Genomic DNA, 144,179 nt, shown 5'->3' with positions numbered 1-144,179 from the left:
GCGGGAAAGAATCCACCTGCCAGTGGGGAGACACAGGTTCCATCACTGGTCTGAGAAGATTTCACAGGAAACTAAGCCCGTGCAGCGGGACTGCTGAGCCCACGTGCTGCAGCCACTGAAGCCAGCCCACAGAGATCCCATGCAACAAGAGAAGCCACTGTGAGAGAAGCCCGAACAACAGAGAGCAGCCCGTGCTCGTGGTGACTGAAGGAAAGGCCGCGCAGTAATGAAGACCCAGCACAGCCACAAATAAATAAAATGCCCACTATGTAGAGAATTCTACCAATTGAATACAGAAAAAGCTAACTTATTTATTCTCCCAAAAATCAGATCAATCAGATCAGTCGCTCAGTCGTGTCCAACTCTTTGCGACCCCATGAATTGCAGCACGCCAGGCCTACCTGTCCATCATCAACTCCCGGAGTTCACTCAGACTCATGTCCATCGAGTCAGTGATGCCATCCAACCATCTCATCCTCTGTCGTCCCCTTCTCCTCCTGCCCCCAATCCCTCCCAGCATCAGAGTCTTTTCCAATGAGTCAACTATTCACATGAGGTGGCCAAAGTACTGGAGTTTCAGCTTTAGCATCATTCCTTCCAAAGAAATCCCAGGGCTGATCTCCTTCAGAATGGACTGGTTGGATCTCCTTGCAGTCCAAGGGACTCTCAAGAGTCTTCTCCAACACCACAGTTCAAAAGCATCCATGCTTCGAAGCTCAGCCTTCTTCACAGTCCAACTCTCATATCCATACATGACCACTGGAAAAACCATAGCCTTGACTAGATGGACTTTTTTTGGCAAAGTGATGTCTCTGCTTTTGAATATGCTATCTAGGTTGGTCATAACTGCCTCCAAGGAGTAAGTGTCTTTTAATTTCATGGCTGCAGTCACCATCTGCAGTGATTTTGGAGCTCAGAAAAATAAAGTCTGACACTGTTTCCACTGTTTCCCCATCTATTTCCCATGAAGTGATGGGACCGGATGCCATGATCTTCGTTTTCTGAATGTTGAGCTTTAAGCAAACTTTTTCATTCTCTACTTTCACTTTCATCAAGAGGCTTTTGAGTTCCTCTTCACTTTCTGCCATAAGGGTGGTGTCATCTGCATATCTGAGGTTATTGATATTTCTCCCGGCAATCTTGATTCCAGCTTGTGTTTCTTCCAGTCCAGCGTTTCTCATGATGTACTCTGCATATAAGTTCAATAAACAGGGTGACAATATACAGCCTTGATGTTCTCCTTTTCCTATTTGGAACCAGTCTGTTGTTCCATGTCCAGTTCTAACTGTTGCTTCCTGACCTGCATACAAATTTCTCAAGAGGCAGATCAGGTGGTCTGGTATTCCCATCTCTTTCAGAATTTTCCACAGTTTATTGTGATCCACACAGTCAAAGGCTTTGGTGTAGTCAGTAAAGCAGAAATAGATGTTTTTCTGGAACTCTCTTGCTTTTTCCATGATCCAGCAGATGTTGGCAATTTGATCTCTGGTTCCTCTGCCTTTTCTAAAACCAGCTTGAACATCAGGAAGTTCACGGTTCACATATTGCTGAAGCCTGGCTTGGAGAATTTTGAGCATTACTTTACTAGCGTGTGAGATGAGTGCAATTGTGCAGTAGTTTGAGCATTCTTTGGCATCGCCTTTCTTTGGGATTGGAATGAAAACTGACCTTTTCCAGTCCTGTGGCCACTGCTGAGTTTTCCACATTTGCTGGCAGATTGAGTGCAGCACTTTCACAGCATCATCTTTCAGGATTTGGAATAGCTCAACTGGAATTCCATCACCTCCACTAGCTTTGTTCACAGTGATGCTTTCTAAGGCCCACTTGACTTCACATTCCAGGATGTCTGGCTCTAGGTCAGTGATCACACCATCATGATTATCTTGGTCGTGAAGATCTTTTTTGTACAGTTCTTCTGTGTATTCTTGCCGTCTCTTCTTAATATCTTCTGCTTCTGTTAGGTCCATACCATTTCTGTCCTTTATCGAGCCCATCTTTGCATGAAATATTCCTTTGGTATCTCTGATTTTCTTGAAGAGATCCCTAGTCTTTCCCATTCTGTTGTTTTCCTCTGTTTCTTTGCATTGATCGCTGAAGAAGGCTTTCTTCTCTCTCCTTGCTCTTCTTTGGAATCTGCCTTCAGATGCTGATATCTTTCCTTTTCTCCTTTGCTTTTATCTCCCAAAAATATTAACCAGCATTTTCTGAGTGCTTAGGCTTCCCAGTGGCTCCGCCGTAAAGAATCCATCTGCAGTCCAGGAGCTGCAGGAGACGTGGGTTCGATCTCTGGGTCAGGAAGATCCCCTGGAGGAGAGCATAGCAACCGAATCCAGTTTTTTTGCCTGGGAAATCCCACGGACAGAGGAGCCTGGTGGGTTGAAGTCCATAGAGCCACAAAGAGTCAGACACGACCGAAGTGACTTAGCACCAAGTGTTAACCAAGTTTCAGCTACTGCTTTAAACATTTTATGTAGAGAATTATGTAACCTTTTATTATGGGAAATTTTAAGCTTAAGAAATAAAAAGCATGAAAAAACCTCTATGTATGCCTTGCACACCATTTTTTATTGTTCTTTTTCTAATTGGAATATAGTTGAGTTACAATGCTGTGTTAATCTTTGCTGTATGGCAAAGGGACTCAATTATATATACATTCTTTTTTACTTTATTTTTTTAAAAGATTTTCCTTCTTCAAAGTATATATATATATTTTTAATATAGATTTATTTATTTTAATTGGAGGCTAATTACTTTACAATATTGTATTGGTTTTGCCATACATCAACATGAATCTGGGGAACACATATACACCCGTGGCGGATTCATGTTGATATACATTCTTTTTTAAAATATTCTTTTTCATTATGGTTTATCCTAGGATACTGACTATGGTTTCCCGTGCTATATAGTAAGGCCTTGTTGTGAGTTTGCATCTGCTGCTGCTGCTGCTGTTAAGTCGCTTCAGTCGTGTCCGACTCTGTGCGACCCCAAAGACCACAGCCCACCAGGCTCCCCCGTCCCTGGGATTCTCCAGGCAAGAACACTGGAGTGGGTTGCCATTTCCTTCTCCAATGCATGAAAGTGAAAAGTGAAAGGGAAGTCGCGTCAGTCGTGTCCAACTCCTAGCGACCCCATGGACTGCAGCCCACCAGGCTCCTCCGCCCATGGGATTTGCCAGGCAAGACTGCTGGAGTGGGGTGCCATCGCCTTCTCCGAGTTTGCGTCTACCAACCCCAAACTCCCAACGCATCATTCTTGCTCCCCCGACTCTTGGCAACCACAAGGCCGTTCCCCCGTGACTCTGTTTCTCTTTTGTAGATAGGTTCGTTTGACGTAGCACACGTTTAAAATCGTTATCATTAACATTTTAACATTTTGCCCTGTACGTTTTATCTACCACCACTGTTCTCTCTCAAATTTTTTCCTGAAGTATTTAAAGCCAATGCCAGATGTCCTATAACTCATTCATAACTATCTTAAATATATTATTAATTTTAAAAATATATTAGCTATTTTAGTCCTTAAAAGCAGATAATCTTATTATTCCCATTTTCCGTATGCATAAACTGAGGCAAAGGTGATTGGATGACTTAAACCCTGGAGTCTGACTGCCAGCTTCCCGGGGGCCCTGTGCCCTGCCTCCTGATATCGATCCTCTGTGTAAGTTCCCTCATACGTTACACCAGGGTGGATCTGTGAGACCCATGGCATACGGCGGAAAAGATGCTATGTCACTTCTGAGATTGGATTGTGCCTTCTGTCTTGGGTGACTCTCCCTTTGTTGAATTACCTGCCTCTAGGGGAAGCCAGCCGCCACGTCCAGCAGTTCCATGGAGGGTCCCACATGGTGAGGAATGCAGGCCTCCAGCCAGCAGCCAGCCCAGGGCTCAGGTTCGCCAACAATGACATGAGATAACTCGAAGCCAGACTCTCCAGCCCTATTTGAGCCTTGAAATGATCACAGTCAGAGCTAACAGCGTGACCACAACCTCGAGAGGGACCCTGAGCCAGGACCATCCAGCAAAGCCACTCCCAGATTTCTGACCCACAGAAATTATGAGAAAATATTTATTGCCGAAGCTTTCGTGTTTTGAGTAGCTTGTTACGTAGTGCTAGATTATTAACAGTCTGTGTTCTCAATCACTGTTGTATTCTGTCCCCAGATACAAGTCTGTGATAGCTTTTGCTTTGCCACTACTGTGATACTTAAATGACAATGCTGAGGCAATGAACTGAAAGGATATTTTTAGGGAGCTTAATATCACGCACAGATTTCACTGTTACTCTAATCTGTGAGTGGTGAATATAATAATAAAAAAACTAGTTAATTAAACCAAATATTGCAACCATGAAATTAGAAGCCGATTGCTTCTTAGAAGGAAAGCTGTGACAATCCTAGACAGTGTATTAAAAAGCAAAGACATCACTTTGCTGACAAAAGTCCATATGAGTCAAGGCTATGGTCTTCCCAGTAGTCATGTACGGATGTGAGAGTTGGGCCATAAAGAAGGCAGGACGCCTTTTGAACTGTGGTGTTGGAGAAGACTCTGGAGAGTCCCTTGGACAGCAAAGAGATCAAATCAGTCAATCCTAAAGGAAATCAACTTGAATACTCACTGGAATGACAGATGCTGAAGCTAAAGTTCCAATACTTTGGCACCTGATGCAAACAGCCAACTTATTAGAAAAGACTCTGATGCTGGGAAAGATTGAAAGGCAGAAGGAGAAGAGGGTGATAGAGGATGAGATGGTTGGAGGGCATCACCAGTTCAGTGAATGTGAACTTGGGCAGACTCTCAGAGATGGTGAGGTACAGGGAGGCCTGGCATGCTGCAGTCCAGGGGGTCACAAAAAGCCAGACATGACTTGGCGACTGAACAACAACAATCCCACCATTCACATCATTTTCAATTTACTTCCTACTTTTTAAAAAAGGACTACAAAGGAAATCCCCTGACGGTTCAGTGGTTAGGGCTCCATGCTTCCACTGCAAGGGACCCAGGCTCAGGGAACTGAGGTCTTGCAAGCTGTGTGGCAAAAAAAAAAAAAAAAAAAGACTGCAGAGTATTTTCTATTAGTTATTACACCAATACCCTATTCATATCCTATTAATTGCAATTTGACTATTTCCAGGTTGTCTCTTTTTTTGCAACTATAAATGATGCTTCATTAAACACCTGTATACATCCTATCTTGATGAACTTTGGCGGGTATGATCTTATGGAATGTTTCTAGCAGTGAGCTTGACTGACCAAGCATATGTGCGTTCCCCACTGACAGCAACCCTAATCACGTACACAAAGGTCCAAGTGTTATAATACTACCAATCCCATGTCAACATCCCCGCCTTCCCACACTTCGTTAGCACTGGATACCATTAAACATCAATTTTGCCAATCCAAAAGGTGTTAAATAGCTTCCATTGTTTAGATTTGCATTTCTTTAACTGTGGCTGAAGTTAAGCCTTTTTTTTTTATGAGTTTATTGATCATTAGTATTTCTTTTTCTCTGAACTATCTGCCGTATAAGAGCTCTTTGCAGTTTGGACGTTAGCTTGTCAAATACGTTGCTAATATTTTTCCCGGTCATTTGACCTTTGACTTTGTTTATGATTTATGGTTTGGACTTTAGGTACTACTTAGTAAGGCTTTCTTTATTCTACAATAGCAAATATATGTTCCCATGCTTTCTTCTAGAAGTTTCTGTTTTTCATTGGTTGCATAACATTTTTGCTCCCTCTGGAACTTATTTTGGGTTAAAGAATGAAATAAGGATTCAGTATTTCTCCCCCAAATATATATAGTAATCTAGTTGTTTTGATGCAATATATACAATTTCTCATTCCTCATCAATTTGACATGATACCTTTATGACAAACTAACTCTCCATGTGTATTGGGATCTATTTTGCACCCTTTATTCTGTTCTGTGGATCTGCCTATTTCTTTGGAAGTTTTTAAGTCCTTTCATTGTCATAGTTTCAGTTTGTGGTTGGACAAGTTCCCATCCATACTTTGTTTTGAATGTTCCTGGTTACCATGAGTTATAGAATTTTTCAAGATTAAAAAAATCCACTGTATTTTAATTGGGATTGGATTGAATTGGGATGACAATTTAGGAAGAATTTCTATATTTAACATATTTAGTCCCTTGACCCAAAAAATGTTATGTCTTTCAATTTACTTATCTTCTTTCATGTCCCCAAATAGAATTTTGAGGTTTTCTTCATTCAAGTTTATACATTTTTTATTTGTGAATGCTAAGACAGTTGATCAGTTTATAGTTTTTAAAATAAAATGGCTTTTTCCACCAAATTTTCTCAGAGTTATTGATTAGGGCTACGTTGCTCATTTTTATATACAAAGTGTATAACCTTCCATTTTCATGAATTCTACAGTTGCTTCTAATAGTTTTTAGTAATTCTCTAGGTTTTTTTTTCCTTCTAGATATATATTGTAAACTGTTTTTTAAAAATATTTATTTACTTTGCTGCACTGGGTCTTAGTTGTGGCATTCAGGATGCAGTTCCCTGACCAGGGGTTGAATCTGCCCCCTTCCCGTCCCCAGTGCCCCACACAGGGAGCATTAAGTCTTAACCACTGGACCATCAGGGAAGTCTCCGTCAACATTATTGGTGTCACACTCAGATTCCCTTTACAAGCCCAGCACCCCCATCCCCAGGGGCTGTGAACGTGATTACTAACTACTGACAGGTGCCCCCTTCTGTGGGGATCTGGGGGTTCGCAGGTGGCTTAATGGGTAAATAACCTGTCTGCAGATGCAGGAAACACAGGTTTGATCCCTGAGTCAGGACGATCCCCTAAAGGAGGGCTTGGCAACCCACTCCAGTACTCTTGCTTGGAAAATTCCACAGACAGAGGAGCCTGACAAGCTACAGTGCATAGCGTCACAAAGGGTTGGACACAACTGAAGCGACTTCGCACGCTTGCTGGAGAATTGCCTTTGGATGGATGGGAATTGAGTTGCCTGGGAGATAACATTCTCCTCCACCTCAACCAAGCAGGTCGTAGTCAATAACTAATGACTTTAATTTGGGTGAAAAATATAAGCTTCCTCCCTTGTTTCAAAATGGTAGCAACTCTATGGTGCCATTCACACTCCAGAGCTCTCCAGGGCAGCCCGAGTCTTGACTGCAGCTGAGACGACATCCCTCCTGAGTTCCTCTCCCTGCCTTACCCTGCTGCCCACGTTACCTTTCTCCAAAGAGCACGCCTTCAATAAATAACATGCCTGTACATCCCTGTCTCAGGCTTTTCTTCCAGAAAACTTTATTGAAGCCCATATATAATTCTATGGATTAAAGAAATATTTACTAAACCAATATTAACGGGCATTTGTAATGTGCTAGAACTTCTAGACAGGCATCTGAACAGACCAAGTTCCCTGTTTCGTGGAGCTTATATTTTAGTGGAGACACTGCCAGTGAACAAGTAAACAAATATATAAATATATAACAAGGACAATCAGGGTGCCTGTGATAAGGTAGGAGCACTATTTTTAAAAGAACAATGAAAGAAGTTGTATCAGTTATTTTACTTTTGGTACAAGTAAACAGAAAACCCAAGTCAATGTGGTTGAAGCAAAAAAGGAAATTTATTATACCACATAACAAAAATTCTAGAGGCATGAGGGCTCCAAAGTTAGTAAAATAAAGACATCACCAAGGAACCAGGTTCTTGCTGTCTTCTTGCTATGCCATCCTTAGTGCATCACTTTTGACCTGCCCCCCAAAGAAACAAACAGGGACTTCCCTGGTGGTCCAGTGGTTAAGACTTAGCCTTCCAGTGCAGAGGGTAGGGGTTCAATCCCTGGTTGGGGAGCTAAGATGCCACATGCCTAGTGGCCAAAACAAAACAAACATTAAAAGAAAAAAAAAAGAAAACTGTAACAAATTCAATAAAGACTTTAAAAAAATTGTTTTAAAAAATGAAACAAAGATTCTGAGGCAGAAGTGTTCATACTCCAAAAATACTCTGGAGACAAATTTAGCATGAAGTCTTCAGGACTTACTTATCTATCAGGTTTAAAAGAGAGAAAACAGCCTTCTGATGACAGGATCCCTTGTCTCTCAAGGGCAAGGGCAGGACCTATAAAGGCAGAAGTCACAAGTGTTCACAGAGAATAATAATTTCTTGGTTTCAACAACTCCTTTGATTGCAAGTTCTAAGTTGGTTAGTTACAGGAGAGCTTGGCACAGCTGATTGTTATGCCCCAAGTCAGTTTGTTGAGTCTAAGTAGTACAGTCACAAATTTCTCACAAGGTAGCTTTTCTACTGATTTGACTAGTTTTCTGAAAAACAGTTGCTCTGGTTCCTTCTTCTGGGGAAGCAGTTGCTCTGACTCCTAGCTAATATTGCCGGCTCAGGGGTATGCAGTGAGCAAGTCTGAATACATATATTCAAGATTCAGCAAAAAAAAAAAAATTTTAATCCCTTTCCTCATGGTCACAAGATGGCTGCAGCAGTTCCAGACGTCAGATCCAGGCATACAATGTTAAAAGACTGTCTTAGTCATGCTGCAGCATTGCAATTTATCAAGCCTTCAATAACTTGTTTTAGTAGTATACTAGATAAACTGTGCTGGATTCACAATGCAATACTCATTTACCCCCAAGCAATGAAGCACAAAAATACCGGTCAGAATGAGAATCATGGTGACTCATAGTTTTAAATAGGGCAGGTTGAATCATGAAAGGACCAAAGATTCTAAATAAATTGCCCGAAGAAATACCCAATTCTGTTTGCGTCGGATTACCTTCTTGACTAAGTAAATGTTTTTTTGGAGCTGTTGATTACATACTGAAAAATCCCTGAACTCAAAGACTTATTGTATACCTGTACATTTTAAACAGCTATACTTCTCTGTGCTGCTTCCCTCAACCAATCCATGTCAAGTTCTAACTACACTACTTAAGGAGGAAGCTGGGCTTTCAACAAGCAAACTTCTGGAAAACAGAGTAGGAAATAAAGGCAAGAAACCCCATCTCTTCTAGGAAAAATACTGGATTTTATTTCAAATCATTGGTGATGCATTCACTGTTTATAGCCTGGGAAATCTGTCCTGAGGCCACTGCAATACAGGAATTAGGGGTATTTGGGGAGCTAATTTCAACCTTCCACCACTGTATTTTCCTTGAAATGTAAAAAAATAGTCGGGGGGAAGGGAGTGGAGAAAACTTGAGGGATTGTCAGCCTGGAAAAGGGCTGAAGGAAAGAGCTGAGGTCTAGGGATCATACAGACAGACCAATCCAGTTTCACAATCTTTCCTGGGGCCAGGTCGAAATGGTTTACTTTAAAGCTCCTGAAACTGGTTGAACTACCTCGTCTCTGTCTTAACTCCATAATTTCTTTGGCTATAAACTTCATTCATAATTACCACGTGGCTTGTCATTAACTAATTCAATTTTTAAACTTCTTAAAAGTTTCTTACCACCTCCACCTTCCTAGTTTGGTTCATGTTTTTGTCTTCTTTTCACATAAAACAACACTATTTTTTCAACAGATATAAGAGCTTTCCAGTCCAGTTCCAATTCTGGTAAACTAGTTATAGAGACTTCCTTGGTGGTTCAGACACTAGAGAATCCCCCTGCAGTGCAGGAGACCTGTGTTTGATCCCTGGGTTGGGAAGATCCCTTGGAGAAGGGCATGGCCACCTACTCCAGTATTCTTACCTGGAGAATCCACGTGGACAGAAGAGCCTGGCGGGCTATAGTCTATAGGATCTTAAAGAGTCGGACACTACTGAGTGACTAAGCATGGCACAGGACAGAACAGTTGTGGAGACTGTACTGGCAGAGCAGAAGAAATAGCTGGCCTTACATTTATTCATTCAAGAAATGCTTGCTGAGTGCCTGCTGTGTGTCAGCAGGGAATGAGATGAAGAAGACAGCCTTTTCTTTAAAGAGTTTAGTGATTATTCTGTATCACTACAGGCTTCCCAGGTGGCGCTAGTGGTTAGGAACCTGCCTGCCAATGCAGGGGACATAAGAGACGTGGGTTTGATCCCTGGGTGGGGAAGATCCCTTGGAGTTGGCCATGGCAACCTACTCCAGTATTCTTTCCCAGAGAATCCCATGGAAGAGGAGCCTGGCAGGCTATAGTCTATAGGGTCGCAAAGAGTCAGACTTGATTGAGCTATTTAGCACACCTGGGAATTTATAGATACTCAATCATTTAGGTGACACCATTTTGTAGTCAGTATCCATCCATTAATAAGCTTCATTGTTTGGGGGCTAGAATTCAAAAGAAGAAACATCATGCCAGCTCTTCAGCTTTCCAGGAGAATGTGATACGTTTTCCCAAGGTATTCACCATCATACAGATGGGGCACGGCATCAGGAAGCTTGGGTCTGAATGGAAAGGCATCAGGCTGATACCCTGAAGAAATCCATATATATATCCTTGCTTGACTCAAGTCTCCCACCAAATAATGTAAACACTTGAGTTCATATGTGGGCACTTTCATTCATTATTTTATTTATTCATCCATCTAAAAATATCTATTAGCACCATTTGCAGATGGATGAGAACTATCAGGATTGTTCCCAAGATAGAGGCTTTTGGGAAACTGATCATTTCATTTCCTCTACAGGCTGACTGGCTTTAGCTTGAGAGGCTGTTTGCAATAAATGTCATCTCCGCAGGTCTGAGATTTGGGATGGGTCCCCTCAGCTTCCTGTAAATGAGGATTATGGTTGTAGAGAGGAAAATGGGGTGTATCTGATGAAATCTTGAAAATAGGAGGACAATATACCTATTACAACTAGAAAGACATTCATCAGGAAGAAATGATGTGCTGGTTGTTGTGTATTTTCAGGTATTGTCCCTTTTTAAAAATATTTATTTATTTGGCTGCACCGGGTCTTAGTGTTGGCGGTTGGGATCTTCGGTCTTCATTGCGGCATGTGGGATCTAGTTCTCTGAAACGCTGTAACAGAAATGAAGTGTGCCTTTGGTGGGCTCATTAGTGGACTGGACAGGGCAGAGGAAAGACTCTGAGCTTGAAAGAAAGTGAAAGTGAAAGTTGCTTCGTCGTGTCCGACTCTTTGCAACCCCAAGGACCATACAGTCCATGGAATATGGACAGTCCAGGCCAGAATATTGAAGTCGGTAGCCTTTCCCTTCTCCAGGGGATCTTCCCAACCCAGGGATCAAACCCAGGTCTCCCGCACTGCAGGTGGATTCTTTACCAGCTGAGCCACAAGGGAAGCCCAGGACCTAGTTCCCTGACCAAGGATCAAATCTAGGCCCCCCTCCATTGGGAGCATGGAGTCTTGGCCATTGGACCACCAGGGAAGTCCCTCGGGTATTACCTCTTGACTGTGATGTCCCTGGTGTCCTCCAAAGACCATTTTCCTTGATTACCACACCCCAAGTCCAAAGCTACCAGGTGCTATGGAGACTTTCTGCCACATCTTCCTTCTATCTCTCCTTAGTGTACAAACCTTTGACAACCATCTTCCTCACTTCTGCTGACCACCATCCGAAAGACACAGATGGCCAAACTGTTCATGGTAACCAATCGGCATCCAAGCTCAGACGAAAAAAAAAAAAAGTATTTACTTAATTGTTTTCTTTTTAGGTTATATGAGTGACTATCTATTCAATTAATTATTGAGCATCTTTATGTACAAGGCAAAATGCTCTGCTTTTAGAAGCAGTTTCACTGTTACAAGCATCTCTTCAGAACATTTGCTCCTGTATGTGTGGGAGGGTAGCAAGCATCGAAGACGGCCTTCCAGTAATGTTCACCTCCAGGTATTCCCACCTTTGTGTTACCCCTCCCATAGTATATCAGGGTTGGTCCGAATATGGCAGAAGTCAAGATGGTGTGTGACTCCCAAGGCTCAGTCTTAAAAAAAAAACATGGTGACTCTGCCTGGCCACCCATAGGAACTATAAGATAATCAGTTTAATTGTTTCAAGCCACTAAATTTGGGGGTAATTTGTTATGCAGCAATAGTTACATCAATATGGTATATGAGGCCAGGACTGATCCATCTGAAGCTTTAAAACAGGGTTTAGTGGACCGACATGATTTGTCACAATAGAATAACAAGTTGATAATTGCTTATCACAAAAGTAGTTTAGCAAACTATAGCTTTGAAAAGGTAATTTACGTCTTAATGCTAAAGATATCATGAAAAAATGATTTTTTTCTCATAATAATCAACATACAGGAACTACATAATGAAATTATATATGCCAATTTTATAGGGAAAATTACCTGAAGATTTTAGAAATTGTAATGAATGGATCCTGCTTTAATGGATTTTTAAAAGATTTTTACAGCAGTTAATAGTAAATATGAAAGACCATCAAAGAAGAGAATTTAAGAAAAGTGATTTTCAATTTTTCAAGATTTAAGAATCTATTTTCTTCTCTTAATAATAGCTGTCATTTTAATTAAGGCCTTAAAATAGTCTTGTGAGGAAAGTATTTCTATGCTCAAATTTTAGCTGAGGAAACTGAGGCTTGGACCACTTAAATAAAACCTGTTTAAAGTCACCCAGATAGTAGGCAACTGAGTTAGTATTTGAACCCAATTTTGCCTGTCTCCTAATCCTATACTTTTTCCATTATAATGGACATTTTTCTATGATTAGGTTTAAGGTTTGATATGTGTTGAATATCATCTAGGCTACCACTACATATGGAAAATGACTAGACTTAATTTCTTATAATTTGGGTTTTTAAGAAAGTCTTTACTTTTAAAGACTTCCCTTAAGGGCTTCCCTGGTGGCTCAGAGGTTAAAGCGTCTGCCTGCAAGCGGGGAGACCCGGGTTCAATCCCTGGGACCCAGGGATTGAAGAAGGAAATGGCAACCCACTCCAGTATTCTTGCCTGGAGAATTCCATGGACAGAGGAGCCTGGTAGGTTACAGTCCACCGGGTCGCAAAGAGTCGGACATGACTGAGCGACTTCACTTTCTTTCTTTACTCTTACACGAAAAGAAAGAGGTTGGTCTTTTCAATTATTCAAAATGTCTCCATTTTTTATCCATTCCTTCCACTGGTTAATTGCTTCTTGTTCACTATGGACAACTGCAAAATTGATAAGAACTTGTTACATAGAGATGAATTACCCCTAATTAACATTTAGTTGATAAAGATTCTCTTATATAACATATATAACAAATGACCTATAACTTGCACATAACAAGAAATTATTTCCCAGCTAACATTTAGTTGTTACAGTCATGCTATCTGCTTTTTTTGGTAGCAGATGTGGTCTTCGATGCTTGGTAATCCACGCACAAGGAAACCTCAGAAGTGGCCACCTTAACCATGACATGTTCATGTAAAGTAACAAACTTTCTCTTGCTTTTTTAGTTTTTCTACTCCGAATATAATAAAACAATGTCCATTCTGTAAGTATTTTTGTCTGTAAAATTGTCTGTTTAATAAATATAGCAAGACTGTAGTATATATTTTGTGATTCTATTTCTACAGAGATCTCCTCTTTCGATACGATGAAAATACCCGGAAGATGATGTGCTTTGCTGAAATGTTTTGGTTTGTGCTCACGAATTAGCCTTTATTTTCTCTCAGTGTGTGGCACAGTCTTCTGTATATTTTCCCCACACTACTTTCTCTAAGAAGAGCATGTATTTTTGTTTTGTTTACATCAGTCACAAGTAAGTACTTTGAAGTACAATATTATAACATAATGTTACTATAGTTTCGAGAAGCATTTTCACAGTGTTTGAGACCATAAAATGTAATTTAAAGGTTTTGTGTTGAATAATTAGAATGTTCATTTAACATGAAACTCTTTTTTTCTTCCTTCCTGCATGCTTGATACCTTCTACACTAATCCATCCCTTTCTGCCAGCCTCAGTAGAGGTGCGTGCTTGCTCAACACACAGATCTTTGTGCTTGACCTCCCTTCTCCCTGTAGACTTTGGTTCATCAATTACTCCTTTCATTCCTTTGGCCTCCTTCTCTCTCTCTCTGCTAACTTTTGGCCTGCTGCTTGTAGTTGAGCTCAAAATTCCCAGCCTGATATCAAAACCAAAGCCCTCTTCAAAAATTAACCCAAGAAGATGTAAAAAAATATTAACAGGTCAATAACTAACAGAAGAAATTGAAAATACCATTAAAGGAAAAAAAATCATTAATTAATCATTAATCACAGTAGCTACATTTAATGGCCTTGCTAAACATTTACTATATTTCAGTGCCATGCTGAACAGTTAATATAAATTATCTTATTTAATCCTCAACAACAGTATTTTTTAAGATTTTTGTTAAGATTTAAAAAAAAAAATTTGTGACTTTAAAAAAGACGTTTTTAAAGTCTTTCTTGAATTCATTACAATATTATTTTTATGTTTTGTTTTTTTGGCCGAGAGGCATGTGGGATCTCAGCTCCCCAACCAGGGGTCACACCCCTACCACCTGCATTGGAAGCAGAGTCGTAACCACTGGACCGCCAGGGAAGTCCCTGAATGCTACTTTAGATACTATCTACCAACTTCCATCTATGACGGTACATGCACATTTATTCTCTGATAGTGTTATTCCTTCTTATATCCTTCATCTTCTGAATAGAGTTATAACATTTGGTCAAATCAATATTCAGTGTTTATATTATTGGATATACGCAAATGTAACTCCCAGCAGAGTGTTGTCATGTTTTATGATTAGGTTTTTAACATGTCTTCCAGTTTATCTGCTTGTAAACTCATTCATTTATCTTAACTTTGGTTTATACAGTATTTTTCTCTTGTCAAATTTTATTTGGTTCTTTTATAAATGTGGTTTCTAACTTTTTAGAGTTTCCTGTTGAAAATTTCCAGTGTGGGTTTTGCACTCTTTAGCAGGTACACTTGTTTCACTATTTCCGTTTTTTGTCATTTTTATTTTTGTCTTCATTTTAATATTTATTTCTATGTATTTATTTATTTGGCTGTGCTGGCTCTTAGTTATGGCACTTGGGATCTACTTCCCTAACCAGGAATCGAACCCATGTTCCCTGTATTTGGAGAGAGGAGTCTTAGCCACTGGACCACCAGGGATGTCCCATTTGTTTTGATAATTCCAATATTTGGAAGCCTCAGCAATACGTGAACTGTGAACTTCCTGATGTTCAAGCTGGTTTTAGAAAAGGCAGAGGAACCAGAGATCAAATTGTCAACATCCGCTGGATCATGGAAAAAGCAAGAGAGTTCCAGAAAAACATCTATTTCTGCTTTATTGACTATGCCAAAGCCTTTGACTGTGTGGATCACAATAAACTGTGGAAAATTCTGAAAGAGATGGGAATACCAGACCACCTGACCTGCCTCTTGAGAAATCTGTGTGCAGGTCAGGAAGCAACAGTTAGGACTGGACATGGAACAACAGACTGGTTCCAAATAGGAAAAGGAGTTCGTCAAGGCTGTAAATTGTCACCCTGCTTATTTAACTTATATGCAGAGTACATCATGAGAAATGCCAGGCTGGATGAAGCACAAGCTGGAATCAAGGTTGCCGGGAGAAATATCAATAACCTCAGATATGCAGATGACACCACCCTTATGGCAGAAAGTGAAGAGGAACTCAAAAGCCTCTTGATGAAAGTGAAAGTGGAGAGTGAAAAAGTTGGCTTAAAGCTCAACATTCAGAAAACGAAGATCATGGCATCCGGTCCCATCACTTCATGGCACATAGATGGGGAATCAGTGGAAACAGTGTCAGACTTTATTTTTCGGGGCTCCAAAATCACTGCAGATGGTGACTGCAGCCATGAAATTAAAAGATGCTTACTCCTTGGAAGGAAAGTTATGACCAACCTAGATAGCATATTCAAAAGCAGAGACATTACTTTGCCAACAAAGGTCCATCTAGTCAACGCTATGGTTTTTCCTGTGGTCGTGTATGGATTTGAGAGTTGGACTGTGAAGAAGGCTGAGCGCCGAAGAATTGATGCTTTTGAACTGTGGTGTTGGAGAAGACTCTTGAGAGTCCCTTGGACTGCAAGGAGATCCAACCAGTCCATTCTGAAGGAGATCAGTCCTGGGTATTCTTTGGAAGGAATGATGCTAAAGCTGAAACTCCAGTACTTTGGCCACCTCATGCGAAGAGTTGACTCATTGGAAGAGACTCTGATGCTGGGAGGGATTGGGGGCAGGAGGAGAAGGGGGCAACAGAGGATGAGATGGCTGGATGGTATCACTAACTTGATGGGCGTGAGTCTGTGTGAACTCCGGGAGTTGGTGATGGACAGGGAGGCCTGGCGGGCTGCAATTCATGGGGTCACAAAGAGTTGGACATGACTGAGCAACTGAACTGAACTGAACTGAGCTGAGGGTTGTGTCTGATGTCAGTTATTTCTGTTTGTTCTTGTTCATTTTATCTTGGCTCCTTTCATGTCTAGTTATATTTGATTGTGTGCTGAACAATGTATTTCAAAAATTAGTTATAGAAATAACATCAGGATTATGTTATCTCTCTAAGAGGATTTTCACTTGCTTCTTCAGGCTCCTGGTAACCCCTGGTAACCTAGGATCACTTTAATCTGACTTTAAAGCTTTCGATTTGGTGTGTGTGTGCTCAGTCACTCAGTCATGTCCAACTCTGTGCGATCCCATGGACTGTAGCCTGCCAGGCTCCTCTGCCCATGGAATTCTCCAGGCAAGAGTTCTCGAGTGGGTTGCCATTTCCTTTGATTGGGGGCCACCCATAATTAGAGGCTCATGACAAGCTGTTTGAAGGCTGGTTTATTGTCAATTTACTCCGACCTCTAGGGTGCAATCCTTTGAGGTCTTAATCCAAAGCAGGAGATTGTTTACCAGGGTACCTCACCCTCAGTGGGTGGCCTCTAGTTCTGGGAAGCTTTCAAAAATGCAAAAACTTAGCCACTCCTTTAGATGAGCAAATGCCCACAATGTAAGTGACATGAATACCGTGCTCACCTTCCAGGTTCCATTCTCTCCTGCGTCTACCTTGGTATCTTGTTAGCTCTTTAGTGCCCTAAGAGGGGTTGTTCAATATTCTGTGCAGCTGTTTTATTTCTCTTTGGTGGTAGGGTTGGTCTGAATAATCCAGTCTCGCTACTATCAGACAGTGAAGTCCTCATCTGGTTTCCCTTCTTGGCTTTTTTGTTCGTTTTGGCTGCGCCATTTGACTTTCAAGAACTTAGCTCTCCAATCCTGGGCCTCCCGCAGTGAAACCCCAGAATGCTAACCACTTAGGTTTTTTTCTTGGATATGTTAATTGCTTGGAAATGTATTAGTTTCAGTCTTTTGGGAAATGTTTCCTCAAAACTTCCTTTTCTTGTATCTGTTGGTTGCTCTCTGGATGTTCTGTACAACCATTATCCTAGGACTTTCTTCTGATGTCAGTCTTGGAATTCTCTTTGTTTTTCTTTTGCATTAGATTCCCTTGGCCCTTGATCTGTATTTCTATATTTGGATTTATTCTCTGTGTAGTGAAGTTTCATGTATTTAAAAGCAAGTTACACTGGCAGAACGATGGCGAGTACCACCACTGATCCACCTGTCTCTCCTGTCACTGTGTCAATAGGTCTCTTGTGCACTTATCTGGACATTGTGGCTTCATCATCATCATGGAGACTTCTTTCCTTTGCCCTCCTCTGTTGAATCAATCTCTTATTTCCTGTATTCCAAGTCTCCCTCTTTCCCAGATCACTCCCTCATTTTAGTGCAAACAAGGTAATTGGTATAGTAGGCAGAATAATGCTCCTCCCCGCAGATGACCACATTCTTATTATATATAAATGGGATGTTACTCAGACATATACAAGAAGGAAATCTTGCCATTTGTGACAACGTGGATGGATCTCGAGGACATTATCCTAAGTGAGGCAACTCAGGCTGAGAAGGACAAATACTGCATGGAACCACTTATATGTAGAACTTCATGCTGCTCTTCTCACCATGTCCTTTTGGTACAAGGAGTTTGAAGGTTGAAGAGAAAGGGTCAGCACATTTCCCCAAAGACTAAGGAGTCTTCTGGGGAGGAAGTTATTGAGATCCTGACATTGATTCTTTGGGAGGATCAGTTTTACTATTTCACCTCCGATGCTCCAAAGCATCCCTGACCTGGGATGGCAGCAAAAAAACACCAGGGCCTACCCAGAAGAAATCCACCATGGAGGATGGGGAACCTGGGCCACTCACCCGTGCTTAACGTTGCTGGTGAGGAGGACAGGCTCTAGCTCAGCCCTTATACATTTCCCTGGAGCATCAGAGGTGTGTCCTAGGAAAAAGAGCCCTTTGCCAGCTCAAACTATTAGAGCAAGTTAGGTTTTAGTAACTTCATCTTGTGACCAGGCGTGATACAGCAGATCGTCTGTGTTTGATTAGTGACAGCTTGTGGGCCAGAGGTAGGAGACTGGGGTCTGTGGGCACTGCAGCAGTTTTATTCTGTCCTTTTACAAATAACAACAAAAAAAAGAATTTATTTTTGGCTGTGCTGAGTCTTTGCTGCTGCACAGGCTTTTCTCCAGTTGCAGGGTGTGGGCTTCTCCTGTTGCTAAGCCCGGGCTCTAGGGTGTCTGGGCTTCAGTGGTTGCAGCAGGTGGGCTCCGGTGCACCCCTGGGCTCCAGAGCACAGGCTCAACAGTTGTGGTGCACAGGGCTTAGCTGATCTGTGGCATGTGGGATCTTCAAGGACCAGGGATGAAACCTGTGTCTCCTGCATCGGCAGGCAGATACTTTACGACTGAGCCACCAGGGAAGCCCAATTCTGTCTTTTTTTAATCTCTTATTTTTCAGTGCTTCCAGCCTTATTGAAAAATGACAAAATTGTAGTATTTTTAAAGTGTACAGTTTGATATACATATACACTGTGAGAAGGTTTTCACTGCCTAGTTAATGGTCATCCTTTTTTGCAGGGCGTGGGGAGTGGTGTGAACACCTTAATTTTTACTCTCTTGACAGATTTCAATCATACGATACCATACAATTAACTATAGTCACCATGCTGCACATGAGACCCTCAGGCCTTACTTTATAACTGAAATTTGCCTCCTTTACCAACCTGTTTCTACTGTCCCCTTCTCTCTTAGCAACCACCATTCTATTTTACAAGCCCAACTCCTGTTAAATTTTTTAAGTTTACATTTCACATAGGAGTGGTACCATGTAGTATTTGTGTTTGTCTGGCTTATTTCACCCTGCTTGGCTATTCAGGGTCTTTTGTGGTTCCAAATTTTAGGATTTTCTATTTCTGTGAAAAATGCCACTGGAATTTTCATAGGAATTGCACTGAATCTATATCTCATTTTGGGCAGTATGGGCATTTAGCAATATCCATTTTCCAACCCATGAACACCAAATAGCTTTCCATTTATTTGTGTCTTCCTAAGCTTCTTTTATCAATGTTTAGTAGTTTTTTACTGTACAGATTGTTCATCTCCTTCATTAAATTTATTTCCTAAATGTTTGTCTTTATGATAATCATAAAATTAGATTCTTAACCCATAGTTCATTGTTAGTGTACAGAAATGCAACTGATTTTTATATACTGATTGTGTATTTTGCAACTTTACTGAATTTATCCACTTTCATTATTAAAGCCAGTGATAAGCAAGATTAAACCTTTGGACTCTCTTCCTGAGCCTACCATGAAAGTGAAAGTGAAAGACGCTCAGTGGTGTCCAACTCTTTGCGACCCCATGGATTGTAGACTGCCAGGCTCCTCTGTCCATGGAATTTTTCAGGCAAGAATACTGGAGTGGGTTGCCATTTCCTTCTCCAGGAGATCTTCCCAAGGGGAATGAACCCAGGTCTCCTGCATTGCAGGAGGATTCTTAACCGTCTGTGACACCAGTATACATAATTACCATGTACATTTGTTTTATATGTGTATTACTAAAGACCACAGTACCGGGCTTCCCTGGAGGCTGATCGGTAAAGAACCCGCCTGTCAATGCAGGAGACACAGGTTCAATCCCTGGTCTGGGAAGATCCTGAGGAGCAACTAAGCCCATGTTGCCACATCTACTGAGCCTGTGCTTTAGAACCTGGGAGTTGAAACTCCTGAGCGCACGGGCGGCAACTGAAGCCCACACGCTCTAGAGCCCACGCTCTGCAATAAGAGAAGCCACCACAATGAGAAGCCCACCCATGGCAACTAGAGAGTAGTCCTTGCCCACTGCAACTCGAGAGAAGCCCATGAAGCAATGAAGATCCAGCATAGCCAATAGAAAAATACAAGTATTAAAAAAAAAAATCTATAGTACCAGATATTCCCACGCATGAAGTGACCAGGCCCAACCCTGCTTAGCTTCTGAGATCAGGTGCATTCAGGGTGGTGTGGCCAAAGACACACCAGTTTAATTTGAATATTAAAAATAGAGAAACATACCAAAAGACAAAATGATAATGCAAAACATACAACAAAAGAATGATTTTCTTAATAAACAAAGAATCATTATAAGTCAATAAAGAAAAAGATGAATAAGTCAATAGAAAAATGGTCAAAGATAAAAATCAGTATCTAACTTAGTTTTAATTTTACTTATTAAACATAAAGACTAAAAGCATAATGAATGAATGCTACTTTTCATTTAACAGGTTAATAAATATTTAAAAGTAGGATAAAGCTTAGTGTTAGTGATGGTGTGAAGAAATTCTCATAAACTGTTAGTGGAAATAAACATGAATGTAAAATTTTGGAAGGTAATTTATTAACATACATCCAAATGTAAAAAGCACATACCCTGTAATCTAGTAATTCCATTGTTAAGTATTTAGGAATATTTTCCAGTTATTTTTGTTTGTACATCATTTTGGATGCATTTCTTTGTAAGTAACATGAAATTCAGGTTAAAGAATCCTGGGGGTTTACTAGGCCATGGACCTAGCTCTCAAGACACAGGGTGGGCTTAGCTCTGGTTTGACTCAGCATCTCAGTGACGTCACTGTGGACTCAGTTTCCCTCTGGCTCTCCTTTCTGACCTCTGGCATATCGGTTTCATCTGAAGGTTGATTCTCTATCAAGGCCACAAGACGGTTGCCAACAGCTTCCAAGGTATAGTGGACATATGCTTTCTTATTGGCTGCAAGGTACCTTTGAAACCTTTCCTGGGGTTGGGAGGAATCTCTCCATCTCTTGATTCCTGCTTCACCAATGCAGAATTCAGAAATTCTGTTTCCCAGCCTTTCTTGTAGCTCTGCCAATATATTCAAGTGGTTCTTGGTGACATGAAGATGCAAAACCACACAGAGACGCTTCTGGCAGAGGTGACAGTACTACCTTCAGAGGCAGCACTGAGGGGGCAGCGTTCAGGTGGGATCCCTAACAGCCCCACATTCTCTACCAGCAGGGTTGCGCACAATGGGGAAGCAGTAGTGTTTTCTCTGGAGCAGTAGGACATATTCTGCCTTCTGTCCTAGCATTCTCTGGCTTTCCCAGGATTCCATGAAGGTCCTGATATTAAAAAAAAAAAAATATGTATTTGGCTGCACTGTGTCTTAGTTGTGGCATGTTCAGTCCCGACCAGGTACTGAACCCAGGCCCCCTGCATTGGGAGCTTGGAGTGTTAGCCACTGGATATATCCTTCAATATATCTGGTAGAAAACAATAGAATGGGAAAGACTAGAGATCTCTTCAAGAAAATTAGAGATACCAAGGGAACATTTCATGCAAAGATGGGCACAATAAAGGACAAAAGTGGTATGGACCTAATAGGAGATATTAAGAAGAGGTGGCAAGAATACACAGAAGAACTGTACAAAAAAGATCTTCACGACCCAGATAATCACGATGGTGTGATCACTCACTTAGAGCCAGACGTCCTGGAATGTGAAGTCAAGCGGGCCTTACGAAGCATCACTACTAAGAGCTAGTGGAGGTGATGGAATTCCAGCTGAACTATTTAAAATCCTAAAAGATGATGCTGTGAATGTGCTGCACTCAGTATGCCAGCAAATTTGGAAAACTCAGCAGGGACCACAGGACTGGAAAAGGTCAGTTTTCATTCTAATCCCAAAGAAAGGCAATGCTAAAAAATGCTCAAACTACCGCATAATTGTACTCATCTCACACGTTAGTAAACTAATGCTCAAAATTCTCCAAGTCAGGCTTCAGCAATACGTGAACCGTGAACTTCCTGATGTTCAAACTGGTTTTAGAAAAGGCAGAGGAACCAGAGATCAAATTGCTGTATCATCAAAAAAGCAAGAGAGTTCCAGAAAAACATCTATTTCTGTTTTATTGACTATGCCAAAACCTTTGACTGTGTGAATCACAATAAACTGTGGAAAATTCTGAAAGAGATGAGAATACCAGACCACCTGACCTGCCTCTTGAGAAACCTGTATGCAGGTCAGAAAGCAACAGTTAGAACTGGACATGGAACAACAGATTGGTTCCAAATCGGAAAAGGAGTACATCAAGGCTGTATATTGTCACCCTGCTTATTTAACTTATATGCAGAGTACATGAGAAACACTGGACTGGAAGAAGCACAAGCTGGAATCAAGATTGCTGGGGGAAATATCAATCACCTCAGATATGCAGATGATACCACCCTTATGGCAGAAAGTGAAGAACTAAAAAGCCTCTTGATGAAAGTGAAAGAGGAGAGTGAAAAAGTTGGCTTAAAACTCAACATTCAGAAAACGAAGATCATGGCATCTGGTCCCATCATTTCATGGCAAATAGATGGGGAAACAGTGGCTAACTTTATTTTATTTTTTTATAATATATTTTATTTTTTAACTTTACAGTATTGTATTGGTTTTGCCATATATCAACATGAATCTGCCACAGGTATACACATGTTCCCCATCCTGAACCCTCCTCCCTCCTCCCTCCCTGTACCATCCCTCTGGGTTGTCCCAGTGCACCAGCCCCAAGCATCCAGTATTGTGCATTGAACCTGGACTGGTGACTCATTTCATATATGATATTATACATGTTTCAATGCCATTCTCCCAAATCATCCCACCCTCTCCCTCTCCCACAGAGTCCAAAAGACTGTTCACTTTATTTTTGGGGGCTCCAAAATCACTGCAGATGGTGACTGCAGCCATGAAATTAAAAGACGCTTACTCTTTGGAAGGAAAGTTATGACCAACCTAGATAGCATATTGAAAAGCAGAGACATTACTTTGTCAACAAAGGCCCATTTAGTCAAGGCTATGGTTTTTCCATTAGTCATGTATGGATGTGAGAGTTGGACTATAAAGAAAGCTGAGTGCCAAGGAATTAATGCTTTTGAACTATGGTGTTGGAGAAGACACTTGAGAATCCCTTGGACTGCAAGGAGATCCAGCCAGTCCATCCTAAAAGAAATCAGTCCTGAATATTCACAGGAAGAACTGATATTGAAGCTGAAACTCCAATCCTTTGGCCACCTGATGTGAAGAATTGACTCATTTGAAAATTCAGACCCTGATGCTGGGAAAGAGTGAGGGCAGGAGGAGAAGGGGACGATGGAGGATGAGATGGTTGGATGGCATCACCAACTCAATGGACATGAGTTTGGGTAAACTCTGGGAGTTGGTGATGGACAGGGAGGCCTGGTGTGCTGTGGTTCATGGGATCGCAGAGTCGGACATGAATGAGTGAATGAACTGAACTGAAGTGATATCCAATTTAAAAGTAAATATTAAAAAAACTAAGATCATGGCATCCGGCTCCACTACTTCATGGCAAATAGAAGGGGAAAAGGTGGAAGTAGTAATGGATTTCCTCTTCTTGGGCTCTAAAATCACTTTGGATGGTGACTGCAGCCATGAAATCAGAAGATGTTTGCTTCTTGGCAGGAAGGCTATGACAAACCTAGACAGGGTGTTGAGAAGCAGAGATATTACTCTACTGACAAAGGTCCATATAGTCAAAGTATGGTCCTCCCAGTGGTCATGTACGGTTGTGAGAGCTGGACCATAAAGAAGATGGAGCGCCAAAGAATTGATGCCTTCAAACTTTAGTGCTGGAGAAGATTCCTGAGAGTCCTTTGGATAGCAAGGAGATCAAATCAGTCAATCTTAAAGGAAATTAACCCTGAATACTCGCTGAAAGGACTGATGCTGAAGTTGAAACTCCAGTATTTTGGTCATTTGATGCTAACAGTTGACTCATTGGAAAAGTCTCTGATGCTGGGAAAGACTAAGGGTAGAAGGAGAAGAGGGCGTCAGAAGATGAGATGGCTGGAAGGCATCACCAATGCAATGGACATGAACTTGGGCAAACTTCAGGAGATGAGGAGGTATAGAGAGGCCTGGCATGCTGCAGTCCATGGGGTCACAAAGAGTCAGACATGACTGGGCAACGGAACAACAACATATCCTTTAATACATTCTTCTCTGCTTAAACTATACACAGTTCATTTCTGTTGCACACAAGAAAGAACCCTGATGTACAGAAACATGCTCTCTCACCCACATCTAGGGAAGGAAAGGTCACTTTCAGAAATTCTCTCAAAATAGCCAAGAAATTTCCTTCTCTGAGACCTCTGACAAACCTCTTTATATCTCAGCAGCCAGAATTGGGTCAATTTTTTTTTTCTGAATTACTGGGGCTTGAGGATGGGATTGCAGTAATGAGCTAAGGCCTGAGCCACATCCTTATCCGTTAAGGCCTAAGACAAAGGACAAAAGAAAAAAGGGACATAGAGAGAAGTGAAGATACCCAGGTGAGGACTAGGGTACTTAGAGAAGGGGAATGGGTGAAGATATGCGAGAAGCAGGATAACCTCAAAGTCCACCAGATTACAGTGGTCTCTCAGTATCCATGGAGAATTGGTTCCAAGACCCCCACGTGTATCAAAATCCAGAGATGATCAAGTACCTCATCTAAAATGGTGTAGATTTACATATATCCTATGCACATCCTACCATATATTTAAAAAAATATTTATTTAGTAATTATCAATTATTAAAAAATTTAAAATGTATTTGTTTGGCATCAGGTCTTAGTTGCGGCATGCGGGATCTTCTTTGGGGCACGCAGGATCTTTTCAGTTTTGGCGTGCGAACTTAGTTAATGGCGTGTGGACTCTAATTCCCTGCCAGGAATTAAACCTGGATGCTCTGCACTGGAGCACAGATCTTAGCCACTGGGCCACTAGGGAAGTCCCCTACTATATACTTTAAATCATCTCTGGATTATTTATAATACCTGCTACTGCTGCTGCTGCTGCTAAGTCGCTTCATTTGTGTCCGACTCTGTGCGACCCCATAGATGGCAGCCCACCAGGCTCCCCCGTCCCTGAGATTCTCCAGGCAAGAACACTGGAGTGGGTTGCCATTTCCTTCTCCAATGCATGAAAGTGAAGAGTGAAAGTGAAGTTGCTCAGTTGTGTCCGACTCTTAGCGACCCCATGGACTGCAGCCCACCAGGCTCCTCCGTCCATGAGATTTGCCAGGCAAGAGTACTGGAGTGGGGTGCCAAATACCTAATACAACATAAACACTATGTAAACAGTGGCCATTGTGGTAAATCCCAGTTTTGCTTTTTGGAACTTTCTGGAAATTTTTTTCCAAGTATTTTTGATCTACTATTGGTTAAATCCATAGATGAGGAACGCACGGATACAGAGGGTTGACTGCATGACCACACGCTTTTCAAGAGTGACTCTCGCCCTGGGTACAACTGACGTTTTGGGCAGGACGCCTCTTTGTTGCGTGGGGCTGTCTTGGGTGTTGGAGGTAACATCCCTGGCCTCTACCCACTATCTGGCAGTAGCAGTCCCCTACCCCGAAAGCTGTGACAACCAAAAATGTGTCCAGACATTGCCAAATGTCTCCTGGGGGCGCAATTACCCGAAGTTGAGAACCACAGGGCTAGAGGAAGACCCTGGGAGGGAGTGTGGTGGGTGAGGGCAGGGTGGGGAACTTGGACTATTCAGATCCTACAAAGTACAAGGTAGGGGAATTAACTCCAGGTTACTCCGAGTTGTAGATGAGATTCTTTTTGTTTCCATGAAAGGTGCTACAGGGGACTGTTGAATCACCATCTCCTAAAGGCAAATATTACTTTTTATAGAGAATACAGCCTAACCACAAAGTGGAAAATATATACTTTTTCATCTGCCCTATAATTTTCAAGGCCACATCTCTTATAATGAGGTTACTTCACATTACACAGTATTACCTATTATTCAGAGTGGATTTAACCCACCTACCTTGCTTCCAAATGTGTCTTTTTTGCATCATCCTTGAGTGATATTCCTTTTAATTCTCTTAACTACTCAAGCATTTGACCAAAAGATTGAAATTTATTAGTTTGATACATAGATATTTTGAGCTACCTGATACATGGGTATTAAAAAGCTATATTGTAGTTTTAGTTACATTTTTTTTTTTCTGGACAATTTTATCCTTTAGCATTATGAAGTGTCCTTAGTCATATTTAAATCTTTTTTTGGCTTCAATTGTCTGATATCAAGATAAGAACTTCCGCATTCCTGTTGTTCTCATGTGGCTGGTGTAAATTTGTCTATTTCTGTTTATCCTTTCTGAACCACTTTGTTTTAGGTGTACTGTTTGTATGTGGCTTGTTGGTGTATCGGTTAGCTTTTGCTGCACAACTAACCGTAACGAAACTTGATGGGTTAAAACAAGAGTCATTTGTTTAGCTCATGGTTCTGTGGGTTGGGCATTTGCCATCTACGCTGGCTCAGCAAAACTGATGGGCTTGGTTACATAACTAACATCAGCTGGGGGTTGGCTGGCAGCTGAATGATCTAAAAATACCCTAATTCACCAGGTGGTGCTAATTGTAAAGAACCTGACTGCCAACGCAGGAGATGTAAGAGACTCCAGTAAGATCCCTGGATCAGGAAGATCTCCTGGAGGAGGAAAGGGCAACCTACTTCAGTACTCTTGCCTGGAGAATCCTACGGTTTGATCTCTGGGTCGGGAAGATCCCCTGGAGGAGAAAATGGTAACTCACTTCAGTATTCTTGCCTGGAGAATTCCCATGGACAGAGGAGTTTGGCAGGTTACAGTCCATGGGGTCGCAGAGTCAGGCACAAGTGAAGTGACTTAGCACACCACACGTGATGATTAGCACACCATTGGTGAGGGCTAGGGGGATGACTGGGTCGGTCTTTCATAATCCAGCAGGTTAGCCTACACACAGGGAGGACACGTTTCTAGTGCAGTCAGAAAGGACAAGCTCCGAGGGCTCAAGTGTCTGTTTGCGTCACAATTACTAATGCTCTATTGGCCGAAGCAATTTACATCAACAACGCAGACTTAAGGATAGAGAAGTGAAGCGAAGTGAAAGTCGCTCAGTCATGTCCAACTCTTTGCGACCCCATGGACTATACAGTCCATGGAATTCTCCAGGCAGAATACTGGAGTGGGCAGCCTTTTCCTTCTCCAGAAGGATGGAGAAACAGACTCCAGTTCTTGATGAGATGATCTATAACATCACGCTGCAAAGTCATAGTCGAAGGGAGAAGTTGTAGCCAGTTTTTACAATCTATCACATTTGGTTTTTCCTCTTGACTCAATCTAAATTTTTTTTCTTTCAATGTTGCTTTAAACCCAATTACATTTATTACATGACTGTTAGGTTTGATCTCAATTTGCCATATCATTCTGTGCTATATTTATTCTGTTGTTATTTTTATTATGTTTCTGCCTGTGCAGTTGATTTGCTCTTTTATTAATTTTTTTGGCTTTAGGGAAAAAAATACATATTTTTTGGTCATGCCATGGGGCTTGTGGGATCTTAGTTCCCTGACTAGGGATCGAACTCATGTCTCCTGAAGTGGAAGTGATGAGTCTTTATCTTTGGACTGCCAGGGAAGTTCCCTCCATCCTTAGTGTTATTGATTTCAGCAAGTCTATTTGAACATTTCTACTCCATGCCTCCTTCTAAGTCACCTCCTGTGACCCCCTGCAACACTTTAAAGTTTACCCTGAGAGTGTTGAATAAGGAAGTGAGGACACCTCCTTTACCTTCTGTCCTTCACTTTCTTAGACTCTTCCTCTCAGCAACAAAAAGGGCATTTTCTTTCTTGCATTGCATAGACTTTCCTTACATCAAATCCTTGTCCTATTCACTCTCTCATTTACTATAAAAACTCTTTTCTTACAGTCTTCTGGGCTTGGCTTTTGTAAGCTTCTTTTCTCCTCCACAAGGCTTCCATTTCTTCCAAAAACCACAAGCACTTACTTTCAGGCTATTGTTTCAACACGGACTTGAAAGACTCTATTTTGAAACTCAAAGCTTTTTTCAGCAGGATTCTGTCTATCCAACCAGGATGATTTCCACTAGTTCAGCAGTGGGAGTAATGATGGGCCAGACCAGAACCAGGGATTATCAGGGAGGAAAGATTTATTGATTTAATATTCCCCAAAATGTTACACTGTGGATACACTGTAAGAAATTGTATGGAGTTTCATTACACAGAGGGCTTCCCAGGTGGCACCAGTGGTAAAGAATCTACCTGCCAATGCAGGAACATTAGAGACAACTGGTTCGATCCCTGGGTTGGGAAGATCCCCAGGAGGAGGGCACAGCAACCCACTCCAGTATTCTTGCCTGGAGAATCCCACGGACAGAGGAGCCTGGCGGGCTACAGTCCAGTGGGTTGCCAAGAGTTGGACATGACTGAAGTGACCTAGCATTACACAGATGGAAAATCAATGTTACCATAAGTGAGTTTGAAAGCAGTGAAACATCTTCGGAAAGCATCATTAGGGCTCCCTAACATCCAGTTTTCTGGGCCCTCGTGGGCATACAAAAGACCACCGCTCCTGGTGTGATGGAGTCATGTGAGGCATTCTAGCCAATGAAAGGTAATGGAAGTGAAAGGGCTGAGGCAGTGAACAGCTGCTGATGTGACAAGTTCCTTCTGCCCCTTTGAAACGAGTTTCATGATGAGACGGATGAGACGGATCAAACTACTCTGAACTAAAGACACAATGCTTAGAGGACAGCTACCTACCCTGGAGAGTTGCTGGTCCTACAGAAGACTCCGCATGAGCAAGGAACAAATGTTTATTATGTTAAGATGCTGAGATTTTTGAAATTGTTTATTATCATGGCCTATGTTTATATACCCTCCTTCTTTGGCCATTGGCCTAATGCCTAATAAATGAGGGTACAAGCTATTGAGGGGAAAGTGTGTGTGTGTATATGTTTAATATGGGCCATTTTCTAAGTCTTTGTTGAATTTGTTAAAATATTGTTTCTGTTTTATGTTCTGGTTCTTTGGCCAAGAGGCATGTGAGATTCTTAGTTCCCCGATCAGGGATCAAACTTGCACCCCCTGCATTGGAAGATGAAGTCCCAACCACTGAATGGAAGTCCATGGAAAGTGTGTTATTTTGATAGTTGACTTTTTCTTTCTTTTTTTTTGCAAGCAGTGCAACTCGTTCACTCACTCAAAAACATTCAGTGAGTTGCCTGCTGCTGCTGCTGCTAAGTCGCTTCAGTCGTGTCCGACTCTGTGCGACCCCATAGACGGCAGCCCACCAGGCTCCCCCGTCCCTGGGATTCTCCAGGCAAGAACACTGGAGTGGGTTGCCATTTCCTTCTCCAATGCATGAAAGTGAAAACTGAAAGTGAAGTTGCTCAGTCATGTCCGACTCCTAGCGACCCCATGGACTGCAGCCCACCAGGCCCCTCCGTCCATGGGATTTTCCAGGCAAGAGTACTGGAGTGGAGTGCCATTGCCTTCTCTGCAGTGAGTTGCCTACCAAGTGCTAAGAGCTGGAGATTAATAGTACACAAACAAACACAAAAATTTTTTGCCCTTAAAGAGCTTATATAATAGAAAAAATTAAATCAAGTAACAAAATACTTGCTATGAGATAAGTGTTATGAAGCGAATAAACAATGGCTGAGTTGGACCTTAACAAGGGGTGGGGGTTCTAATTTCGATGGTGAGCTAGAGAGGAGGCATTTCTTCCAGTGTACGAAGAAAGGGGTCAAGTATTCCAGGTCACATGAGGAAAGAAAGATTGAGACTTAGAGTTTGAGGAACTAAGACCAATGTGACTAGACAGGAATAAATGAGGAACAAGCAGCAAACATAAAGTTGGAGAGATACACGGAGATAGATCAGGTTCTATCAGATAAGATCACCTTAATCTTCCTGGGATCAATGCCAGACAACCTCACCAATGTTCATTTCCTTTTTCCCTCCATCTGCCTCAACAAAGGACACATCCCTCATCTTTCTGACAGTTAATCCTTCTTCTTAGACCCTCCCTGCTCTGGTCACAGGGAGACCTTCTTCTCTTCTTTTCATGCACTTGGCTCCTTTGGTCATCCTCTGCTCTTCTGAATCTTCATCCTCTCCCCAGTGCATCAGTCCTGTCAGCCAGTGTACAAAATACTCTATTTCTGTCTTAAGAAAAACATAATCTGGTACTATATTTCCTGGCAGCTTCTGATCTATTTTGATTTCTTTCATCTTCCTTCCTGGGCTTGCCTGGTGGCTTAGACAGTAAAGAATCCGCCTGCAATGCAGGAGACCTGGGTTCAGTCCCTGGGTTGGGGAGATCCCCTGGAGGAGGGCATAGCAACCCACTCCAGTATTCTCGGCTGGAGAATTCCCATGGACAGAGGAGTGTATTGAGCTACAGTCCATGGGGTCTCAAAGAGTCGGACATGACTGAGCGATTAAGCACAGCCCAGCACAGCTTCCAATCTATTTCAATTTCTTTGTGTTCCTTTCTAGTTCCAGAGGTTTACAATTAATTTGTATGCTCACTGTTGATTCCTAAATAAGATGTCTTCTTGGAGCTTGAATCTCACATACCCAACTGTCAGTTTAGGGACTCCATTTGAAGGTTTGGTATAAACACTTCCCATCTTCTGAGCCCATCAGTGGATTATCCATCAGTTTTTTGTTTTTTTTTGGTCACGTCATGGGGCTCCTGGGATCTTCCTTCCCTGACCAGGGAAAGAACCCGGGACCTAGGCAATGAGAGCGGAGTCCTAACCACGGGACTGCCAAGAAATTTCTCATTTATTTTTTGTTTTTTAATATATCAGGAAATGATCCCACTGACAGCTCAGAGGTTCAGGCCCCAAATCTGGGAGCCTGGCTCACTACTGCTAATGCTAGTTTTCATGATCTCGTGTCTGAATTTATGAAATGGTCTTATGATTTGGCTCCTTGCTTCTATCATGCCTTCCTCTAATGCATTCTCTACATGGCTATTTTATTTTAACCTGGAATATTTTAACTGAAATAAATTTTAAAAAAGTAAAGAAACTGTGGCCAAACAAACTTCTATAACAAAAGCAGGATATATGCTGTAAAACTTACACAAAAAGGGGACCTCCCTGGTGGTACAGTGATTGGAAGGAAAATTTCCTTGGAAGCAAAGTTATGACCAACCTAGACAGCATATTAAAGAGCAGAGACATTACTTTGTTAACAAAGGTCCATCTAGTCAAGGCTATGGTTTTTCCAGTAGTCATGTATGGATGTGAGAGGTGGACTATAAAGAAAGCTGAGCACAAAAGAATTGATACTTTTGAACTGTGGTGTTGGAGAAGACTCTTGAGAGTCCCTTGGACTGCAAGGAGATCCAACCAGTCCATTCTAAAGGAGATCAGTCCTGGGTGTTTATTGGAAGAACTGATGCTGAAGCTGAAACTCATTCAATACTTTGGCCACCTGATGCGAAGAGCTGACTCATTTGAAAAGACCCTGATGCTGGGAAAGATTGAGGGAAAGAGGAGAAGGGGACGACAGAGGATGAGATGGTTGGATGGCATCACCGACTCAATGGACGTGAGTTTGGGTAAACTCTGGGAGTTGGTGATGGACACGGATGCCTGGAGTGCTGCGGTTCATGGGGCTGCAAACAGTCGGCTACGACTGAGCGACTGAACTGAACTGAACAGTGACTGGAACTCTGAGCTTCCAGTGCAGGACGCCTGGGTTTGATCCCTGGTCAGGGAACTAGATCCCACATGTCACAACTAAAACTATGCATGCCACAACTAAAGATCCCAAAACTAAGACCCAGCACAGTCAGATAAATCAATGAATTTAAAAATATTACACAAAAGATAGGCAAAAATAAAGAAAATAAAAAATAAACAAAAATATATAAACATTTTCACTTCCAAAGAGCACAGCTAATGAAATCGTGTACAAGCCCCTGCATCGTTTTCTTTTGAAGTAAAAGGCTGACTCAAGAGTTAACGATCAGGAAATGTGATGATGTAGAAACAAAGAATAGCTATTTGGCTGGGGAACTGGTAACAATTTAGACTATAATTCAGCCACATGGCAGAATCACTCAACTCACAGTTTCCTGAAAGATATAAAGGCCTGACACATATTCCTAAATTTTGTAACAGGAAGCATCCCCTCTCCAGATGAAAACTGCTGACCACGAGAACCTGGGCTCTAGACTGAACTGATGATGCTTGACATTTCACCTTGATGTCAACTAGTCCAAGAACTGTCCACGAGCTGATCACACCCTACTCCCTGGCCACTATAAAGCTCCTCACTACCTCCTCCACAGTGGGTCATATGGTCTTGATGGCAGAAACCCACTGTGGCTCCCTTTGCCTGGCAAAGCAATAAAAGCTACTCTTTCTGCTTCATCCAAAACTCTGTCTCCCTGTCTCTGTGAAGAGCTGGCCAAGTTTTGGCAACACTAACAACTTATGTAAAATCCTTCTAGATCTTTTTTCATACTACATAAATATACATATGTGCATTTTGTAATCAAAATGAGATATTGTAACATACATATTGTTTTGTGACTTGCCCTTTTCAGTTAACAAACTCCACCTTTCCATGGCACTGTGTTTCCATCTCATATTCAGTCCATCTATATTCACATTTCTTCAGTTGTTCTGAAATTTCATAGGTAGTCTGTACAAATCAGAATTCAATCCAGACTCTATGTCCCTCACATTTCTTTTTATAGAGGCAGGGGCTTTTTTCCCTCAACTCTAAATTTTTAAAGAGATGGGACCAGTTTTTCTGCACAACATTCCAGCTTCTGGATTTGCTTGCTTACTTTGTATGGTATCATTTAGTTTGCTCTTTTATCCCCTGCATTTCTCATAAATTGTGTTAGATGCAAAGAACTGACAGAGTCAAGTTAAACATTTTTGACTGGACTAGATCACAGATGATGATACTGTATACTTCATGACACCCCATGAGGTTGATGCACAGGGTGGTCTTTTAAACATGAATGGTATCATGTCACCATTGCTTAAATGCCATTTACAGCTTCCTACTTATTCTACAACTCTTCAACTTGGCTTAAAACGGTCTGAAAGATTTGATGCCTTCAGTTCAGTTCAGTTCAGTCACTCAGTCGTGTCCTACTCTTTGCGACCCCATGAACTGCAGCATGCCAGGCCTCCCTGTCCATCACCAACTCCCAGAGTTCACTCAAACTCATGTCCATTGAGTCAGTGATGCCATCCAGCCATCTCATCCTCTGTTATCCCCTTCTCTTTTTGCCCCCAATCCCTCCCAGCATCAGAGTCTTTTCCAATGAGTAAACTCTTCGCATGAGGTGGCCAAAGTACTGGAGTTTCAGCTTTAGCATCATTCCTTCCAAAGAACACCCAGGACTGATCTCCTTTAGAATGGACTGGTTGGATCTCCTTGCAGTCCAAGGGACTCTCAAGAGTCTTCTCCAACACCACAGTTCAAAAGCATCAATTCTTCGGCGCTCAGCTTTCTTCACGGTCCAATTCTCACATCCATACATGACCACTGGAAAAACCATAGCCTTGACTAGACAGACCTTTGTTGGCAAAGTAATGTCTCTGCTTTTCAATATGCTATCTAGGTTGGTCATAACTTTCCTTCCAAGGAGTAAGCATCTTTTAATTTCATGGCTGTAATCACCATCTGTAGTGATCTTGGAGCCCCCCAAAATAAACTGTGTCCCTGTTTCCACTGTTTCCCCATCTATTTGCCATGAAGTGGTGGGACCGGATGCCATGATCTTCGTTTTCTGAATGTTGAGCTTTAAGCCAACTTTTTCACTCTCCTCTTTCACTTTCATCAAGAGGCTTTTGAGTTCCTCTTCACTTTCTTCCATAAGGGTGGTGTCATCTGCATATCTGAGGTTATTGATATTTCTCCCCGCAATCTTGATTCCAGCTTGTGCTTCATCCAGCCCAGCGTTTCTCATGATGTACTCTTCCAATCTAATTTCATCCAGTCTCCACTTGCTTTTTAAAATTGTTGCCACACTGTTTCCACTCCCTGAACATGGGAAGCTGAAGTGCTTGCCTTCTAGGGCCTTTGCCCCTTGGTCTGGGAGAGCCTCCCCAGCCCCTACTTTCTCCGCTTCTCTTCCTTTCTCCTAAAGTCAAGCATCTTATCAAACTGTAGCCCCCCTCCTCTTGTTAAAAAAATATACTTCATATAACTATTATTAACTTTTTTTGCCACTTCATTTGGCATCTTCCATCCAACCTGAGCCCCCTGCAGTGGAAGCATGCAGTCTTAACCACTGGACCACCAGGGAAATCCCTCAAACTGCAGATCTTTTAAAGTTCACTTCCTCAGAAAAGCTGTCTCTAATTATTTAATAATTGTAATTATTTAAACTAGCTTCGTTGGAGGGACCCTCATACCCTACATCCCAAGCACCCTGCTTTTTGTACCAAGATACTTTTTCACATTGGCAGGTGATTCTTTACCACTAGCGCCACCTGGGAAGACCCCCAAGATACTTTTTTGGTCCACCTTAGTATCTGTGTCCATACCTGACAGTACGCTCGCTGCACAAGAGCAAGGGCCTTGCCTGCTCGACTCACTGTGAACACAGCATCTGTGCACAGCACCCCGCCGAATCAATCACCATAGGTCACAATAACCCTGAAGCAGCCATGTCTTGGGCAGGTGGCCGCAAACTCACGCCAGTGCCAGTAATAGTACCTCCCTGGGGAACTGTTCGAGTGCAGGAAGTTAGTTTTACGCAAGCGCTCGGCCCAATTGCCGAAGCAGTAGAAGGAAAGAGAAAAATTCCACAGGTGGGGCAGGCTGGCACCTCAAGATTCAGCCCCGGACGAGTGGGGCCCAGGTGAGCTGCCGGCTCCCCGACTCCCTCACGTGACCGCGGGCGGCGCGCCGAGTGCGCCTGCGCCGGAGCTCCCGGAAGTGGCCGGACCCGAAGCGCAAGCGGAGCGCACGTCCGTCAGCCCCTCAGTCCGCCCGTCCGCCGGCCCGGTACTCCGCGGCCCTCGGCCCTCGTCGCCCTCCCGTGGTGTCTTTGGCCCGAAGGGCTGCCGAGGCGCTCGCCATGGCGGCGTTCATCTCGGTACAGCTGAAAAAGACCTCGGAGGTGGACCTGGCCAAGCCGCTGGTGAAGTTCATCCAGCAGACGTACCCGAGCGGCGGGGAGGAGCAGGCCCAGTACTGCCGCGCGGCGGAGGAGCTCAGCAAGCTGCGGCGCGCCGCGCTCGGCCGCCCGCTGGACAAGCACGAGGGCGCGCTCGAGACGCTGCTGAGGTGGGCCTGGGGCCGGGTAGGGGGAGGCTGTCGGCGGCCTGCCGCTTGCCCTGCTTCCTCCGCCCTTCCTGACTCACATCCACGGCGGGACCGGCCGCCCCACCCCAGCTTGGCCCGGCGCGTAGGTGTGGTCTGCATTTCTTCCTCCTGCAGGCCCGGGTGACCCTACCCGCTTCCCCTGGCTGCCCGCCGCGGTCCGCCGTCCTCGGTCCTCCGGGGCCCGGCCGACCGGCCACCTGGGAGGAACGGTCCACCACGTATTCAGTCTCTCTTGTCACATTTACCCAGAACTAGTTTTCTTCACTTTTTTTTTTTTTTTTTTTTTTGCGGGGGAGGCGGGTGTCTGTGAGACTCCTCCCTTCCTCCATTTTTGCATCACCGCAAAACTTTGTTGGCCAGGTTGGAATTTCATAATAGTAATTTGCTTGAGGGAAGTGGCAGAATTGGGGCTCTGGAACTCATGTTTGTTACTTACTCCATACTGTCCACTTTGAAATGAACCCTCTTCCTAAGTTCATCGCAACCGAACGACCGATGGAGAATTCCATTGGTTGCTAAGTCAGTTCAGTCGTGTCCGACTCTGTGCGACCCCATAGACGGCAGCCCACCAGGCTCCCCCGTCCCTGGGATTCTCCAGGCAAGGACACGGGAGCGGGTTGCCATTTCCTTCTCCAATGCATGAAAGTGAAAAGTGAAAGGGAAGTCGCTTAGTCGTGTCCGACTTTTCGCGACCCGATGGACTGAAGCCTACCAGGCTCCTCCGTCCGTGGGATTTTCCAGGCAAGAGTACTGGAGTGGGGTGCCATTGCCTTCTCCGTCCATTGGTTAGGAGCTGCCATTATTTAAAATTTAAACTTGAATGACAGAACGTTCCAGATAGGTTCCTTTTAATCAGTTTGTTCACAAACAGGTATGCACATAATGGAGTAAATTTGTTATCTTAGTAAATGTTTATTGAACTCAGGATGTATTTAATGAGAGTTTTTTATGTAGAACTTTCCAGTTAGGATGGCAGGACATTTTTATAGTACTTTATAGTTAAAATTCTTTCGCTCACCTTTTTAATGATCACATTTTCTGTGTCTAATGTAGTCTCATTTCACAGGAAAAACACAGCTATATTAAGACGCAAGTAGGAGCCGCTCAGGTTAAACTCACTAACTGAAAAGGCAACGAATATTGCTTCCTTAGGCATTCCTGGAGATGATTCTGCCTCCAGGATGTTTTCCTCTTAGGAGAGCTTTGTTCCTGTAATCCGGAGAGATGGCCACTGGCTCTCCTGTAATTACGGTGGTCTTAACAGTCAGGATCTTACACAAGAGTGCTTTTCTCCTGTGCCCTGGCAAAAGTCCACGGAAGCCTCTGATTGGATTGGCTTGTGCCCACGTACAGTGGGAAATGGCCTAATCGCCCTCCTCTGAGTCACTGTGCTGGTTTAACTTCTCCGTGCAGCATGGATTAAAGTAGCATTAGTATGGAGTCAGTTTTCCAGGAGGAGGGTACTGAATAGATTACGACCCCTTGGTGGTAAATTTTAAAAGCTAAGACTTGGGTTTCGAAGATATATAAGCTTGATACTTATATAAGCTTTTTAAAAAGTTAACCTATGAATACTTAGACATTCTTTATATTAACGTGCTCTTACCTAGACCTGAGTAGCGTTCAGTGAGGATTTTTCACTAGCAGTATTTACAAAGCATGGGTCATGGTATGAAATGAAAACAGGAATGCATTAGGTTTGGTCTCAACACTTAAGGAGCAGTGGAGTCTTCAGAGACTTGATAGACAAGAAAGGATAGTGAATATTGGTAATATGAGGTTTAAAACTTTTTAAATTTGTGCATTCTTTTAGTATTTTCCCAGGCATAAATGTGAGAACTGTTCCTAGGTTTTAGGGCTCTTGCAGAGACAGTTTGTTTGAAACTGTTTCTTTAGTCGTCTCTGCATTATCCTCACATTAGCACATTCTTGCTTTTCAGGTGGAGTTAGGGTAAGCTGATAGATATTAGTACAGTGTATTACATTTTATAATGGAGGTATGTACAAAAGTATCTTTGGTATGCATCCTGTTATGGGGTGGTTCATCCAATTATGCAGAATATTTTACTGTTAATATATTTCAATAATTGTATAAACTGAGCATTAATTTACATATTTTAACTTAATGAACTTTTTGAAAAAGAAGATTTAAGTTAATTCCTAAAGAATAGAAACTAGCTTCGTAAGTACTGGCACACAGCTCTACACATATAGGTCCAGTGATGGACTTGCCTTTTTGTTTTTAGACGAACTCTTAAAATGTCCTAAAATACCGTTTATGTGTTGTAATATTAAAAGTGAATGTTATCCTTTGTAAAGTGACTTTAAGTACAAATTGGTTAGGAGTGCCTCAGTAAATATTGAATCTGATCACTAGGTGATCAGTCTTTTGTGGTGATTAATTTCTTTGTAGAGAAAGCTTACAGTCTCCTTCCATGAAAAAGCCTGGTTGTCAGCTTTCTGAAATTTGATCGAAAAAATGGAGGGTGAGCAGCATTCATGTATGGACTTTTCTGTGTTAGCCTGTTTTATATCATCTATGTTGTTGTACGAGGGTTGAATTCAGCTGTATGTGGGAGATCTCAGATTATCAGTGAATTAAATTATGATTTTGGTCTTGTGTAGAAAGTTGGTAGAGGGGTAGTTTAGATAGCTTAGGGATGGTATGGGCTTCCTGGGTAGCTCAGCAATGCTGGAGCCCCCGGTTTGATTCCTGTGGCAGGAAGATCCCCTGGAGAAAGGATCGGCTACCCACTCCAGTATTCTTGGACTTCCCTGGTGGCTCAGACTGTACAGAATTGGCCTGCAATGCAGGAGACTTGATTTTGATCCCTGGGTTGGGAAGATCCCGTGGAGGAGGGCATGGCAACCTACTCCAATATTCTTGCCTGAAGAATCCCCAAGAACAGAAGAGCCTGGCAGGCTACAGTCCATGGGGTCATAAAGAGTTGGACATGACTGAACGACTAAGTACAGCACAGCAAAGGGATGGCACTGTGAAATTCATCAGGTTCAGGCTCGTTTCAGCTATCCGCTCTGTAAAAGCTAGAGTCCTCGTTCCCAGGGTCCAGATAGCAGTTATACTCAACTTTTAGGCAAGAGAATGGAGGGAGGGACAGGGGGTAGGCAGAAGGCTAAGCCTTTAGGATGTTACCTGAAAACTGCCCCACAACACCCTGCTCGTATGTTATTAGCCATTATGTATGTCCACGTCTTGGAAGGGTAGGAGAGGTAAAGGAATTTTTATTAAGGGCATGCATATACCCAGCTAAAATATGTGATTTTCTTAGGAAGGAAGGAGAGGTAATGATGTAGGCGATTAGCACATCAGTAGGCTCTGTGGTGGCTTAGCCGGTAAAGAATCTGCCTGCAACATGGGAGACCTGGGTTCAATCTGTGGGTCAGGAAGATCCCCTGGAGAAGGGAATGGCAACCCATTCCAGTATTCTTGCCTGGAGAATCCCATGGAGAGAGAACCTAAGAGAACACGTCTGAGAAACTCACACTTTGTCTTCACTTTGAATAGGCTCTCAGTTCCCTTTGTCCCCACTTAGCTGCGCTCAGTGCCCACCTGAGCCGCGCTTGCTGTCCTGAACGTTTTCCCGAGAGTGAGCCTGTCCTCAAGATTTCTTGCAAAGATCTTCAAATGACCAGGCATGGAACCCACATCCCCTGCAGTGGAGGCAAAGTCTTAACCACTGGGCCACCAGGGAAGTCCCCTCAAGTTTCCTGTCTGGCTTCTTTGCACAATTTGCCTGCTTTCTGTCTAGGCAGTTAGATTTTTCAGCTGTGTCTGCTTCATTTATTCACTTTTCTTTCACCTTTTAGAAAATTTCATTGGAACTTCTTGTATGCTGTTGTGCCCTTTCCCATTCTTTTTGTCCTAGTGCAGTTACAGCTTTTTAATTTTTATTGCCTTTCCAGTGGAAGTTTGAGAGAGGGAGCAGAGAAGGTTGTTTATTCAGATCTCTTTGTTTAGCAAATAGCGTATTTGCATTTTCAGCTTTCTTCTGTGTTTATATCAATTTGCATTCTTCTTGGCAAGTAAATTTTTTTCCCGCCACATCCTCAGGAATACTCACTGATTAATAATTTAAATAAGTTGCTTTTTGCTGAATAGATGGGTGCGAGATGGTACCCAGTTTTAGGTTGCATTGCCTTGATATCTCTGAGATCCAGCATTTTCTGTTTGCTGGCTGGCCACTTTCTTTTTCTGTAAATTGCATGTCCTTTTTTTGGCCCATTTTCTACATTGTGTTTTCCTTACTGATTTTTAAGAGTTCTGTACATTTTCTGGCAATTTATCCTTTTTCTATTATTTATAGTACAAATATCATCTTTAAATCTGTTTTTTGTCTCTTATGTTTATGGTATCTTTTGTCACACAAAAGTCCTTGCAATTTTTTTTTTTTTTTGGTCTTGCCTCCTGTCATGTGGGATCTTAGTTCCCCAAACGGGGATCAACCCTCACCCACTGCAGTGGAAGCTCAGAAGCTCAGAGTTTGAGTAATGAAATCCTGAAAAGTGTTTTATTCTCCTCAAAATCTGTTGTTACAATTTTTTTCTTATTTCTGATGTTGCGTATGATTACCCCCCACCCCCCAATCAGATCTCTTGAAAGTTCAGAGCCATCTTTTTTTTTAAACCAAGTCTGCTTAACCTTTGGATTTATGCTGTCATTCACTTGTTTCTTTTTCCTCTTTTTGTATAGAATGATTAGCTTCTCAGCTTTTTTTGTTTTTCGAATACATCTCATTTAGGACTATATGTTTTTTCTGAATCTGCTTTCAGTTGCATCCAACTGGTTTTGGTATGAAGTATTCTTGTTGACATTTTTAAAATAATTTGTAATTTTAGTTTTCTTTAATGTGAGTCTTTTATAGAGCTTTTGTAACATTTCTAAATTTGTGTGTCACTTTTTTGTGGGTTAATACGTAGTTTGCTGCATTATGGTACTGTCTTTTTCTTTGTAAAATAAAGTTGATGGAACTAGTTTCATAATTGTGGAAATTTTCCCAAGCACTAATGTTTTATAAATCAAGAAAGAAATTTTGCTGTTCCATTTTACTTCTCAGCTGTTGCTTACATTCTGATTGGTGGTGAAGATATTGAGATAATATTAGCCCTAACGACATTGCTACAGTTTGTTAATCAAATAGAGTATGGTGGATATAAAGATAAATAATACTTGACCTTTGATCTCAAGGAGTACCTGTAGTTGCCAGACCTTAGTTTGGCTGAGTTAATTTTATTTATGCTACATAAATGAGTAAACACAGATTTAACAGGAAAAGTTAAAATCTTTGTTTGATAAATAAAGTGGCTTGTCAGGACTGTCTTCATTATTTGTAATCCTGGAGGGAATTTGCTGCCATACTCTACTGCAGCAGTGCTTCTGTGAGTGATTCTTCATGAGATAGATTGGGCAAAGAAGGAAGTGTGAGGGTAAGGTGCAGGAGGCGTCCACTGGCTCTAATCAATACCTGGCCCAGCGCTCTGGTCTTCTGTATCTGGTTGGTGGGCTTGGAGTTGCCCAGCCCTCAGTACTGACTGGGACTGGATGGCTTACGTGAGTTGTGTTGTGGTATCACTTTCCATGTGGATTGGTTGTTCTTGGTCTCCATACCATCCCCCTAAAAAGTTTTTTTTTAATTAGGATTTTTGGAGAAGACTCTTGAGAATCCCTTGGACTGCAAGGAGATTGAACCAGTCCATCCTAAAGGAGATCAGTCCTGGGTGTTCATTGGAACGACTGATGTTGAAGTTGAAACTCCCAGTACTTTGGCCACCTGATGCGAAGAGCTGACTCATTTGAAAAGACCCTGATGCTGGGAAAGATTGAGGGCAGGAGGAGAAGGGGATAACAGATGAGATGGTTGGATGGCATCTTTGACTCAATGGACATGAGTTTGAGTAAACTCCGGGAGTTGGTGATGGACAGGGAGGCCTGGTGTGCTGCAGTTCATGGGGTCGCAAAGAGTTGGACACGACTGAGCGACTGAACTGAACTGAATGGAAATTTGTTTTATCTTTGGTATATTAAAATAAATATATTTGTTTGCTATTTTTTTTCCCCGTGAGATTTAAAAAGTTGAGTTCTTAGTTATTTGCTCTAGAGCCATTGAGTTCTTAAAGTACTGCTGCTGCTGCTAAGTTGCTTCAGTTGTGTCTGACTCTGTGCGACCCCATAGATGGCAGCCCACCAGGCTCCCCCGTCCCTGGGATTCTCCAGGCAAGAACACTGGAGTGGGTTGCCATTTCCTTCTCCAGTGCATGAAAGTGAAAAGTGGAAGTGAAGTCGCTCAGTCATGTCCGACTCTTCGCAACCCCATGGACTGCAGCCTACCAGGCTTCTCCATCCATGGGTACTAGAGAATATAAAAAACACTTCTGAATATTTGCAAAATCAGAATCTGTAGCTCCTGTTTTTCCAACATGTGCTATGTGTCTGAAATCGTTCATCTCAGGTTGGGACTAGAACCCATGTGCTGGGCCTTGAACCCAGCCAAAACCCACACTACCTGGTTTCAGTTTAGAATGAAGTTGAGGTTCTTGATGTCTCATCACAGAAAGAGTAGAGGGAGAGACAAAGTGATAGGTAAGAAATGAATTTACTGGGATTCAGAGAGAAACACACTCCACAGACAGAGTAGGGGCCATTGAAGAGAGCAAGTGCTGCAAAATATGGCGTGGTTAGTTTTTATAGGCTGGGTAATTTCATATCCTAAAAGATGATGCTGTGAAAGTGCTGCACTCAACATGCCAGCAAATTTGGAAAACTCAGCAGTGGCCACAGGACTGGAAAAGATCAGTTTTCATTCCAGTCCCAAAGAAAGGCAATGCCAAAGAATGCTCAAACTCACACACATTTGCACTCATCTCACACGCTAGCAAAGTAACACTCAAAATTCTTTAAGCGAGGCTCCAACAGTATGTGAACTGAGAACTTCCAAATGTTCAAGTTGGATTTAGAAAAGGCAGAGAACCAGAGCTCAAATTGTCAACATCCGTTGGATCATAGAAGAAGCAAAGGAATTCTAAAAAAACACGTACTTCTGCGTTATTGACTACACCAAAACCTTTGACTGTGTGGATCACAACAAACTGTGGAAAATCCTTCAAGAGATGGGAATACCAGACCACGTTACCTGCCTCCTGAGAAATCTGTATGCAGGTCAAGAAGCAACAGTTAGAACTGGACATGGAACAACAGACTGGTTTCAAATCGGGAAAGGAGTATATCAAGGCTGTATACTTTCACCCTGCTTATATAACTTATATGTAGAGTACATCATGAGAAATGCTGGACTGAATGATGCACAAGCTAGAATCAAGGTTGCTGGGAGAAATCAGTAACCTTAGATATGCAGGTGACACCACCCTTATGGCAGAAAGTTAAGAAAAATTTAAGAGCCTCTTGATGAAAGTAAAAGGGGAGAGTGAAAAAGTTGGCTTGAAACTCAACATTCAGAAAACTAAGATCATGGCATCTGGTCCCATCACTTCATGGCAAATAGATGGAGAAACATTGGAAACAGATTTTATATTTTGGGCTCCCAAATCACTGCAGATGGTGACTGCAGCCATGAAATTAAAAGACACTTGCACCTTGGAAGAAAAATATGACCAACCTAGATAGCATATTGAAAAGCAGAGACATTACTTTGCCAGCAAAGGTCCATCTAGTCAAAGCTATGGTTTTTCCAGTAGTCATGCATGAATGTGAGAGTTGGACTATAAAGAAAGCTGAGCACCAAAGAATTGATGCTTTTGAACTGTGGTGTCGGAGAAGACTTGAGAGTCCCTTGGACAGCGAGGAGATCCAACCAGTCCATCCTAAAGGAAATCAGTCCTGAATATTCGTTTGAAGGACTGATGTTGAAGCTGAAACTTCAATAGTTTGGCCACCTGATGCGAAGAACTGACTCATTTGAATATACCCTGATGTTGGAGAAGATTGAAGGCTGGAGGAGAAGGGGACGACAGAGGATGAGATGGTTGGAATGTATCACCGAGTCAATGGACGTGAGTTTGAGTAAGCTCTGGGCTTTGGTGATGTACAGGGAAGCCTGGCGTGCTGCAGCCCATGAGGTCCCAAAGAGTCGGACACAACTGAACTGAACCTGTGGTTAGCAGTGTCTCCTTTCTTTTGAAAAGAGTTAGTTTCTTTGTGGAGTTTACTCCATACTATGAAATCAGGTATTAATGATTTCCGGTGACTACTGTACTTATGTTTCATTTTTTCATACTTACATTTCATGTTGTATAACCTATCCTAAAATGAAAGTTGCTCAGTCATGTCTGACTCTTTGTGACCCCATGCACTATACAGTCCATGGAATTCTCCATGCAAGAATACTGAAGTGGGTAGATCTCCAGGGGATCTCCCCAACCCAGGATTGAACTGAGGTCTGCTTCATTACAGGCGGATTCTTTATCTGCTGAGCCACCAGGGAAGCCCTTCCTCCCTTACCAGAGAGTCCAGCCATCTCAACCTGGACAGCTGGCAGGAGATAAGGCATCTTTCTGAGTCACTAATTCCTGGTTCATGTCAGAGTCATGTCACTCCTTGCAACACCATGTACTGTATCTTGCCAGGCTCCTCTGTCCATGGAGTTCTCTAAACAAGAAAACTGGACTGGATTGTCGTTTCCTTCTCCAGGGCATCTTCCCGACCCAAGGATCGAACCTGGGTCTCCTGTATTGCACGCAGAGTCTTTACCATCTCAGCCACAAAGGAAGCCAGCCTATCCTAAGACACTTATTTTACTTTGAGAATTCCATCACGTAGCTTTTAGGCATTTAAATGTAGGATATAAATGTACTGTTACCCCACACAAGTCAAATTTTGAGAGTTAACCCCAAAAGCTTTGGAGTAAATAGATACAAAGAAATTTGGTATGTTCTGTGTAGCCTTTCTTTTTTCCTTGATCCATTTGCAGAGAGTATTTTCATTTCCTCCTACTTCCTTCCGGTTTAGAGCAGAGGGCAGCAAATGAAGGCCTGCCCAGCTGCCTGCTTTTGTGTGGTCTGGGGCACTCTCTAGCGGGTTGGCGCTGGGAGCCTTGGACAGCTGGGTAGGGTGCTCCCCTCTGCCCCGTCCTCCCTTTCATTTTCAGTGTCTGCCTCCCTGGCCGGTAGCCAGGCCTCACTGCTGCCCAGGACTTGCTTAGGTGTCACTACACATTGGATGTTCTGCTTGGCAAGTGGCTTGGCAGTGAATGATGTAATCTCGAACCAGGAATTGGTGACTCAGCAAGTCACCTTATCTCTTGCCAGCTGTCCAGGTTGAGATGGCTGGACTCTCTGGCAAGGGAGGAAGGCGTGCCGGAATTTGAGTGTCACCGGGGCAGAGATCAAAACTGACTGCGTTGACCGCTACCCACCTCTTGTCTCCTGGATTTCTCACTGCCTGACTGAATAGTTTTCCTTCAGAGAACTTCAGCTGATGGTAGTTAGATACCTGTCCCTAGCGATCCCATCATCTGAGGTGGCCCAACCAGGTAGAAAGGGTGCAGGGCAGGGCAGATGTTTTCTCTTTTGTTAAGTTGTAACAGGTACCTGCATGTCATCCTTGATTTTTGCCTTTGTTCTGGCAAGGCCTAGGATGTGCTCAGTCACGTCCAACTCTTTGCAACCCCATGGACTAGCCCGTCACGCTCCTCTGTCTATGGAATTCTCAAGGCAAGAATACCTGAGAGGGTTGCCATTTCCTCCTCCGTGGGGTCTGCCCGACCCAGGGATCGAACCCACGTCTCCTGCACTGGCAGGTAGATTCTTTACCACTGAGCCACCTGGGAAGCCCAAAGACCAAGTGTGGGGATCCCTGCTCTGTAGCCCTGTTGGCCCCTTTGCTATGCTGGCTCGCCCTTAGGGGCTGTGGCCTCAGGGTCTCTGTACTCGCTTGTCTCTCTTTATGGACACATTCTTTAGTAGTTCCTATTTGTTCTCAAAACAGAATCTCAGGTTTTACGTTTCAGAGATAAAAAAGTTGCTTTTTGAAAACTTTGCATTTTGCTGATTCTTTTGTTTGGAGCTAGCAATGAAGCTTAGCAAATAAGATCCAGTTCCTGCTCTCAGGGAGTTTAGAACCGATTAATACATAACTGACTGTGGTAAGTTGTGAAGGGAAAATTCCGGGCCCTAAGTGATTGTCAGTGGAGAGGCATTTAGAAAAGGCATGACATTGACTGCTGCTGTTGCTTCTGCCACCACCATGCGTCACCTGACTGCTTCAGTGTAGTAGCCTCCTGACTTCTCTGGACTCCTGCCGTTTGCACACCTGTGAGTCAGTTTTCTACAGAGGGTCTGGGGTGAATCTGAAAATAGATTAGCTCGTGTTACTCTTGTCCACACCCTTTGGTGCTTCCTCCTCTTAAGCAGTAGTAGAAGCCAAAAGTCTTACAGATGCACTCGAGGCATCATTACTTCCTTGATTTCATCTGCTGTTTTCTCCTGTGCTTGCTCTCCAGCCATATCCTCCTCATTGTGCAGAGGTATTTTCAGGCATACGTTTTTCTCAGATTCCTGGCAGTTGTTCTCCCTTCCACTGGTGATGCTTTTCCCCACATCCCATCACTTCCTTCGTGCCCTATTATACATGACATTAAAAATTTTTTTTTGTTTTACTTTTACGTAGTCCAATGACCATGTTATTTAAAAAAAAAACTATAGCCTTCTCATGTCACCCCCTGCACATGACCTTATCCCTCTCACCTCTTTATTTCTCCCATTGCATTTAACACTATGTGCTATTCTGCATTGTTACTTAATTTTGTTTTGCCTCCAGCTCTAAAAGTAAGCTGTACAAGGGTGCAGATTTTTTAATATTTATATACTGCTGAATTCCTGTTGTAGAACTGTGCTTGGTGCATGGCAGACTGTTAGCATGGGCTTCCCAGGTAGTGGTAAAGAACCCGCCTGCCAGTGCAGGTGTCATAAGAGACTTGGGTTCGATCCCTGGGTTGGGAAGATCCCCTGGAGGAGGGGATGGCAATCCACTCGACTATTCTTGCCTGGAAAATCCCACGGAGAGAGGAGTCTGGCAGATTAGAGTCCATAGGGTTGCAAAGAGTCGGACATGACTCAAGCGACTTAGCACGCATGCAAACTGTTAGTATGTCTTTGTTGAAAGAGTGAATGAATGAGGACGAGAAAAATGGGAAATTGTGATGGGAAAGTTTCTGGGTGAAGGGAAAGAAAATGGGTGAATGTCCTGAGCCAGGAGAGAGCACAGAATCTTAATGCCTACAGTGTGTAGTGAATATTCTTAGTTGAGGCTGGAAAATTGGGTAATGAATGATATCACAATTTTTGGATGGAATTATAGTGGGAATCCAAGAATACTCTCCTACATAACCACAGTACAGCTTTCAAAGTCAGGAAATTAACATTGATTAAATATTACCATTTAATCTGTTGTACTCATTCAAATTTTGCTGACTTTCCTATTAATGTTTACAGGTCCAGTATCTAATACCAGATCTTGCATTGCAATTAATTGCCTTTTTAGTCTACTTCAGTCTGGAACAGTTCATCAGTTTTTGGTTGTTTTTCAAGACGGCATTTTTGAAGAGTAGGTACAGGCTGCTTACTTTGTAGAATGTCCCTTAGTTAAAGGGCTTGCCTCTTATTTTCTTGGATTTTATGCATGGTGGGGCTGTTGCACAAACCCAAATGATGCTGTGTTTTTTTTAATGCACCTTAAGAAAAGCATGAGGTTGATTTGTCCCATTGCTGGTAACGTTTGATGTTTATCACTTTGTTAAGATGGTGTCCGCCAGTTTTTTTGACCTCACAGTTAATAAGTTATATTAAGTAGTAAGTAACAGTTAGAACTGGACATGGAACAACAGACTGGTTCCAAATGGGAAAAGGAGTTCGTCAAGGCTGTATATTGTCACCCTGTTTATTTAACTTATATGCAGAGTACATCATGAGAAACGCTGGACTGGAAGAAGCACAAGCTGGAATCAAGATTGCCGGGAGAAATATCAATAACCTCAGATATGCAGATGACACCACCCTTATGGCAGAAAGTGAAGAGGAACTCAAAAGCCTCTTGATGAAAGTGAAAGTGGAGAGTGAAAAAGTTGGCTTAAAGCTCAACATTCAGAAAACGAAGATCATGGCATCCAATCCCATCACTTCATGGGAGATAGATGGGGAATCAGTGGAAACAGTGTCAGACTTTATTTTTCTGGGCTCCAAAATCACTGCAGATGGTGACTGCAGCCATGAAATTAAAAGATGCTTACTCCTTGGAAGGAAAGTTATGACCAACCTAGATAGCATATTCAAAAGCAGAGACATTACTTTGCCAACAAAAGTCCATCTAGTCAAGGCTATGGATTTTCCTGTGGTCATGTATGGATGTGAGAGTTGGACTGTGAAGAAGGCTGAGTGCCGAAGAATTGATGCTTTTGAACTGTGGTGTTGGAGAAGACTCTTGAGAGTCCCTTGGACTGCAAGGAGATCCAACCAGTCCATTCTAAAGGAGATCAGCCCTGGGATTTCTTTGGAAGGAATGATGCTAAAGCTGAAACTCCAGTACTTTGGCCACCTCATGTGAAGAGTTGACTCATTGAAAGAGACTCTGATGCTGGGAGGGATTGGGGGCAGGAGGAGAAGGGGACAACAGAGGATGAGATGGCTGGATGGCATCACTGACTCAATGGATGTGAGTCTGAGTGAACTCCGGGAGTTGGTGATGGACAGGGAGGCCTGGCGTGCTGCGATTCATGGGATCACAAAGAGTCGGACACGACTGAGCGACTGATCTGATCTGATCTTGTGGGGAGATACTTTGAGATTCTGTAATACCCTGTTTCCATCAAGCTTATGTTTTAGCTTCTGGTAATGATTTTACCTGAATCAGATATATTATGAAAGCGGCAACGTCGTGACTTTGCTCACCTCGTTGTTTCTTCTAGATTCATTGGTTGGCATTGTATATTAGGGTAGAGTTTTCTCTGTTAAATTGTTTGTTCTGTTTACTTTAGAATGATCTTATTTTCCTCAGTGGAGTATGATTTGCTATTTGTTTGAATTATTCTGGACTTGGCTAGTGGGAGCTGCTTTCAGCTAGTTCCTGTGTACTTTTGACATTTCCTCCTCATGTTTTAAGTACTTCCTTAACTTTCTGGCATAGCTGAATGTTTAGGCTTGACTTGAATTTTCTCATTGTCAGCCGTGGGGTCCGTCATTTCTCTAAGGAGCACTGGCTCTGTTTATTAATTATTAATTAATTCATTTATTTATTGGCTATACTACGAAGCTTATGGGATCTTAGTTCCCGGACTAGGGATGGGACCCATGCCCCCTGCAGTTCAGTGCAGAGTCCTAACCACTGGCCCACCAAGGGAAGTCCCAACGCTGGCTCCATTTAGTGCAGAGCATAATTTATCTGGACTCTAGGTGTGCTTTTTGCTACTTAGTATTATTGTTGCTAGAGCCTCTCAGCATATAAATTTAGGAAATACACACACACATTTATACCACTTTTTGTATCTGTATTACACTGTGTTAAAAATGAGTTCACACTGATACCTCCAGTTCCAGTCCAAAGCCAGTTTCTTCTAGCTGTCCACTATCCCATATTTGTAACTCTTTTTTTCCAAGGCAGTTAGAAACCTGACTCCCATTATCTTCAGTGTATTTAATTGTTCTCTTCTTCCTGTTTGTAACCAAACTTGTAGCCATGGCAGCCATAAACTTGATCTCTGATTTGTCCTATCTGCTCCCACCCCTCCTGAAAACTAAGCTTCAGAAATAACAATTGCAGTCAACCCTGATGACTCGTGGGAGGGGATGGGCAGGGAGGTGATAAGGGGAAGAAGAAAGATTAGAGGCCAGTTAGAAGCTTGGCCTTGGACACCCCTTAACCCCCACCTTGCTAGCTCAGAGGTCACGTTTCATGGTCATTCTGGCTGCTATATGGAGAACAGATGGGAGAATGAGAAAGAAGAGAAAGGGTGACTGGCTGGGGAACTTGTGGATTAGTCTGCTTTCAGGGGAGAGGGGAAATGTTGGCACACTGTGTAGCATTGGTGGAAATGGATGGGGCGGACATACTGAAATCACATTTGAAAGCTGGTAAACCTGGGCAATGGCACCCCACTACAGCACCCTTGCCTGGAGAATCCCGTGGACAAAGGAGCCTGGTGCGATGCAGTCCATGGGGTCGCGAAGAGTCAGACACGACTCAGCGGCTTAACTACTTTTCACTTCCCTGCATTGGAGAAGGAAATGGCAACCCACTCCAGCACTCTTGCCTGGAGAATCCCATGGACAGAGGAGCCTGGTGGGCTGCCGTCTGTGGGGTCGCACAGAGTCGGACACGGCTGAAGCGACTTAGCAGCAGCAGCAAACTGCTTTTGCTGCTGCTGCTGCTAAGTCACTTCAGTCGTGTCCGACTCTATGCGACCCCATAGATCAGTAGTTTACCAGAGGTGTTAATTTGTCCAGTGGATGTAAACAATAACCTTAATAAGAAATAGTATTTTAAGAAATGCATTGGTTACCTAGGCAGAGGTTAGTTTGCTTTTAGCGAATAATAGTAGACAAATATTTTTCTTTGGTGCTAAGAGTTTTTTGTTAATAGTTTTTTCATTGCATGCTTTTTAGCTATAGGTTTACACATTAAAAGACTATGTTAATTAATTTTAAAATGGCTGATTGAAATCTAATTTGTGGGCCACTGAAAGTAAGCATGCGTAATTTTAAGTATACTCTTAAACCAGTTGTATTTATATAAATGTGTGTAATACTTAGCTTTGGTAATTTTAGGTTTTGACTGGTTTTTATATTGATCAATTATTTTTTATTGTTCCTTTTTCTTCCTGATTTATGGAGATGTAATTGACACTTAGCTCTGTGTAAGTTTAAGGTATAGTACAGCGTAAGGATTTGACGTTAAGTCATGAATTGGTGAGTACTGTAAGTTTAGTGAATATCCATCATCTTATATAGATACAAAATTAAAGAAATAGAAATCTTTTTCCTTGTGGTGAGAACACTGAGGATTTACTCTCTTAACAACTTTCATATATAATATAAAGCAATGTTAATTACATGTATCATATTGTGTTAGACAGCCCTGGTATCAGTACTTAGTTACCTTATGACTAGAAGTTTGTACCTTTGACTGCCTTCATCCAGTTCTTCTCCCCTCAAGTCCCCACCTCTGGTAACTGAAAATTGGATCTCTTTTTCTGTGTGTGTTTGGTTTTGAAGTAGAATTGACCCACAACACTGTGTTAGTTTCTGTCACACAGCATAGTGATTTAGTATTTCTGTACGTTTCAAAGTAATCCCAATATGTTCAGATGCCATTCGTCACCATACAAAGATATTACATAACTATTGACCACATTCCCCGCACTGTACATTCCATATCTGTGGCTCATTTATTTTCTATTAGACATTTGTATGCCTAATCTCCTATACAATAGGGAAAAGACAGCTTCTGAAGTAAATGGTGTTGGGAAAACTGGACTACTTCTCACACCGTGAGCAAAAATAAATTCAAAATGGATTAAAGACTTCTAGATATAAGACCTGAAGCCATAAAACTTCTAGAAGAAAACAAAATACACTGTTTGATATGAGTCATATCTTTTTATGTCTCCTCAGTCAAGGGAAACAAAAGCAAAAATAAACAAATTTGCTCTCTTTTTCAGATACTATGATCAGATCTGTTCCATTGAACCCAAATTTCCATTTTCTGAAAACCAGGTAAGTCATTTGTTTTAAAGTTACATGTGATAATGGTAAATCACCCATTTCCTCTTACCCTTGGTGTTTTATTAAAATAAACGGTGCCTCTTCACTCTCTAGGTTTTTATAACACTTTTAAATGAAAAACTTTTAAGCCCATCTGTTATGAATCTGTGCTGCTTTGAAGTGTCTCTTGAAATTCTGTTCATGCCGTTCCTCAGTCACTTCTGTGCTCACGTAGTGCGTTGGATTGCATTTTTCTTCCTGCATTTTTTATCTGTAGGAAGTATGGACCAAGATAATCTGTGATGTCCTTTCCTTTGGTTTTTGCAGAATAAAGTAGGAAACTATATGATTCAGGACGTATTTAGTTTCAGTTTATGTGCTTTAAAAATTATTTGCCCAAGTTGCATTTGCATATAAACTTGCAAATACTGTTATGATTAGGTGTTACACTGTAGGCATGTCAGTCTTTCTCTTAAAAGATAGATATTGAAAGTGCTGATGATTTCGTGCAGTTATATTTGGGACACTTGTTAAAAGTTTTTAACTTTTGTGACATTTCTAAATGTTAAAATAGTTTGTACAAAATACTTTAAGCATAAAGTTTTTACAAGTCAAGTGACGTGGTGAGACTTGTTTTAAAATACCCCAGGAGAAAAAGTATGTGTGTGTTGGTGTTTGGATTGGGAAGTGTGGGTAGATGAGTGGAGAAGGGTAGAAGACTGATGTGTGTATGTGAGTTCCTTGTGTTACTGTCTCTACTTTCAGGTGTATTGAAAATTTCTCTCAGCCATAGTTGAAAAATTTTGTATTGGATTGCAATACATAATTTAAAAGAGGCTAAATTCTTTTAACCTTCACACTGTGGAATAGTTTAGAGTGAGATGCAGTTTTTAATTAAGTAAACTTTTTATTCGTGTATAAAACACACACAGAACAGTTAACAAACAGTGTATAGCCTGAGTCATCACGAAGTGAATATACACGTCTGCTGCTGCTGCTAAGTCACTTCAGTTGTGTCCACTAGCCATCACCCAAATCAAGAAATAAAAGTTTATCTCATCCTGGAAATTCTCCTACTTAAGTGCCTGTTCTGTTCAGGTCACTGTGGATTTGTAAAGATGCGCAAGACCATGTTTTCTGGAGAAGATAGTGTGTGTGTGATTACTGTGGAAGAGCAACGTTGCAGATATCCTACTGCCTGAATTTTACTTTCAGAAAAGAACATTTCATGGTTCACAAAAAGGAAAAGGAGTAGTTTGGTTAGAGAAGATAGTGTTTTAGACAGATTGAAACTTTTGTCCTTTTCTTCACTGTGGATTGTTTTTTGAAAGAGACTGAATGAGATTCAGGAAGGTAACATAATTTTCTTTCCCCCCCCTTCTTTCTATCAAGATCTGCTTGACATTTACCTGGAAGGATGCTTTTGATAAAGGTTCACTTTTTGGAGGATCGGTAAAATTGGGTATGTAATTTTAAAATAAAAATGACAGGAAATTTGTTCTATCTTGGATTGTTTTAGTCTCCAAAATTGCTCTCCTAATGACTCTTTGTAAATAATGAAAATTTTTATGTTTCGTTTTCTTTTTAACTTCAACTTCTAATGAAATTTCCAAATACTTGTAGAGAGCCTATGTCTTGCCAGGCACTGTCCTAGTTTTAAAACTGAACAAGATAATTGTATTCAGTCTGGTTGGAAGATAGCTGATCATTTTAAAGTACAGTGGGAAGTATATTAACCTCTGAAGAAACTTATGGGCACCTAGACAAGGAAGTAGTTAATTCTGCTCTTGAATGCACGTGATGTTTGAATGAATCCTTGAAGGATGAATTTGTTTTTTCCAGGTAGAAAATAATGTTACAGGTAGAATAACCAAAAGTCAGAAGAGTGAAGGCTTTTTTTATCTACCAGCTCATCATGTTAACCTTTCTGTGTGTTAATTTTCTCATTTCTGAAGTGGGATTATTAAATGAGTGGAATACATGTAAAGTCCTTAAAACAAGACTCAATAAATATTAGCTACAATGAATAATATTAATATTACATATAACTATAATATATATAATGTGTATGCATTATAGGATATATACTATATAACATTATATAACAGTATCATATAGTATAAGTTACCATATTAACACATATTAATATAATTATTGATAAGAGTTGAAACTCTGGGTGATGCGGGAATTTTGGAGGGTGAAGCCATTGGAGAGTAGATTGTGAAGAGTTGCAAGTGTGCTATCAATTTGTGTTCTTCCCTCATAGCTTATTCCACCTGGGCACTGTGAAAGGGCTTTGTACATGTTATCTAACTAAACTCCCTCTTAGCACAGTGAGAAAAGGCACTATTCTTACTAAAACTGGTTTAGAAAGATGAGTGACTTTCTAAGATTTAATGAAACTGTATATGACTCAGAAAGCCTAAATCCAGAGACTAGAGAGAAACAGACCCATTAAACTGGTGAGAGATGAAGAGATTAGACCAAGTATCGTGTCTGTGGGTTGGGGAAAGGATGGTTTTGAAAGAGGGTTCAGAGGTGAAAACCAGTGGATCTGCTGGCTAGAAGGAATTGATGATTGACTTTAAGATTTGTAACTTGGTTTGACCTGTGGATAATTATTCTTTTCAATAGACAGGTCAAGTTTGACTTTTCTGTGTTATATCTGGGTAGAAATTTGTCTTTGGCATTCAGATGTAATGTATTTAAAACTCAAAAGAGCTGGAGACGTAGATTTAGGAACAGTTTCCTTAAAAGATAATAAATTTATCTTCTCTGGTAGACTGTGGGTTGGGAAAAGTATGAAAGCCAAACTAGGGAGTATAACTTTTAGGGGAAATAAGAGGAAGAGTTTCCTGGGAATGAGGTTGAGAAAAGGCTTTCAGATCTCGGAAGAACCAGGGGAAAATAGAGATGGGATTGAATTCCAGAAGAGTTTCAGAGGTCGTGCAGAAGAGTTTCAGAGGTTGTACAGTCCAGTGGTTCCCAAACCTGGCTGCATGTTGCAGTTACCTGGGGAAAAGGTTAGAAATACTGATTGTATTTACAGACAAAGATAACAGTATGCCAGATGTGAAAGGAGGACATTGCAGGGTGGGCCACTGGGTTTCATCTCTTTGAAAATGCCTGCATGTGACTTTGATGTTGAAACATTGTTGACAGAGTCCAGATGGAGGTCAAAGAAGGTTGTAAAATTCGCTAGCTCAGTCGATAAAGAATCCACCTGTAATGCTGGAGACCTGGGTTCAATCCCTGGGTTGGGAAGATCCCTTGGAGGAGGGCATGGCAACCCATTCCAGTATTCTTGCCTGGAGAATCCCCGTGGACAGAGGAGCCTGGTGGGCTACAGTCCATGGGGTCACAAAGAGTCGGACACGACTGAGCAACTAAGCACAGCACAACACAGGAGGAGAAAGAAGATTCCCTAGGGCAGGCTGAAGTCAGGTTGTGTTGGGTTGAGAGAGGACCGGAAGTTAGGAAATGCGAACAACACGTGTGGGTGCTGAACAGCTCAGTTCAGAAAACATGCAGTGATGATTTGGGGACAGAGGGGTCATTATGCTGAGAGAGAGGCAAGATCAAGAGAAGGACTTCCAGTACTGCTGTGACAAGCAGATTCTTTGGCTGGGAATAAGGAGCAGGTATCCATAGAACTAGGATACACTTAAGTGAGATAGGTAAAGTTGATGAACCGAGATCCTAGAGGAATTGGGATGGAAAAGAATTGAGCGCACATATAAAACAGGAGGTAGAGATCATCAAGGCATTTCTAGTATCAGTTATGGGGGATTAAATGTCCATCAGTAATGTTTAGGGTAAATGAAGCATGGGCTGCCCATTCCTTAGAATATTGTGTAATTTAAAGTATTAAGAATGATATATATTTGTTGACATGTAGACCTGTGTCCACTGAATATCCAATAAAAGACATGTTACAGGTGAGAGCTGCTATATAACTCAGGGCCCCAGAGTTGGTCTCCTTGGGACACCTTTTGTATAAAACCCAAGGTGATTGCTACTTCCTGGATGAGAAATTGTCAAAATAAAATGGCAGACTATGACCTGGGATGATAATGTTTATGGGAAATATAATAGGCTGGGATATATATTTTGTAAAAAAAAAAAAAGTTTTATCTGTTGCTTGGAGTATATTTCATTGTTCTTGAAGTCTGCTAATTCATATATTGGATGAGCTGTTGTCATATTTACACTGTCACTTTCTTGTACGGCTCTGTGTGTACATTTACAAGTTTTAATTGCTCTACCAACACATACATTCTGTGCTTTTATCATAGTCTCAAGATTTCCCAAACTCTCAGTCTCATTATTTGTCTCTCTCAACTCCCCTCTTCCTGAGTGGCTCTTCTGTTCCCTTGGCGTCTTTTCTTTCTTGAGTGTGAGCCGTTTGCTGTCTAAAGCTTCTCTATAATGATTATCCTTTAGTTTAGAATCATTGTTTTCTGAATATTGTGTGTTCCTCCTTCACTGGAATATATTCTTTTGTTTTTGTTTGATTTTTAGTTTTGACTGTGCTGGGTCCTGCTGTATATGGGCTTTTTATAGCTTGGTGAGTGGGGGCTACTCTCTGGTTGCGTGCACGGGCTTCTCCTTGCCTTGGCTTCTCTCACTGTGGAGCACCACCTCTAAGGTGTGCAGGCTGTAGTAGCTGTGGCCCCTGGGCTTAGTTGCCCTGTGGCATGTGGGATCATCCCTTCTGATCACTAAAAACTTTTAGTGATCAAATTTTCATTTCCAGGGGCTTTTTCTTACTCGAGGAGTATTCTTTTTTAATAACATCCTGTACTTGTTTTATGGATGTACTGTCTTTGAATCTCTTTTAAGGATGCTCATGAGGATCTTGGAAATGTTGCTTTCTGTTACTGAAATTGTTTTTGTTTATTCTGGGTTCAGATTTTCAGTTCACCTTGATCTTAATTTTTGTGTGTGTTCTGCTCCTGGTTATTGTAGATTGTTAATACATTTATTTAAGAAAGTAGGTTAGAGTATTCTTGAGTATTCTTGCCTTGAGAACCCCATGAACAGTATGAGAAGGCAAAAAAATATGACACTGAAAGATGAACTCCTCAGGTCGGCAGGTGCCCAGTATGCTACTGGAGAGGAGTGGAGAAGTAACTCCAGAAAGAATGAAGAGACAGAGCCAAAGCGAAAACAATGCCCAGTTGTGGCTGTGACTGGTGATGGAAGTAAAGTCCAATGCTGTAAAGAACAATATTGCATAGGAACCTGGGATGTCAGGTCCAGGAATCAAGGCAAATTGGCAGTGTCAAATAGGAGATGGCAAGAGGTGATGTTTTAGGAATCAGTGAACTAAAATGGGCTGGAATGGGTGAATTTAATTCAGATGGCCATTATATCTACTACTGTGAGCAAGAATCCCTTAGAAGAAATGAAGTACCCCTCATAGTCAACAAGAGTCCAAAATGTAGTACTTGGGTGCAATCTCAAAAATGACTGAATGATCTCTGTTCATTTCCAAGACAAGCCATTCAGTATCACAGTAATCCAAGTCTGTGCCCCAACCGCTAATGCCAAAGAAACTGAAGTTGAATGTTTCTGTGAAGACCTACAAGACCTTCTAGTATTAACACCCCCAAAAGATGTCCTTTTCATCATAGGGGACTGGAATGCAAAAATAGGAAGTCAAGAGATACCTGGAATAACAGGCAGGTTTGACCTGGGAGTGCAAAATGCAGCAGGGAAAGGCTAACAGTTTTGCCAAGAGAATGCCATTGGTCATAGCAAACACCCTCTTCCAACAATGCAAGAGACCACTCTACACGTGGACATCACCAGATGGTCAATACTGAAATCAGATTGATTATATTCTTTGCAGCCAAAGATGGAGAAGTTCTATATGGTCAGCAAAAACAAGACTGGGAGCTGACTGTGGCTCAGATCATGAACTCCTTATTGCCAAATTCAGACTTAAATTGAAGAAAGTAGGGAAAACCACTAGACCATTCAGATATGACCTAAGTCAAATCCCTTATGACTATACAGTAGAAGTGAGAAATAGATTCAAGGGATTAGATCTGATAGAGTGCCTGAAGAACTATGGATGGAGGTTTGTAACACTGTACAGGAGGCAGTGATCAAGACCATCCCCATGAAAAAGAAATGCAAAAAGACAAAATGGTAGTCTGAGGAGGCCTTACAAATAGCTGAGAAGAGAGACACAAAAGGCAAAGGAGAAAAGGAAAGGTATACCTATCTGAATGCAGAGTTCCAGAGAACAGCAAGGAGAGATAAGAAAGCCATCTTAAGTGAACACTGCAGAGAAATAGAGGAAAGCAATAGAATGGGAAAGACTAGAGATCTCTTCAAGAAAATTAGAGATGCCAAGGGAACATTTCATGCAAAGATGGGCATAATAAGGACAGAAGTGGTATGGACCTAAGAGAAGCAGAAGACATTAAGAAGAGGTGGCAAGAATACACAGAAAAACTATACAAAAAGATCTTCATGACCCAGATAATCACGATGGTGTGATCACTCACCTAGAACCAGACAGCCTGGAACGCGAAGTCAAGTGGGCCTTAGGAAGCATCACTACGAGCAAAGCTAGTGGAGGTGATGGAATTCCAGCTGAGCTATTTAGAATCCTAAAAGTTGATGCTGTGAAAGTGCTGCACTCAATATGCCAGCAAATTTGGAAAGCTCAGCAGTGACCACAGGACTGGAAAAGGTCAGTTTTCATTCCAGTTCCAAAGAAAGGCATTGCCAAGGAATGTTCAAACTACCGCACAATTGCACTCATTTCACACACTTAGTAGAGTAATGCTCAGAATTCTCCAAGCCAGGATTCAACAGAATATTGAACCGTGAGCTTGTAGATGTTCAAGCTGGATTTAGAAAAGGCAGAGGAACTAGAGATCAAATTGCCAACATCTGTTAAATCATCAAAAAAGAGAGAGTTCCAGAAAAACATCTAGTTCTGCTTTATTGACTATGCCAAAGCCTTTGAATGTGTGAATCACAACAAACTGTGGAATATTCTTAAAGAGATGGGAATACCAGACCACCTTACCTGCCTCCTGAGAAATCTGTATGCAGGTCAAGACGCTTGCTCCTTGGAAGAAAAACTATGACCAACCTAGACAGCATATTAGAAAGCAGAGACATTACCTTGCTGACAAAGGTCTGTCTACTCAAAGCTATGGTTTTTCCAGTAGTCATGTATGGATGTGAAATTTGAACCATAAAGAAAGCTGAGTGTCGAAGAATTGATGCTTTTGAACTGTGGTGTTGGAGAAGACTCCTGAGAGTCCCTTGGACTGCAAGGTGATCCAACCAGCCCATCCTAAGGGAAATCAATCCTGAATATTCATTGGAAGGACTGATGCTGAAGCTGAAACTCCAATCCTTTGGCCACCTGATGCAAAGAACTGACTCATTGGCAAAGACCCTGATGCTGGGAAAGATTGAAGGCTGGAGGAGAAGGGGACGACAGAGGATGAGATGGTTGGATGGCATCACTGACTCAATGGACATGACTTTGAGCAAGCTCCGGGAGTTGGTGATGGACAGGAAAGTCTGGTGTGCTGCAGTCCATGGGGTCCCAAAGAGTTGGCCATGACTGAATGACCGAACTGAAATGAGGCTAGAATAGCTGGTGTGTATGTCTGCTTTATGCTGCAGAGGCTAGAATTAGGTTGGGGGCAAGCTAAAAGCTGGCTGTAATTACAGGGGAGACTACTAAAGTGCTCATAACAAGTGTTTTACTTTATGACACTTCTGTATGGCATAAACACACAGCTATAATGTTATTCTGGTTTTCCTGGGTGGTTTGTTCAATGGTTTTGTCAGAAGCCTTATGATTATTTTGCTTGGTTTTCAATATCTGGCACATTATGTGACATCTTGAATGTGACTATGATTGAATTTGTTCTTCTGTGTGTGTGTGTGTGTGTTTAAAAAAACCCATAACATAAAATATACTATCTTAACCAATTAAAAAAAATTTTTTTCCCCCCTCATTGCGTGGCTTGTGGGCTCTTAGTTCCCTAGCTAAGGGCTGAACCTGGGTTCCAGCAGTGAAAGCACCAAGTGCTAAGCACTAGACTGCCAGGGAGGTCCCTGTCTTAACCAGTGTTAAGTGTATAGTTCAGAGGCGTTGGGTGTACTCACATTGTGAAACATCTCTGAAACGTTCTGATCTTGCCAGTCTGAAACTCTGTGCTCTTTAAATAACAGCTTCCCTTTTCACCCGTGCCCCAGTACTTGGTGACCACCATTCTACCTTCTGTTTATAGAAGTTTGACTGCTTTAGACACCTCACGTGGGTGGGATCATAGAGTGTTTGTCTTTTTGTGACTAGCATGTTCTGCTTAGTGTAATGTCGTTAAGGTTCGTCCATCTTATGGTATGTGATCAGATTTCCCTACTTTTTAAGCCGAATGATACTCCGTTGTAGGTTTATACTATGTTTTGCTTCTGTTCATGAACCAGTGAATTGCTTCCTGCTTTTGGCTACTGTGAATGATTCTGATATGAACATGGATGTACAGATATCCTGGAGACTAAACCCTGCTTTCATTTCTTCTGGTTTTATACTCAGAAGTGGAATTGTTGGATTATGCAGTAATTTTATTTCTAACTTTTCGAGGGATCTTCGTATTGTTTTCCACATGGCTGCAACATTTTACATCTCCACCACCAGTACACAACGGTTCTAGTCTCTCCACATGCCTGTCGACAACTGTCCCATTCAGTTTTGTTTCTCTTTACTCAGTTTTGGTTGTGCTGGGTCTTTGTTGCTGCGAGGGGGCTTTCAGTATTTGGGGCGCGCGGGGGCTACCCTCCCCTGGGTGAGTGGGCTTCTCATTGCGGGGCCTCTCTTGGGGAGCACAGGCTCCAGGGGCGTGGGTTTCTCATCGCAGGGCCTCTCTTGTGGAGCACAGGCATCAGGGGTGTGGGCTTCAGGAGCTGCAGCCCGCAGGCTCAGTGGTTGTGACTCATGGGCTTAGTTGCTCTGCGCATGGCATGTGGAATCTTCACGGACCACGGATTGAACCTGTGTGTTCTCTGCATTGGCAGGCGGATTCTTCCACTGTACTGCTAGGGAAGTCCTCTATTTTGTTTGATAGTAGCTATCCCAATTGATGTGAGACGCGTAGATTCTTAGTCAGAATTGTATTTTAACCAGATAGTCTTCTAGTCCTCTGAGAGATATGTTATTAATATAAGGAAGTGAGACACAGAAGGCCAGGTGGGAGGTACTTCAAATTGGCATAGGTTTGTAGCAAGTGAGAAACTGGTTTGAATGTCATGGGAAGGTGTCATTTTGAGAGAGCTGATGGGAAAATGGGAAGAATTTATTTGAATTGAATTTGAAATAATGTGAGAATGACTTTTCATTTTGAATCTAATAGTGTGGATGTAAAGGGAAGGAAAGATGAATTTATTGATCCTTGAGTTTTAGGTGATGAGAATATTGTTGTGGAAATAGATGCCTGCTAGGGCAGCTAGAAATATGGGAGCAGATTATGGGTGAGAAAACAGGTCTGGAAACTTGTTTTTGTGAGAGCTAGTGGGATAGAGGTCATAGTATTTCTCTTTGAAACATTCATTTTCTTTAGAAAAAAATATAATCTGATGAATTTTTCCTTCTCAATCTTTTACAGCTCTTGCAAGCTTAGGATATGAAAAGAGCTGTGTGTTGTTCAATTGTGCAGCCTTAGCTAGCCAGATTGCAGCAGAACAGAACCTGGATAATGATGAAGGATTGAAAATCGCTGCTAAACATTATCAGGTATGCAGAACAGTAGTTACTACCTAACTGTCAACACTGAGTTGGATTGAATTGAAAATCATTTGCGTTTAGGGTTTGTAAATGTTTCTTTACATACAGATGCTTCCTTGAAAAATAATGTACTTTTTAATGAATTGATACATTTTTTTGAAGTCCTTAGATAAAAGAACGGATTTGTAAACCCAGCTCTGTTTTCCTCACCATTGTACACCCAGCACCTAGCACAGTGCTTGGCACATAATAAAGGCTGAGTAAATGTTGGGAGAAAAAATGATTAATTGTTTGAGATAAAATCTTTGGCGAGTCCCTTTTAAATGCATGACCTCATTTAAAATATTTGTACATTATTTTTGCATAATTTTTCTTAGCGAGATATAGTTAAAATTTCACCAGTGTCACAAAAGTTAAGACATCTTGGCAAGAAAATTTTACCTCTAAGACTTGTGAAGAGGTCATAGTTAAATGTGGTCAGATACGTAATGTTATTAACTAAATGTAGGTTTTACATACAGTCAGTTACTAATATGGCATCTTATTTGGCGAGAGTGTATTGTTGACTCAGCTTTTTTTTGCTTCAATTTAAGGAAAAATAAGTGATTATTGTGAAGTGGTAATCTATAATTATGTTTTCATGTTTTCTGTTGCTTTATCATTTACAGAGTACGTTCATGTTCTCTTGCACACTTGGTGATGCACGCTGCATAATGTCATTCTTGTTTTCCAGATGAGGGGACTAGAGGGCAGAAGTGTTAATGCAGTGGTCCCCTGGGGTTTCAGGGGTTCTAAATTTTAGGGAATCCCAAATGGTCCTTGTACTGTCTCTCATGGTTCTGAAGTTAGCTTGTTTCAAAGGTGGAGTTCGGTCTTTTCCATTGTTCAAGTTTAGGGGAGTTGAAGAATGCTGTTCTAAGAAAGTGAGAGGAAAATGTACTTTAACCACACAACATGCTCCCAGTTTTGGATGGGCACAGATGACAATCCTGATCCAAATACCTTTCCTTTGGGAGGCTATAAGTGGCAAGTTTTTTAAAATAAGAAAATGAATTAAAATTTTATTTAGTTGTCTATGCATTGTAAACTCCACTTGTTGGCATGTGAGATCTTTGAGGGCATCCTGAATTACTGAGGATACATTGCACTTTTACTCACAGCAAGGTCCCTAGTGTGAGGGAAAGAGATTCTAAGTTTCTTTCCAAGCCATTTGCTGCCAAGACACTCTGTGCCCTTGGGTAAGTGCTTTAATCTCTGTAGCTCTCCGTTCCTTATTTGTGAATGGGAGACCAGATCCTGTGCGTTAGTAGTGTGTGATTCTGTTAGTGTGCTCAGCGTGTCAGCTGATCGCTCCTTGCAGACATTGATCTAGTTTTATGGTGCTTTCTGACTGCAGCAAATGTGATGTTCACTTCGGTGCAGCTTAACCTTGAGTTAGCTCTGTGTAGCTTAACTGCATAACCCACAGCTCCTTTTAATCCCAGATCGATGTCTTTCTTTCTCCCAGGGTCAGTTGTTTCATAAACGCAGTTATTTTAGTGTTAACCTCAGTGCAGTGCTGAGTTACGTCTGACTCTTCTGTGACCTCATGGCCTGCAACCCACCAGGCTCCTCTCTCTGTGGGATCCCCAGGCGAGATATACTGGAGTGCAGCCATTTCCTTCTCCAGGGGATCTTCTGACCCAGGGATGGAACCCATGTCTCTTGTGCCTCCTGCATTGGCAAGTGGATTCTTTACCACTGTGCCACCTGGGAAGCTAAGCAAAATGTAATTGAGAAGAAAAATCTGATGGGAAACGTTTTACCAGGGAGCTCTGAAAGCCAAATGAAAGATCCTTAGCCAGGGATCATCCTGCTGTTCCCCAGAGGACTAGGTATCAGTACTCTTTAATTATCTGAGAGATGAATTTGGAACCAAAGCAAGAACATTTTAGGGCTAAAAACATTTTAATAATATCCCTGCCTCTGTTCACATGTTGGATTTTGAGGAAGTATTTGCAAAAGTTGAATCACTTGGTCGCATCAGTTTACTTTGTTGCTGTTGAATGTCTAATGCATGTTAAATCTTATTCTGTAGTGTTTTTAGAAAAATATTCTTATTGTTGGTAGGTGAGATGTCTTAGGTCTGTTTTTCATAATATAAGAATTTAAGTACAGTAACTGTTGAACTGAGTTAACATTTGAAGTGGTTTTGTGTGTAATAGTAGAAAATTGTCTTGCTGAGTTCTTACAGGTTTTAATGAAATTCTCCTTTTCCTTCCTCTAGTTTGCTAGTGGTGCCTTTTTACACATTAAAGAGACCGTTTTATCTGCCTTGAATAGAGAGCCCACTGTGGACATATCTCCAGACACTGTTGGGACCCTCAGCCTTATCATGCTGGCCCAGGCCCAAGAAGTGTTTTTTTTAAAAGCCAAAAGAGGTAATTCCACTTTGTTCTCCATTCTGTTGCATGGGAAAAGAAGTGACAGGCTTTTAAAATAAGGTGATTATAATATGTTCAATGTAGAACTTTCATCTTTGCATCTTTGACCCGTGGTTCATTGAAAAATTTCAACTTTCCTTTTCTGACCTGAAGGTGGTATAAACACACAATTCAGAATGTAGGCTGTTTTTGAAGTCTTTTATAAAATGTGTAGTTACCATCTTAAAACACTGAACCCTGGAGGAGTAGTTATGTAGGTTTGTAACATCTAAAATTCACTCATTCATCAGATATTGTAATTACTGGGTACAGCTGTATGCCGGTCCCTGTGATCAGCTCTAGATGGAGTCAGCAGACAGAGAAGATTTCTCTTTTTAGGAAGCTTGCAGTTTATCATGGGGGAGATGATAAACAAGAAAGTAAGTAGCCAAGGTAATTTTAGAGAGAGATAATTGCTATAAACAAAATAAGATGTGATGATGACTGGTGGTGGCTGTGGGATAAGGATGTAGGGGGAGTCATGCTGTTTTTAGATTTTTCAGTCAAGAAGAATTTCCTTGAGGAGGTCTTGTTTAAACTAGACTTCAACTAACAAGGAGGAGCCATCCCAGCAGAGTCCCTGGCCCTGTGAATGAGGGAATAAGGACACTTGTTCTAAGGCATGTAAGTTAGTGTGAGAGATAAGAACAAGGACTGAACGTACAAGTATAGAGGAACAGAGCATGAGAGCAGTCCAGCAAGTGGAAGCTAAACGAACTGGAAAAGGTTTTCTTTTAAAATAACAGCTTATACTGAGATAGAATTCATATACAATAACGTTTACCCTTTTAACATATACAATTCATTGGTTTTTAGTGTATTCAGAGTTTTGCAGCCATCCCTAACTGTCTTACTTTAGAACATCCCACCCCCAAAAGAAATGAAAGAAATGCCACAGGTACTGTCAGTCACTCTCCACTCCTTGTGTACCTTGGCTTCTGACAGCTACTCATTTATTCCAACTCTCTGGATCTGTCTATGGAATAATTAACTTGTACACAGGAGAATTAGTTTCATCACCAAGGATTTTGTAAGACAAATGTATAAACTTGTGATCTCAATGTCTTCACTGAGTTACCATGACATATCAGATTATTTTATATTTATTTTCATTGAAATGATCAGTTTAATATTTTATTCCAGATAAAATGAAAGATGCCATCATAGCTAAATTGGCTAATCAGGCTGCAGATTATTTTGGTGATGCTTTTAAACAATGTCAATACAAAGATACTCTCCCCAAGGTAAGTTATTGTTTTTTGTAAATACTTGGTTGTTTTGCATGTGGAACTATTCGGACATTTTTGTGTCTTAAGCAAGTTGAAAATTACAATTTCTAAAGAAATTTGAAATTTAAGGGGAGACATTTGAAGAATATGTTTGTAGAAATAGTTTTTAATTTAAGATGCATGACACTTTCTCTTTCATATTTAGCGAATGCCTTTGCTTCTGTTCTTTACTAAATTTATTTTTCGAAGCTAAAACTCTTTCTGGAAAATTGTGAATACCTGTCTCCAGTAATTTTATCAGATCAGGGCATTGTTTTGAATCATTGGTCCTTTGGTACAGCATGATACTTGAGCATGTTGATTATTCACGCTTTTAATTATTGTCCTGTTTTCTTAAAGATGAATCTTAAAGCACACAAACAGACATAAAGACAAAAGGAAAAGGAAACTTAACAAATCACCCCGTACTTTGATTAGAATTGAGTTTTGCCAGCAGGGACAGAGAATTGGGCTGCTGTTGTACAGCTCAGGAAAACCGTCGTCTAAAACCTCGTGTCACAGGAAGTATTAATTGTTTTAATGTTAACCTTTCTGAAGCAGCATTTGAAGAGACTAGTCAGTGATGAGCATTTGTAAATGATAAAGCAGACAGACTGAGAGGTAAATTCAGTATGCTTAAAAACAGAAGCTTACAGATTGAAATGTCGTAAGAGTCAACTGCTTTCTTTCAGAAATGTTCAAGGAATTCATTTTGTCTGTATGCTAGCAAATGGTATTTGTTACGTGCTTTTTTTTAGGGAAAATGATTTATAAGTCGTTCAGGAATCTTTATAAATTATGAAATTGCAGACAATTTTGTGGCAAAATAAAAAAGCATGAAAGTATCTCAACACATGAGTGTTGAGAATGAGCAGAATATGAGCATCAAGGAATTTGAAGTATGCTGGAGATTTAAAATTCACCAAGAGATCAGTAGAAGAATTTGCCTAGGACTCTTGAGTAGTAATAGTGTTGCTGTTAAGAGACTTGGGATTTCCTGTCACCTTTTCTTCATCTGAAAGACCTCGTGATCAGCTGCACAGTGTACTGTTAAATCCTGTGAGGCCGTTAGTTCAGTCCTGTCCTGGCGAGAAGACAGTGTCACCTACAAAGACTTGGAAACTACCTCTGCACCACTCCTGGTATTCCTTGAAAAATCTGTTTAAGTACCCAGTTGCTCCAGACTTAACCTTGAGAACTGGCATAAGTGCAGTTTGAGATTTTAGATGTCTTTTATTTTTGCCTTTTGACTAATAAAGCTCATCAGGTATTTTCATATTCTAGTTATAAAACTGGAATATCTGCAAGTAGTGACCCAGGAAGCTAGGAAATTATTCACTGGGAGACAGGAAAGCAAACAAGGTAGTAATTCAGTTTTCATTTCTCTTATTATTTTTTTTGTCTAGACAGTGATTGTCTAGTATATTTCTTGGATATTAAATGGCATGTACTTCCTAAAAACATTGAGCTTATAGGGTAGGATTTGATATTTTGGAAGACCCTCTACTGCTTTTTTGGTTCATGTTTTTGGATCTTCTAAAATCAGTTTTGGTTGGAACGTTTTTCAAAACAAATTAGGGCAAAGTAAGACTTTATCATTTTAGTTATTAGCTCAGTGCATTTGTCTGTCTGCTATGTGTTTTTGAGTGTATGGTATTGAAATGTTAGTCTTTATGTGATGCTGAGTACTTTTTATATGGCTAAAAATCATTGTTATTAAAAGTCTCTTAGATTGTGAATTTAAGTGGGAACTTACTTCACTGTCTTTTGTCTTTTAAACATGATGAAACAGTCAGCTATAGAGCAGTTTCATTAGTATATGTGAGTAATGGTGTCTTAGTTAACTGAGAGCTGGGTAAGGGCTCACAAGAAAGCTGCTAAAGCCCTGTGCTTGATGTTCCTCTGTGAATGTCCATTCTACTTCTCTTTCTAATGCATGCTTTCCTTATTTCTTTGTAAACAAAATGTTGACTTCATGGCTTAAAGAGAATTGTAAAAACCTAAATTGGCTACATTTAACAGTTAAAAAACCCAGTTGTTAATTCTAATTGGAAGAAAAAAACCCTGAATTCATTGAATCCAGTCCACGTAAAATCATGTGGTCTTCTCTGTTTACACCTAATGACTAACCTATCTCTAAACTATTAATGGGGTGATTCTAATTTCTGTCTCCTTTTCCTTTTTCTTCCTGCATCCCATGTTGTCTGTGGTGGTTTGTGTGGTTGGACTCTCCCTGGTCAGTATTTTTATTTCCAGGAGGTGTTCCCTGTCCTGGCTGCAAAGCCCTGTATCATGCAGGCTTATGCTGAGTACCACCAGTCTATCCTGGCAAAACAGCAGAAGAAATTTGGAGAAGAGATTGCACGGCTACAGGTGAGTTTCTTAGAAATAAATATTTAAGTCACTTGAATACTTGGATTTCCTTTTTCTTCCTTTTTTTAGTGAGACTCCAAAGTTTCCTCATAAAAAGCTTTCCCACTGACTGCACCTGTCCATGAAGATGGGTGATTGTTTTTATTTTTCAGGCTATGAAGGAAGTGGCAACCCACTCCAGTGTTGCTGCCTGGGAAATCCCATGGACAGAGGAGCCTGGTCGGCTGCAGTATATTGCGTCACAAAGAGTTCTGTGTGACAGAGCAGCTGAGCACAGCACAGCATACCTACTGTGTGCTTTTTGAAGTTTCCTATTTTATCTAAAAATTTCATGTTAACTTTGCATTCAGTTCTCTTTTATTTACTCATGTTTATTTTAGTATAAAATACTCTAAATTAATTGTCATGCTCCAGAAAGGATGTGGAGTGCTTAACTTGTGGTATAGCCTTGGTCTATAATTGGGTCATACAATTCCATAGTTTGAGAAGGACAGTGGTAATGTATATAAATAGATCGTGTAATCAGCAGACTACCTTCTATGCTGTGGTATCTGCCCTAGGTGTGTGAGTAACTTGCTATGGTATCTGGGTCAACTTTGCAGCAGGGGCGAGCGCTGTTATACAGATTGTATTTTAAGAGTTGGTCAGCAGATGGTAGGAAGAGGACTGTTAAGGAAATTTAATTATGGACTAGTATTAGAAGATACAATGCAAATCTTACTTAGGAAGTTCAGGGTAATTAGTCTTTTCATGAGAAGAGAAACCCAAGTTTTATTAAAAAAAAATAAAATATATGCTTGTATTATACTCCACACTGACAAAATCAGAGAAAGGCACACTCAGATTATCAAACATTTATTTGTCCAGGGATTCACTTTGATTGTAGTAACTTAGCATCATATGAAAGCAGATGAAAACATATGCTTCTGAGAAAGGGGTTTCTAGGGGAAAGTTTTTTTCAGGGTAGTGTATTTAAAGTATCAGGAGTACCGACTGAAAGAAAAGCACACAGCATACGAATTGGAGTGTAAGTTTTATTCAGGGACTGTACTGAGGACTGTGGCCTGGGAGCTCTAGTACTCTTGCCTGGAAAATCCCTTGGGTGGAGGAGCCTGGTAGGCTGCAGTCCATGGGGTCGCTAAGAATCGGAGGCGACTGAGCGACTTCACTTTCACTTTTCAGTTTCATGCATTGGAGAAGGAAATGGCAAGCCACTCCAGTGTTCTTGCCTGGAGAATCCCAGGGATGGGGGAGCCTGGTGGGCTGCTGTCTATGGGGTCGCACAGAGTTGGACATGACTGAAGTGACTTAGCAGCAGCAGCAGTGGCCTGGGAGATGGCCTCTCAGTAGCTCCGAGGAACCTTTCTGAAGAGGTAGGGGAGAAACCCGCTCATATTTGATTTTGATGAGAGAATACCTCCAGTCAAGCATACCTTTCAGTAAAAGATTACTGCTAGTCACAAAGAACAGATATCTCAGGTTAATGATTTTAGTGCTTTTCTGTGTATGGGAAGATACAGGAATCTGAATTCATTAAAATTCTTCCTGAGATATACATCTGTCTAAGGGGCCTGTTTTTCCAGAGCGTGAGGAGTGCGTCATCTTGTTTTTTATCCTGAATTCCTCTCTCAGGGTCCACTGTTGGTAAACTGGTCTTTGTTTTACAGGAGTGTAGCTTCTTTATTTTGGGGGAATTCTGGAACTTTTATGTTCAAATGAGTATTCTCTATAAACCGGTTATATAAGATCTCCTTTTGAAATTTTAATCTAATTTTTAAAACCTTTTTGGAAAAAGGAAGCTATTTCAAATTCACACAGGAGATAAGGACTTCTTTCACTTTTAGACACTTTTTTAGCTTTAGTCATAGGTCAGAAGTTAACAACATAAATACTGACTGATTCATGTCTCCTGGGGCTGTTCCTCTTTCCATTAGGCATGAAATATATTTTTTTTACTTGATTTGAGCTGAGACATAGGCAAAGAGAACAAAACAGACAAAAACGATGAACAGTAAGTCATATTCTTTGCAGTCTTTTGCTCAGAATGCCCCATGCACCTGATGGTTGCACCGTTCAGTCAGTTTTGCAGTCATTGTTAACAGTAATGGGGGAAAGCTTATTAGTCATGAGCAAGCCAGAGATAAAAAACAAATCACAGGACTCAGGAATATCACTGCAATAGGTAAGATAGCAAAGGGAAAATTGCTGTGGGTAATTCACTTCTGGGGCCAAGAAAAATTGTACCTGGGCTTACACAGCTCAGGAAGTGCGCTTCTTGAACAATATAGTTCATTAGGCTCCAGAAAGTGGGTCTACTTGATTGTCCTGGTGAGTCTCTAAAGCTACCAAGGCTCAATTTTTAAAAAGACATAAAAATACAGTTTACCCTTGAACAACACAGATGTGAACTGTCCAAGTCAACTTACATGCAGGTGTATTTCAATGAATAAATACTCGGCTCTCCATACTGGCAGCTTCTGAATTTGTGGAGTCAACCAACTGCTGGTCGTGTACTATGTTTAATCTGCAGACACAGAATCTGTAGGTCCAGGGGGCCAGCGTTCAGATTTTAGTGCCTGTGAAGAGTTCTGGAGCCAACCCCCACAGAGACTGAGGGATGCCTCTGTATAGATGTAAAATTGTGACTCAGATAAAATGGATACATATCAGATATTTATTTAATTCATTAATGAGGAGTCTAATAAGATGATAAGACTGACTTTATGAAAGTATTGCTTTTTCTTTGTTAGATACTAGTTTGTAGGTATTAAGGAGAGTGTCCTCACTAGATATGTGCTGAGATATTTAGGGATAAAGGGTTGTGATGTCTGAACTTCAAACAGTTATGTAAAAAGAAAGGGTCTGTATATGTGGGAAAGAGAGCAAATATGACAAAATTGGTAACAGTTGTTAAACTTGCCAGGGGAGGCGTTTTTTCTCAATTGTTTTGTTCTTTTAATTTTTCTGTGAACTTGAACATTTTCAATATAAGGGGAAAACAGGCATACACTTAGCCGATCTCTACCTTTTCCCTTCTGTTTTATTCCCTACAGCCTTTTCTCCCACTGCCTCATAGGTAATTTTCATTTATTTCTTATTTAATCCTTTCAGTGTTTTTTTTTTATTCTCTTTGAAAATATAAGCAGAAATGTGCACATGTGCACGCACACTTAATGCATATTCTTAGCTCTCCTGTTCTTTATATAAGAGATCATATGCCACGGGTGGCACATTGGTAAAGAATCCACCTGCCAGTGCAGGAGACACAGGAATTGCGGGTTTGATCCCTGGGTTGGGAAGATCCCTTGGAGTAGGAAATGCCAACCCATTCCAGTATTCTTGCCTGGGAAATCCCATGGACCGAGGAGCCTGGCAGGCTGCAGTCCTTGGGGTTGTGAAGAGTCAGACGTGACTGGGCATCTGAGCACATACATGCTCTGTGTAGTGTTGTGCATCTTATTTTTCTCACATAGCATATTGAATGGAGAAGGCAGTGGCACCCCAGTCCAGTACTCTTGCCTGGAAAGTCCCAGGGACGGGGAAGCCTGGTGGGCTGCTGTCTATGGGGTTGCACAGAGTCGGACATGACTGAGCGACTTCACTTTCACTTTTCACTTTCATGCATTGGAGAAGGAAATGGCAACCCACTCCAGTGTTCTTGCCTGGAGAATCCCAGGGACGGGGAAGCCTGGTGGGCTGCCGTCTATGGGGTCGCACAGAGTTGGACACGACTGAAGTGACTTAGCAGCAGCAGCAGCATATTGAAGCCCTCTCCATTTCATACAGCAGCTAAGAGACTTTTCTCATTTCTCTTCAGAGCTGCATTGTACTTCATTATATAAACCACACGTTATTGCTGGATACTTGTGTGTTTCCAAGATTTGTTATTACAAACCACACTGCAGTGATTAATTATGTGAATGTGGCATTTTGTATTTCAGTAGTTGTCTTGGCTCAGGTTTCCATAACAAAATACCATAGACTGGGTGGTTTAAACAACAGAAATTTGAATTCTGAGGGTGTCAGGATGGTGGGCTTACCTACTGCTAGCCTGACTTCTTGCTGTGTACTTTTATGGTAGGGAGAGACAGCATGCTTTCTGTTGTCTCTTCTTACAAGGGCACTAATCCTTTCACTAGGGCCTCACCCTCGTGACTTCTCCATGATCTCCCAAAGGCCCCATGTCCAAGTACCATCTCTTGGGAAGTTAGAGCATCAACATACACATTCTGAGGGGGTGGGGGTGGGGACACAGTTCAGTCCACATGAGCAGGTATATTTTAAATTCCTGGAAATGGGATTGCTGATATCAGAGTATAAGTACATCTGTAATTCATTGTATATTATATTCAATTCTTGGATCTTTGATCCACTTGGAGTTTATCCTGATAGGTGATGTGAAGGATGGATGCAATTTTTATTTTTTCAAACGGCTACCCAGTTGTCTTCAGATCGGTTACTGCAATGACTTTCTTTACCCCATTGCATTGAGATTTTGACTTTATCACTTACTAAATCCTTCATATGTATTTGGGTCTATTTTTATTCTGCTACATTGGCCCATTTTATCTGTTCGTATTCCAGCTATACCATTTGAATCATTGACACTTTAGAATGTTTTAATACCTAATTGGTAGTGATCATCTCTCAGTCCCTGAATTTTCTTGATTGCTCCTGCTTATGCGTCTGTATGAATTTTATTTAAGTATTTATTATGGAAAGCTTCAAACATATATATAAAAATAAGAATCATCAAATATCTATTACCCAGTTTCAGTGATTATTAATATTTTCTCTGTGTCTCATCTGTTCCCCCTTCCTCTTTTTTTTGATGTATTTATAGCTATCTCACGTATCATTTCATCCTTAAGTTACTTAAGTATATGCCTCTAATAGATAAGACTTTAAAAAATTAAAACCGCAATGTCATCTTATTTAGTACAGTTAGTACTAGTTTGTAAGCTAGTAACCTAATATTACCCAAACCTGGTTTAGTTTTCTTTGATTTTTTTCTAAAATGTGCTTTTATAGTTTGTTCAAATAAGGATTCATGTACAGTCCTCGTCACATTTGGTTGATTGGTCTCATGAATTTTCAGTTTGTAGTGGCCTCTGCTCCCCAACTGCCATGTAGAATTGTCTTTACTTTTTCTTGTTTTATATGTTTCTTACAGTGGTTTCTGTGATAACCTATTATCCCTTTCATGTTCTTTGCATAAATATTTCAGTCTTTCTTTTCTTAAATGATTTCATATTTTTCTTCACTGAGTTCTTCGGGTCTCGTTTCACATTCTGTTGCTATCAGAATATCACTCACTGTTACCTGAGTGTTACCCACTGTTATCTTGCTATCTGAATAGCATCTCTGTTCATATTTTGTGTTCTTTTGGTACTGTGATTGCATCCTTATGTCTTTTAGCTTATTTTACCTTTTTTAGTAGGCTGTGTTCTTTGGTTTGTGGCACCATTTCTTTTTCTTTTGGCTGTGCCTCACGCCTTGCGTGATCTTAGTTCCCTGACCAGGGATTGAACCTGGGGCCACAGCAGTGAAAGTGCAGAGTCCTAACCACTGGATCACCAGTATTCCCTGTGGCAACATTTTCTTTGGTGAATTTTCATTTTCTGTTGAAAAGTTTCACTGCTCATTTTCACCCTTTTCCTTGTGGTTTCTTTGTGTTGAGACAGATGGAATGCCTTTTTGGTTACTTGTGTTTGAATGAGCTTGATTTTAGTCAAAGAGGTTCCTGGGTGGGGGAACACCAGGTATCTTTGCAAGCCTTCTTGTGTAGGGCCCTTCCCGTCTGGTTCTCCAAGCCTGGTGTAGGAAGGATTCCACTTTTGTGCCTTTGCTTTTCTAGGTGGTCTATCTGCTGTAACAGTTTGTACTCTGTGGACGTTTTCTGAGTGCTCATCCCTTTTCCTCCTCCCCACTTTTCTGCCCTTTTTTCTGCTTACCCAGTAACCCTGTTCTTGTCGTTATCTGCCTTTTTGGGTCAAGGCCCCTCAGAATTCTGTTTTTCCTTCAACCTTTGTCTGGCTCCAGGAGGCCATTTGGCTTTTCCTTTATCATCAGCTGGCAGCTGTCACCTCATTGCATTTCATTGTTTTCAGATTTGCTTAACTAAGCACTTTCCCCTCAGGGTGGGCCCTTAGCCTTCCCTTGTTTCTCCTGCTCTGTTGCTTCTAATACCAATTTTGCTATTTAGGAGAGTGTTTGATCACATTTACAAGTCAAATTTGATGTACAGATTTAAAAAGTGGTTTAAATTTGTGTGTTTTCCCATCTCCTAGTTTACACTAAAGATGTAGCTTTTGTTTGTTTTGGTTTTCCTTATTTCTATTTCATATTAATCTTGCACAAATATTTTAAGATTTCTTTCCATTGCTAGTAACTGGATTATTAGTTTTTGGTTATCTTTTCAGATTGGTGGTGGTTTATCTGTATTTTCTATGTTGATTGTGTATCTAAACTACTTCTTACATAGAATAGTTGTTTCTTTTAGATTTTTCTGGCATGCAAATAAATATATCACCTGTAAATAATAAATTGTTCCTTTTCTTTTCTAAATTTTACACCTCTAATTTCATTTTTTTGTCTGGTTATTTTTACATGGTCAATGTTCATGATGATACTGGTGATCTTTGTTTTATTTCAACTCTAGGAGTATTTTATTTTTCTGCTAAGCATGATATCAGCATTGAGGGTTAAAATTTTAATGTATTAAGGAACTGGATATTTATTTTTATTTTACTAAGATTTAAGAAAAGTCAAGAGTGAATATTTTATTAAATGATTTTTCAACATCTATGAGATAATTTGATTTTTTTAAACTTAAATTTATTATTTGGAGAATTATATAAATAGGTTTTCTAACATTAAACCATTCTTATAATCTTGTAATTTTGATGTTTTTACTTTATCTTTTGGTGTTTTTGCTTTTATGTCTTCATGTGGTCACTACAGATGTTCTTTATAAGCCTGAGACTATTATGTATTCTCTAATTGTGGAGTCCAGGGTTCTCCATGTCTGATAAATCAAACTCATTAATTGTGTTGTTCAGAACTTCTGTAATCTTAAACATTTTTGGTTTACTTGGTCCATTTATTGCTGAAACAAAGAGTGTTAAAATCATGCACTCTAATGATAATAAAATGGGTAGGTTTATCAGTTTTTTATTATAATTGTTTATATAGATGTCAAGCGAGTGTATGCTCCTCTGTTCTGTCTCGTCACAACAAAGATTTGGAGTGACAGACATTAAAGCCCTCGGCGTGTCACAGCTCTTAGGTCTTGGACAAACTGTGTTATAGCTCTCAGGTCTCAAACGGACCGTGTTATAGCTCTTAGACAAATCAGTGTTACAGCTCCGTGTTACAGCTCTATTTTATTTAGATAATAGCAGGAAAATCCATCCTTGAGGCATGAGGTCATGTAGAGAGGTCATGTGGAGACCTCATGAGAAGAGAGAGAGAGCGAGCCCTTTGGCTCCTCTTTTTATATGTTTTTTCTTCCCCCTGGGCCTGCCCTATGCAAATTGGGGTAGCTAGAGGTTTGTTCTACCTGAGGTCCTCACTCTGGTCCTCGGACCTTCCTTTGACCTTCCTTTGTTCTATTTTTGCAGGCTTTTCCCTTCCTTGTCTTTTAGCCACCACCATTCTGGACTCATTCTAACTACCTAACATAAAGGCTTTCAGATACAACATTTGTGAAGTTTATATCTTTCTGGCAAATTGTCAGATGTTAAACATTATATTACTGCATTTATCCTCAATAGCTTTTGACTTGATTATCAATTTTATTTGGTGTTACTGTACCCAATATCACCTAAGTAATTTGAGCCCTAAATTTATGTAAGGCTATGTTCATCTTTTGCATCGCAAGGGCAACTTTTAAAGAAAAAATTCCGATTGTTGCTGACATGACATGCTTCTTTGTTGTTTTCCTGTGTTGCAGAGTAGTTTTCTGACCCACCATTTTCATCCCACATATAGCCCTTTGAGGTTTTGCCTTCATGTAGGGGTGGGGCGGTGAAGGGGATGTTTCTTCTTTCTAGTTTGCTGTCTTAGGTAGTTTCAAGACCCCTGTCTTAAGTCTGCCTGAAGGCTTTTAATGCATTTTAATTGCTAGTCCTTTGGATACAGAAATACCCAACAGCCAGAGACAGCTTTCCTCAATGTCAGTTTATAATTTTGATTTCTTTTATTCTCTTGGTAATTCATTCATGTCTTAGAGGGGTGTCTGCTATGTATTCTTCATTTTTGATGTTTTGGTTATTTTTGATAAGAGAATTGCTAGGTTGAATTGCTAGGTTGTTCTGTTGATCACAATGCTAGTAATGCTGGTCTTTAAAGATTTTTTTAAAAAACCAAAGCTTGGATATTTGTTGGAAAAAAAGAAAACTTTTTTTTTCTTTTTTAACATTTTCTTGCTAGCATGCAGCAGAATTGATAAAAACAGTGGCATCTCGCTATGATGAATACGTCAACGTGAAGGAATTCTCTGACAAAATCAGCCGTGCCCTTACTGCGGCAAAGAAGGATAATGACTTCATCTATCATGATCGAGTTCCAGACCTTAAAGATCTGGACCCTATTGGCAAAGCCACACTTGTGAAATCTACTCCAGTCAACGTACCCATCAGCCAGAAATTCACTGGTATGTCAGCTATTCAGAGGCACTTTAGTGTTAGGTATTTTTTCTCCAGTTTAATCTATTTTTTGTAGCTAAAATCACATAGTTGCAATTGTATGCTTTGAATATAATTTTATTCATGTTAACAGTGAAATTTTAAGATGGACAGTAAATGGTAGTAAAGCATAAAGTATACAACAGAGTCAGAAAACTTGAAACTGAGTAACTATAAAGACTTAAATGAGCGCTTGTCTTTTGTGCTGCGATTCATGGGGTTGCAAAGAGTTGGACACGACTGAGCGATTGATCTGATCTGATCTGTCTTTTTGTTAACATTTGTTATTTAAGATTCTGGTATTAAGAATAAACGTATATGACTTTAAGCATATAAGCTTCTGGAGTCATGGTTGTATCAGATAAGTAAATGTCATAATATCCTTGACTATTGTAGGTCTATGCAATCAATATATGGTAGCCTCTAGCTGAGACCCCAGGGATCTAATATTTCTAAGTTATTGGATGGTTGTTTTAGAGTTGGCCATCTGTATCTGTGGTTCCACAGCCATGAATTTAAAGCAACTGCTGACTGAAAATAGTCACAGAAAAAATTTCCAGAAAGTTCCAAAAAGAGCAAAACTTGAATTTGCAATACTCTGCAACTGTTCACATAGCGTTTACATTGTATTAAGTTTTATAAATAAGCTAGAAATGATTTAAAGTGTATGAGAGAATATGTGTAAGCTATGTGCAAACACTGTGCCACTTCATGTAGGAGACTTGAGCATCCTCAGAGCCTGGGACCCACTGAGGGTCCTGGAACCAGTCCCCTGAGGACACCATGGGACTACTGTACTTACTTCTGTTTAACAAGCTCAAAGTGTTTACCGTGTGCCAAAAGCTCTTTTAAGCACTTTAAAATATTAGTTCATTTACTTCTCATAGCAGCTACACGAGGCAGGTGTGGTTATTGTCCCCATTTGACTGCTGAGTATACTGATGGAGAGTGGTGAAGTCATTTGCTCAAGGTTGCAGAGCCAGGAAGTGGTAGAGCTGGAAACCATGGTACTATGGTCAGTTTTATCAATGAATGAGTATTGTTTTCTCTTGTGTAGATCTTCCTCACCAAAGATCCCTTAAACTTAATGATAAACACATCTTTAAGAAAATTAAGTTCAAGGAAAAGCCTTCATTATCATTGCCTGTGAATACAGTGATCTAAAAATTCTCTTTATCATTGTCCTTTCAATAGATTTAGTTTTGTTTTTTTAAATGTTTGAAGACTTTTAATGTGAATATTGGAAAGGAGATATGAATAGTCACTTTATAGTTTGAGTTTTTGTCTTAAAACTTTATTGAAATTGATTCCTCTTTTTAGATCTGTTCGAGAAGATGGTTCCTGTGTCAGTCCAGCAGTCTTTGGCTGCCTATAATCAGAGGAAAGCTGATTTAGTTAACAGATCAATTGCTCAGATGAGAGAAGCCACCACTTTGGCAAATGGGTAAGTACGGCTTAACTTTCATAACTTTATCTAAATTTCTGATGTTTCCTGATGGATTATTTATGAACATTGTACTTTTCTGAGCTTAGAACTGAATGTTAAGGATATTTGAAATAGCGAATAGAGACACACACACATTTCTTGGGAACACTATATTTACTGAGCCCCAACAACAAAGCAGATATAACTGGAAGAAATTTAACTGCTGAAACAAAGTGAAAATATGTGGCCACTGATTTGTATTTTGGGGGTATTTATTTGAGGGAAATGAGAAATAGAAATGAACTTTTAAAGTTCAGATACATGTACATTCAATATTCTGAACAAGTTCTTGTTTTTGGTGGATTGAAGACAAAATAACTTATCATTTAAAAAAATATATTGAGTATAATTTTACACAACAAAATAAATCCATTTTAAATGTATAGTTGTTTTTTGATAAATGTGTGTGGCCATGTAACTACCCACCATGATCAAGTAGAGAACATTTCTATCACCCGAGAAAAATTCCCTCACGCCTTTCCATTCAATGTCTTCTCCTCCACCCTCTAGCCACTTCTGATCTGCTCCCTGTCACCATAGGTTAGTTTTACCTTTTATATAATTTTAATATAAATGTAATCATTATAGTGTGTGCAATATGTAGATTTTATAGTGTATTATATACAGTAAACAGTACATTGCATATATAGTATGATATATACAGTGTATGGTATTGTTATAGTAATGTATAATATATAATATAGTATGTACAGCATGTAACAGTATGTATTAAAAATATCTTAGGCTTCTTTCACTTGGCATAATCATGGTATATGTATCAGTTTGATCCTTTTTATTACTTAGCAGTATTCCTTTTGACGGTCAAATAGTTTGTTACTTTTACCTATTGGTGGACATTTTGGTTGTTACGAACATGGGTGTACACATCTTTCTGTGGACATGTTTTATTTCTCATGAGCAAATAACCTAGGATTACAGAATTGTTGAGTTGTATGGTTAGTGTATGTTTACTTCACAGGAAATGGCCAGATGGTTTTCCAGAGTCATTGTTCCTGCACCGTTTGAGAAGCGCGCTTTCTTGGCACCTCGTCAGAACTTAGCATTGTCAGTCTCTCTGATTTTAGCTATTGTAGTGTGTGTGTAGCAGTGTCTCATTGTGGTTCAGTTTGCATTCCCCCTGGTGACTAATGATATTGAGCAACTCTTCATGTGCTTATTAGCCCTTCATGTCTTTCGTCATGTATTGAAATCTATTGCTCATTTTTTTTCTTAATATCTTTAAAGTGTTCTTTAGATATTCTAGAGGTAAGTCTTTTGTCAGATATGTTACTGAGTTTTTTTTTCCCTAGTCTTGTTTGCTTTTTCATGTTCTTAATTTTGATGAATGAGTATGTTTTGACCTCATTTTTCTTTTTCCAGCAGGAAGACAGCATAAGTTTACCCAAATATTCCTCCCATTATATAAATGAAGTAATAGATTAATAGTTACTGTGCCACAAAACAAAACAAATGGAAATTCTGTATTAATATGTATATCAACTATGTCCTCTTGACATTATGCCTAGATGATGTGAAATTGGGTGTTAGTTCTAGAAGGTCTTGTAGGTCTTCAATGAACCATTCAACTTCAGCTTCTTCAGCATTAGTTATTGAGGCATAGACTTGGATTACTGTGATATTGAATGGTCGCCTTGGAAATGAACAGAGATCATTCTCTCGTTTTTGCACTTGCATCCAAGTACTGCATTTCAGAGTCTTTTGTTTACTATGAGGGCTACTCCATTTTTTCTAAAGGATTCCTGCCCATAGTAGTAGATATAATGGTCATCTGAGTTAAATTCACCCATTCCAGTCCATTTCAGTTTGCTGATTCCTAGAATGTTGACGTTCACTTGTGTCATCTCCTGTTTGACCACTTCCAATTTGCCTTGATTCATGGACCTGACATTCCAGGTTCCTATGCAATATTGCTCTTTACAGCATCGGACCTTGCTTCTATCACCAGTCACATCCACAACTGGGTGGTGTTTTTGCTTTGGCGCCCTCTCTTCATTGTTTCTGGAGTTAATTCTCCACTGATCTCCAGTAGCATGTTGGGCACTTATCGACCTGGGGAGTTCATCTTTCAGTGTCCTGTCTTTTTGCGTTTTCATACTGTTCATGGGGTTCTCAGGGCAAGACTACTGAAGTGGTTTGCCATTCCCTTCTCCAGTGACCACATTTTGTCAGAACTCTCCACCATGACCCATCCGTCTTGGGTGGCCCTACAGTGGCATGGCTCATAGTTTCATTGAGTTAGACAACGATGTGGTCCATGTGATCAGTTTTGTTAGTTTTCTGTGATTGTGGTTTCCACTCTGTATGCCCTCTGATGGAGAAGGAAAAGAGTCTTATGAAAGCTTCCTGATGGGAGAGACTGACTGAGGGGGAAACTGGGTCTTGTTCTGATGGGCAGGGCCATGCTCAGTAAGTCTTTAATCCAATTTTCTGTTGATGGGTGGGGCTGTGTTTCCTCCCTGTTGTTTGACCTGAGGCCAAACTGTGGTGGAGGTAATGAAGATAATGGCCACTTCCTTCAAAAGGTGCCTCTGACCCTGAAGCAGGCCACCGCTGACCCATGCCTCCGGTGGAGACTCCTGGACACTCACGGGCAAGTCTGGGTCAGTCTCTTATGGGGTCACTGGTCCTTTCTCCTGGGTCCTGGTGTGTACAAGGTTTTGTTTGTACGCTCCAAGAGTCTGTTTCCCCAGTTCTGTTTAAGTTCTGGTGTAAGTCTTTGGGTCCTGGTGTGCACAAGGTTTGTTTGAGCCCTCTGAGTGTGTCTGGTGGGTATGGGGTTTGATTCTAAACACGATTTTGCTCCTCCTACCGTCTTGCTGGGGCTTCTCCTTTGCCCTTGGACGTGGGGTATCTTTTTTTGGTGGGATCCAACATTCTCCAGTTGATGGTTGTTCAGCAGCGAGCTGTAATTGTGGAGTTCTTGGGGGACTGGAATATAAAAGTAGGAAGTCAAGAGATACCAGGAGTAACAGGAAAATTTGGCTTTGGAGTACAAAACGAAGCAGGTCAAAGGCTAACAGAGTTTTACCAAGAGAACGCACTGGTCATAGCAAACACCCTCTTCCAACAACACAAGAGAAGACTCTACACATGGATATCACCAGATGGTCAATACCAAAATCAAATTGATTATATTCTTTGTAGCCAAAGATGGAGAACCTCTATACAGTCAGTAAAAACAAGACTGGGAGCTAACTATGGCTCAGATCATGAACTCCTTATTGCCAAATTCAGACTTAAATTGAAGAAAGTAGGAAAAACCACCAGACCATTCATATATGACCTAAATCAAATCCCTTATGACTTTACAGTGGAAATGAGAAATAGATTCAAGGGATTAGATCTGATAGAGTGCCTGAAGAACTATGGATGGAGGTTCGTGACACTGTACAGGAAGCAATGATCAAGACCATCCCCATGAAAAAGAAATGCAAAAAGACAAAATGGTAGTCTGAGGAGGCCTTACAAATAGCTGAGAAAAGAAGAGAAGTGAAAGGCAAAGGAGAAAAGGAAACATATACCCATTTGAATGCAGAATTCCAGAGAATAGCAAGGAGAGATAAGAAAGCCTTCCTCAGTGATCAATGCAAAGAAATAGAGGAAAACAACAGAATGGGAAAGATTAGAGAGCTCTTCAAGAAAATTAGAGATACCAAGGGAACACTTCATGCAAAGATGGGCACAATAAGGACAGAAATGGTATGGACCTAACAGAAGCAGAAGATACTAAGAAGAGGTGGCAAGAATCCACAGAAGAACTGTACAAAAAAGATCTTCATGACCCAGATAACCCCAGTGGTGTGATCACTCACCTAGAACCAGACATCCTAGAATGCGAAGTCAAGTGGGCCTTAGGAAGCCTCACTACGAACAAAGCTAGTGGAGGTGATGGAATTCCAGTTGAGCTATTTCAAATCCTAAAAGATGATGCTGTGAAAGTGCTGCACTCAATATGCCAGCAAATTTGAAAAGCTCAGCAGTGGCCACAGGACTGGAAAAGATCAGTTTCCATTCCAGTCTCAAAGAAAGGCAATGCCAAAGAATGTTCAAACTACCACACAATTGCACTTATCTCACATTCTAGCAAAGTAATGCTCAGAATTCTCCAAGCCAGACTTCAACAGTATGTGAACTGTGAGCTTGCAACTGTTCAAGCTGGATTTAGAAAAGGCAGAGGAACCAGAGATCAAATTGCCAACATCCGCTGGATCATGGAAAAAGCAAGAGAGTTCCAGAAAAACATCTATTTCTGCTTTATTGACTATGCCAAAGCCTTTGGCTGTGTGGATCACAACAAACTGTGGAAAATTCTGAAAGAGATGGGAATACCAGACCACCTGACCTGCCTCTGAGAAACCTATATGCAGGTCAGGAAGCAACAGTTAGAACTGGACATGGAACAACAGGCTGGTTCCAAATCGGGAAAGGAGTACGTCAAGGCTGTATATTGTCACCCTGCTTATTTAACTTCCATGCAGAGTACACCATGAGAAACGCTGGGCTTCATGAAGCACAAGCTGGAATCAAGATTGCTGGGAGAAATATCAGTCACCTCAGATATGCAGATGACACCACCCTTATGGAAGAAAGTGATGAGGATCTAAAGATCCTCTGGATGCACGTGAAAGACAAGAGTGAAAAAACTAGCTTAAAGCTCAGCATTCAGAAAACTAAGACCATGGTATCCAGTCCCATCACTTCATTGCAAATAGATGGGTAAACAGTGGAAACAGTGGCTGACTTTATTTTTTGGGGCTCCAAAATCACTGCAAATGGTGACTGCAGCCATGATATTAAAAGACACTTGCTCCTTGGAAGGAAAGCTGTGACCAACCTAGACAGCTTATTAAAAAGCAGAGACGTTACTTTGCCAACAAAGATCTGTCTAGTCAAATCTATAGTTTTTCCAGTAGTCATGTATGGGTGTGAGAGTTGGACTGTTAAGAAAGCTGAGAGCCAGAGAATTGATGCTTTTGAACTGTGGTGTTGGAGAAGACTTTTAAGAGAATCCCTTGGACTGCTAGGAGATCCAGCCAGTCCATCCTAAAGGAAATTAGTCCTGAATATTCATTGGAAGGACTGATGTTGAAGCTGAAACTCCAAAACTTTGGCCACCTGATGTGAAGAACTGACTCAATGGAAAAGACCCTGATGCTGGCAAAGATTGAAGGCAGGACGAGGAGACAACAGAGGATGAGATGACTGGATGGCATCACCGACTTGATGTACGTGAATTTGAGTAAGCTATGCAAGTTGGTGATGGACAGGGAGGCCTGACGTGCTGCAATCCATGGCGTCACAAAGAGTCGGACACAACTGAGCAACTGAACTGATGTGAAATTATAACTATGTAGTGTATTATTTCTCTTTTATCACTGACAGTATAAGAATCAGGAGTGTGATAAAAGATCACATTCTTAAAATAGAATTTTTTACTTTTAATTAGAGTGAAAGAAGTAACGTTTAACCAGTGAGCCAAAGGTATCTAGTATATTTTAATGTAACTTTTAAACATTTTGGCTCTCAGTTCTGAACTGTGAATCTAACTTAATTCTCTAATGTTTTATTTAATTTTCTCAATTCCTGATTTTCTGTTTTTCCTTTGTCTTTGCTTTATGTTTCCATTTACAGGGCTTATCCACTTTTTTGGAGTGATAACTCCGCTGCTAGTGTTTGAAAGGATTAGATCTTTAATTGACATAGTATCTCATTTTTTCAGGGTGTTAGCTTCCCTTAATCTTCCAGCAGCAATTGAAGATTTATCTGGAGATACCGTACCTCAGTCTATATTGACCAAGTCCACATCTGTGATTGAACAGGGAGGCATCCAGACCGTTGATCAGTTGTTCAAAGAGCTACCCGAACTTCTTCAAAGAAATAGAGAAATCCTCGACGAGGTATGTTTTAAGAGGTTTGCTTTTCAGGTAAATAAAATACTCTTTGGCCCCTTGGTGTCCAGCAGGGATTGGGACAGGAGGCTTCTTCCTGCTTCTTCCTGTGGTTTCACAGGGTAGCACTCATCATTCAGGTTAATTTATTGTGGCCCATAGTCTGCCCTTCAGTTTAAGAGGAATTCTGAGTGAGAATGGGTTTATATGTCTTAAGGGTATATAAGTGTGCATTACGACCATTGTCTGAAACTAGTATACTGTGGGAAATCACTATCACACACACTGTTCAGACTTTTTCATTATTAAGGATTTATTTTTCTTGTGAAACATTCAGTCTGTGGTGAACAAGGAATCAGACTAAGGAAGTTAGGCCATCATATGTTTTCCAAGCCCACCATGCTCATCTTCAGATGGCAAGGGTATTTTATCATGAGGAATGTAGCGCTAACGTTTGTTGGCTAAAGTCAACTATTTGCCAGTGTTATTCTGCTTTTAAGGTGCTTTCGCCTCTTTCTGCTAACTGATACATTTGTTTCTTTAGCTATAAATGTGTTCATACTGGTTATTTTGGTTTTTGACAGTTTAGGAGTCATGTCTCTTTTAGGTGACTTCTGTTATCAATGCTTTAATCCATGATGTTTCAATCACTATTTCCAAATACTTTGGGGCAAAGACAGAGTACTTATATACTATGACAGTGCGAACCTTGGGAAGGAGAATATATACCTTCCAGGGTTACTTACTGCTGCTGCTGCTAAGTCGCTTCAGTCGTGTCCGACTCTGTGCAACCCCACAGATGGCAGCCCACCAGGCTCCCCCATCTCTGGGATTCTCCAGGCAAGAACACTGGAGTGGGTTGCCATTTCCTTCTCTAATGCATGAAAGTGAGAAGTGAAAGTGAAGTCACTCAGTCGTGTCCGACTCTTTGCGACCCCATGGACTGTAGCCTACCAGGTTCCTCCATCCATGGGATTTTCCAGGCAAGAGTACTGGAGTGGGGTGCCATTGCCTTCTCCGCAGGGTTACTTAAGAGCTTAACTAAAATAAAACAAATATTAATGTGGAAAAATCTCATCTCATAATTAAGGAATAACTGGCTTTATTAGTGTGTATGGTATGTTTGTTGTCTGCCTCTCTTATGAGGTATTTTTATTTATTTTATCTTCCTAACAGCCTGATGAATTAGACTCATTTTCTTGGTTGTACTTGTAGTTTCATTTTAAGTACGTTATTAAGTTGTGAAGCTGATACTGTTTTTGAGTGTTTATGTCTCTGGTAGCAAATTTAATTCAAGTCTTGGTTTTCAGATAATTTGAAGTGTCCACTAATTTATTTTTTAAATGATAAATTTATCTTGCTTGGGATCTGTTGGATCCTTTCCACCTTAGATTCATGGGTTCTATTTCTTCAGTTATTCTTTTTTGTCCATTCTCTCCTAATGAATTCCTGTTAGATTGATGGCAGTGCTTCTGAGTTAGTTCTTCACATCTCTTAACATTTCTATTACTTTTTCTCTATGTGGGTGACCATCTGAGACTGGCCTCCCAGCTCATTGATTGCCTGTTTAGCTCTGCCTTTTGTGTTCTTCAGCCGCTCTATTGCATTTTCCCCCTATGTTTTTCATTTCCAGAATAAGGATATTTAATTGGTTCTTTTCATAAATCACCTACATTTATCTTACATGTGTCTTTTTTCTTTTTGAGGTAAAATTCACATAACATAAAATTTCACCATTTTGATCTCTTTTAAGTGTATGATCCAGTTGTTTTTAGTACATTCACAATATTGTATGAGCACCAACACAGTCTAATTCTGGAACATTTTCATCACCTCCAAAAGAAAGCCTGTACTAGTTAACAGTCAGTCCTCTTTCTCCCATTCCCCTTGTTCTTGGCAACTACAAATCTGATTTCTGTTTGTATAGATTTATTCATTCTGGACATTGCAGATAAATGGAATCATGCCTTTGAAGTTTGCCTTTTTCACTTAGCATCTTTTCAAGGTTCATTCATGTTACAGCATCTGTCACTGCTTCATTTCTTTTTGTAGTTAAATATTCCATTGTGTGGATGTATCATTAAGTATTTTATTTATCCATTCATCAGGAATAGATACTTGGGATGTTCCCACTTTTTGGTTATTCAGAATAATGCTGTTATTTGTGAACAGGTTATGTTTGAACAACTGTTTTCAGTTCTCTTGGGTTATATACATAGGAGTGGAATTACTGGGTTGTACAGTAATATTGTGTTTAACTTTTTGAGGAACTGTGAAACTGGTTTGCAAAAGTAGCTGTGCCCTTTTACATTTTACCAACAGTGTATGAAGGTTCCAAATTTCTCCACATCCTTGCTAACCCTTATAATTGTCTTAAAAAATAAAAAAGCCACCCTTGTGGCTATGAAATGGTATCTTACTATGATTTGATTTGACCTTATATGTAGAAAATCCTAAAATTAGTAGGAGTTTAATGAGAATTGTATTGAATGTTTAGATCAATTTGAGGAATATTACTTATCTTTAACAGTATTACGGCTTCCAGTCCACGGATGGAGGCTGTTTTTCCATTTAATTTATTTCATCAGTGTTTTATACTTTTCACTGTACAAGTACTTTACTTCCTTGATTAAACTGATTCTTAGTTATTTTATTCTTTTTGATGCTGTTATAATAGAATTATCTTAATTTCCTATTTGGATTCTTCATTGCTAGAGTATAGAAATACAGCTGATTTTGTGCATTGATTTTGTTTTCTGCAACTCTACTAAATTTGTTTATTCTCTCTCATAGTTATTTTATGGATTGCTTAGGATTTTTTCATATAAAAAGTCATACCATTTGCAACTATAGGTAGTTCTTCCTTTCCACTTTTGGATGCCTTATTTCTTACTCTAATTGTGCCAGCCAGTTCAATCCTTGTTTAAGCAGTGAGAGTCCACAGACTTGTCTTGATCGTCAGCTTAGGGGAAAACCTTCCAGTTTTTCACTGTTAAGCTATTAAGTTTTTCATAGATGGCTCTTCTCAGATTGAGGAAGTTCCTTTCCATTCTTAATTTGTTGAGTGCTTTTATCATAAAAGGGTGTTGGATTTAGTCAGATGATTTTTCTGTATCTCAAGATAATCACATGGATTTTCTCCCTTCATTCTACTAATACAGAGTATTACATTAACTGATTCTTCAGTGTGAACCACCCTTGCATGCCTAGGTTATCCCACTTTGTCATGGTGTGCTGCTGCTGCTGCTGCTAAGTCGCTTCAGTCGTGTCCGACTCTGTGCAACCCCATAGATGGCAGCCCACCAGGCTCCGCCGTCCCTGGGATTCTCCAACCCACTGGAGTGGGTTGCCATTTCCTTCTCCAGTGCATGAAAGTGAAAAGTGAAAGTGAAGTCGCTCAGTCGTGTCGGACTCTTAGTGACCCCATGGACTGCAGCCTACCAGGCTCCTCCGTCCATGGGATTTTCCAGGCAAGAGTACTGGAGTGGGGTGCCATTGCCTTCTCCTGTCATGGTGTAGAGTCCTTTTAATGAGCTGCTAGGTTTGGTTTGGTAGTACTTTGTTGGGCATTTTGCAGTTATATTCGTAAGGGATACTGGTCTGTAATTTTCTTGTTGTGTGTATGACTTTCAACTTGTGTGTTTTTGTGATTGTGTCTTTTGTAAATAGCATATGGTAATAAGATTTTTCCTTTACTTTTAGCTTGACAATCTTCATCTCTTCCTGGAGGGTTAAGTTATTCATATATTTGGAACCATATTTTTGTACAACAGTTGTCTTACTCTTTTGATTTCTCTATTTTCTTTCTTTGGTTCCTCCTCACCCTCACTTTTTATGGTTTTATTGAGTTCCCTCCATTTTTTCTTTTTTTTTTTTTCCCCCTTTTTGACAGCATGAAAGTTGTATACTTACTTTTCTTGTTTATAGTTTATTATGATGTGTCTGGGTATGGGTTTTCTTTTATTTAAGTTGCTTGATATTCCATTGGATTCAGTGAATTTGAGAAATTGTGTCTTTCATCCATCCTGGAAAGTTCTTAGTTTTCACTTCTTTGAATATTGCTTTTCCCCAATTCTCATTATTATGTCTTTCTCCATCTCTGATGTTGAATCTTCTCAGTTTATTTTTCTGGGTTTTCTGTTGCTCTGTGCTTCCTTCTGCCTGATTCTTCTGGTCGGTCATTCAGTTCACTAGTTCTCTTCAGTTATATCCCAGCAGTTTTTTAACTATCCATTAGCTTCCTAATTTTATAATTTCTTTAATTTCCAGAAATTTTATTTGGCTCTTTTTCAATTCTTCTCATTTTCTTTCTCCTGTCATATTTTTACTCTAAAACATATTAAATATGTTTAGTTTATATTCTTTATCTTATCTCAGGGTCAGTAGTCTTTGTGGTTTGGTTCTGTGATTTGTTGTTTTTTCCTGATTTTTTTCTCATACCAGTTTGTTTGCTCTTATTTCAGTGTTTTTGTTTGTGTGTTTCCTGTATTTTAAAACTTTTTTGGAGGGTTTTGTTTGTGTGTGTGTGGTTAATCTTTTATTTTGAAATTCATTTTAGGAGTTTGTGTCATGCAGGTAGTCATTTCCAGTCCTAAATTCAGGCTTTTGGTTAGGAATCTTAAGGTGATATTCTTTTCTTTTCTGTATAGAGCCATGGTTCAGATGGTCAAATTCCCTTCAGTTGGTCAATTTTCCTTTAAATACTCATCCACTGAGTGTCATCTATTTGGAAGTCCCCATTTGAGGGAAGATGGTGCCTTTGATCTGATCTCCTACTCATATTAGCCCCACCTGTGTTTCTTGTCTCCTGTTAAATGAACATTCTGAGCCACTAGAGAATGTGTAGTTGGTGCACTATGGACGGTAGGCCAGCTCCACCTTGTGGCCTGTTTTATATGGTTCACTAGTGAAGGATGATTTTTACCACTTGTAGGAAATTGTTTTTTTTTTTTTTTTTTTAAAGAATATGTGAGACTGTAGTCCCCAATCCTAAAATATTTACTCTAACATTGGACACCAAGTTCGCCGACCTCTGCTCTAAAGTGTCAGGCGTTCACAGGTGCTGTTGGCTCTAGCACTTGAGTCTGTTGGTGGATTAGCACTTTCTGCCTCTAATGTCTTGCTTTCTCAGCTCTGCATTCGAAAGGCTTTTTTTTTTTAATGTTAATTTTCAGTTTGTTGTATTGGGTTGACATCTAAATCTTCTATTTGTATGACTTAATCAGTTTTCTCTTTGTTTTGTTTATGGCTTCAAAGTTCTAAAGGCTTTCTGTTTATTAATCTTAAAAAAAAAAATCTTTGTTTAAAAGTAGTTTTGGTATATGGATGTACATAATTTCTTCAGTTCAGTTGCTCAGTCGCTCAGACTCTTTGTGACCCCATGAATCACAGCACGCCAGGCTTCCCTGTCTATCACCAACTCCATAATCTCTTAGTCATCTTAATTTTACTGAGTACGGTAATGGCTAACTTAGCCTTAAATTTTACAAGATGTTTTGTTAAGTATATTATGATTTGGATTTCTGCAGTGGAAATTATTGTACTAATTTATATTCTAATCAGTACTGTAGGAATAGTCCTAGCTCACTAAGTCTCACCTATATTGAGTATGATCATTTTAAAAACGTTTTAAAGTTTTTTACACCAGAAATGATAGTTCACTGTTGCTTTGCCTCCTTTTTAAAAGTCATTAAGGTTGTTGGATGAAGAAGAAGCGACTGACAATGATTTAAGGGCAAAATTCAAGGAACGTTGGCAAAGGACGCCATCCAATGAACTTTATAAGCCTTTAAGAGCAGGTAAAAATGTCCCTAAATGACTTTCACTTGAGTAAGTTCTCATTTTGCTTGATTGAATTAGGCTTCATATGAAAAGCCAGGTGTTTTTCTTCAGTTCCATGTAAAATAAAAAATAACAAGAATGTTCATCATAATAAATTCAGATTCTTAAGAAAGTGAAAATTAAAATGATCCTGTGACTCTGACTTCCTGTCCCAAGCTTTCTGCGTATTGTAAAAAAAAGATAAATGAGATATATATAAATATATGGTGTTGTGATTTCATTTCATTTAGTAGTAATACTACCAGGTAGTAAAGGATGAGTTTTAAAATTAACCTGAAGCCAATTATTTTTAAGACTTTGATGATAAAGATTTTGTGCTTGTTTAGATAAATGATATCTGCTGCTGCTGCTGCTAAGGTGCTTCAGTCGTGTCCGACTCTGTGCGACCCCATAGGCGGCAGCCCACTAGGCTCCCCCGTCCCTGGGATTCTCCAGGCAAGAACACTGGAGTGGGTTGCCATTTCCTCCTTCAGTACATGAAAGTGAAAAGTGAAGTGAAGTCGCTCAGTCGCATCTGACTCATAGGGACCCCATGGACTGCAGCCCACCAGGCTCCTCGGTCCATGGGATTTTCCAGGCAAGAGTACTGCAATGGGGTGCCATCGCCTTCTCCGAAACAATATCTAGACTTGCTTTATTTCTCTGTAAAAAGCATTTAATACTATTGTGATTTTTCTAAAAATGTATCTGCTTTTCTTATAAGTCAGATTTAAAGAGTGATCTTTTGAGACAGGAACTTTTTTGAAATAAGTTGTAACAGTTTTTGGAGTGAATGTTATCTTTCTATATTCATGAGTTGTAGAAAAAGATTAATGTCAGTTGGCTTTTATTTAGTGGACTGTAACCACAAGGATGTTTTAAGGTTATAAAACACTAAAGATGCAAGGACTGACAGGAGCTCAGTTTCTGTCATCTAGTGCTTTGGGGCTGACAGGGAGACAAGTAAAATTGGAGAACAAAATTGAAAGTACAACCAGCTTATGTACTTCACTGTTAAAATCGTTACTGTGCTCTGGTAACATTTTTTTCTTCTTCCACAGAGGGAAACAACTTCAGAATCACTTTGGATAAAGCTGTGCACGCAGATGGACAGGTGAAGGAGCGTTACCAGGCTCACCGAGACACCATTGTGCTTCTGTGCAAGCCGGAGCCGGAGCTGAACGCCGCCATCCCTTCTGCTAACCCGGCGAAGACAATGCAGGGCAGTGAGGTGAGGACGTGCACTTTGGTGTGGGTGGGCAGCCGCTCTGACAACTATGTTCAAGCTATTACATACAGTGAATTGCCCAGTTTTTTCTTACTGACCTTTTTTTTTAAAAATGATGATGTACATTGAGGTGCTTGTGTTTAGAGCAACATGATATATATACACTGTGAACGTTATATTACTATCCATTTATTGAATGCTTCCTCTGTGAACTCGGTACTGTATATATTCACAGTGTTTAATTCACATTTGGTAAAAGGGAGCAACTTGGAAGTAAAGGCGCTTACTTGGGGTGGGAGGACTGGATTGGCCAGATACTCCTCTGACTTGCATCTTTCTATATACTGCCTTCTACCATATTCCTCTGGGACTACCTCTGAAGGGAGGGTTGTCAAGGTGTGCATGTTAATAAGTGGATCACATTGGCATGATATTTCTACTGGCTACAGGCTCATGGGAGCGTGATTGGCTGAGACCCTAAGGGGATGGGTGTGACTGATCACTGTGAGGTGAGATAGGGGCCCTGAAGCACACAGGAAAGTAAGCCAAAGGGCAAGAGATACTGCCGAAAGCTTCTTAAAAAAGGTGAATTTCCTGTGACAGTAGTTCTCAGAAGTTATCATTGTCATTTCTTATCTGTCTTTGCTCAGAAGCATTTCATGTATTCATTCAGCCAAGGCTTAATGGACAGCATCTACTGTGTAAGGCACTACGCTCGGTACACACGATGGCCAGCCCGCACTCCCCATTCACAAGCAGGCGTAGAAGAGGAGACATACACAGAGATAACTGGGATACATGGTAGAAACTGAGAGGTGTGAGGGCTTTAGGTGACAGAATTCTGAACGTTCCAGCATTTGGAGCCCCTTGCCTAGGAGGCTTCTTAGGACATTGGCACATTATGAGAACAGTGGACAGGCAGAAAGGTGAACAAGAGTAGGATCCGAGAATATTGAGTGTGTGTGTGCAGAGCAGCTACCAGAGGTTGAGTGGAAACCAGCCCCTGAAGTGAAGGGAAAACAGCGTCAGGGGATATGCACAGAACCTGCATCTCTGGTTGGGGGCCAGAAAGAACGACCACTCTGAAGTCAGATGCTTTCAGGGCGTCGAGGAGAAAAGGAAGGTGGTTGAAAGATTAAATTTGTAAAGAAGAGACTGCACACCTATAGAACAGCAGCATGTTCTGACTTCTTTTGATTTTAGGAGAACTCTCTTTAATGTCCCCCCTTTTTTCTTTTCAGTGTCACATACACGACTCGGAACTTACATGGCTTTCGTTCTTTGATTCTGCTTTCTATAGAAAAGCAAAAATGTTTTTTTTTTTTTTTTTTTTTAATTTGTAATAGCTGCTCTGTTAATCCAGAACGGTATTACATAGGGGAAGAAAAGTTTGACAATCAATATGAAGTTATTTTATTGAAACTAGATTTTCTGCATGGAGGTAACCAACAATTTTCAGTGCTCTATATATTCATTCCATATGTGTCTTTATCAGAAAAGGGAAGCGTCATTTGTTTATTACAGCTCCTTCAGATAGTTGTCACCATAGTTGATGACACTTTAGCCAGAGTTTTTAAGAGAAACAGCCATTTGAATTGCTGATTATTAACGTGATACAAAGTACATGTTTTATTAAGAGGTCCAAGCATAATGGGTAGGGCTGTTTTTTTCTTTCATTCTGAAGAGGCTAACTATCTAGTTATTTATCTTTGTTCTGTTTGGGCAGCTGTTTTTAGGTACTGAGAGGATGTTCATTTCTATACTATATAAGACAATCTGTTTCAAGATACTCCTGACTTTCAGCTTTGTTTACTAGACTATTTTTTTTTAATTAATTCTGCATATTCCTATTTCTCCCCTAGCTTTATTTCATTTCTATAAAATTTTCGAACTTCTGTTAGGCATAACATACGTATAGAAGAAAATGACATTTCTTACTTTCCTAATGGCCAAGCAACTTCACATAGGGTTAAAGTCAAGGTTGAGATTCCATTATCAATTTACCAACAGGTAAAGCTATCAAAACCTTTTTGAATTTATATGCTACTGTATCCCCCAACACAAACTGTGTTGCATGATTATAGAAATTCTTATAATTCAGCAGAATAAAGGATACTTTAATTCTTGGTCTGTTCCTCATTTTTCCTCTGTTCTTGTCTGAGTGCTTATATGCTTAAGACTCTTTAGTCCACAGTGCACGCAAAGTAGAGAGTTAAACCGTGAGACATAACCAACAGTTAATAATAATGGCTCCTACTTATGGAGCACTTGGCCTGTGTTAGAAATTACATTAAGCACTTATATGGACTTGCTTCAGTCTTTACAACTGTCCTGACATAAAGGTACTATTATTATTCTTGTTTTGCAGATGAATTTTCCAGGTAAACTGCCCTTGGTTATATAGTAACTAAGCCCATGATATTCACTAAGGGAGTATAATCAGAGTTGAAGTATTTTTTTCTATGTCGTCATGTTTCACTGTGCTGGACAGCTAGATTCCTTCGTTTCTGTATTGAAGGTTTGATTTAATTTTGTGTTTTGGATGGGTAGAAGAATGTTCACGGTTCAGGAGGTTCCTGCAGAGAACTCTCACCCCTGTTCTTTCCACCTTATTCCCATCTGCTCTGTTATACGTAACAGTATTCATTTTGTCTGGTCTGTGTTTAGTGCTTTTATTTTTGTGAAAAATACCTATGCACACAGATGTACATAATACATTATGTGTGTGTATAGCTTTATATTCTGATTTCCCTTCTCATTGAAAATGCGACATACAATGTATATGCTTTTGTACCTTTTTTCATTTAACGATATGTCCTGGAAGTCATTTGCAAGCAAGACTTTGACCAGCTTGTCTAACGTCAGATTCTACTAGGCCCCTTTAATAGACTTTGCTGTGCCCATCCAGCCGTGACTCTTTGTCCTCTTCTTCCTTTTAGAGTGTCTGTGGTTTGATGCTTCTTGGACCTCTGTGAGTCACGTTAGAACATGTTAAGAGACTCTGCATTTAAGATAGGATGCCTAGGAGATATGGTGGTTACCAGAGGCTGAAATGTGGAAGAAACTTGAGGCTTTTCCTCAGGTTTTGGTTTTCACATGGGAAGGTCGCTCTGGACCCTCTCATCACCGAGCTGATGACTAAGGCCAGGGACTGCAGAGCAGGGCAGAGCTGCTTAGGCACGGGCAGTAGGTGAGGAGATCTCTGGAGCTGAAATTGCTGCTGGTAAGAAGCGAGTCAGGGCTGGAGATGGGGTTCTTGGACTGTCCCTTCTTTGCCCACTTTCTTGCTCTGAGCATTCTTGGTCAAGCAGAATGGGGGCTTGGGGTCGCCCAGGTGAAGTGTGAAGAGCTGTGAGTGAAAGGGAGCAGCTCACAAGGGTCTTAGAGGGCACTTGAACCCTGAAACACTGTTACTACATAGGGGTGTTAGGCATTTATGAATCATGGGGCTGTTAGGCAGAGACTGCCTGGACTGAATGAGAGGCAGAACTCACGCTGTGAAGAGAGATAGGACCTACCCCTTCTTTCTCTCCCAGGATTTAAAATCAGCATATGATTTAGAGCTTTCTCTCTCTCTCTCTTGAGTGCTGTCTCCATGTATCGTTATCTCTATTTTTATCTCCATGTCTCCTTCTCTCAGTCTCACTATGTTGGCAAAATAGGGTATCTCTTGACAAAACACACCTTCCTCTACATCATGGTGAGGACGCAGCAAAGTATAAACGTGGTTAGAGAGTGGTTTGGAGTCAGGCAGACGCAGGTCTCAGGTTTCACCTCTGCTCCTTTAGTAGCTGTGTAACCTCAGGCAGGTGACTTAATTTTTCTGAGACTCAGTTTCTCCATCTGTGGAATAGAGGTAATAAATACATACTCTGGGATATTGTAAGAAGTACATTAAGTTTAATCTGTGAAGTGTGTAGGACTGTGCCTAGCGCATGATAAATGTTCAGTAAATCTGTTTTCATTATTGCTGCTGCCATTGCAGGCTGAATCCACTGAAGGTACAGCAGTGTCTGTATGTAAGTGAACCTGCTGTCTGAATTACACTTGGCTCTCTGAGAAATCATCTCTCCCTGACCCTGGTGAACCTTTGTATCATTCCCTTCTGGTAATTGGCTTATGGTTTTTTGGGCAATTCAGCTAAAAGTTTTTTAAATTTGTATAGGTGGTGAATGTCTTAAAATCCTTATTGACAAATCTTGATGAAGTAAAGAAGGAAAGAGAGGGGCTGGAGAACGACCTGAAATCAGTGAATTTTGACATGACAAGCAAGTTTCTGACTGCTCTGGCTCAAGATGGTGTGATAAACGAAGAAGCTATTTCTGTTACTGAACTGGATCGAATCTATGGGGGTCTCACAACTAAAGTCCAGGAATCTCTAAAGAAACAGGAAGATCTTCTTAAAAATATTCAGGTAAAGTTTATATACTTCAGTAAGATTTTTATTTAAAAAATTACAGAAGGGATAATCTGTATACAGGAGGGATAATCTGGACTAAATCTGTCCATTTAGGATTGTGTTTTTGGCAAGTATTCCATATTAATAGAAAACTGTAAACTGTTGGTTATATTTTCATGCCCACTGAATTTGGGGTAATTTTACTAATGGAAAGCTATAAAGTACTGTGCTACTCCAAAGGGAATATATTAGGTAAATATCTAATAATAACTCAATATAATCATAGGTGATTTTCATAGTTGGAAAAGTATCAATAAAAATGTCATGAGCTATATTAATTTCATAAATATATATAACTGCATAAATCTTTCTTTTCATAAGGTCTCACACCAGGAATTTTCAAAAATGAAACAATCTAACAACGAAGCCAATTTAAGAGAAGAAGTCTTGAAGAATTTAGCTGCTGCGTATGACAACTTTGTTGAACTTGTGGCTAATTTGAAGGAGGGCACAAAGGTATGAAGCACAAAAAAAATAAGAGCTAACTGACCAGTGTGGACGTGAGGATATAGTTTGAGAAGTTAATTGGTATTTCCAGTTGGACCAAATCATTCTTCATCTTGAATGCCTTAGCTTTCATTACTTTGGCCCCTCAGAGCTTTGTTACAAGTGGGAGAAAGCTTAATGAAGGTGGTGGATTTCATGGGAACTTTGCAGAATGAGTATGCGTAGACATTCATTTCAGGTAGCAGGAATTAGCGAGAATCAGCAATGCTTTGTTACATGATAGAAAGTCGGCCAGTCTGAGTGAATTATGAGGGAATAGGAGTAGTAGTCAGAGCTGATACGTGATGGGGAAGGGGCTGGTATGACCTTCATAGCCTCTGCTGATGGTTTAGGTGATGATAGATTTGTGATATGCTTGTGTCTTTAGAGTGCTTACTGAATATGTTTCAGTATTTTCTAGCCTTTCCTTTAAATATTTTGGGGAAATGCTTATATTTGGTTTGACCAATTTTGGGGAGTAAGTGATTTTTTAAGTTTTTCAAATACATAATTCCTTTTGGTACTTTAACTCCACAATGATGACTGAATAAAGTTATCTTGATTTTAATACAGTAGGTATGATGTAAAACCCTCTAAAGAGAGCACAGAAATACTGCCGAAACCTTCCAAAGAGAGAGGATAGTAAAATGCCATTTTAATTTGATTTAAAATGCTTTGTTGAAATAGGTAAGCTGAGAAAACTCTCCAGAGTGCTTTTGGAAATTCTTCAAAAAGTTTCTGAAATGATGCCTGCGTTTCTGAAGTGAATGTGCAAATCTAATGTTTCCACTTAAATAGGTTGTTTTTATTAAGTAGTTGATTTTTCTCTAGGAATTGGGAACTTGTTCATGATCATGAAACTTAACTTGTCACTGAATTTTTGGTGACAGCACTTTCTAACGAGTATTTATTTTTTTCAAAATATTTTAGGTCATATTTAACAATAAGCTACTGGACTTAAGTGGTATGACTGTCTCTCATGCATAGGGTTTTAGTTCTTTAACTGTTATTGACAAATGAGCTTTACATTGTGTTCCTCTTAGATTAAAAATAGTTCTGGTTTATCACTTATGTTTGTTCTTTGCTTGTAGTTTTACAATGAGCTGACTGAAATACTTGTCAGGTTCCAGAACAAATGCAGTGATATAGTGTTTGCACGGAAGACAGAAAGGGATGAACTCTTAAAGTAAGTTTATTTTCTCTATCAAATTATACTTCTGAAGTATTTTTCTTAGGAAAAAAAATCATATTCTTGCTACCTCTTTTAGAAAAATCACATGTGGATACTCTTGTGGTGGGTTGGCAGTGTGAGTTAATTTCCTTCATTTCCTCTGTGGTGGTTTACAAAGCAACAAGCAACCAGCTACATGCTTCAAGAACAACAGGATGTAAAGGAGCACAAACTCTAGATGAAGGGAGAATAGTGATGTCGCAGAAGTGATGAGAGCACAGCTCATGGTGACAGAGCTCAGGGAGTGCCAATAAACACGGGCAGTTTACCTTGAAGGGGCAGATGGGTTCCTTAAATGAAACTGCAGGCACAGCACGAGGGAGAGAGGATTTATAGCTCAGAAAATGTAAGCAAAATCACTTTCTGTAGGGGCCTACTGGGCAAGCAACATAAGACTCACTCTGTGTGGAGTAATGGAGCGCTAACTCAGCATTGATACCCATTAAGATGAGAAAGAGAGCAAAATTTAACGAAACTGATAGATGAACATTCACCAGAATAACATTGTCACAGAACAGGTGAAAATTTTACTGTGAATTTAAAACAAAGGTTAGGAAAGACTCACTAAGGATTACCACAAACAAAGCCAGTACTCAAGGAAGATGGTAGGAAAACAAGAGGTCATAAAATATGAAGTGTCAGGGTTTAGGACACAATTGGAAGAGAACAAAACTATCACGAATGTGAGATGAAATGAGAAGGAGCCAAAGCAAGAAAAGAGTGAAGAAAACACAGGAACAAAGAGTAGCAAAGAAGAAATCAAAGAAAATGAAACCAAAGCAAGGAACAGGATTAAAAGTAGAGAAGCTGGGCAAAGAAGATCTAACATATGTAAAACTGAATTCCCTTCAAAGAAGAAAATCCCAAACAGTGAACAGAACAAATACTTAATGATATTACTCAAGAATATTCTTAGAATAAGTCCTGTTGAAAGGGTATGCATCATTTGGTCAGGAAAAATGAGTAAGAACTGTTAACACTTATTTGTATTAAGGCATATACATTATTAGCCTTCAAAGATAATGACAAAACTTCCCTGATGGCCCAGTGGTCAAGACTTTGTGTTCCCAACACAGGGGGAATGGGTTTGATCCCTGGTTGGGGATCTAAGATCTCAACATGCACATGGTCTGGCCAAATAAATATTCTTTAAAAAAGAAAATGGCAGAATCCTTTTAAGGCAGTCAGGCAGACGGATCAGCTCTGTTTATAAAAAGGTGAAAAAAACTTAGGCTGGCAGCACTGCATGCTAGAAGAGAATGGAATGATTGCTATTGAAACTCAAGGAAAGCAAATATAAGACAAAGATTTTATATCCGGCCAGCCTGTCCTTCAGCTATATTCAAAGTCAGGTGGTCATCAGTGATGAATATGAAGAACCCAGAGACTATTATACTCAGGAGCCTTTCTTGAGCCCCTCAGATGAGCTGACCATTATTCTCATCTGTCCATGCTTAAACAGTTTCCTGTAGAAGAATGGGGAGAACTTAAGAGCTACTTCCTTCCAGCCCCAAGATAGAAGGGCCATTTGTTACCAGTTTTTCTACTACACCTTTAAAAAGCAAATAATTAAAATCTTTAAAAAACGGTTTTAGAGGCTAAATACAAACCCAAATTAGTTTTACTAGTAGGTAAATCCGAAAAGAGTAAAACAGAGCAGTCTTCGGACCAGTTTTATTTATGAATATGGATGTGAAAGTTCTAAATAAAATGCTTGCTGTTCATATTCTCCATATTCTCCAGTATATTAATTAATGAAGGAACATGACCATGACCAAGGAGGAATGGGTGGTTATTCCATGAATACAATGATTGGTTTAGTATTTTTACGTCTAAGGAGAAAAAGATGATCTTCATAGATGACGAAAAAGTGTGAGAAAGTTAATGGAGAAACTATAAACATTCCCCCTAAAGACAAGTGCTAGCTATCAGTGCTGATATTCAGTACTATATTGGCAGTACCAGCCAGCACCATTAGACAAAGGCAATTAGAGATACAAAAATTGTAAACTGTCACTACTTACAGACTTTATGATCGTACATCTGGGAAACCTAAAAGAATCAGCAGCCAAACTCTGCAATAAAAAGAGAATTGGTGATTATAAAAATTAATTTGTAGCAATCAATAGCTTTCATACAAGTAAAGACATAGAAGATACAATGGAGGGAAAGACCTCAGTTAAATAGTCATGAGAAAGTAAAATACATAAGAATAGATTTGTCATATATGAGACCTGGATGAAGAAAGCTTTGAAACACTATTCAAGGACACAAGAGAGGATTTGAGCAAGTTATAAGACATATCATGTCCTTAGATAGGATGAGATGTCAGTTCTAAATAAATTTATCCATTCAACATAATTTTGATTTAAAAAAACCACATTTTCGTTTAAAAGTAGACAAGTTGTTCTAAAGCTCAAGGTGAAAAAAGTCAAGCAAGAATAGCCAGGAAAAACTGCATAAAAATAATAGTAATGGAAACTAATTTACCAGATTTTAATATATGTAATATTGTCTCTAATTAAAACACAGTGGTACTGGCACATGATTAGACTAAAGACAGAAGACAGGAATAGATTTAAATCCTTATGTGAAGTTAGTGTTTTAAGAAAAAAAAATCCTAAATCATAGAAGTTAAGAGACAAGTGCCTAGTTATTTAGGAAACAAAAGTTATTTTTACAACAGAGTAAGTTCCAAACAGATCATACTTGAAATGTATAAAATGAAATGAAAAGAAAACGAGAGAAATTTTTAGTAAAGCTGAAATAGGAAAGGTCTTTGTAATTCTGATGTAAAATCCAGAAGCCATTAAAGAAAAAAGAGTAAGTTCATCATAAGATGGTCAGCAGAGTCAAAATGTAATAAGCTGGTGGAAACTGTTTGAAACCTGTTCCCGGGACAAAAGGCAAATTTACCAAATTTATAAAGAACTCTGAGATACTAATGAAGAGGAAAAAAAAACCCAATAGAAAAATTGGCAAAGGATATGAACAGAAATTCTGCAGATGAAATAAAAGTGACTGTTAAGCATATGAAAAAATACCTCCCCTCATTCAATATAAATATGAGTTGAAATTACTCTGAAATGGCATTTTTCAGACTGTCAAAAATTTGGAAGTTTGATAGCATGCTTTATTGGCACACTTTGGGGAGCAAGTCTCATTCTACTGCGGGAGTGCACAGTGGGGCAGCCCTTTTGTGGGACCCAGTAAGGTCCGAATTGTAGACCCATACATTATTTAATCCAGCTTTTTTTTTAAAGGATGTTTTCTATTTACCAATATACAAAAATCTCTAAGATGAATAATTTATGTTAAAAAAAATAAGATTACAGACTAGTGTAAAGTATGCTTTTTGTATAAAAAGGGAGAAAATAAAAATGAGCATTTGGATTGGGTTATTTCTGATCAGGAAGCTCTGGACAGGTTCATAGGAAAGAATAGTATAGTGTCTGTGTGTGGGCGTGATGGTGGAGTGAGAATTTGTAGATGGTGGTCTGTCAGTTTTGTGTGTCTAGTTTATCTTTCACCTGGGATTGTTTTTGAGAGTCAAAGTGTGGTCTGGGGACACTTGCTGGAGTTGTTCCATCAGGACAGCAGGGCCTGCCACAGACACTTGAGGGCGTGTCGTGTGTGTTGTTTCGAGCTTGTGAATCAGCACAGTACCAAATGTTTCATAAGAGTGTATTTTATCTTAGGATTTTGTTTATCGGGATTTGGGGATAGATTCCAATTTATTGTCAGAGGAGTCTTTAAATTTTTTAAAAAATTTTGATACTGTATTTTAATGGTGCTTTAAACATCTGTCTTTAATGAGATTACCTTATGTGAGGTATCTTTTAACATAAAATGTCTCCGTGCCATGTTTTGGATATCTTCAGAAAATTTTCATCAAGAAATTTCCATTGTTTTCTGTGAACACTGATATACAGTGATTAAAATATTAGGCAGGTGACTGTGAACAGTTGTAGTTTTCTGATCATTTTTAGATTTTTATTAGGAGTTTCTCATCATCTAGGGGCTGACCTCTTACTAGAGGGAGGGCAGTTTCTAAGGGCCACTTGCTTCGTTTAACGTGTCCCTTACTCTGGCTATAATTATGGGCTCTGGAAAAGTTTACTTTTTCCCCTTGTCTTCAGAAATAGAACAAAAACTAACTTTATTTTATTCAGTAGTAGGAAGAAAGATGATTTCAATTAGCTCTTGCCAAGAACAGAAATATATAGTATATTTTAAAATACTATCATTGTTTTGATTCTATTTTCTGTGTTTCATACATGAAGAAAAGAAAGAAAAATACCTGATATTTTGCAGGTGTTGGTTTTCAAAATTGTGTTAATTTCTAATGCTTCTGTCTTTAATAAGGGACTTGCAACAAAGCATTGCCAGAGAACCTAGTGCTCCTTCAATCCCAACACCCACATACCAGTCCTCTCCAGCTGGGGGGCACGCACCAACGCCACCAACTCCAGCACCAAGAACCATGCCGGTCAGTAAGCAGCCCGACCTTTTAAGATGGAAGTTTTACGTGTTTGTGACATTTGCTAGCTGTAAAGGGTAACACAGACTTTACATGGTGGTCTGGTGGTCACCACTTTGATCAGGTGACCAGCCTTCTGATGTTTTGCAGTATAAAGAATATGCATTCTTTATTCATGGATCACTTATAAATTTTTGCTAAAAAATGTTTACCTTGAGTCTAATGAAGTCTTTGGAACCAACTTCCAGTTTATAGCAAAGATAGTGATAAAACCATAAATTAAATTGTGCTGTTAGGAAACACTTGGACAGCCTAGAACAGGAACATTCTTTGAGACACTTGGCTTGGTTTTCAAAGGCGAATGTTATAGACAGAGAAAAGATAGATGGAGAGGGCTTCTAGATTAAAAGAGAGGAAAGACTCATAATAATCAAATGCAGTACATGAACCTCAATTGGATCTTGGTTAAAACTCTTATAGGTGTTTTTATGAAAAATAAGGACACTTGAATGTAGGGTAATACTACTACTACTGAGTCACTTCAGTCGTGTCCGACTCTGTGCGACCCCATAGACGGCAGCCCACCAGGCTCCCCTGTCCCTGGGATTCTCCAGGCAAGAACACTGGAATGGGTTGCCATTTCCTTCTCCAATGCATGAAAGTGAAAAGTGAAGTCGCTCAGTTGTGTCCAACTCTTCGTGACCCCATGGACTGCAGCCCACCAGGCTCCTCCGTCCATGGGATTTGCTAGGCAAGAGTACTGGAGTAGGGTAATACTAGGGAATAATTATTAATTTTGGAGTAACTTAATTTTCTCAGGGTGAAATGGTAGCGTGATTATGTAGGAGAATATTAGGACTTGTATACTGAAATGTGTAAGGCCAGTGTCCTTAAGTTTGCAGCTTAACTTTCAAATGGTTCTGTAAATATGTAGAGGTAAATATAAGAATATAATTATAGGCAAAGCAAAAGTGGCCAAATGTTAATAATTAATGAATTTAATTGGTAATTATATGGTTATTTATGATAGTACTGTTTTAGGTTTTCTGGTGTTTGAGATTTTAATATGAAAAATCATGGGGCCAGGAGGAGATAAGAGAGAAAAACACTATCTCACCCATTCCTTCCTCCTCCCTCAAATGTGTGACCACGGATGGGAGCAGTAAATGATTAAACATTGGGCATCAGGAAAAGAGCAGTGCTAGTGTGGATATTTGTGGTATATCCGCAAATTGGAGAATTATTTTTCAACTACGGTACATTCCTGGAATGGTGAGCCCACATTTAAGAATGGGAATTAGAAATACATTCAGTTGGATTCTGGAGTTTCTTGTACGCTCTCATTCATTTTAATTGATAGCAATTTGACAGAAAGCTGACATGTGTTGTAGTCAGTGCCGACTTTTTCTTACAGCCTACTAAGCCCCAGCCCCCAGCCCGACCTCCACCTCCTGTGCTGCCAGCAAATCGAACTCCTGCTTCAGCTCCGGCTGCAGCTCTAGCTCCAGCCCCGGCTCCGGCAGGCTCTGGGACCACTGTACCAGCTCCATCACAGACTCCCGGTTCAGCTCCCCTGCCTCAGGCCCAGGGACCCCCGTACCCCACCTATCCAGGGTATCCCGGGTAAGACTGAAACTCTGTATGCCCAGTGAACTGGCTAATGTTTCTAACTCTAGTTAGTCTTTTAAAAAAAAAGGTCACCCATTCTCTGAATGGAGGTGTCATATAGGCTACATTGTCAGCTCACATAGAAATATAGTAAGTTATAGTCACTTTGAGCAGTTAAATAGCCATTTCCCTGGTTTATTTAATTTGTTTTTAGTTTTACATGTTGGGTTTATAGTAAACATACCTTCTGTAAGGAATTCAGAATGTGCTTCCTTGGTCATCTTTGTTTAGGTGATAAACAGATAGGTGCCTTTCCTGGACTTGGCAAGACTGGTAAAGCCTTCTTCACATACCTACCTGTACTCTGACGTCTTGACATTCCGATCAACTCTTGAACCAGGAATCTATCTAATTATGGCATATACTTAAAGATCAGCTGTCTTTGTTATTTTTGTAATCTTAAAAATCCAGACATTTAACTTCTTTTAAGTTGTCTTCCAGACTTAGTAAGTAAACTGTATCTTCCAAATGTTAAAACTGTGAAAACAGTATAAATCTATGAGCATTACAGTTAACATTGACTCTTGTAAAACAGAAATGTACGTAGATTGCCACAGTAAAATGAAGAGTCTCTGTTTTTATTCTTGGTAATGGTTGAATATTTAATCTTATTTCCTTCAAGAATCTTTACTTGGGTAGTATTAAATACTTTTTTCTTTCATTTCAATTAATAACAGGATAGAACTCTCTTTTTCTAGGAAGTACCTTGGAACAGCTGTTTTTTTCTCTCTCCACTGTTCTCTAATAGAGTGAGAAATAGAGGAAAACGTGATTTTCTTGAAAAAAACTTCATTTTAGAATAATTACTGTATGGTTCATTTTCTAGTATTTGATTTACCAATCTAGCTTTTTTTTTTTGTTCTTCTTCCCATCAGGTATTGCCAAATGCCCATGCCCATGGGCTACAATCCTTATGCGTATGGCCAGTATAATATGCCGTATCCACCAGTGTATCACCAGAGCCCTGGGCAGGCTCCATATCCGGGACCCCAGCAGCCTTCATACCCCTTCCCTCAGCCCCCACAGCAGTCTTACTATCCACAGCAGTAATATGTCAGCTCAGAAGCTCAGCTGGTTCAGTTCAAAGGGAAAGAAATACCAACCCTGCAATAAGTGTACTAAACTCTACGCTCTGGTTACTATAACGTCCTCTACTGTACTGAGTGCAGTGTATAATTTCTGTCTGCGGCTAGAAGCTGTGCCCCAGTTCCACACTTGATTGTACTTGGGCGATTTGCTGCTGTTGCAGTGTAAACACTAAGTATAATAGAATTTGAAGTAAATTACATTACAGTTCATAAAAGTTGAAAATGAGAAATTAAACCCACCGGTGAAACGTTTGAAATTATTAGACTTAAGTATGTGATTGGAACATCAGATGCTTACAACGATGGTTTAAGTATGGATATACAAGAAAACTAAGTTATCTTTCTCTTTTGGTTTATTGATTTGGTTTGATTTTCCTTACGCTATTTTGCATAATCAAAACATTGTAAATCTTTTAATTTAAAAATAAATTCCTTAAGAACAGTTGTCATTGTTATGCTTTGTCATTGATTCTCATTGCTGTCTAATTTCTTCCTGGTACTAGTCTCTCATTTTATGTGTACGTAAGTTAAACAGGTCCTGTGTTAAGTGCATGATTAATGCAAGTTAATAGTCAGGTTCAATATATCTTATAGGAAAACCAAAAGAATAATAACCATAGTTTATCTTTCATATGCTGATTAGTAAATTAATTTTGACACTTATTTTGAAAAATCTTATAATGTGGAAGAAACACAATTGCTACCAAAGATTCTTCAAATATTCAAGTGAATATGTATATTTAATGTTTTATTACTAACTTCTCCAAGAAATCAATACAAATTCTGGTAAAAAGTTTTTTCTTTTTTCATAATCTGGTTAAAATAAATACATGTCATTAACAGTACTGTCTAATGTAATAGAATTGTTTAAAGAAAATTTACTGTACCCTTCTGTCCTTTTTTTCACCTTACTGTCTTAACCTAGTAACATTTAATGCACAATGTGTATGAATAGATATGATAAGCCCTTTCATTTTTATGCTCCTAAAAGATTGGACTATTTTATAATTCAGGGAGTACACAAAACAATTGTTGGGAGCATATGCCAATTCTGGAATAGGCTGTGTATTTAATACTAGTCTGTGCTGTTCGGATGACTAAGTGCTGTATAAGCCTCAGTGAGACTTGCCTGGTGGAATGCACAGACGTGCATCGTGGAATGAGAAAGTGAGAAAGGAGTGAGTTGTCTGACGTCCCAGTGGGGTCTGCTCTATGTGAGGCTCATATCTGAACATACCAGATATCCGAGCAGAGTTCCAATGAATCTGTTTATGCTTATTTTCACAGTTTTATTGCTAACCTTTTCTTGAATTGTTGTTTCATTTAAATGATGCTGTCAGTTGGTCCATTGTTGTTTTCATTTGACAGTTTGGGTTTATATTTTTAAATGTGGGGCTGAAGGTGTGATTGTAAAGGGAGCTAATTGGTTTAAAATATATGTATATTTAAAAAAATCTTACTTTGTTGTATGTGGAAAACATGAAGGCATGTTACTTCAGTATAAATGACTTTTACATGCAATACTGAAATTGCTTTAAAGTTCAGTAGTTGAAACCTTGGCAAAATAGTTTTTTACATATCATAGCTGACTTCTATTAATATGGAATCATCAGAATATGAAATGGACTTGTTTGACTCTTGTGTAAATGGCACTTAAGTTCCTCCTCCTCATCATTCGAGGTACCATCACCAACAGAAGATACTCAGTGAGATTAGGGGAATCCCAAATTGCTAGTTTATAATTCTCACTAATACAGAAAAAAACAAAAAACAAAATTGGCCTGAATATTCTCTTGGGGAAAGAAGGCACTTTTAGAAAAGAGTAAGTGCGTCAGAGGGCCAAAAGAGAAGTTACAAGGCTGTTTAGCTCATTTCCTGTGCTAGGCTGGGCTTGTTCTCGGAGCCACAGGAAGATAGTTCAGACACTTTAGGAAAGGAGTCTCCATATACCCTCGTGGCAGCCTACCCGACTCCCTCAGCTCTGTTAGCAGACCCAAGGCTATTCCCTCTCGTCTGTTCCCTCATCCTTTACAGGATGCAGATGCTTTGTTTAGGTCACTTGTGTCCACAGATGACCAAGTTTTCACAGTCCTTCATTGCTCCATGTGTCTTCATGGAGCTGTCTGGTTCCACTAAGGTGGCACATGGAAAGTTTTTCTTTTGTCTATTTTGCATCCTAACAAGAAGGAAGCCCTCACTGGAATTATTTTTGTTGCCACACTTTTTTATCCTTTGCTTTCTATGTTCCAGAAAATACCCTACAAAGTTACGGGTAATGCTTTTTATTTAAAGGAAGGAGAGTGTCACTGTGGTTCAGGTATGTTGTACCTGTGTTTATAGTTAGGCTGTTTGATTTCCTAAAGCACACTATTCCTGTTTAATTTCTTTATAAGGCTTTGGAATGCTATTTTAAAATGGACTGTAATCTGAAAAGCTGGTCTGAAGTGGGGAAAAAAACTAACTTATTTCGTACTCTTAGTTTGAGACAGATGGCTTGATTTCTGAGTCCGGTGTCAAATAATGGTGTACTCCTGTGCCCCTCCGTCTTTATTCTCATTTAAGAATAATAGTCATATGCCACTGCAAGCCACTCAATCTTTGTGGGATCTGTATACCCAACTTCTCTGCAATTTCTAGTCTCCCTTTCCCCAAATGTAAGTAGAGAAAAAGAGTCACTGATTTTCTATGCCAGTCAGCAACCTTTCTAGTCAGATTTAAGAAATGTTTTTCCATTAGAGCTTTACAGTTTGCAAAAGTGCATTGTACACGATTTCTAGTTTCATAAACATGGCAAAATGCACGTCGTTAAGTAGGTTTCAATTTGTTAATGGGGAGCTTTTTTTTTTTTTAAATGATCAGTATGTCTTAGAAGAATCTGGCTACAACCTAGTGCCATCTCTCTCTTTTTTTTTTTTTTTTGTGACACTTCTGCAGTTATTAGTTGCTTCACAGTACAGAACAGGATACAAAGTAGGAGAAAAACTGCATTTTAGTTACAAGTTTAAAAATAGACTTTAGAACTAAATGGTTATAAGATTTACATGGAAAGGCAAAGAAGGAAAAATTATATTTTTAAAGAAAAAGAGAATATTCAGGCTTTATTTCTGGTATGAAGTTTATATTTTTTAAAAAAAATCCTATATTATCACGCCAGAGATTTTAGATTCTTTTCTGGTTACAAACATTGCTGGTAGTTGGATTATATTTTTTATTGTATTCATTTCTCTTAGGGGGAAAATTGTAAAGAAAAGGGTCCAGATGAAATGTATCTTAGAAATAAAAATTGAAAGATTTTTACTTCCTTGTAGTATGAATTCTTATTTAAAATATTTATCCTTCAGCTTTTATATTTCTCTTAATTTCTTCATTGAACAGTGGGTTGGGAAATTAAAAAATAACCCACTTGAACTAACCACATGAGACAGAAAAGACAGTATTTAAGTGTTTTCTTACAGCTGTCAACCTTGTAGATGATCATGGTTTTCAAATGTCCCTTATGATTGAACCCAGATCTTTCAGATGAGTAATCTCTTCTTCAGGCTTCCCTTGTAGCTCAGCTGATAAAGAATCCTCCTGCAATGCGGGAGACCTGGGTTTGATCCCGGGGTTGGGAAGATCCCCTGGAGGAGGGCATGGCAGCCCACTCCAGTATTCTTGCCTGGAGAATCCCCATGGACAGGAACCTGGCATGCTGCAGTCCATGGGATCGCAGAGTCAGACACTGCTGAGCGACTAAGCACAGCATAGCACAGTCTCTTCCTCAGGTGTCATTTTGGGGGTTACTTTTTGGAATTGTTTGGCAAGATTACCACGGTCAATTGGTCAGGGAAAAGGGGATGGTGAATGTGTTCATCTTTGAAAACATTTGTATTTTCTTATTTTCTTCCTGCTTCTTCCCTGTTTCGAGATCAGATGTAGCTGTTTTACTGTGTAGCTCAGAATAGGCAGTTTATCAGAGGATGTGTTGATTTTGTATGTCTCTCAACTATGTTGGAGTTGAACAAACTAGCTCCAGGAATGAGTTGAGAATCTGAATCCCTAATACGTTTAAAATCTTTGTTGGTTGGTTTTCACTTACCTGGCTTCTAGGTTGGAGACCATCAAGTTCTCACTGAGGGGCTTGGGAACCTAGATGTGTGTGGTGGGTGGACAAATGGGGATCTAACGGACCCTCCCTGGAACTGGGGTTCATCTGCAGCTGAACGACAAGCAGCTCTGCGCTGGGGCTGTTAGGACTGCAAGGCGGGTGGGCTTGGCCTGAGTACTGCCCGTAAGCAGACGTGAACTTGGCTGGAGCCAGTGCCCCCAGAGAGCTCCTGGCCCCTGCTAATGAGGGTCCCCATCCACTGACTGATCTTGCCCTTGTAATTAATTATCCATCTGGGTCACATCCAAGTCGTCTGCCTCAGTACTCTGCCCACAAGGGACCCTGGCTTGTGTCAGCTCTGTGGCTCCTGAAAGCCTTCCTTTTCGCTTAAAAGTTGCTTATGTCCTTTTTAATCAATGACACCAAGTGAAGCAGGTAAATAGGTCAAGTCTATTACCTTTGTGTTTCTTTTTAAGTTTTCCTGTATTTATAACTGTTTTAGTCTCTACACATTTTTAAGCCATGTGATTCATATGTAATGACCATCTTCCATTTTCACTTTTTAATATATACTATTAATACCACTGTTTTTTTCTTTCTGGATGTATTAGTTATGGGTTTTTTTTGTTTTTGTTTTTTTTTTGGTAATCCAAGAGGAAAGTTTAATTTATAATTTGGCTTAAGTTATTAATATAGTTATGTGATCTTCTGACATTTTGTGTGTTTGGAGTAAGTATTTTTTTGTTTCATTTTCCAATCTTTCATTGCTTGGATTATGTTTTCTTTTTTCTAGTAATTTGGAACCCTACTACTATTTTCTTCCCTCCCATCCCCAGCCAGATTTTTTTTTTTTTTTTTAATATATGTTTGTAAACAGTGTTTGGACTTAGTGTTAATGTAGTAGTATTCTTACATTATGACCTTTGGATTGTTAGCTTGGTTGCTTCTGGTTTTTGATGATGATGAATACAGCTGTTTCATGCTCAAGTTTGTTTTCCTCCCAGATTTTGGCTCCAGTGGCTTCTGCTCCTAGTAACCTGTGATGCTCTGTCTTCACCTGTCTCCAGTTTGGGGAACTTTGTCCCATGATTTCAAATCTCATCTTTTCTTTCTGATGCACTCTTTAGTAACTCACCTTTCTGTCTCTAATCCACTGCTGCTGTGTTCCATCTATGTCACGCTTGCCTCCTCTCATTTCATGTATCAACTTGCTCAGCATCAATCTATGTGCTTGTTGGTTCTAATGACTAAGAATTCATTTGTTGCAGAAGAACCCCATGAAATTAGTATTTTTATTCATACTCACTCTACACAGAGAAGTCAACTTGGAGAAGTTGGGCAACGTGCCTGTGGTGACACGGCTGCCGAGTAGCTGAGCTGGGGCTCTTTGAGCAGCCGCCTGTGATCTGAGCAACTAATGACGGCCTCTTCCTGTGCTGTCAGTGCTGCTAAAAAGAGCTCACGTCTGCTGAGTGCTCGCCACGATCTGGGCCTTCTTTTCAGCATTTCAGATCCACCAACTGATTCTAGTTGAGCAGTCAATATTGAGGTGGCCACTAATTTCATTACAATTTGCAGGGCAGGAGGAAATGGCACAGAAGGATTGAATTCCTGGGGCTGGCTGGTGATGGAGCCGGGATCTCACTGAGATGAAACGTTAAAGGCCAAAAAAAAAAAATAAATAAATAAAACAACCCACCAAAACAATCCACAAAAACGAAAGGGTCATATCCCATTGTGTATATGTGCCACATCTTTACCCATTCCTCTGCTGACGGATGTTTAGATTGCTGCCGTGTCCTGGTTGTTGTAAATAGTGTTGCTATGAACACTGGGGTGCATGCATCTTTTTGAATTGTGGTTTTCTCTAAGTACATGCCCAGGAGTGGGTTTCCTGGGTCATACAGTAGAAACCAGCACAACATTGTAAAGCAACTATATACTTCAATAAGAATTAATTAAAAAAAAACCTGAAAAGTTAAAGGCTTTCTAGAGTTTCTCCTGTCCCTTGGAGTCTTTTTATTTTTAAATTTCTTTATTTGACTGCACTGGGTCTTGGTTGCGGCACTCAGGGTCTTCAGTCTTTGTTGCGGGATCTAGTTCCTTGATCAGAGATGGAACCCGGGTCCCCTGCATTGGAGGGGCTCAGAGTCTCAGCCACAGGACCATCAGGGAAGTCTGGCATCTTTGTTTTATAGGGCATTTGCTCTCGTTTCTTACATCCATCTATCCATTCACTATTCATTTTTTTCTCCCCAGTAATTAAAAATTAAATATCAAAAGGCTATTGACTATGTGCTGGGAATACAGCTGTGCCCTCAAGGAATTTATATTCCAGGAGAGAGTGAAATTGAACTGGGAACAACTATAGGTTTAAGCATGAATTTGTGTGGGAATTTTCCCATTTCCTTCTTCCTCCTCTCAGTGCCACAAGGTAGCTTAAATGCTTTGCATGTTTCTGAGCCAGGGGTTGTTTGCTGGGTGGGGAGCAGAAGCTGGCGTCTCTGGGGCCAGGAGTTAAAGGAAGCAGCAACATCCCCAAGGGGATAGGTTTTAGGACAGCATTTTTAGAAGGGTCACAGAGGGCCCAGAGGGTATCATGCTCTAGATGAGGCGAAGCTTCTGTATTTGAAGGGACCATGAGGCTGGACAGCATGGAATGGTAACCCAGGACCTGCCACTGCCTTGGGTGTTAGTGTGGGAAGTCAGTAATGACTAAGACTGAATTTCTCATCACCCTGTGGGATGGGCCTCATAGTTGGAAATGAATGACTTCAATCAATAGGCATTTCTTCTGTACCTGTCCTGCCTAGCTTCAGTTCATAGCTGCCTACTGCATCTGGGCCATCTCTGGGAGAGCAAAGGATGTTGATGCCACTCATAGTTGCAGCCATGGTCTGAGTGTCCAGGTTTGTCTGTGAAGTCTAGAACTCTAGGAAAGGCCCTTCTGATAACAACACTGCATTCATTTGGATTGGCTGAGGCCCCACTGGAGAACTGGTGAGCAGAAATAGCAGGGCTCCTGGAAGCTTCTTGTTCAATCGTGTCTGACTTTGAGACCTGCTGGACTGTAGCCCACCAGGTTCTTCTGTCCATGGGGTTCTCCAGGCAAGAATACTGGAGTGGGTTTGCCATTTCCTCCTCCAGGGGATCTTCCCGACCCAGGGATCGAAGCCGCATCTCCTGTATTGGCAGGCAGATTCTTTACCTCTGAGTCACTGGGTTCGAAGCCTCTATTGGTGTTCAAAAGAGTGATCTGAATGCTTTCACCTGCTGGTCAGATACGGTTGGCAGGATGGAGAGAAGATAAAGCACCCATGAGACAGTGCTGAGGAGATTCATGTTTCTCTGCTTGAATCCTAAAGTGGCCCCAGCCCAGTCATGCCATGTAAGGCCCAGGCCAAGGGGTTGCCTCAGTTGTGGGGAAGCCTGTCATGCTATGTTAGAAATGAGCCCACTGGAAGCTGTGTATGTTGAAGGATGAAGCTCCAACTTGGTCCCAGGAGAAGATTCTGCATCTCCTTGTGGCTCATTCCTGTGAGGCAGCAGGTTGGTGGCTGAGAAACCATAGGCTTGAATGAAATCCAGGGCCCCCAGGGCTGTGCGCTCAGAACAAAGGAGACTCAGTGGGTGAGGCAGACTCCCCATTAGCTTCCAGGGGCTGCACCCTTGCAAACACACAGCGGGCTGCTGGAAAGTGCCCACGTCCACTGGTCAGGAGAGGTCAGAAGGGCCTCTGCAGAGCATTCTGGACTTCACAGACAAACCTGGACACTCAGGACAGGTGCTGACAGACGTGAGTCTGTGTGACCCACCCTTGCCCTCACCCCTTCTCCAAGCACCGATGCTGTAAAAGCTGGTTCTAGTGAGTGAGGGGAACCAGGCTCTGCCAGAGGCCAACACACGGGGATGTGTCTCAGAACCTTGGGAAATGGGATGGAGCCTGCATCCCAAGTGTAAGGGTGACCCTCGGTCTATCCTCATGGGGTGGCCTGGGCACCCTGGGGAGAGACCTGCTTAGGAAGGACAGCGAGGTGAGGCAGGTAAGGGACACCCTGCTTCAGAAAGAGTGTCCTGACCAGTCCACTGCATGCTGTGGGGGAGACCTGGGACATTAAACAGGTTTTCAGCCATAGACAGAGCCTGCAGTTGGTGAGATGGCCGAGGAGGGCCTGGAATGGTCAAGAATCCAGGAGGAGCCGGCAGAGCGGAGGCAATGGGACACCACTGCTGGTTCTTCCCACTGTGTTCATCCGAGATTTCGGCTCAGATCTTTACGATCATTGCCTTTAACTCGTTGTCAGGTAGATTGCCTGTCTCCATCTCACTTAGTTCTTCTGGGGTTTTATCCCGTGCCTTTGTCAGGAACATATTTCTCTGTGGTGTTTTGCTTCACGTCTTGTGTTTGTGGTCTCTGTTCTGCAGGACACAGGATGGTAGCTCCTCTGGCTCTGGTGACTACCCCGGAGTGGATGGGCGTGGTCTGGGGCTCCTGCAGACTTCCTGGTGGGCGGGGCTGGTTTCATCCCTCTGGTGGGCTGGGCCAGGACGTCAGATATGTTTGTTTAGAGAGAGCTGCGGGGTCAGGACGACTTTAGGCAGCCTGTTTGCTGATGGATGGAGCTGCGTTCCCGTCCTGTTGGTTGTTGGGCCTGAAGGGTTCCGCACCGGAGCCTAAGTAAGTGCTGTGGGTGCCCGCCAGGTCTCAGCGCCCAAACGGTGGTCTGCGGAGAGCTCACGCTGAGGAGCCTTCCCCGTCGCTCGACCACCAGTGTCTGCTCGTGCCTTCCCAGGATACCCTCAAAGACCTGAGGTACGTGCGGTGCAGGCTCCTGTGGAGTCACTGCTTTTGCCCTGAGTCCCAGCGCCCAAGATGCCTCGTATGCCCTCCAAGTGTGCAGTCTCTGGCGACTTCCCTGACCGTCCAGTGATTAGGGCTTCTTGCTTCCACTGTAGGGGTTGTGGGTTCAATCCCTTGGTTGCCCTGGTCGTCGGGGAACTAAAATCTCACAAGCCAGGCAGTGTGGCAACAAACAAACAAAAAACCTCCATAAAAAGCAAAACCAAAAAAACCCCACAAAAAACCAATGAAGTCTCTCTACCTGCTTCCCCTAGCCCTGTGTGGCACTCAAGCCACTCTGGCCTTCAAAGTCAGGTGCTCTCGGGGTTCCTCCTCCCGATGCCAGACCCCCGGGTCCCTGGAGCATGACACAGGGCCCAGAACTCTCACTCCTGTGGGAGAGCCTCAGCGACAGAATTCTATTCCAGTTTGCAGGTCACCCATCCAGTGGGTGTGGGATTTGATTGTATTGTGAAAGCACCCTTTCTACTGTCTCATTGTGGCTTTGCCTTTGGAGTTAGGGAACTTTTTTGGTAGGTTCCAGTCTTTTTTTGTCTGTGGTTGTTCAGCAGTTAATTGTCACTTGGGGGTTTTCCTGACAGGAGATGAGCTCAAGTCTTGCCATCAGCCATTTTATCTCCTCCACCCCTTCCCGCTGTGTCTAGATGGCCAAGGGAGACCCCTCTTCACCTGTGTGTGTCTGTGTGTGTGTGTGTAGCAGGGAGGCAGTGGCGGGGCCGGTTGGGCAGTGAAGTGTTTATTTATTCATTTTTTGGTGGCATGCAGGATCTTAGTTCTCCCACTGGGGATCGAACCCATGGCCTCTGCAATGAAAGCCCGGATTTTTTTTTTTTTTTCAGATGTTCTTTATTTCCTTCTGAATTATATTATTCCTCACAATTCTTTTCTTTTTGATTTTGGCTGCGCTGAGTCTTCATTGCTGCACTCAGGCTTTCTCTAGTTGCAGCGAGAGGGGACAACTGTTGTGCAGACTTCTCACGGTGGTGGCTTCTTTTATTGCAGAGCACTGGCTATAGGCACTCTGGATCACTCGGTGTGGCTTGCAGGCTCTAGAGCAGGGGCTCAGCAGTTGTGGCTCATGCAAAGCCCGGATTCTTAACTGCTAGACCACCAGAGAAGTCCCAGCAGTCAAGTGTTTAGACAAAGGTCATGTGTGGGGAGTCCAGGGGTGTGAAAGGGTGGCAGCGAGAGGGCCCCACTGGCAACAGAGGTCCCAAGAGGGTTTGGGTAGGAGAGGTGCAGCCACGTGAGGTTTGGGGAGCCCAGCAGGGAGAAGGGATGCCTCTGGACGTGCTGTGGAACTGCTTGGTAGATGAGAGGCTTGTGGAAAGTGGGTCGGACACTCTGGACTAGGGGTCTTTTGTTGTCATGCTCTTGGGTCGTTCTCCACGATTGGTGGGGGGAGTCCTTGGCTAACCCATGGGTCCTGCTCACAGCTGCCCTTCCCAGAGGACAGGCTTCCCCTTCAACTTTTCATTCCAAGTTGGGGTCCTTGACTAACCCCTGGGTTCATTCACTGGGGTCTCCTGGGGTCAGGGGCCTTCTCCCAGTGGCTGTTGATTTCACCCCGAAAGTCCCCAGTTTACAAACCACTGGCAGCACTGAGCGGAGGTTGAAGACTGGTTGGTAGAAGCAGCCTGACCTGGGCTGGGTCCTATGTGATTCTGGATGGGACCCTGGGCTGTAAGCCTCTGCCTCCCTGATGGCAGGAAAGGAGCAGCGTCCCCAACACCTGCTCGGGTAGGTGCTGCTGGCTGTTGTAATGGTTTCGAGCACAAACTCTCCATCACTTGGGGAGAATTTGGTGAAAGTGTTGGCACTTCTATGGCTTCAGGCTTATTTCTATTTGGCTGTAATTCACTTCCATTTCTGGCACGTTTAGCCAGGATGCAACAGGAAGCTGGTGTCCTGCTTTTCAGAGTAGTGTTGTTTCACTGGGCATTTCATCCAGATTCTTCAGTTCTCACACCCTGAAGCTAACGCTAGCATTTCCCCCTGAAATACTACAAAACTGGTAAACTCCATGCCTCCTGAGGGTAAACTACTCCATGAATAAATTAAGGTAGATAAACTAGTTGGACCCCATAACCCCAAAGGGTCCTCAGGGGGATGGAATTCAGGAAGTCGAATCCTGTACTAGAATGAGAAAAATTTGGAGCTTTGTATTTACTAAGCTGTCACTGAAATATGGCTTCCCAGGTGGCTCTATAGTAAAGAACCCACCTGCCCATGCAGGAGATGCAAGAGATGGGGTTCGATCCCAGGGTCGGCAAGATCCCCTGGAGAAGGGAATGGCAACCCACTCCAGTATTCTTGCTTGGAGAACCCTGTGGACAGCGGAGCCTGGCGGCTACAGTCCATAAGATAGCAAAGAGTTGGACACGCCCGAGCGACTGAGCATGCACACAACTGAAATACAGAATTTCCTTCAATTATAAATGACAACAAAAGGTCAAATCCTGACCAGTGTGGTGTTACTGGTACCTGTGATATATCTCTTCTCGAAATCCTAGGTATTTGTATATCATATTACAGTTGCCACTGATTTTTCAAAATGTCATTTATACTCATCACTACTTTGCCCTTATGATAAATAGACCTGCCATGAGGTCTTGTTATTTACTGTCAAAAAAGCACATATAATATTAGTATAGACCCCACTTGTTTATAATAATTGGAAAATAAATCTAAATATAATTGGTTCCCTTTGTAATTCTATACATTTTGCTTTATGAATTTAGGAAGAGGTCCTTAGGCTATACCTGACTGCCCATTTGGTTCACAGCAGCACAAGAAAATGTATTAACCTCTAGAGACTGGAAAGCTTTCTGGGTAAGAGCGGCAATTTCCACTTAGACCACAGGAGGGAACTATTTCCCAACTAATGCTTTAAAAGATCACAGCAGGGATTTTTCTCATTCCTCTTTTAACTCTTGTTCTAAAATTGGTTCCAGTTTTTTTCGTTACTGTTAACAATGTAATTGAGGCCCCGTGATGAGGCTCTGAAGCTGATATCCGGCCATGAGCTGAGGCATCTAGGCGTTGTGAGTCTAGGAAGATGTGATAAGAAAAACCGAGTCTCTTACAGATGAGAACTTGTTTAGTGCCCACAGCTCGTTTGCTGTCTCTCCCTATTCCCAACCCTGCAAACAAAACAAAACAAAACACACAACCAAATTTATGAAGGAGAGAGTATACTTGTCTTGTTGTTCTGGTAGGAACAGACGCTCCATTAGGACAGAAGCAAAGCTGAAGGGTTTTCATTAAGTCAGCGGCTGTCGGAAGTGGCTGCACTTGTGTGTGTCGGGGGAGGGCAGAGGCGGGAGATGGAGTAGGAGGGAGGGACTTTATTATTTATTTCTTTTAAACTTTTTTATTTTATATTGGAGTAGAGCTGATTAACAATGTTGTGATAGCTTCAGGTGCACAGCAGAGCAACTCAGCCACACATAAACGTGTATCCATTTTCCCCCAGACCCTGGGAGGGTCTTTATACAACCGGAACTTTATAGGCACAGAGAGACTGTGATTCTATAACAAATCCCAGGACCCAGCCGGGCCTGCAACTTGGTGACATGGTGATTGCCCCAGGGCTGATTTTAATGGGAACAATCTTACACTACGTCCTTTGACCACACACATCAGCACATAGGTCACTGGATGAATTTAAGGGCTCAGAATGGAGGTCTGAGAGTGTCTCATTGCAAAGGGCAGCAGCCACTTTTACAAATGAGCCTGGGTCAGAGGAACAGCTATGCGAACCCTCACTTGCCCCCACACAGAAGTAGGGTAGGACGGGAGGAAAATGATGTGGTGGGCGGGGTCCCTACCGCAGAGGCTGGTTCTGGGCTCCAGCCACCTGCCACAGTGACTCTAAAATTAACGTGTTTGCTCTCTCTCCCTGCTCTTCTGACCTTTAAGGATTGTTGGCTGTTATTACATTTTTAAATTATAAAATATTGCTGTTCTGTGCGAAGTTGCTTCAGTCGTGTCCGACTCCTTACAACCCCGCATGGACTGTAGCCCACCAGGCTGCTCTGTCCACGGACTTCTCCAGGCGAGAATACTGGAGTGGGTGGCCTTTCCCTCCTCCAGGGGATCTTCCCAACCCAAGGATCGAACCCAGGTCTCCCACATTGCAGGCGGATTCTTTACTGTCTGAGCCACAAGGGAAGCCCTATGAAATATTAGCTTTATTTAATATCACAATATTGAATAATCTCTAGGAATATGGGTACTCCATCCCTTTTGGTTCAATATCAGCATGATTAAAAAAAATTTTTTTTGGAGTATAGTTGATTTACAACGTTGTTAGTTTCAGGTGTACAGCAAAGTGAATTAGTTATACACACACACATAACCACTCTTAAGAGTCTTTTTCCATAAATGTCATTACAGAGTATTAAGTGGAATGCTATACAGTAGGTCCTTATTAGTTACCTGTTTTATTTATAGCAGTGTGTATATGTCAATCCCAATAAATCTCGATTTATCCTTCACCCTCCTTTCCTCCCTGGTAACTGTAAGACTGTTTTCTGTAACTGTTTCTGTTTCGTAAATGAGCTCATTTGTACCATTTTTTGGGGTTCTGCATATGTGATACCATATGCTATTTGGCTTTCTCTGACTTCACTCAGTGTGACAATCTCTAGATTCATCCATGTCATTGCAAATGGCATCATTATTATTTTTTTGTAGCTGAGAAATATTCTATTGTCTGTACATACCACACCTTCTTCATCCTTTCCTCTGTCTGTGGACATTTAGGTTGCTTCCATGTCCTGGTTCTTGTAAATAATGCTGCAGTGAACACTGGGGTGCATGTGTCTTTTCGAATTATGGTTTTCTCTGGGTAGCACTTCAGTTCAGTTGCTCAGTCGTGTCCGACTCTTTGAAACTCCATGAACCACAGCACACCAGGCCTCCCTGTCCATTACCAACTCCCGGAGCCCACCCAAACCCATGTCCATTGAGTTGGTGATGCCATCCAACCATCTCATCTTCTGTCACCCCCTTCTCCTCCTGCCCTCAATTTTTTCCCAGCATCAGGGTCTTTTCCAATGAGTAAGCTCTGCATCAGGTGGCCAAAGTTTTGGAGTTTCAGTTTCAACATCAGTCATTCCAATGAACACCCAGGACTGATCTGCTTTAGGATAGACTGGTTGGATCTCCTTGCAGTCCATGGGACTCTCAAGAGTCTTCGCCAACACCACAGTTCAAAAGCATCAATTCTTTGGCGCTCAGCCTTCTTTATAGTCCAACTCTCACATCCATACATGACCACTGGAAAAACCATAGCCTTGACTAGATGGACCTTTGTTGACAAAGTAATGTCTCTGCTTTTCAGTATGCTATCTAGTTTGGTTATAACTTTCCTTCCAAGGAGTAAGCATCTTTTAATTTCATGGCTGCAATCACCATCTGCAGTGATTTTGGAGCCCAGAAAAATAAAGTCAACCACAGTTTCCCCATCTATTTGTCATGAAGTGATGGGACTGGATGCCATGATCTTCGTTTTCTGAATGTTGAGCTTTAAACCAACTTTTTCACTCTCCACTTTCACTTTCATCAAGAGGCTTTTGAGTTCCTCTTCACTTTCTGCCATAAGGGTGCTGTCATCTGCATATCTGAGGTTATTGATATTTCTCCCAGCAATCTTGATTCCAGCTTGTGCTTCTTCCAGTCCAGCGTTTCTCATGATGTACTCTGCATAGAAGTTAAATAAGCAGGGTGACAATATACAGCCTTGACATACTCCTTTTCCTATTTGGAACCAGTCTGTTGTTCCATGTCCTGGATCCATTTGGCTGTTACTTTGATTACGAGCACCGCTCTTTCTTTCAGTCATTCCTTCCTTCAGGTGTGCATGGGTGTCTTCATCTATTGTAGCTGACCTTTCAGGCTCCATCCTGGATGCTGAAGCCACAGCAGAGACCCAAGGGCTGTGGCTTCTAGTTTCTTACAGAACTCTGCACACTGGGTCCAGGTGACTACTCCGAACATGGTTCTTTCAGATGTATTGCTGCATGCCAGTCAGACAGGTTGTAGATTTGCTCCGAGCCTCAGTTTCCTCTTGCATAAAATAAGAAAGATATTATACCTACCTCAGGAGATTCTTGTGAGAATGAAGAAAACCAAGGGTGTACATGGCTAGCATCATGCCTGGCTGTTATCACTGAGGACCATAGCTTTGTCCTCGAGTGTGTGGTGTACTTGGGGTGAGCAAATGGCCCAGAGTATGAACGGCTGCAGCTTCAGCTGGGCTTTCTGGCCCAGGTACCCCAGTAACCCAGGGAACTTAACCAGTGCCCTTCACTAACGTGCCCTGTATTTATTTTGTGGGATAACAGTGTGACACGGTGGTCATGGGCTCTGGGTGGGTATGACACTTACTAGCAGTAGGACTTGAAGTAAATCACTTGGCCTCTGTGATTCAGCTCCCCCAGATGGGAAATAGGTCCAGTAACACTTCCTGCATGAAGTGCTTATGAGCTGACACATGAAAAGCTCTTAGAATGGTCTCTGGTATGCAGTGAGTACTCAGAATTATGAGCTATTATGATTATTACTGTTATTGTCCTAGGCGACTTGCTAAATATTCTCTGATGACAAATATAAAGGTTTGCGTGGATCCATAGGGCGGTCTAGACCAGTAGTCAGCTCCGTGGACTCTGTCTCCTCGCAGGTTGACCTGAGAGCTGCCACCCTCTCCCAACTTCCCCTGTCCTTGGGATGTACCTTCCGCCCATGGCCCCACAGGGGAACCAGTTTCAAGGACAGCCTTGAGAGAGAGTAAGGTATGGGGATCATCTGGACGGTGTATGTGACCGAAGCCAGTTAAAGCCTCTGTTTAAACTTGGAAGATTCTGGCAGGTGGGTGGGGAGATGCCCTCGACTGTGGTGCCCCAGACCAGCCTCATGTGTAAGTTCCCTGGCTTGTCACACCTGCCTCCTCCCCACCTGGAGTGGCTGCCTCTTTCCTTGGTCTATGTCTGCCCTCTGTGTATAGGGTTAGTTTTCAAAGCAGGGAGACAGGCCGGGGACCCTTTGCTGCAGTGTTTGCACCTGGTCTAACACTGCAGTGGCGCCAGTGGTAACAAATCTGCCTACAAATGCAGGAGACGTGGGTTTGGTCCCTGGGTCAGGAAGATCACCTCGAGGAGGAAATGGCAGCTCACTGCAGTATTCTTGCCTGAGATAGCCCATGGACAGAGCAGCCTGGAGGGCTACAGTGCATGGGGTTGGAAAGAGTCTGACACGACTGAGCGCACATGCACATTTGTACCTGGCCACACCTCTCCTCCAGCATCAAAATACAAAGAAACTATATGGGGCTAAAAATAACTGTGTTGCACATGCAGTTAGGGCAAATTCTGGATAAAAGATACAAAGAGACTGAAAAACCCAACCGCCACTTTTGAAGAGCCTGGAGCAAAAGCAGGTATTGTGCATGCCCTCTGCACACACCACCTAAAGGGTGGGCAAACCTTCTAAGCACCCCTCTGGTCTGACCCCTACCCTCACTCCATGTAAGGAATGAGCTTGCCTCCCCCAACCACCCCGCCACCCCACCAAGGGAGTGAGAGAGCAAGGGACTGCTGTTTGTTCTTGCCCCACCTCTTCTGCAGCAGGGGCCCCAGTAGAACCTCGCCTGAATTTCTTATCTGGCCTCCGATCAATTTCTATTGATTGAGGAAGGCCAGGAACCCTGGTTGGTAACACTAGCACCTGCTCATGGGGATGGGAGGGTGATGCTGGTCCGGTGGGTGGTGATGGGTGTGAGTTGAGTGATGGAGGTCTAGGCAGGGAATGGTGATGAGTAGCTGGTGATGATGGTGGGGCGATGGGTTGGCAGCGATGGTGCCCAGGCTCCAGGAGGACTGTGTGGTGGGGTAGGAGGGCTGACCCTTCCCTCTGACTCCCTGGAGGCCCTCCACGCTGTGAGATAAAACAGGGCCAAGTTCAGGAACCAGGTGTGTCCCCGATTCCAGTGCAGATCAGGTGCAGAGAAACCACACGACACCGGGCAGTTCCCGCTCAGGAGCCTGGGTGCTCCCCCCGCCACCATCAGTCCTGGCCGGGCTGGCATTCTGAGCAGCAAGGCGAGTGTGGTTTGAGGGCTAAGACTTGTTTCACTCACTTTTGAACATGCCTACATTGACAGTCTCACCTCATATTCAGTTTTTTTTTTCCTCTGAGAAATCACAGGGACTTTAAAGATATTGTATGAATGTTTCTTATAACATCCCTTTGATGTTAAGGTCAGGTAAGAGAACCCTACTTTCCGGGTGACAAAATTGAGGTGATTCTGCAAGTCACATGTTTCTTAAGCTATTGAGAGGCGGCGTCTGGTTTACAACACTTTCCTGTGGCTGCAGAATTAATTTTTGTTGGAAAAAAAAGAGAAAGGGGCCATTTTGTTCTATTTCAGCCTCCCCTCAACTATGGCAAAAAAGACGACAAGAAAAAGTCTCTTCTCTTCCAGAGAGTCCTGCTGGGCCCCTTCTTTCCTGTGTGTGTCTATGACCCTGTTTCCTTTCTGATGAGAGCGAGGTACTGGGGTGTGGGGTCTGATATTGTACGAGGGAGTGGGGAAATGGGAGCAGAGAAGACATTTTCTTTTTTTTTTTTAATTTTATTGAGGTGTAGTCAATTTACAAGGTTGTGTTAATTTCAGGCATACAGCAAGGTGATTCAGTTATACGTATATAGTCATATTCTTTTTCATACTCGTTTCCATTGTAGGTTATTATGAGATCCTGAGTAGAGTTCTCTGTGTTATACAGTAGGTCTTTGTTGATTATCTATTTTATATATATTAGTGTGTATCTGTTAATCCTAACCTCCTAATTTATCTCTCCTAATTTATCTCTCTTTCACCCTTGGTAACCACAGTCCATTCTCTACGTCTGTGAGTCTCTTTCTGTTTTGTATATAAGCTCGTTTGTATCACCCTTTTAAGATCCCACATATATGCGATGTCATATGATATTTGTCTTTCTGTCTGACTTAAGAAGTTTTCATTTTTAAATTTTGGTGAGCGAGTGGTGTTTGTACTACCCTCGTCATCTAGGGAACCATTTCAGAGAGGGGAAAAAAAAAACCCACCTAAGCTGTCTTTGAAAAAAAAATATTTGCTCCACATTCCATAAAGCTGAGCAAAATCACATTTTCCTTGTGAGAGCAGTTGTGGTTTTGTGCAGAGAACCTTGGAAGATGGACTGTGGCCGCCTTTCCTGGCGGTGTCCTGTTGAGCCAGGACCAGGAGAAGTGAAGCTGGCCTGCACGTCCATGTGTTTAAACTGGAAAAGAAATAGAAAGGGGCATTTCAGCAAACGCTGCTCTCCACAAGCCTGCTTCGTGGCACTGTTACCGGTGCGTGTTAAACCTCAGCCCTAGGCTGCCAGCAGCCCCTCTGACGCCTCTTTGCAGACACTTTATGGATGTGATTTAATCCTCAGGACTCTTCCTTTCTTTCCTCTGCTGAAGGAGCTCGGTGCTCTCAACTCATTAACTTGTGCTCCTGTTATTTGCCTGCGGTTGCAGTCCTCTTCTTGCAATAACGTGGCGTCTTGTTGTCAGGGGAGGTTCCAGCCACAGAGGTGGCCTCTACGGGCCATTGGCAGTGATGGCAACGTTGCAAATTTAAGAAGAGCGCACACGGCAAAAATGAAAAGCAGCAGGGCAAGTTCTGATGAAGAAGGACTTTCTAATATTCCCGTCCTGTGGTTCCACGTGATGTGTGCGCCGGGAAGGGGGAAGAGTTAGGACCATTTTGGTGCTTAGGGTTGAGATTCTTAGAGGTCTAGCCATGGCTTTGTGATGTGGGGTCTTTAAAAGAATATTTATTAAAAAAAATTTTGGCCATGTGTGGCACGTGGTGTGGGGTGTTACTTCCCCTGCCAGGGATTGAACCTGGGTCACTGCATTGAAAGTGCCAAGTCCTAACCTCTGGGCTGCCAGGGAACTCCCAGTGGTGGTTGGTCTTGGGGCATTTGTTTCAAAGACACCCAAGGGACCTGTTCAGTGCAGAGGAAGACATGGACCTCATCATGAGGGAATGAGCAGGCCTTTTAGGAGAGAGGTAGCGAGATGGTGGAACCAAGGAGAAATGTTACAGCAGAATGTTCCAGATAGTAGATGTCCATGGGAGGGGAGATTAGCTCTGCTGGATTGGAGCAGATCAAAGAGAAAGAGATTGTCACCAACCACTTGGCAAGGGCCCCAGGAATGCACATGGAGTCGGACTTGGGTTTGTAAGCTGCTATGTGAAGAGAAAACACGCACCCCAGGGAACCATGCAGTGCTGGGTAAGAATGGCTCAGAGGGGCATCACAGTGGCTTTGGGCTTGTGTTTGGCGATTTGAGTACAAGGAAGTGGGGTTTGTTCTGGGATAGTGTTGTTAGAAAGAGGGGCAGTTTGATGATTGGGCATCTTAATACCTTTTGTCTAAGAGATGGGAGGAATGGAGTGAGGAATAGAGACGTTCTTGAAAAAGAAGCCATGGCAGCTTTCTTCAACCCCAGGAGGGGAGATGTGGTCCTTTTCCTGGTTGCACAGTGTCTCTGTTTCTCTCTCTATTCAGGTATGATATCCATGTGGTATGGTGTTGATATTCTATGAAATTGTTTATCAAGGGGACGTCACAACCTAGCTGGTAGCAGCTGGGCCAGTGACTAGCTGAAGGCTCCCAGGGCTGCTTTTATTTTTCTCAAAATACTGGGTCTGGGCCCTGAAGGATGGGTAGGAGTTTTCCAGGTCAAAAAGGGAAGCCATCTCCTACAGGGAGAGGGTGGGACTGGTTGAGAGAGAGGGCAGTGTGGAGTATCACAAGAGGCTGAGGACTCTGTGGGTGGCTTGGGAACCAGACAGGAGGATGTGTGTGGGAAACAGGGGAAGAAAGGCTCCGAGTCCAAGCCGGCCAGGTGGGAAGGGCTTTGGAGAAGCTATGGAGCTACAGCTACAGCGCTCAGCTGTAGCCCAGCTACGGAGCTTTGACTCCTCTTTTGGCCATCTTCATCAGAGTACTCAAGTCAGAGTGGCTGGTGGACAGGTGTTCATGACTTAGGATGACCTTCATTCTTTCTGCACGTGTTTCTTTCCTTCACACCCGGTACAGCCATCAAAGCCCAAAAGGAACACTACCCAAAGTAGGGATATCCTTCGAGGAATCCAGGTATGCTCTCTTGCAGTAACTCTTGGGCTACTATAGGCACTGAGCCGCAAGGCTTCTCCCCGCACGTTTGGTCTGCTCCCCTGCTTCCCCAAGGGGAGCCTGAGGCCACATACGGCAGCATACTGGCTTGAGATTCCACAGCGAATCCTGAAAGGATGATTGACCTCATATCTCCTGCTGCCTTGTCTCTGCTCTTTCAGAGTGTGCCTGAGTTGATGCTTATTCACCAGAGTAAATATTGGGGCTCCACCTGGCTGGGTCACTGCAGAGACACTCTTCCCCCCACTATACACAAAGATAAAATGCAGCAGCCAGAGGTAATTGAGAAGGAATTCCATTGTGACAGGACCCTGCTGGCGACCTTTCAGGGGCTGTGATACCTAAGCTCTAATAACACTTCCAAAGGCCTTTTCTTCTCACGTGATCTCTGTGCCAACACCTACCTGGCTCCCTTATCGCAGTCCGGGGCTGGGTCTTCTCCTGCTCCTTCCTTCCTCCCATCTGCTTCTTTCTGAAATGGACTGGCCTGGCCTTTCTGTCCAAAGCCCCCATCCCATCCTCCTTTTTCTCAGCGCCCGTCCCACCTTTATATCAACCAGATTGTGTCTGGTTACATGTTGCAGAACCTCACTACAGTGGCTAAAACAAGTACCAGGTTTCTTCTCCCTCCAGAAAAGTCCATCGCAGGTGTTCTGCAGCTGGAGCAGCAGCTCCTGCTTTTCTGCTCTGCCATTGAGGCCGTGTAGCTTTCTTCATTCTCACAGATGGATGCTGCACCTTCAGGCATCATATTTGTATTCCAGGCCAGAAGAGGGAAGTGGACGAAGGCAGAAGACGTATGCCTGATGAATGATTTCTCTATTATTATTTTTTATTGAAGTATAGTTGGTTACAGTGTTGTATTAGTTTCTGGTGTACAGCAAAGTGATTCAGATACACACACACACACACACACACACAGAGAGAGAGAGCTTCCCAGGTGGCTCAGTGGTAAAGAATCCGCCTGCCAACACAGGAGATGCAGGAGACCTGGGTTCGATCCCTCAGTTGGGAAGATGTCTTGGAGGAGGAAATGGCAACCCACTCCAATATTCTTGCCTGGAGAATCACATGGATGGAGGAGCCTGGGGGGAGCTACAGTCCATAGGGTCGCAGAGTTGGATATGACTGAGCAACTAAACATGCTTATAAATAAATATAAATACATAAACATATAAGTACAAGTATATATACATGTAAAAATAAGTGTATATATATATATACACATACTCTTCCACTATGGTTTATTACAGGCTATTGAATAAAGTTCCCTGTGCTATACAATAGAACCTTGTTGTCTATGTATTTTGTATATAGTAGTTTGTGGGAGAAGGCAATGGCACGCCACTCCAGTACTCTTGCCTGGAAAATCCCATGGACGGAGGAGCCTGGTGGGCTGCAGTCCTTGGGGTTGCAAACAATTGGAAACAACTTGGAAAGTGAGGAAAGCTTCACTTTCACTTTTCACTTTCATGCATTGGAGAAGGAAGTGGCAACCCACTCCAGTGTTCTTGCCTGGAGAATCCCAGGGATGGAGGAGCCTGGTAGGCTGCCGTCTATGGGGTTGCACAGAGTCGAACACGACTGAAGCGACTTAGCAGCAGCAGTAGCAGCAGCAACCTCCTTCCTTCTTTGGTAACCATAAGTGTTTTTTCTACCTCAGTGAATCTGTTTCTGCTTTGTTCTCAGGTGGCGCTAGTGGTAAACAACCCACTGCCAGAGCAGGAGACATAAGAGATGTGGGTTCGATCCCTGGGTTGGAAAGATCCCCCTGGAGGAGGACACAGCAACCCACTCCAGTATTGCCTGGAGAATCCCATGGACAGAGGAGCCTGGTGGGCTACATAGTGTTGCAAAAAGTTAGACTCAACTGAGTTGATTTAGCTCCTGAGGTTGTATTTTAGATTCCACCTAGAAGTGTTATCTGGGATTGGTGATGGACAGGGAGGCCTGGCGTGCTGCGATTCATGGGGTCGAAAAGAGTCGGACACGACTGATCAACTGAACTGAGAAGTGTTATTATATGAAATTTGTCTTTCTCTGTCTGACTTCTTCACTTAGTATGATCATCTCTAGGTCCATCCATGTCGATGCAGATGGCATTATTTTGTTCTTTTTGATGGCTGAGTAATATTCCATTGTATCTATGTACTACATCTTCTTTATTTCTTAAAATAAAGCATATAGGAACTCAAAGAAGCATTGATCCACATTCTAAAATTCAACCTTTGTGTCTTCAAAATTATTTGATGTCCTTTTAATTCTTGTTTGTTCAATTGAGCTCCTGTGTACTCAGCTAAAACAATGTAGAGGAGGACTTTAAAATAGTGATGAAGCCCTTATCCTCAAAAAGCTCACTACAGTTACAAAGTTATGACAGAAAACTTCACACAGAACTTCTGTATTTTTTTATATCAGGAAAACAATTACTTTCCCAGAAGCCCCTCGCATTAGATTACCACCTGCATCTCGTTAGCCAGAAATGGTCACATGGTCATCACTAGTAGCAAGGGATCCTGGGGAAGTAAGTTTTCACCTTCCAACCCTGAGAAAAAAAAATCAGGGTCATGTTAATAAAGACAGAAAGAATAGATATTGTATAAGGATTTGGCAATGTCTGGTATACACATCCTCTAGATTTTGTATCACAAGAATTTGGGCATCTAGTTTGGCAGAAACAGGCTCTTGTCCATGTTGGGTTGGGGGAGAGAAGCTGATGGAGCAAAGTTAACCCAGTGTGAATTAGTATTTACTTAAACAAGCATGATTCATTCTAGAACACATTGATTTGTTCTTATTTTGTAACATCTTAACCTTTTAAAAAATCACTTTATTTTTTTATTTTTTAAAGAGAGCTTGGGCATAGGCTATTTAATTAGTTAATTGATTATAGCCATGCCCTGGGGCATGTGGGATCTTATGTCCCCACCAAGGACTGAACCTACACCTCCTGCTTTGGAAGCAGGAAGTCTTAACCACTGCACTGCTAGGGAAGTCCCTTTAAAAATAAGTTAGAAATCTAAATAGACATTTAGGATATGTTACCTACAAAGAAATGAAATATTTCTTCTTAATGCATTCTACTCAACATCAGGGCTTTGCTCTGAGATAATTCAATTCCAAGAAGACAAGTTGCCAAGTGTATTCTACTTAGAGTTGCTTTTCTCTTATTATGCACTAAAATAAAATAGTTCCAGAGAACAAAAACACCAAGCTCTTGGTACTATAATATCAATTCTCTTTTTTGTCATTGTGCACATAGGCATTTGATGTTACTACAGTGGGTGCATACCAGTTGGTAGCGATCTGTTCTTTTCCACTTAACATTATCTTATTAACAGGGCTTTATGGAGTGACAGTTCATATGATTATTTTTAGTGACAGTGTAATATTCTGATATGCTAGAGCTCGTTTAGCTATTCCCCTTTGATCAGATGTTAATATTTAACAACTGATACCTCATTAATATCGTTTAGTCAGGAGAGACCAGGCTATAGAAACAGCGTATGTACTTAAGATCCCTGCTGGGCCCAGCATTTGCCCTTGTTGCTGGTTTTAGAGTAGCCAGCTGGTGGTGGGGGATTTGGTATGAATATTTAGTAACTGATATAGAAGGATGGCAGCAATTCAATGCTGTGCTTGGTCGCTCAGTCGTGTCTGACTCTTTGCGATCGCATGGCCTGTAGCCTGCCAGGTTCCACTGTTTATGGGGATTCTCCAGGCAAGAATGCTGGAGTAGGTTACCATGCTGCCATGCCCTCCTCTGGCGGGATCCCCCAACCCAGGGATCGAACCCAGGTCTCCCGCATTGCAGGCAGATTCTTTACCATCTGAGCCACCAGGGAAGCCCAACAATTCAATAACCAGTTGTAAATAGGCTTTTTTTTGGCTACACTAGGTCTTCATTGCAGTCTACTTCTCTTGTTGTGGTGAGAGGGCTTCTCTTGCCATGCTCGGGCCCTAGAGTGCACAGGCTCAGACTGTGGCTCTCAGTCTCTCTAGTTGCGGTGCATCAGATTAGCTGCCCCATGGCAGGTGGGCTCTTAGTTCCCTGACCAGGGATAGTGGCTAAGAATCTGCCTTGCAATGCAGGGGACCAGAGAAGTCCCCTGTAAATTAGCTTTAAGTGCGTAGTAAGCCATTCCAAAGCATAGTGACTTAAAAAAAATACATCCCAACACATTAAGCTCATGATTCTGTGGTTCTGCAATTTGTGTGGGGCTTTGAGCGGTTCTGCTGGTCCAGACTAGGGTCAGTCGTGTGCCTGTGGTTTGCTGCTGGTCAGTTAGACTGTCTGCCTCTGGGTGTTTCAGGTCCCCTTGGGTGATAGAGGTGACCTGACCGTATGTATTTCATCTTCCAGAAGGCTAGATGTAACTTTCCACATGGCTGGGTGAGCATTCCATAAAAAAGGAGCAAAAAAACACCCAAGGACTTCTGAGGCCCAGGCTTGGAATGGGAACGATGTCAATTCTGCCACACTTAATTGGCCAAAGCAAGTCCCAAGGTCAGCCTCAAGGACAAAGAAATACTCTCCACCTCTGGAAGGAAGATGCTGCACAATCATCACACTGAAAAGAGGTATGGATACAGGGAGGAGCATACTTGGGCCATTTTTGCAAAAACCAACAGGCTGTTGTGTAGCAGAATGGCAGACTAAGTGTTACTCTGTTAGAAATGAAGCATTTATAGTATGTATTATTCTGGACATTACATATATTACTGCTGTGAATATATTATATTCTTCCTGATGATTTTGGCATTCTTGACATTAGAAGAATGCTTATAAAGGGGATCAGGGTTGGAAGACTTTCACTCATTCTGAATCATTCATTCGGCATCTCTGTGCACAAGGTCGGGGAGGGGCAGAAGCGTTGGGCACATTTGTTGGAGTCCAGTAGGGAAGATACACGGCGGAGGACAGCCCAGCGTGGACTGTGGTTTCTGCTCTGCCAGGGATATGTGTGGAGGGGTCTTGGCCCAGGGGGAGGGATGTGGGTGGAGCGCGCACGCGCGCGTGTGTGTGTGTGTGTGTGTCTGTGTAAGGCAAGGCATCCCAGGGGTAGGTAATGACTGACTTTATTTACTTATTTTTATTTCTGACTGTTTGATTGTGACTGATTAATTGGCCGAGTCGTGAGCCTTGCGGGATCTCAGTTCCCTGGCCAGGGATTGAACCTGTGCCCCCTGTAGTGACGCTGCGGAGTCCTCACCGCAGAACCACCAGGGAGTTCCCTGTAATGACTGGCTTTAGATTTGAAAAATGAGTCAGCCAGACGAGGAATGTGGTGAAGAGTGAATTCCAGGAAGCACAAGGCGTTTCTTTCACCCAGATAATCAGTGAGGGCACTCTGGGGCAGGGAGTGAGCCAGAGGGGGGTTGCACTGAAAAGCCGGGCCAGGTCCCAAGTGCCTTCAGCCTGCCTTTGACCTTTGTCTTGGAGGCAGTGCAGGGCCGCTGGTGACTGCACGTTTTATTGTGAGCGTTCTCAGGACTGGAGCTGAAGAAGTGACTGACCAGCGCAAGCTATTTGATTCCCTGCGGTTGGGAGCTAGCTCTTGTCCTAGAAGCAAAGGAAGAATCATTTTTTTTTTTTTGCTTTTGCTTTTTTTGTGGCCATGTCTAGAGGCATGAAGGATCTTAGTTACCCCACCAGGGAGTGAACCCATGTCTGCTGCAGTTCTGCAGTGGAAACATGGAGTTTTAACCACTAGACCGCCAGGGAATTCCCTAGACTCACTTTTCTTCTCTGAACACACCTTGGTTCTCTGTGAAATCACACCAGGAGAAATAAACATGGCCTCACTCTCACATCTTCCATCAAGATAAGATGTAGATGGAACAGCGATTTAAGTATTAAAAAAATAAGGTCATAAAGTATTAGTAGAAAATATGAAAATGGTTTTAATCTCAAAGTGGACAAGACTTGCCCAGAAGTCATAAGAAAAGAGATGGATGTATTTAACTACATAAAGCAAAAATAGAAATAAAAAACACCTGCATTGCAAAAAAACACCATATGCAAAGTTTAAAAAAAAATACCAGCAGATTAGGAAAAAATATTTGCAATGTGGCAGCCCCGCTATCTGGTAATTTAGTTTTTCCTCCCTGGGTCACGAAGATCCCTGGAGTAGGAAACGGCAACCCACTCCAGTATTCTTGCCTGGAGAATCTCATGGACAGAGGAGCCTGGTGTGCTACATACAGTTCATGGGGTCGCAAAGGGTCGGACACAACTGAGCGACTAACATGTAACATTATTTTGTTGAAACCATTTTTTTCTTACTGTTTCAAAATATCATCTTTATCGTATGTTAAATGTTTATTTGTAAATCTTTTGGGGAGGGGGCTTTAAATTCTGTTCCTTTAATCTGTCTGTCTATCCTTTCGCGTGCCAGTACCATATTAACTTAGTCACTGTAGTATTGTGTGTGTGTGCGTGCGCGTGTGCTCAGTCGTGTCCAGCTCTTTGTGGCTCCATGGACTATATAGCCCACCATGCTCCTTTGTCCATTTGGAATTTTCCAGGTTAGAATATTGGAATGGATTGCCATTTCCTACTCCAGGGGATCTTTCTGACCCAGGGATCGAACCCAGGTTTCTTACAGCTCCTGCACTGGCGGGCGGATTCCTTACCACTAGTGCCACCTGGGAAGCCCCATAGTATTATAGTGTATCTTAATATCTGGCAGTCTCTCATGTTACTTTTATTTTTTATTGAAGTAGAGTTGATTTACAGTGTTGTGTTAATTTTAGGTGTACAGCGCAGTGATTCAGTTAAACATATATACATATAAGTGTATGTGTGTGTATGTGTGTTTCTTATAGGTTACTACAAAATATTGAATATGGTTCCCTGTGCTATACAGTAAGTCCTTGTTGGTTATTTGTTTTATATATAGTGGTGAGTATTTCAGTTCAGTTCAGTTCAGTCGCTCAGTCGTGTCCAACTCTTTGCGACCCCATGAATCGCAGCACGCCAGGCCTCCCTGTCCATCACCAACTCCAGGAGTTCACTCAAACTCATCGAGTCGGTGATGCCATCCAGCCATCTTATCCTCTGTCGTCCCCTTCTCCTCCTGTCCCCAATCCCTCCCAGCATCAGAGTCTTTTCCAATGAGTCAACTCTTCGTGTGAGGTGGCCAAAGTACTGGAGTTTCAGCTTTAGCATCATTCCTTCCAAAGAACACCCAGGACTGATCTCCTTTAGAACGGACTGGTTGGATCTCCTTGCAGTCCAAGGGACTCTGAAGAGTCTTCTCCAACACCACAGTTCAAAAGCATAAATTCTTCGGCGCTCAGCTTTCTTCACAATGCAACTCTCACATCCATACCTGACCACTGGAAAAACCACAGCCTTGACTAGACGGACCTTTGTTGGCAAAGTAATGTTTCTGCTTTTGAATATGCTGTCTAGGTTGGTCATATCTTTTCTTCCAAGGAGTAAGCGTCTTTTAACTTCATGGCTGCAGTCACCATCTGTAGTGATTTTGGAGCCCAGAAAAATAAAGTCTGACACTGTTTCCACTGTTTCCCCGTCTACTTCCCATGAAGTGATGGGACCAGATGCCATGATCTTCGTTTTCTGAATGTTGAGCTTTAAGCCAACTTTTTCACTCTCCTCTTTCACTTTCATCAAGAGGCTTTTGAGTTCCTCTTCACTTTCTGCCATAAGGGTGGTGTCATCTGCATATCTGAGGTTACTGATATTTCTCCCAGCAATCTTGATTCCAGCTTGTGCTTCTTCCAGCCCAGCGTTTCTCTTGATGTACTCTGCATAGAAGTTAAATAAGCAGGGTGACAATATACAGCCTTGACGCACTCCTTTTCCTATTTGGAACCAGTCTGTTGTTCCATGTCCAGTTCTAACTGTTGATTCCTGACCTGTATATAGGTTTCTCAAGAGGCAGGTCAGGTGGTCTGGTATATCAATCCCCAAATCCTAATTTATCCCTCTCCCCTCTTTCCCCTTTGGTGACTGTAAGTTCATTTTCTGTGTCTGTGCACCTGTTTCTCTTTTCACATGATTTAAAATTTTTTTAGATTATTTTTGGCTGCCCTGGGTCTTCGTTGCTGCACACGTGCTTTCTCTGGTTGTGGCGAGCGAGGGCTACACTTTGTTGGGGTGCACGGGCTTCTCACTGCAGTGGCTTCTCTTGTTGCAGAGCATGGGCCCTAGCATGTGGGCTCAGTAGTCGTGGTGCACCAGCTTAGTTACTCCGAGGCATGGGGCATCCTCCTGAACCAGGGATCGAACCCATGGCCCCTGCATCGCAAGGCAGACTCTTAACCACTGGACCACCAGGGAAGTCTTTTCAAATGTCTACTTTTCAAAGGTCTGCTTTTTAAAGGGATTTCCTGTTTGAGAATATGGTACGTTTTCTCATTTGTGCAAGTCCTTTTTTGGTGTGCATCCCTCAGGGGCAATTTAAATTTTGTTCACATCAACTTTGCACATTTAGGTTATTTCTGTATATTTTATCCTTTTTGGTTATTACAAATGAGATTTTCTTCCTTAATAATCTAACTGGCTATTAAATTCTTTGTATTAATTTTGTAGTCATCCAACCTACAAAAAATTTGTATTGTTTTGGGCTTTTATTAGTTAGTAATCATACCAACTACAAAGACAAATAACTTTGCTTCCACTTTTAAGTTCTTTGTACTTTATATTTCTGTTTATTATTGATTGCATTGCTTAGTATTTTCAGAACCATTGTAAATAATGGGCTTCCCAGGTAATGTTAGTAGTAAAGAACCTGCCTGCCAATGCAGGAGATGTAAGAGACTCAGGTTCAATCCCTGAGTTGGGAAGATCCCCTGGAGGGAGGGCACGGCAACACACTCCAGTATTCTAGATTGGAGAATCCCATAGACAGAGGAGCCTGGAGGGTTACAGTCCAGGGGTCACAAACAGTCGGAAGCCACTAATCGACTTAACATGCATGTACTATGGTGGACATTCTTGTTTTGTTCCTGGCTTTCATGGAGTGCTTCTTGTGTTTTCCCATTAAACATGAGGCTGGTTTAAAAGTTGAAATAGATATTTATCTATTATAATACATGAGGGAAGCATCCATCATTAATAGCCTTTGCTGTGGCCAATTCCTTCGGCTAGTCAAGTATCTGTGTACCTTTTCCCTACATAGAGCCTCCCCACCCCTTAACTGGGGGCAGAGTCCCATTTGGTTCTGCTTCTCTGTGAAAGGCCAGGATCTCTGGGTGAGGCATGGTCCTGCCCATCAGATCAACACAGTCTTCCCTTGGGACTTCCCTTGTGGTCCAATGGCTAAGACTCTGCATTCCGATGCCGGGGTCCCAGGTTCAACCCCTGGTCAGGGAACTAGATCCTGCATGCTGCAACTAAAGACCCTGTGTGCCACAACTAAGCCCCGGAGCAACCAAATAAAGAAATATTTAAAAAGAGAAGATAGTCTTCTCCTGATTTGTTTTTCAGAAATTGTCAGATGGTCTGATCTTCATTTTATAAGAGATTTGTTTTTTCAACCCACTATAAGATCAAGTTTAGAATCATAATTTATTTTGTCAAATTTCTGTTTTTTTTTTAAACAAAATTATTATTGAGGTTGTGTCTGAGAGGTAACAATATATACCAGAAGTGAAAATAATGAAGAACCTTAAACTTTTTACAGATAAAATATTCAGCTCTTTATTGAAGAGCTTTGGCTCTGAATGTCCCAGCACGAATCATACAGACTCACTTGGTGGAGATATCTGAAGACCAACAGAAAGCAGGCTGTTTCTTCAGAGCATTTCCCCCACACCAGCAAAAAAAGATAGTCTTCCTTGATCTGGTGGTCTTTGAACTAAAAGGGAAGTGATCTAATCACAGCATGGCCAATATGTAGTAACTCAGTGGACACAAGTTAATACAACATGAACCCCATGTTGGAAAGGGAAAATGGGGACTATGGTAGACACTGGTCCGTGGCACAGATTACACTGGACTTCAGGCTTCCCTGGTGGCTCAGTGATAAAGAACCTGTTTGCCAGTGCGGGCGATGTAAGAGACGTGAGTTTCATCCCTGGGTTGGGAAGATCCCCTGGAGAAGGGAATGGCTATGCATCCAAGTATTCTTGCCTGGACAGTCCCCATGGACAGAGGAGCCTGGTGGGGCTACAGTCCATAGGGTCACAGAGAGTCGGACACGACTGAGCGACTTAGTATGGTGAATGTTCTCTTTTCTGTCTGTAGAATGCATTTCATTGGTGAGTCCATTTGGACCACCTTTTTCTGCTCTCTGAGAAAATTCATTGTCCTCTGAAATTCCCACTTCTGCCTAGGGAAACTAACTTTCTTATCTTTTATCCTTCAAGGCCATAAAAGTACTGACTTCCAGCCAACTTAGATTGCTGGCCACAGACAAAAAGTCCCTCTCCTAGCAGAATTATATCCCCTTCCATCTGTGTTTGTGACTGGCTGGCTCTCTACCGAGTTCATCACTCTCGTAACGTTGGGTGGAAGGAGAGAAAAAGACAGCATGTTTTTTTCCCATAGTTTGTATATTAACACATATATATGGAATCTGCAAAGAGTTCTGATGATTCTATGGGCAGGGCAGCAAAGGAAACACAGACGTAAAGAACAGACTTTGGACACAGTGAAGGAAGGAGAGGGTGGGATTATTTGAGAGAATAGCATTGAAATGTACACATTGCCATCTGTAAAATAGATGGCCAGTGGGAGTTTGCACTCCCAAAGGAGCCCAAAACCATCGCTCTGTGACAACCTGGAGGGGTGGAGGGTGAGGGAGGTGGGAAGGGGTACAAGAGGGAGGGGACATATGTATACCTATGGCGGATTCATGTTGCTACATGGCAAAAACCATCACAATATTATAAAGTATTACAAATTAAAGATAACATATACATTTTATACAAAGGTAATAAATACTCAAAATACAAAAAAAAATTTTGGAATTTCCCCCAGTGCTTCACCTTGACTGGCAGGTTGTCTGTCTTCCAAGAAACCACCAGTGATGGTTTAATGAAGAGCTTTGCATGGAATAGCAAGGGATCAGATGACCAGCTTGTGAGGCCATATTTTATGCGAGATATTCACCATTGCTCGGTACCTCTTTTTACTCAACAGTGTTAAAAATGTAAAATATGACACATGGTGATTGTAGTGCGCCCTCGCTGTAAGATGAAAATCAATTTCAGAGATGTTAAAATGGGCAAAAAATGTGCACCTTAGAGTGTGATAAGATACCACGTCTGTACCTTTAAAAAAAAATTCTTTATTAAAAAAATCCATTTATTTATTTGGCTGCGTCAGGCATTAGCTGTAGCACGTGGACCTTCGTTGCATCGTGCGGACCTCGCTGGTTCACGCCCTTTAGTCGTGGTGCGCAGGCTCAGTAGTTGTGACGTGAGGGCTTAGTTGCCCTGTGGCACATGGAACCTTCCCAGACCGGGAATCGAACCCGTGTCCCCTGCACTGCAAGGCAGATTCTTAACTACTCGCCCGCCAGGGAAGTCCCTCAGGTCTGCACCTTTGCCCTGGGCCGTCCCACCAGCTCTGCCTGGACAGCATCTCATGTATGCTCTGCTACCTGCGGCTCCCCACCTGCGGGAAAGGAGTTTTGTTTCAGTTAGGGTGAATTGTTGTTCTGTCGTCTTCTAAGCTCCTTCTCCACTTGTGTCCCAGGTGGCTGCTCCAGCACCGGGAGCCATAACCACTGCTCTAGTAGCAGAAAGGAGGGAAGGGAATATACATGGGCATTCTCCTTCCCTCTAAGTGTATGTCCAGGAAGTTTCTCAGACCATTTCTGCTTTATATCAACACTGTGTGCAGCTTAGTTACACACTCACCTGGGAGAATGTAATTTTGTTCTAGATTGCCAAGTCCCCTGCTAATATTCAGGCATTTTATTACTGTAGAAGGAAAGGATGAAACTTGGGGACAACTATTATGGAGTATTTTATCACTGACCTTGTTTATTTTTTTATTTTTCGACTGTGAAGCACAACTTGTGTGTTCTTAGTTCCCTGACCAGGGATCGAACTTGGGATTCCCGAAGTGAGAGCACCAAATTCCAACCAGTGGATGGCCAGGGAAGTCTCTCAACTAACTGTTTCTAAAGGTTCATAAGATAGTCTGTGAAAAAGTTCTCTTTATTACGAATGAAATCATCCTAAGAATGTACACGTGTATGTGTGTTTAGTTGCTCAGGCGTGTCCCGCTCTTTGTGATCCTTTGGACTCCAGCCTTCGGTGTTCCTCTATTCATGGAATTTTTCAGGCAAGGATGCCGGAGTGGGTTGTCATTTCCTCCTCCAGGGGATCTTCCCAACCTTGGGATCGAACCTGTGCCTCCCATGCCTCCTGCATTGCAGGCAGATTCTTTACCTGCTGAGTCATCATTAAATGCCTTTTAAGCATCTCTGGAGATGATTAACTCCCAGCCCCCAACTCAGTCTGAGCCCCTTCTCCATAGGACATGGACTGTCACCCTGAAGTCTGTAGCAGCTTTGCACAGTAGAATCAAGCATTCGTTTCTGTGATTCCTTAGTTCAAATCTGGCTCCAGTAGCAGCGGATCTTACCAGAGTGACCACCGGGAGTCTAGCACCTAACTCGGAACCTGATACCTAGTGGGCACTCAGTAATTTCCAAAGAATACTCGAGTGAACAAGCAGTTTGTGTTTTGTCTGAGGTTTTACAAGAAAATAGCAAATCTTTCTCTGCCCTCTTCCACCCAGCCCCTGGCTCCCTCCCATATGCAGCACCTTGGATGAAATAGTTAGCAGGATGGGTGGGGAGCTTCTGGTGTGAAGCCTGCAACTTCTCGGCCCACCTCCTGGAGTCTGTGTGGATGCCTGGAGCTTTGCATTAATGGTGGGCTTTGCAGACAGCTATGGGTGGGGGAGCCCATAGAGCTGCCGGTGGGCCAGGCTGGGGGCTGTTAGCACTGGGGATGGGGCCAGCTCAAGAGCTCTCGCCAGTTATGGCCAGCGCAGGTGGTGGGAGGATTCACAGGAGTCCCAGGTGGCTGGCGTGTTAGCTCACATGGCAGGCAGGGCGTGATCCTCCTGCTTGGTGGGGCAGAGAGAGGCGGTTAAGAATTTTTTGATGCTGGCAGGAGTAGCAACCTGAGCTGAGACATCTTTTCTTGCCAACTCATTAAGGATCGGGCTGGAGCTGCAGGAAACCTGCAAACTCAGGCCACTTAGCAGGAGAGAGGCCCTGAGGCATGTCCTCACCTGCTGGTATTCTCGCTTCTCCATGTCTTCCTTCTTGTTCTCTGGGGATTGGGGTGGTGATGCCAGGGGTTACTGGAGGAAAAGAGGGTGGGTGGCAGAGAGAAGGCAGCACCCAGGCTGCCTGCCTCCTTGAAGCCTCAGTGACTCCCTGCCTTTCTCAGAGACCCTCAGGTCCGAGGGGCTGCAGATCTGCAGCTGTAGACCTCCTGTCAATCCAGAATGGTCTCTGGCCAAGTTGGTTCAGTGTCACCAGCATTTTTTTTTTTAGATCTTTTAAAAACATTTAGAATTTTCTGTATGGCTGCACCGGATCTTTGTTGCTGCATGCGGGCTTTCTCTAGTTGCAACAAGCAGGAGCTATGCTTCATTGTGGTGGTGGGCTTCTCACTGCAGTGGTCTCTCTTGTTGTGGAGCACGGGCTCTAGAGCGTGGGCTTAGTCGTTGTGAGGCACAGGCTTAGCTGCCCTGCAGCACGTGGGATCTTCCCGGACTGAGGATGGAACCCATGTCCCCTGTATCGGCAGGCAGATTCTTAACCTCCGGACCACCTGGGAAATTCACCAGCAGTTATGGAACTTCTGCTCCATTCTAGGACCTGCGTGTGGAGATCAGAGGTGTAAGCAGATGCTCTGGATGTGAAGACACCCAGGCAGTGATAGAAGCATATCCTTCACAGCAGGTGTGCCCAGCAGAGGGTGCTTGGGCTGAGACAAGTATCTGGGAAACTTCTAGGGGGAACAGGGGCTTGCGCAGGCTTCACAGATGAGTGGTGCTTGACAGATGGACAAGGGTTTCTGCGCAGAAAAGTCACAGAGGAGCCAAGTAGCATGGCACAGTTTGAGAGCTTCCATCTCTTACTCTGCTGCTGGTTAAAGCATGCCGCTCACTTATCAAACTCCAGGGAAGCTTCTTGGTGTTTTCAATTGGTCCATCTTAGTCCTCAAAGAATCTCTGAGAATGAAGAACCAGAGTCCCATCTCACTGTTCAGGGCCTGGGGCACTGGGAGGTCAAATGACATATCTAGGATTCACCTCAGTAGGTGAATGTGTAATTAAGGGACTTAACTATCTAAGTAGTTAGTAAGTAGTTTAGAGACTTCCCTAGCAGTCCAGTGGTTAAAGCTCTGTGCTTCCAATGCAGAGAGTGCGGATTTGGTCCCTGGTCAGCAAATTAAGATCCCACACGCCACACAGTGCAGCCAAAAAAAAAAAAAAAAAAAAATTGCAAAAATATTAAATAAATAAAATAGCTTGAAATGGATATGAATATTCTAAAAAAAGTAGTTAATAAGCAATGGACCAGGCTTGTAGAATCTAAAGCCCAGAGTGATGATAATGATGCTGCTGCTGCTAAGTCACTTCAGTCATGTCCGACTCTGTGCGACCCCATAGACAGCAGCCTACCAGGCTCCCCTGTCCTTGGGATTCTCCAGGCAAGAATACTGGAGTGGGTTGCCATTTCCTTCTCCAATGCATGAAAGTGAAAAGTGAAAGTGAAGTTGCTCAGTCGTGTCCGACTTGTAGCGACCCCATGGACTGCAGCCTACCAGGCTCCTCCGTCCATGGGATTTTCCAGGCAAAAGTACTAGAGTGGGGTGCCATTGCCTTTTCCGATAATGATGATAGCAAGAATTAATCATCCCACTCACTGCATCCTCACTAAATGCCAGATACTATGGTAAGCGTTATTTCAGTTAGTTTTCAACAGAGGCAAATCTGCCCTGTTTTATCCCCACCTCATGGGTGAGGAACCAGAGATCAAATTGCCAACATCTGCTGGATCATGGAAAAAGCAAGAGAGTTCCAGAAAAACATCTATTTTTGCTTTATTGACTATGCCAAAGCCTTTGACTGTGTGGATCACAATAAACTGTGGAAAATTCTGAAAGAGATGGGAATACCAGACCACCTGACCTGCATTTTGAGAAACCTATATGCAGGTCAGGAAGCAACAGTTAGAACTGGACATGGAACAACAGACTGGTTCCAAATAGGAAAAGGAGTACATCAAGGCTCTATATTGTCACCCTGCTTATTTAACTTATATGCAGAGTACATCATGAGAAAGGCTGGGCTGGAGGAAGCACAAGCTGGAATCAAGATTGCCAGGAGAAATATCAATAACCTCAGATATGCAGATGACACCACCCTTATGGCAGAAAGTGAAGAAGAACTAAAGAGCCTCTTGATGAAAGTGAAAGAGGAGAGTGAAAAAGTTGGCTTAAAGCTCAACATTCAGAAAACGAAGATCATGGCATCTGGTCCCATCACTTCATGGGAAATAGATGGGGAAACAGTGGAAACAGTGTCAGACTTTATTTTTGGGGGCTCCAAAATCACTGCGGATGGTGAGTGCAGCCATGAAATTAAAAGATGCTTACTCCTTGGAAGGAAAGTTATGACCAACCTAGACAGCATATTCAAAAGCAGAAACATTACTTTGCCAACAAAGGTCCATCTAGTCAAGGCTATGGTTTTTCTAGTAGTCATGTATGGATGTGAGAGTTGGACTGTGAAGAAAGCTGAGCATCGAAGAATTGATACTTTTGAACTTTGGTGTTGCAGAAGACTCTTGAGAGTCCCTTGGGCTACAAGGAGATCCAACCAGTCCATTCTAAAGGCAATCAGTCCTGGGTATTCTTTGGAAGGACTGATACTAAAGCTGAAACTCCAGTGCTTTGGATACCTCATGTGAATAGTTGACTCATTGGAAGAGACTCTAATGCTGGGAGGGATTAGGGGAAGGAGGAGAGGGGGACAACAGAGGATGAGATGGCTGGATGGCATCACCGACTCGATGGATGTGAGTTTGAGTGAACTCCGGGAGTTGGTGATGGACGGGGAGGCCTGGTGTGCTGCGATTCATGGGGTCGCAAAGAGTCAGACACGACTGAGCGACTGAACTGAACTGAACTGAACATGGATGAGGACACTGGGAAATGGTTAAGTGACTTGTCCTGGAAGAGATGCTCTTGACCAGTGGGTGAAGGTTTGCTCCCAGGCAGCCATAAGGCAAAGCCCATGCTCCTAATCATTGTCCTTTTCTGATTTCTTTTCCTGGAAGGGTGGAGTGAGGGAAGGTGAGTGGAACAGCAGGCAGAGAGGCCCCAGACCCTGAAGCACCCAGGCCCACAGCCACAAGGTGGGGCAGTAACAGAGCTGGGCTGTCCACTGCAAGAGCTGCAGTGGAGCCTGCTTTGGAAGGGTGGCCCCAGGGTCTCCTCCATGAGTCCAGCTGGAATCCATTCTCCTTGAGTTACACTTTCCTCCTCTAACTGGACTGTCCAAGTCCCTAGATAGGTGCTGTGCCATCCACCTCTCCATGGTTTCTTCAGGGTCACATCACAATCCAATGGTAGAATGATGGTAGGAGTGGGAGGAACCAGTCTCATTGCTCAGGCATCCCTGGGTGGCCTTGGTCCCATCCAGAGCAGCCTCTGTCCAATGAACCTCATCCTTCCTGAGTTCAGCACCTTAGCCCACAAGCCTGCCCCTCTCAGCCTCCCTGTCTCAGTAACTGGCAGTACCAGTGCTATGGTTAATTTTAAGTACCAGCTTGACCTGACCACAGGGTACCCAGATATTTGGCCAGTCATGTTTCTGGATGTTTCTGCAAGAGTGTTTTTGGATGAGATGAACATTTTCATTGGTAAAGCCGATTGCCCTCTGTAATGTGGGTGGGCCCCATCCAACTGGTTGAAGGTCCAGGGAATAAAAAGGATGGGTATGTCCCTGAGTAAAAAGCTTCTCCAGCAGTTGGCTTTGGACTTCATCGCATTGTCAGCTCTCCTGGGTCTCAGGGCTGCCCGACCACACTGCAGATCTGTACTGTAGTCCTCATAATTTTATGCTCTATTTCCTTATAGTAGATTTCTTTCTCTCTCTATATGTATTCACATTCTATTAATTCTATCTCTCCAGAGAAGCCTGACTAATACAGTTGCCTTCCTAGCAGCTTAAGTAGAGATGGAAGCGTCATCCCCTCTCATTACCCCCGTTACTGAATCAGCCACCAAATCCTCAGATATCACTTCCTGAAGCACTCTTGTGCCCATCTTCTCACCACATCACCACCATCTCCTAGGTCAGGTCATCCCCACCCCCCAGGTGGCAGCAGCACCCACTAACTGGTCTCTGAGATGGTCCTGCCCCTTCTCCACCCATTGTTCACACAACAGCCAGAGGAGTTCTTACAAAGGCACATCTCACCCTGGCACTCAGCTGTTAAGTCTCTTCAGAGGTGTCACTTGATTCTCAGGAGAAAGCCGTGATATCACTTAGATTTTGCTGCCTAACAAATGATGCCAAACGTAGTGGCTGTAACTAACAGGCATTTATGGCTTATGATTGATAACTTGGTTTGGACTCACTTGAGTGGTTCTTCTGGACCTGTCTGGGCTCACTCATAATTCTGGGGTCAGCTGGTGGGTCAGCTGGGAAGGGGCCGGTCTAGGAGGGAGTCAGCTTGGATGGCTGGACTTTGCTGTACACAAGGTCTCATGCTGCAGGAGCTGGGAAGGGTTCCAAGAGAGAAAGAAAGGGTGGGGGCGGAGAGGAGGAGAGAGACAGAGAGAGAGAGAGAGAGAGAAAGAAAGAAGAGGCTCAAGGTATTCAGAAGCCTGGGCTCAGATCTGGCATATGGCTTCCTCTGCATTCTTTAGACTCAAGCAAGAGTAAAGTCCAGGTCAGAGTCAAGGGGTGGGGGAGTGGATTCTATTTCTTGATGGGAGGAACCACAGAACCACATTGTGGAGGAGCTAGATCCATGTAGGGGAATAACTGAGACCACTTAAATGTTTTTGTTTGTTTGGTTGGTTGGTTGTGCCAGGTCTTAGTTACAGCATGAGGGATCTTTAGTTTAGCATGTGGGATCTATTAATAGTTCTCCCACCAGGGATCGAACCTGAGCCTCCTGTAGTGGGAGCACGGAGTCTTAGCTACTGGAACACCACGGAAGTTCTGTAGCCACTTATGCAACCGATCACAGCCCCAAACCCTCACCCTGGTCTGTGCAGCTCTTTGTAATTTGGTCCTGTCCTCTCCTTCTGGGCATTCCAGCCCCAAAGGCCTCCTTGCCATCCCTGAATCTGCCCAGCTCTTCCTGCTCCAGAGACTACCCACATGCCGATCCTTTTGCCTAAAATGCTGTTCCTTCATTCAGCTGAACAGTTGGTCCTCATCTTTCAAGTCTCAGCTCAAATGTTGCTTTTTGGGGAAAATCTTCACTGACTAATCCGGACTGACTAGATGAGACCCTTCAGTTATACGTTCACAATGCACATCGTTCTTTACTCAGTACTACTTACAACAACTGGAATTAAATAATTATTATTTTGAATGTTTGTGTCATATCTGTTTTCTCGAAGCCTGTAGACTCCATGGACTTTAGTTTACTCACCTACTTACCAAATGTTTATCGAATGCCAGTTCTCTGCTACGCGTTGTGCTGGGGATGTGGGCGGTGATAAACACAGACCCAGTTCCTTTCTCAGGGAGCTTATGATCAGTTGGGGGCACCAACAGTAAGAAGTAACTACTGGTTTTTCCCTGGCAGTCCAGGGGTTAGGACTTCGTGCTTGCATTGCAAGGGGTGCCGGTTCGGTCCCTGGATGGGGAACTAAGAGCCAACATCCTGCATGGTACGGCACACACACGCACACAATAAGTAATTAAAGCAAAAGTAAAATTGCTGTAGAGGTAGTTCTGAAAGGAGGGTTATATGATGCCATGGGGGATTTGATAGGTAGGGAGGACAAGGAAGGCTGAGATGTAAAACCTCAGTGTCAACTAGGCAGAGGCTGAGGGTGCAGGGTGGACCCTCTGTGACCAGACGTCTGGTGGTGGGGAGAAGGTGGGGTGTGAATGACTGACAAGGAAGGCTGGAGGGCAGGGAGAGAGCGGCTGGACTCTGTTACAGTGCAAGCCTGGGGAGTTAACACTGGGGGTTCTCTGCTGAGTGGGGGGCTGCCTTGAAAGAAGTCACTTGATTTAGTTTTGGCTTTTCTGGGTCTTTGTTGTGGTTTGAGGGCTTCTCACTTTGGTGACGTCTCTTGTTGAGGAGCACAGCCTCTAGAGAACTTGTTCAGTGGTAGTTGCGGCTCCTGAGCTCTAGAGCACGGTGGCACACGGGCCTAGTTGCTCTGCAGCATGGGGAACCTTCCTGGATCGGGGATCAAACCCGCGTCCCCTGCATTGGCAGGCCAATTCTTTTTTTTTTTTTTTCAAAATTAGTAGCCTTTTATTTATTAAAAATTTATAAAATAACATGAATAAAGAATGAGAGAAAGGTAGCAAGAAGAAGGAAGAAAGGGAGGGAAGGAGGTTGGGATGGACTATCGTGTATAAGTAAACACTTTTATTTGAAATCACATCACTTTCATAGTCTTTCTCAAAGGAATTTACAAGCACAAGTTGCAACATGGAAACATTCTAAAAGTCATGTAAACAGCTCCATGACTATGCCTTACGAATTCAGTAGCCATTCTTTTTGAATAGTTATTATGTGCCATGCGGGGATGCTTAGTTGCTCAGTCACATCCAAGTCTTTGCGACCGCATGGACTGTAGTCTGCCACGCTCCTCTGTCCATGGGATTCTCCAGGCAAGAATACTGGAGTGGGTGGCCATTCCCTTCTCTAGGAGTTATCATGTGCCAGGGCACTGTATTTGGCTCTAGAAAGTGAAACATTTGACTTCCATTTCTGTATTTTCAAATGTAACTCTAAAACAACATTTACATTGGGCAGTCCTATAAGAAAGAAATGTCTTTTCAAACAAGATAACAGATGCTTCTGCCTCAAGGATTTGTGCTGAGTTATTTTTCTAAATGAGGGAAGGTTTTGTGATTCTTTACTCTATCTTGTGGCATTGTGGCCAAAGGAAATGGTTTGGACAAGAGAGTTTTGTTGCAGAGCAGAGGTGTGGTTGTTGGCCATGAAACACAGTGAAAACAACGAAACAGAGTAGAACAATACAAAACAATCGTTTGAGCTCATAACTTCATTCATTGTCTTATGTCTAGGTGAGTGACTCCACCATTGTGGTTATCTGGGTCATTAGGAACTTCTTTGTATAGTTCTTCTGTGTATTCTTGCCACCTCTTCTTAACCTCTTCGGTTTCTTTTAGGTTCTTACTGCTTCTGTCTTTTATCATGCTCATCCTTGCATGAAATGTTCTCTTGATATCTCCGATTTTGTTGAAGAGATCTTGTCTTTCCAATTCT

The 144,179-nt window shown here is 41.8% G+C and overlaps 1 protein-coding gene across 2 annotated transcripts; it reads left to right on the top strand.

Moving 5' to 3' along the window:
- The first annotated feature begins 35,048 nt into the window (after positions 1-35,048).
- PDCD6IP (programmed cell death 6 interacting protein) lies at positions 35,049-106,413 on the top strand. Of its 2 annotated transcripts, none has more exons than XM_027523440.1 (18): positions 35,049-35,398; positions 51,118-51,172; positions 52,553-52,622; positions 60,805-60,932; positions 63,190-63,343; positions 64,529-64,629; positions 66,910-67,026; positions 75,460-75,682; positions 77,034-77,157; positions 82,940-83,117; positions 88,795-88,906; positions 89,990-90,159; positions 94,322-94,570; positions 94,937-95,071; positions 96,193-96,287; positions 100,698-100,821; positions 102,227-102,435; positions 103,356-106,413. In XM_027523440.1, exons 1-18 carry the CDS (start codon positions 35,190-35,192, stop codon positions 103,528-103,530), a joined length of 2,628 nt encoding a protein of 875 aa, XP_027379241.1. In that variant the 5' UTR covers positions 35,049-35,189; the 3' UTR covers positions 103,531-106,413. The 2 variants fall into 2 exon arrangements, with proteins under 2 accessions (XP_027379241.1, XP_027379240.1); XM_027523439.1 differs by having other exon boundaries at positions 35,062-35,398; positions 66,895-67,026.
- The last annotated feature ends 37,766 nt before the right edge of the window (positions 106,414-144,179 follow it).

Source organism: Bos indicus x Bos taurus, chromosome 22 (genome assembly GCF_003369695.1).
Source record: "Bos indicus x Bos taurus breed Angus x Brahman F1 hybrid chromosome 22, Bos_hybrid_MaternalHap_v2.0, whole genome shotgun sequence".
NCBI lineage: Eukaryota > Metazoa > Chordata > Mammalia > Artiodactyla > Bovidae > Bos > Bos indicus x Bos taurus.
The sequence above is the reverse complement of the archived record's forward strand: the minus strand, read 5'-3'. Positions and strand labels throughout refer to the sequence as shown.

What these genes read in the sequence shown, in the direction of transcription:
- PDCD6IP (XM_027523439.1), top strand. Translation starts at nt 35,190, where the DNA reads ATGGCGGCGTTCATCTCGGTACAGCTGAAAAAGACCTCGGAGGTGGAC. An exon ending in TTCCATTTTCTGAAAACCAG is followed by an intron (nt 51,173 to 52,552) that starts GTAAGTCATTTG and finishes CTTTCTATCAAG; the next exon opens with ATCTGCTTGACATTTACCTG. An exon ending in GCCACCACTTTGGCAAATGG is followed by an intron (nt 77,158 to 82,939) that starts GTAAGTACGGCT and finishes TCATTTTTTCAG; the next exon opens with GGTGTTAGCTTCCCTTAATC.